Raw genomic sequence first — 126,557 nt, 5'->3', positions numbered from 1 at the left:
GGAAGGAGCTGAAGGATGTGCATCAAGGATGTCTCAGCTATTCAAGTGAGAAATCAAATTAAACTTTGCATCAAACAGAGGAGCTGCTCTGTGCTGGGAGTTGTGTCGGATCCATTAAGGTTTTCCTGTGCCAGGACCCCAGAGGTCGGTGGAGATGAAAACCAGTGCTGAGTGCAGGGGCTGTGTTTGCTGCTCACCTGGATGTGTTAATGATGTGGGCAGCAGGAAAGGGGATCAATGCTTTAACCTTCAGGACAGCTGTGTGTCTGTGGGGAGGGGGACAGTGGCTGCACAGCAGTGCCTGTTCTTGTGCCCATCAGCAGGCACTGAGGGATCCTCAGGGCTCAGCCCCAAGGAGCTGGAGCTCTGGGAAATGCTCTTGTCCCAGTTCTCGTCTCCTGATCTCCCAGCAATAGGCTGGGACACAGAGCCCCTTGGGAACCCTGGGGTGTCTGGGAGGCAGCTGGGAGAAATTTGAAGGAAAGCAAACCCATCAGCATCACACAGAACATGGCTCTGACATGCCTCTCATCAGGCATGTGTGCTGCAGGCAAGGGACAGATCTGGACAGCCCACTGCTCCCTGCACAGGGACAGACTGCTCAGAGGCTGGCTGGAGCAGACTTGGCATGGCAGAGGTGGCAGCCCAGAGGAAGCTGCCAGCCTAGTGCCAGGGGAATCATCTGCTGGGAATCTCTGCAGGATTTTGGCTGCAAAATGATTTCCCCACACAGCACCAGAGGCTCTGAGTGCTCCCAGGTAACCAAAGCTCATCCAACTCTCACCATGGTGATGGTGGGATGCACCAAAGAGCTGTCAGGAGGAGGAGAGGAACACTGAGCTTCCTCAAGTGCTGAGTGCCAGAGGGTTCTCTGCCTCGTGTACAAAGGCCCAGCTTGGCAGCTGCTCTCTGGTTTGGTCTCTCTTCATCCCTGATGCTCTGCTTTGGAAGCTCTAGCTTGGTATTTAAAAGCCATTTGCAGCACTGCTGCTCTGCTTCCAGGAGCAAAATTGGTTTGACCTGGGATGTTCAGACACATCCTGGTGCTGGAGCACGACAACCCCGTGACAGGCAGGGCTGAGGCTCCTTGGGTGTCCTGCCTACTGCTGGGGCTGGATTAGGGCTCTCCAGCCAAGTAAATATCTTCCCTTCTTCCTCTTCTGTCATCTTACAAGGATTTTCAGGAATTTAAGATGCTAAACCCCAATTAGGCAGCACTTATTAATTTCCGAGCTGTAATTTATTTACAGAGCGCTGCCGTTCGCAGCAGCGAGAGCCGGGAATTGCTGCAGTTTGCTTTCCAGCCTGGGAGCTGAGAGCCTGGAGAAGCCTGAATGGGGCAACCAGAGCTGGCTCTGGGTGGATCCTGCCTCCCAGAGATGTCAGATTTTGGCCTTTTCTGACCCAGAGATGGGGCAACTGAGAGGTGTTTTAAAAACTTTTATTCCATTTTCAGTCTCATGAGAAGGGTGGGACAATACAGATGTTATAATTCACACCACCACAATCAGAAGCCAACTATTTGCTAATTACAAAACACTATAAGTGTTTCTTGGTCTATCAGCTTTAGCCACACCATGCTGTAAGTGCCTTAAAGCTAATCATCTAAGATTACCCCTTTTGGGTCCCACTACAATGCAATTTTCACAGTTCTATTTCTCTAAAGTATTCAGTCTTATTTGCTGGGCCGTCCTTTGAAACTTGTTTCTAGTTCCATTTCTCTCTCAACAATGTCTGTCCTATTCCATGGCATTTCTAAGTCAGCATTTCTTATCTCAAAGTTTGCATACAGATGCACAAATATGTGAGCCTTCTGACAGGCTTTGAGAATTCTCTACAAATTCATTTCCCACATTTCCCCCTCTCTCTTCAATGGAAAAAACTTTTTTGAGGGGGTACAAGGAGCTGAGGAAGGAGCTGATTCTCACCCAGACAGCCCAGCTTTTGCTGAAGGCAGTCCTGTCCTGAGGCATAGAGTGCCATCCTCTGCTCTTGGCAGTGCCTTTGCTGTCTCAGTGGTTCCCTCTTGTTTGTCCTGGAAGGATATAGGTGTCCTCATCCTGCTCCAGAGCTCCTGCAAGGCTGGACAAGCCACCTGACTGTGGATGTGAGGGCAGAGCTGAGGGAAATCAGTGAGGCCAAGGCAGATGAGGCTCCACACACTCGTCCTTGAGGCCACCAGCAGCAGGGGTGGATTTGTGCCCTGTGATGGCTCCAGGCTGAGCCTTCCCCTTCTCTCCCTGGCACAGCCTGCTGCTCAGAGCTGCAGAGGTGCTGAACCCAAGCTCTGCTGACGTGTGACCAATTCCTCTAGGGCTGGCTGAGCTGTTTTCCTTGGACACTGGCTCCTCCAGAATGAGCTGGAGGATTTTTCACCCAATTTTGTCTCTATTTTGTCTCCAGCTGGGGTTGGGTTGAGAGAAGGGAACAGTCCCCTGTGGTCTGGGGGGAGAGCTCTCCCTACTCCAGCTCATTGACCACTGGGCTGTGCCATCTACACCAGTAACACCTTCAGGAGTCTCCCTGATGGCTCTTTAGGGAAATAAGCTGGAGGTTCTTCAAAGTGCCAAACCCCTGCCTTCACCTTCTTGTGCTTCCCAAGGACCACTGGAAAATGGGGGAACAGAGCTGCTCCCCTTCCCCTCCCTTGGTATGGGAACTGCTGGGGGTGGGTGTGTTTGTGTAGGACTGCCAGGTTCTGGTTTTGGTTTGGTTCCAGAGGCACTGCCAAAACTCCAGTGTTTCCTGCAGACTTTGACAAATGACTGCAAAATATTCTGGTTTTATCTTGTGGCAGGCTCCTGAGAGGCTCCTCCTCAGCCCTGCTGAGCTGCCAAGGAAGCAGTTGTACTGAGCCACCATCTCCAGTTGATCCATAGTTCCTGTTTGTGGGCACAGGAAGTGTTCCAGGCTCCCAGGAGGGGGTAGGGATGGAAGCCTGGATGGATTGGCCATCTGGAATGCTGCTGGGCCATTTGCTATGGAGGATCTTGGAGGAAGAGCCTCTGGTGCTGCAGTGAGCTCTGTGCTGTTGGGATAATTTCTGGGAGCTCGTGCAGCCAAGTCCTGGCTTCTGAAATGCCTGAAACCAGTGAGTTTGGACCACTGCCTGCTGCTGGGATGATCCTCTTTAATATCCCTATCCAAGTATCCATGGAGAAGTGTGACCTGCTTCTTCCTAGGCTGAGCATGCCAGGATGCTGCCAGAGGGTTCCTGGTTTTGTTTCCTGATCCCCACCTCTTCCTCAAGCACTTGGTGATGCCCCATGATGTGTGAGCAGTGGCTGCAGGGAGCCTCTCTTCTCTCGCCATGGCTGACCTGCAGAGCAGGAATCTGGCCCTGGAGCACTCCCTGCCCTTTGTAGGGCTCCAGTTCAGCAGTTCCCAGACTTAAAATGTAAATGAAATGGAAATCTGAGTGGCAAAGGGGCTGCTGACTCCTTCACTGCTGGGCTCTGCTCCTGCAGAAGTGTTGCTTGTGTTCCCCTTCCCCAGCTAGCCTGGGCAAGGCCCTGGCAGGATAAAGGAAGGCAATTTCCTCAGCTCCTGCTGAGATTTTATGTATTTCTGTTAAGGAAGAGAAGAGGAGGGAACACCCCAAGCTTCCTGGAGCTGTGGCACTGTGGAGTTGTGCAGCAGCACAGCTCTGCAGCCCTGGGGGAGGCTGGAATGGGCTGTGGAGGAGTTACCCACTCACAAAGAATCAGGTTCATGTCCTGGAGCTGGGATCTGGGATCTGGGCTCTCTGCTGGCTCCTGGAGTGTGCAGGCAGCTGAGGAGCAGAGGCTGTGGGTGCAGATGGGTTGGTGGGGAGATCAGGTTGGACAGGGCTGGAGAGCAGGGTGTCCTCCTCCTTCTCCCTCTGCCTGGTTTGAGTTGTTTTCTGTGTGCCTGACCAGTGCAGGGCAGGGTCTCCTGAGAAGGGTGGCAGTGGGGGGTGATGAAGGTGGATGCTCCCAGGGGGTTACAGGGGGAAATGCCTGTGTTCCCACGCTCCAAGGATTTTTTCAGAGTGCCTTGGAGGTGGCTGGGTAAGGTCTGTACTGTCCCTTGGGCAGGGATGTACCCAGCACTCCACACCCAGCCACACACAGGAAAAACCCCTGAGATAGAGTTGGGCTCAGGATAACAGGGAAGTGTGGGGTTGGAATAGACTGAAACGGGAGCAGCCAGGGGGCTGGTTCCTCCCTGTGCTAACTGTGTGATTCTTTCCCCAGGCAGATGGGCTGGTGGGAGCTCTTGGCTTGACTGAAGAGTGAGGGCTGGGGGTGACCAGTGTTTTACAGCTGCTTCCCTGTGACCTTATCCTGGGGCTGGTCACTGGCCATGTCAGTCTGATCCAGAATGATTACAGCTGCCCAGAATCCTTTAGCACAGGCTGTGCCATGAGGCCAGGCCCACCATTCCTGCTGTGGGGCACACAAATAGATGAGGCAGCAGATCCCATGGCTGCTGCCTGGCCACCCCTGGTGCCCATGTCCCTTTGCTGGGAGATCAGAAGGGATATGTGCCTGCAGAGCTGTTCACTCCCTGACAGACCCCTGGAAACATTCCTGGCCTTCAGCAAGGCCTGGACAGGCAAGGCAGACCCTTCCTCAGGCACATCCCTGGCAGCATCCTGGCACGGATGGCCCTGGATTTTTCTTTTTCCTCTGCATCATCCCATTCAGACCTTGTCCTGCACTTCTCCCTGGCAAGGCTGCAGCTGGCACAGAGTGACTGCTTCGTTTGGGGCTGCCTAGATTAGCCCTAGCCCTCGGGAGCAGTGGCTCACCTTGCTCTTGAGGTAAAGGAGGCTGTGTCCTCTCAGCTGTCCTGCAGGGCTGGGACTGCCCTCAGCCCATTCAGGCTGGTAACCAAGCACCTGAAGAAGAGCAGGTTGTCAGAAGAGAGGACAGGCATTGCAGTGACAGCTTGTAATTTAATGTATTTGCTACACCTCAGAAGAAAAAAAAAAAAAAAGCCTAATCATGAGCCAAGATGGTTTTCCCTCAAGAAATCCTTGAGGTTGGGTGTTTCCAAGACCAGAAATGGAGAAACCATGGGATTTTTGCAAGCAAATAGTCCTGCTGTGCTACACAGAGAACACTGTCCTTTTTTTCTCTTGTGTGGTGCTTCTTAGAGCTCTGAGGCATCTCCAGGCTCTGTGGAATGTGTCAGGCTTGCAGCCAGAGGTGCTGCTGTGGCTCCAATACCATGTACTGTTCATGCACTCTGGGCACAGCACGCTGGGACTCTGGGGCTGCTGCTAGAGCGGACAATTTCTGAACTTGTTCAGCTCTTATTTCTCTCTCTGCTGCTCGTGGTTCTCTGCAGCTCAGCCTGCTGTCCTGCAGCAGATCCTGTTATGCTCAGCAGTGTGATGGATGTTGAGAGCTGTCAGAGGGTTAAAAAAGGGCTTAACACAGAGGAAAGGAACTCCTACTCTGTCAGAGACCTTGCTGGAGAACCTCATCTAATTAACCTCGGAGGGGATTGCTCACAGTGCTGCTGTGTGCCTGCAAAGTGCCCAGGTATTGCCTCCATCAGGTGTATCCCCTTGGAAATCCTGGCCAGACCTGCAGACAAGGAGGGCTGGAGCAGAGCAAGGCTGTGGGGCACTGCCCATGCAGATGTTTGACACAAACTGCAGGGATGTTGTACAGCTCCAGATCCCTTTCCTGAGTTGGCAAAGCCTTCTGAAAACTCCCTCAAAGTGCTTCTTCAATGGATCCAAGCACCTCACCTTCTCCAGAGCCCTGATCTCTGCCTTCTGAGGGTTTCTGAGAGGCGCTCCAGGCAGGAGGAGGTGGGTGGGGGGCTCTGCCTGGCTCCTCTTGCCTGGCTGTGGCTGCCAGAGCAAACTCCTGCTGTGTGTGAGCATCTCCAGCCTGGCTCTGCTGCACGAGGAACAAAGTCCTGCTGTGTCCCAGGCGATCAAGGAGAGATGTGGCTGCACACCCTGCAGGTGGCTGTGCCCAAAGAGGGCACTGCTGGGCCACATTCCTCCCCAGCATCCTCCCTTCCCACCGAGTGCCTTCGCAGCCCCAGGGGCTCACTGCGAGCAGGGCTCTCCTCTGCAGAGCTCAATGGAAGCACCCAACCTCGAGGATTTCTTGAGGGAAAATCATCTTGGCTCATGATAAGGCTTTTTTTTTTCTTTTTCTATTTCTTCTGAGGTGTAGCATTATATTAAATAAGAAGCTGTCACTGCAATGCCTGTCCTGCCTTCTGACAGCCTGCTCTTCTCAGGAGCTTAGGTGAAAAACCACATACATCAGATGTGCTTTTCCTCCTGTTCACGTTTCTTTTTTGCTTGACTGACCTGTAGGGAAGGCTTCAGGTCCATCTCACTGCTGAGGGTCCCCTGAGCTCCCCTGGAGCTGTTAGTCCCCAGGTGTGTCCCCTGCAGCTCCCCCTTTGCACACACCCTCAGGTGGCTTCTGCAGGGAAACACTTCTGATGAAATCTTCCTTGTCCAGGGAGAAAAACAGAGAGAAATAGGTAGGGAAGCCTGTTCTGCCAGAGAGCTGTCAGAGAAGGGAATGGCATTCCAGGCTGAGCTCTGCTCTGTGGGAGAAAGGCTTCAAACAGCAATTAGCCTGCACTGCCATTTCCAGGGAAACAGCTCTTGGTGCTCTGGACAATGGGCTGCAGGAGGCAGGCAGGCTAAAAGCTCTAATTCTGGGAGGATATATTTAGGTGGGCTTTTTTCCTTTCAAAGGAAGGTAGGTTAGAAAGGCTCTGACTCCTTGAAATAGACGTTCCTTCCACAAGCAGCTCGGAGCTGTGTCAGGGCACTGGCTGTTCCCTTCCACCCCGCTGCTGGTGACAAACACCCAGCTGGGCTGGCTGGGAACTGCCCTGGGTCACAGCACAGGGCTGGAGGAAAAGGGTCTGGCTTCCCCTGGAGCTGTCACACCAAGAGGTTCTCTGCTGCTGCTCACCAGCTGTGTTATTTATTCTGTTAGCTGGAAAAGAGCAGTGTAAATGATCATTCAGTCTGGCTGAGAGCAGCACGGTGCAAAACTCAGCGCCAAGCCAGACCTGTGTTCTCCTGCCACCATCTCTGAATGTCCCTGGTCCCCTCTGGTGGCATGTGCTGGCCTGTGGGGGCATATTGTATTTGTGGGGTGCCCTCGTGGCGGGAAGGAATGATGAATCTGACTCCATGTTCTCAGAAGGCTAATTTATTATTTTATGATACTATATTATATTAAAGAATACTAAATTATACTATACTAAAGAATACAGAAAGGATATTTACTAAATGCTAAAAAGATAATAATGAAAACTCCTGACTCTCTCCAGTGTCCTGACACAACTTGGCCCTGACTGGCCAAAGAGTGAAAACAACTCCCAGCAGAATGCAATGGAACAATCACCTGTGGGTAAACAATCTCCAAACATATTCCACACATGAGCAAAACACAGGAGAAGCAAATGAGATAAGAATTGTTTTCCTTTTCTCTGAGGCTTCTCAGCTTCCCAGGAGAAAAATCCTGGGTGGAGGAATTTTTTCAGAGAATGTGAATGCCACAGAGAAGCACAAGGAATTCTCTCCAGCTATAGGGCTGTTTCTCAGGGTAGGTTGGCCTTCTTGTCTGGGAGATGTCCTGGTGGTTTTTGGGCTGTCACCCACAGAGCCACGAGCTGCTGACACACTTTGCTGGCTGACTAGATGTGTTGTCCTTTCCCAGAAATGTGTTTTCCCACATGTGGCTGGGCAGGCTGTGATCCCAGACAAGGAGCTCCCAAGGTGGTGTTTACAGAGGGTGAGAGGAGCTGAAAGAAGCTTTTCCCCATCCTTTGCTTTGGCATACTTGGGCCTGCTCGCTTCCCCAAATCTTGCTGCTCTTGGTTACCTTGTGGTGTCCCTGCTCATGACAGGGGGGTTGGAAGCAGATGATCCTTAAGGTTCCTTCCCAGCCAATCCTGTGTTTCTCTGAGCTCCTGGCAGCTGTTTCTGTCTCCCTGAAGTGCTCCTTCCTCTGAGCACCTTCCACTGACGCTTGTGTGCCTTCCCTGCTGCTGTGCTTGGCCTGTTCTGCTCCCTCAGGTGTCCCCAGCTCAGCCATCCACTCCCACAGCTCTGCTGGCCAGCACAGCTCATTCCCAAGCTGAGAAGCTTCTCCTGGAGCAGAACCCCACCCTGTCATGCTCTGCCCACGTGCCCTGTGGCTGTGGGGGCTCTGTGCTGTCCCCCTTCCCCAGAGCAGTGGGAAGGGCACATGCTGTGCAGGGGAGGAGGAGGTGGGAGGTGGCACCGGGGCCCCTGTGACTCAGGATTGCCATGAGCTGTGCACAGGCTTTTTCAGTGGTCCTGGGGAGGAGCTGCATCCTCTCTGCCTTCCCAGGAGGGCTCAGAGCTGGCTCCTGCACACCTGCCCTCCCTTCTGAAGGGTGGGGAGAATTTATTGAGGTTATTCACGTGGCTTTTGTGGTGTTTGGTCTGATAAGAAGACTGCTGTTGTTTGCTCCTGTCTGTGCTCCACGAGCATCACTGAGGCTCTTGCTGCCCTCCACAACCCCTGTGCCAAGCTGCTGCAGGGACAAAGTGAGCTCTGCCCTGGCAGGAAGGAGCCCCTGGCACTGGGTCCTTTCCCCACAGCTCCTCTTGGCCATGCCCAGCATGAGTGGTGTTTGTTGGCAGGGCTCCCTCCCTGCACTGCTGCCTGCCTTGTGCTTGTTCCTGAGAGGAACCAGCAGCATGTGATGGTTCAGAGACAAATCTGCTTCCCAGGTGTCAGGGCAGAAGTGAAGGATCTGGAAATCTGAGCTTCACCTGCCTGCAACTCATTCTGGGCTTTGCTGGAGCAAGCTGCTTATCAGCTGCTTATCAGCTGTTGTGGTGCCCAATTCCCTCTGCCCTGGAACAGAGAGGTGGGAACAAACCTTGGCAAATCAGCTCTGCTCTTCTGGGGAAGCAGCACGGGCTGGGAAAACGCTGGGCACGGCTCACCAGCTGCACCCACGGGGCTGGCAGTGGGAGCTGGGGCTGGCTGAGCCGGGCTGCAGGGCTGGCAGGTGGTGCCAAGGCTGTCCTGGAGCTGTCCCTGTCCCCCAGGGACAGGGCTGGGAGGTGGTGCCATGGCTGTCCTGGAGCTGTCCCTGTCCCCCACATGCCTGGATGAGTGGGAGGCTGGCAGGTTCAGCCCTCTGCCCTGGCAGCAGCTCTGGCACTGCTGAGTGCTTGAGCAGCTGCCAGCTCCCAGCTGCCAGGGGCTGATCTGTCACCAGTGACTGTGGCCAGCCCTGGGGACAGGGTGGCTCATGGTCCCTTGGAGAGGGGGCAGCCTGCCCGTTCTCTCTGCCCCACACACTGCCCAGCCTGCTCACCCTGCTCGCTCGGGGTGTTTGTGGAGGGGGAAGTCACAGATATTTCTGGGCAGAGATAGGATCTCCAGCCAGCTCTCCTCTATTAAGATCCCAGGCACTGGAGGTGCCCCATTCCCTTATCTCCTCTCTGCAGATGCACAGGGCCCCCCTCTCCCTCCAGACTGGGAGGAAGCAGCTGAATCACTGCCACGGCCCCTTCTCTGCCCCTAAATAAAAGGGGAGGTTGGATGGATGGCAAAGGAAGGCATGAACACAGCACTGCCCCAGTTTCTCTGGCTCCCAGGGCTTCCTGGAAGCTGCCTGCTGGAAAGGGAATGTCCCTAACCAGGGAAGTGAGAGCCAGAGCATGTCTCCTGGCCAGAGTGGCCACTATGAGCCAAAAATGTGGAAAAAATAGGTAGAAAAATGGAATGGGCATCCCATTCATCTATTACTGAGCCAGGAAAATGCAGAAATTGGGAAAGGAAGGGAACAATGGGATGGGAAGCTACAGTGGAATTACTAGCAGTGAGGAGGAGGAATTGATTTTTAGCATATGAAAAATGAAGGGGGGAGAGAAAAAAGCTCTTAGCAATGCTGTTGGATTTGGAAAAGCTGAGTGTGTGGTGTTCTCTGTGGAGAAGGGATGATGCCTTCAGCTCATTTGACAGTGACCCTGTGGGAATCTGTCCCCATTCCTGCCATGGCCCAGGGCAGCAGGGTTTGGGAGCATGGGGGGCGCAGGGCAGGCAGGGCCCCCAGCTCCTGCCCGGGGCTGAAGAGGAGCAAGAAGTGAGGAGCAGCTCTCTGGATGAACCCTGAGCCCTGCTCTGGGGGCTGGGCTCCTGGGAACAGCTCGATGAAGGTTTAGTGTGAGGTTATGCAATGATTGACCTGACAGGAGTGGGTGTGATGGAGCCAGCTCAGCTCCCAGCCGGGTCAGGCTGTGGTGCTGATACCATCAGGGCTTAGAAATGGAGTTTTCTTTGATCAGAAAGTCTTGAACGTGGCACCCTGCTGTGGAAATTGGTCTGGGAGAAGCTCTGTGCTTCCCCAGGGGCCATCCCCACTCCCCAGGCCAGGCTGAGCTGTTGGAACAGCACTTGCAGGGCTTGCAGAGCCATTTGGGGTCCGTCCACTGGTGTCAGACAGTGCCACCAGAGGAGCCCCTTGTCCCCAGGTCCCTCGGTGCAGACCTACACCTCCCTGCTGTTGGAATTCCCTGTTGCTATGGTGACTCCCCAAGTGTGATGCTCTGGGTGCTGTCACCCCCATGCCCAGCAGAGAGCTGTGTGTGCACCTCAGGGTGTTCACATGCTCGTCCCAGCCTGCAGAGGTGCTCCATAATCCTCTTGGAGCGTGACTGGGATCTCTCCTGAGCTGGGGAAGGGTTTACTTGAAAGGTCTGATCAGAAGGTTCAGGAGAGGCCAGCAGGGCTCACCCCACTGTGAGAGCTCCACACTAAACTCAGCCCTGAGTCATTCGTGAGTCAGCAGTCTGGGGGCAGGGAATCTTAATTTCTCTTTTCTTCCTTTTTTTCTCCTTTTTTACAATGATGCCTACCCAAAGTGGGCTCCAGATTGGATGGATTTTGTTCCTAAGCAAGCACATTGCCTGCCTGGAGTCCTCTCCCCTGGAGCATCCCTGAGCCACCCCAGAAGAGTGAGCTCCATCCTGTGACGCCTGCTGTGACCAGGGCCTGTCTGCAGCTCAGCAGCCTCCCTGCCTCATCAGTGGCCCAAGATGTGGAAAGCTCTGCCTGGCCAGTGAGTTCTTGTGCTGGCAAAGCTCTGGCCCAGGCTTTGGGCAAGTAGAGCATCCCTGGAGCTGCTTGGAAACACAACGAGGGAAGATTCATCCAGATGCTCTTATCCCAGCATGGTGCACGAGTGCTGCAGCACTGCCAGCATCAGCAGAATGTTCTGAAAAGCCCACATGAGGGTTAAAACAAGGAACACCAGGAGATGCAAATGTGCTGGGGCTCCAGAGCTGCTCTGTGCCATGCTCAAGCCTCCTCCAGACCAGTCTGAGCCAGAGCCTGAGACGAGAGATGCAGGACTTCAGGGGGCTCTTCAAAATGCAGATTATTGCATTCAAGATGTTACAGCAGTCCAGGTTCATGGGTGACAGAGCTACAGCTGCCAGCCACAGCTACAGGCAAGCCTGAAGACACTTTAGTTTTGGTTACAATGCATTATATACTTTTCTTAGCTGAGCATCTTAATACATAACAACCAATCAATACCTTTACTATTACCTACAGCCCATCATAACTACTATCATTACCATATTATTGTCAATACTATCCAATCACATTACAGTTTAAATTTAAAGTTGTTTTTAATTTTTCTTGCAGTGGAAAATTCTTAGACTTTTTTTCTACTTGCCACATCGACGTATCTTGCTTGCCTGTGGTATCTTTCTGCTTGGTAAAGACATCTTTTTGTTTGTGGTCAGCTTATCCTTTGCTCCAAGTCATAAAATCTCCTTCCAATTCGACATAACCTTGGCTTTCTTAGCTGTCCAGTAGGGCTGGCTGAACAATCCTCAATTTACACATCTATTATTCTTCTGCATCAAAACTTGCTTCCATCTCTGTTTTATTCTCAGGTGCTACATTCAGAGATCTTTCTGCCAAGCATACATATCTGTGAGACTTTCCTGTCAAGCTTTCATCCTTCCCAACAAGTCTGTCCCCGTGCTGTGTGTGCCACCAGCCAGCCCTCCCCAGAGGAGCTCCCTGGGGGCTGTGATGGAGCAGAGCTGTGTGCTGACCACCCTTCCCCAGGGTCTCACAGTGCCCAGAAGTAAATCCTGGCAGCAGAGTCCCCACTGTCGGCTGTATCCATTTGTGTGAGATCCCACTGAGTGTGTTTTGCATAATTTGTTTCCCAGAATGAAGTGTTTTACAAGTGCAGCGTTTAATCACCTTGCAAAAAGGGGATGAAAAACCATCCCCGTGCCTGGGGCTGGGAAGTGGCTGGAGAGGAATCTGGAGGAGGGACCATGAGCTCACCCCGCCGTGTGAGCCGGGCTGCTGAGCCCAGAGGAGCGGGTGTGTGCTGGCAGGGATCCTGGGGCTGGACAGCAGAGCTGGAAACACCAGACACAGAGATACCTGCAAGGAGCCAAGCCCCAGCATCCTGCCCAGGAGCTGGATCTGCTCCCCAGCCCTGCATGCCTGCCCTGCCAGGCCCTGGCTGGAGGAGGAGGAGGAGATGTGGGTGCTGTGCACCCCAAGCCTCTGCAAGCCAGCCCCATTACAGCTCCTGACACACAGCTCTTCCTTGGGGCCTTGGCACTCCTCCTCTTCTAAGTAAGGACACCCCTAAACCTGGCAACTCAATTATCTTCCCAGCTCTTTGTGTTTCTGGCAACGAGGGCAATCCAAGCAAGGCTGACAACACCTGAGTCAGGAAACTACTTCTGGTTCCTGCACAGAACCTGGCCCTTCTTTGAGGCAGAGGTACCTCTATTTTGATTAAGAATTGCTGGCCAGCTTCCTTCTTTTTGGCCCCGGGGATAAATCAGTGGCTTGCTGGACCGTGTAGGGCACAGTGAGCAATGGGTGCTCCTGCCCTGCTCTGGGGATGCCAGTGGGTGTTGGCCTGGGGGGGCTGCTGCTCTCACTGTCATATTTTTTTATTCACAGCAGGTGAAGGATGAAAAATCAAAGTAATGGCCAGGAATCCAGCATCCACTTGCCTTCTCTTGCTCATGGCAGAGCAATAAATCCAGTTAAGGCATTGCAGTGGGCGAGCACAAGGTTACCCAGCCCGGAGCCGAGGCTGACGCTGCCCAGCAGCCTCAAGGTGCGCTCTCCTCCTGTCCCTGCCCGCCTTTGATGCGCTGCCGGTGGCGATCGCTTCAGCCGGGCTGGCGGAGCAGCAGGAGCCTGCCCGTGACTAATGGGGCTGTTTGTGCTGCTGCCCGGGCCCGGCGGGGCTCTGAGAGCCGAGCTGATAAACCCAGTGCCTGCTCCTGCTGCGGGCATGGCCCCCGGTCCCTCCTAGCCAAAGGAGCTCTCCTCCGAGCGCTGCTCCTCCTCTTCCATAGCGGGCCGGTCCGGCTGAGGGCTGGTCCTGCTGAGGGCTGGGGGCTCAGGGCCAGTCCTGCTGAGGGCTAGTCCTGCTGCCTGGCAGTGTAAGATGGGGGTGACAGAGTGTGGGTGGTCCCTCCTCCAAGCTCAAGCAGGGCCATGGGCTCCAGGAGCCTTCTGGCCACCCCTGTGCTGTGGACACGACAGCCTGGTCAGAGAGAGAGAAAATGAGCTAAGTTTTGCCAGAATTGGCCTGGGAGAATTTTGGGAGTTGGAGATAAACAATGATGTCCAATTATTAAAAACAACCTGCAGGTGTTGTTTTCCTAATGTCTGTTTTCTTGTAATTCTCATGAGATTGTTTATAAATGGGTGTCTTGTTAATTAGCCCATCAGGTGAAATGCATTGATTAAATGACCAATCAAGTCCACCTGTATTGGACCAGTGTAATAAAAGAAGTGGTTCAAAATAAAGACTTGTGCTTGTGGCACTCAGCCTTCTGATTGTCTTTTTGTCATTTCTTACTAAACAGTGACACTGGTGTGGCTGCCAGCTTCACGGAGAGGGTCTGAGCTTTGAACCTGGGCTCTGGCAGATGCTGCCGGAGCATCACCACCCCTCACCCAGCCAGGTGTCCCTCCCTTGGCTGTCAGGAGATAACGAGCAGCTGGAAAGGATGGGTTTTGTTGGTGCTGCTGAACAGGAAAGGGAAGGAGGCCTTGGGAGCAGGACCTCCTGTCCCTCAGCCACGTGTGGGGTGATGCCATCCAGGCGGGAGATCTGCAGGGCTGGGTTGGAGCAGCACAAACAGTGCAGAGGGGATGGGTGCCTGCCCCTGCCCCGTTATTTATTGTGCCATAAATCCGAGGCCAGGAGCAGCAGTGAGCGCTGTGAAGGGTTTCACACGTGTCACACATGTGAGTGTGATGGAACAGATGCTCCTCCGAGCCCAGGGGCTCTGTGAGCAGGGCTGCTGATGGATGGGGCAGCCTTCAGCTGCCTGTGCAGAGACATGGACCTGCTTCCCCATGAGCTGGGACAGCAGGGACCCTCCAGGAGCAGTGTGCCACCTGTGGGGGCACCTTCTGTGAGGGTGCTCTGTGGCTGATGCCATCCCAGGGAGGCAGGGGTGACACCTCTGCAGGGGGACAGGCCAGCAGACAAACCCCAGGGCGTGCAGGGATGAGTCTGATGTGTGTGGCCCGCTCGTGCATGAGAGGCTGAGCAGGCACTGACAAGCTGGACATCAAACCTGGGTCAGCCAGGAGACATAAATCCTGGTATTTGGGATTAGTGCAGGTAATTTGTTTTAAAGACAGACAAATCCCTTTCCTGGAGGTGCCTGCTTGTCACGGGAGACGTTCCTTGTCTCCAGAGGAGTTACTCCAGCTGAACAGCTCCTGCTCTTTCAAGGGCAATGGACTCTGGAGTTGCTAATCACTGGGCTGGAGGATTTTTTCCCCTAACACTTGTTGGTGATTGCTTCCTCCTCCTCCCTTTTGTGTTCCTGCAACACCCCAGGCTTGGGAAGAACCATCTGCTGATTTGATTAATGGCCCTCTTCTGAAAAAGCAACAGAGACAAATGTCCTCCTGAACATGGCAGAGAGAAATGGAGAAACAGGCTGGCTAATTTTCAGCCATTATTTTGGAACCCAAACTCCTTCCCAGTATCAATTTAGCTATTATTTCAAAAACTAATTAATTTTCACTCAGGCAGCTCCAAGAGACCTCAGTTTAGATAATTAAGAGCCCATAGATTATGAAAATTCCTGCTTTTGGATCCCACTGCAGTGCTTGCCTTCAACAACACTCCCACCACCGTCCTGCTTACCAACTCCTTTCATCAATCCATCTCTTTTTTTTTTTGACAATCAAGAGTAAATAATTAGCTATGATGGATTTTGCTTGCTTTCTTGCAGCTCCATTCCATTTTTTTTTTTTTTAAGTCCTTAAATGTTCTTCAACCAGGCAATTTTTGAGGTGGTTTTGCAGCTAATTACAGCCAAGCAGAGCAAATTGCTGCTGCTGCCTGGGAAAGGTTGGATTTGGCCTACAGAAAAGCTGGGACATAGGTATGAGAAAGTGGATCCTAGAAAGTTAGGGATGGGAAGTTTTTCTTCTCTTTTTCAGTGTTGCCTGATGTAACCTGAATTTAAAACATGAATTGCTGGGCTGGGGCTGGGCTGCCCTCCCCTGCTGGCCTCTCGCTTGCTGTCACAGCTCTGATCCTCTTGGACACCCAGTCCCTGGGAGATTTATCTCACCTTTCCAGGCTCAGAGCGATCTATTTCCCAGGCATTTCCCTGGAAGTGAGCCACAAGGAGGGAGCTTCGGGTGTGGGAAGGGCAGAGAGGTGCTGGTGCAGCAGGCTGTGAGGTGGGGATGCTTCTCCCACACCGGCAGGGGTTCACCTCTCCAGACCGCGGGTTTAACAAGGCCCTGCCTAGGGAAGATCGCTAACGCTTTCATTTCCAGCGAGCTGTGAATTAGGAGACAGCCCGCACAACAATGCCGAGCAGGATCAGGCTGTCAGCTAATTACTGTCCCCATGTCCCCGCGGTGCCACCGCTGCTGCCTCTGACCGCTGCCTGTCCTGGCTGCGCTCCGCTGCTGCTGCCGGCTCATGCACAGCTCTTGCCTGGCTCGCAGCGGCTGCGGCTGCTGCTCTCTCTGCCTCCCCACCTCCCTCAAGTTTATTAATGAAAACCTTATCTGTCTGCGCAGATAATGCCGGGAATAATTAGTACTCAGTGAGCTCTGTCGGGTTCCTCAGCTCTGCCACCCCCTGCCCTCAGCTCCTTCCTATTTGCAGTTTCCCAGATGCTCGGTTAGTGCTGGGGATGTTTTGGTTCGGGGTTCTTTTTTTGGGGGGGGAGGAGGGGTTTAGATCTTCCTCACCCTGTGCAGTTTTCAGTCTTCCTGGCTGCATCCACAATCCCCATTTAAAATCTGTGACAGTGGGATTGGTGTCTGTGCTCTCCACCCAGTGCACCCTGAAGCAAAAGCAGTCCCGTGGTGGGTTGGGATCAGGTGATCCTGAAGGTCCTTTCCAGCCCATCCCATGATTCTGTGGAAACCATCTGAGTTTTCCTTGCTCAGGGCACACCTGGTGCATGTGGGGAGCTGCAGTCAGGTATCCTGGAAGGGTTCAGTCCCCAGAGACCCGGCTGGGTCACAGCTGCCCCCGGGTCCCATCCCTGCAGGGGAACAAGGGACAGCCCCACCTCTGCATCAGGGACCCATCCCAGCTCTGCTCCAGCTCCTTTTTTTTTATTATTGTGTTTATATTCGTTGTTTCTTGGCTCAAATCTTTCAGCCTGATAAAGGATGACAGTGCTTCTCGAGTGCCTGGGATGGCATAAATAATTCTGGTGCTGAGAGCGAGATTTACAGTGATATAAATGTCAGGAGTGAGCCCACTTTGTATTAATGGCCTTATTAGTTATGTTGCTGTAAAATACTGATACTCCAGTTGTTAAGCAGCCATGGCTTTGCTCTGCAGCATTAATTCAATAAATTGGGCCTTTTTTGATATAAATCTTGGAGTCTGCTGAGCCCCATTAGAAAATCCTTCATGACGTGTGGGAGATTTTCAAATGGCTTTGGCTGAGGCACACCTGGGAATAAAAAAGCTGCTTGGTGTGCAAGTGTGGGGTGAAGACACTGAATCCTGTGCCTGGCTCACAGCTCAGCATCTCCTGTGGGCTGGGGACGTGGCACAGGCTGTCACACAAACACCTCAGGGGCAGCCTGTGGAGGTCTGGGGGTTTCCAGCCACCAGTCCATGTCCAGCTGCATCCCAGAGGCCAGGGCTGAGTGTCACCTGTCACCCAAAGCTTGTCTCGGCTACAACCCCAAGCTCTGGCTCACCCAGGCACTGAGAGCAGGTCCCTGGAGGAGAGGGGAAAGGAGAGAAGGGGCTGGGAGGGTGACACTGGAGGGAGGAGACGCCCCTAGCACTGCTCTCATGGCTCTTTGTGCCCTCCCCCGATGTGTCCCTGTCACCGCCTCTGCTCTGCTCGCTGCTGTCACCTCCTCCCCGTTAATCCGGAGGTGAGCTGACAGCCGGGACACCTCTCCTCGCCTGACCCCAGCCCCGGGGCGTCCCTCCCTCCTCCCCTGCCCCGGCCGGGCTGCCAGCCTCCTCCCGTGGGACAGGTGCCACTGCTGTCCCCATCTGTCCCTTCTCTGGAGCCGCTGCTCCTGCCAAGGCTCTTTTGTAACTCTGCAAACTTTCCACCAGCGAGAGGCGCAGGGAGGAGGGAAAGCACCACGATAATTGAAAATAAATGATGCATTCTATGAAAGAAATGTTCTGGTGCAGGCAGCCTGCTGCAGAGGGGTGTTTGTTTATTTATGTATTTATTTATTTATTTATTTATTTTAGTTAGTTAGTTAGTTAGTTAGTTAGTTAGTTAGTTAGTTAGTTAGTTAGTTAGTTAGTTAGTTTTTCTTCCTGGAGTTCAGAGGTGCCTGGGAAAAGGGGCTTGGCAGGAAAGGAATGGCACTCCCAGAGGAATGGCACTCCCAGGCTGGTGGGGATTGGTTTCCAGTTGTGGTTTGGGCTGTAGCCTGCAGTGGTGGCCTCTGGAGTGGGATCTGAGCCTCAGGTGTGAGTCCAGAGGAGGAGAGGCATCGTTCTGAGCTGTGGCAGAGGTGGCAGTGCCCACATCAGGATGAGGCAATGGCAGTCCTTTCTCCTCCTGCCACTGCTTGCATGTCCCAGGTCTGACACAGTGTCCCTCTATTTAATGTCCATCTTCAGGCCATGGCCATGCCTCTGCTGAGCCTCCTGCCCCTGCAGCTCTGACCCACCAGAAGCTGTTCTCCAACCCACTGGTGGGAATTTGGGGTGGCCCTCAGTGACCAGAGCTCTGCTGCTGCCCTGCCCAGGGTTAACACAGGTGAGTCAAACAGCCCCTCTGGCCCAGGTGAGTTTGCCTTGAAATGTTCCTCTGGTGAGGATTGACTCTTGACACAGCTGTTTGTTATGGGAAGAGGCTGCATTTTCCTGGGAGATGTTGGATTTAACCAGGAACATGAAACTTTCTCCTGCCTTGGATCCTGCACATCACTGCTGACCATTTTGTGGCTCTTATGCCTTGGTAAGACTTATCCTGGATTATTATTTAGCTGCTAATTAATCTTGAGAGCAATGTAAAGGCTTTGAACTGCTGTTTGAAGATTTGAGTGGATGGTTTTTGCTCTTGTCAAGGAAGGAGGGATTTGAAGGTGAGATCCCAGCTCTGAATGACATTAAGTTGCTCTGCCCTGACAGGTGGGAACAGCTCCTGACTCCCTCCTGCCAGCACCTGCAGGGGCCCTGCAAGACAAATCCCCTTGGGAATCAGGAGCACAAAGGTGCCTGGGGAGGGATGGCAGCCAGGGTGACACTGCCCTGGGGTGGGACACTCCCTGTCCAGAGAGTCAGCCCCCAACAGGAGCCTCCGCGAGAGGTCTGGAGTTACCAGCCCAGCCCATTTCTTCCTCCCACAGGCATTTTCCCTGCTATCTCTTGGTGCTGAAGGACAGCTCAGACGCCTCGTTAATCACTGCTGATGCGATGGAGCTGTGGCACTGAGGTCCTGCTGGCTGCTGCTTCCCCAGCCAGGGATATTTTGCCGATGCTGCTCCCTGAAAACTCCAGCTGATAACTGGGGTGAAACTGTGTCCCCCTCGGAGTTGTAGCTTGTGGAAGATGCTCCTACTCTCTTCCAGCCTCTCCTTCCTGCCCATGGGGCGCACAGTGAGTTGTGCCCTTGCAAACCTGCATCTTTTTACAATACATTTTTCCTTTCTCCGTGCTTGTCAGGATTGAGGGCAGCTCCATGGTGGGTTGATCTGCTGTTGCATTGATCTGGCAAAGGCTGGGGGTGAAAACCCCAAAGCCTCCAGACGAGGCCATAGAGCTTTTAGGATGAAGTTTTCCCAAATCCGTCCGTAACAAAGCAAACAAACACCCCCAACCTGGAGGCAGCTGGCTCAGGGTTGAGCATCGATCGCTGGCTGCTGGGTGAGACCCACCAGAACCCCACTGGTGTCAGGAGGCAGCTCTGGCCCTCCCAGCTTCCAATCACGGGGCTGGGAAGGAAAGCCAGCCTGCTCAGGAATCAATCATTTGACATCTGCTGTCAGCCTTCTGACACCCAGCCCCGGCGGTGAGGACCCCAGCAGGAAGCCTGGTGGATCTCAGCTTGTTTTGGTCTTAATCTGACCTGGTTTTGTGATAATGTTATCATCCATCACTGCCTGGGCTTGTGGGGAGGGGAGGTTAAACTCCTCCCTCACACTCCACTGCTCCCCTGCCACTGCTTTATCTCTGCAGAAGCTGCATTCGAGTGCAATTCACTTTGTTATTAATTTCTTTTACACAGAGGCTTTTTAAGTGCCCGGCAGCGGGGCTGGTGTCAGGAGAGGCTGCACAGCCCAGCAGCTGCAGTGCTGGAGTGGATTTGAATGGCCAGCTCCTCCAAGGGCAGCAGGCAGAGAGCTGACAGCCTGCTGGGGCAGCCCCTGATGCCTGCACGGTGAAACTGCCCCGTGGAGATGGCTCTGGACTGCAGCAGTTCTTCCTCAGAGCTGCGGGGCTGGATCAGGATGGGACTGCATCACCCTGGCACCCACGGAGAGCTGCTGTCCCAGGGGCTCGGTGCACCCTGGGGACAGTCCTGCTCAGTGACAGGGGCACATCAGGGCTGGGTGGCCGTGGCCTGTGGGTGTCCCTTCAGCAGGTAACTTGTCTCAGTGAGCCCAGTGCTGGAGGAGCTTCTGCAGTGCTGTGCTGGCCCTTTCCCAGCGGCATGGATGCCCGTGCCTGCAATCCCCAGGGAATCCACCCACACAGGGCTGCACTCCCAGCTGCAGAAAAGCTGCTGGAGGGCCAGCCTGTGTCCCTCTGTCCCCCCAGCCCACCCTGCCATGGCTTGTGTTGCTCTGGGAACTGGGCGTGCTGGGACCCTTCCTGTGGGTTTGATGTGCCTTTAATCTGGTAGTGAAACCATATTGCAAAATGTAATAAATGAGAGGTTTAATCAAACCCAGCCAGCCAGCACTGATGGAAACTTGGTGGCGGAAGAAAATATTGCATTTGTGTTTGTTTATCTCCCCCTGTGCTCCTGGGGCCATGTCCTGACTCTCATGGAGAGCTCCTCGTGCTTGCTGGCGCCGGGGGGCACAGGCTGGATGTGGGGACACTGCAGTGGGGTCACTGCCAGCCACCTGCTCCCAGCCCCATGCCTTGGCCAGGCTTCCCAGCAGTGGGATCTTCCTCCTGCCACTGCCCTCCACAGCCCCTTTCTCTTAAGGAAGAAGGTCTCACATGGTGCCCCCATTCCAGGAGCTGGTGTGGGGCTCAAGCCCTCCATCCCACATTTCCTATCACCCATGGCAGCACCAGGATATGGTTTTAGGGTGTCTCCAGGTCTTGTCTTCCTAAATCTTAGGCATCAAATGGGAAGGTTGAGCATCTCCCCAGGGTGGGAACAGCCCTGCCAAGAGTGGGAGTGGGAGGATAAAACCACCAGCTTTCTCTGGCTCTGAATTAGGGACAAGACATGCCATTATCCAGCCAGTCGATGTAGCTGGGAATGAGGAAAGACTCCGCATTTTCCCTGTGCATCACAGCCCTGGGAACGCAGCGGATCCCGGAGCTGCGGGGCCAGCTGCTCCCGGCGCCGCGGCTCCGCTGCCGCCTCTCTCCAGATGGCTTTTCTCAATGAAGCCTCTCCCAGAAATAGCTGCGCGCTCGCTCTGCAAATAGCTCCTCTCCTGAGCAGGGGAGGCAGCGCGCTCGGAGCAGCGTCCTCTGTGTCCCTTCCACCCTCCTGAGTGCCTGACTCTGACTGCAATTCCCCTGCAGCCCCTCTGCCTCCGGGGAAACGGGGATGTGCTGCGATCCTGCCTTTGAGGAGCAGGCAGGCTGCTCTCTCAGCCCCGGGCATCCCACAGCCCGCAGGCAGGGATGGCTGGTGGCCTCCAGGGCAGGGCAGGTGGCCCGGGGGACACAGCACATGGCTCGTGTGCCACGGTGGACGGGCAGCACCACGGGCAGCTGCTGTGCTGCCTTACGGCCCTTTCTATGTGCTTATTGTGCCATGGGGGGAATACAATCTTCTCTGTAGGTTTAACCGATTTATTAATAGTCTGTGATGTCAGTAATAGCTCATCCATAAATCTGATCTTAAGAATTTATGGGGCAAATATTCCAGCGCCGTATTAAAGACACAATTCATAAATGCCTGTAAGTACCAGCTCGGCGGCAGCAGGAGAGACTTATCCTGGGGGAGGGAAAGGTGGTGAGCTCAGCTCACCACACGGAGCCTCCACAATCTTTGGGAAGAAAATGATGCGAGGACTGTCCTCTCCAGCCGGGAGGTGCCTGTGGCCCCAGAGGGTCCCGTCCCTGCGGGTTCCCGGGGACCCCAGAACGTGCCATCACCCCGTGCCCAGCCCGGGGTGATGGTATTTACCCCTGAAGTGCGCCGGGTGTAATTGCTAATCAGCTACAGGCAATCAGTCCCCGCTGCCGCCACCGCTGGGGAGGGGCTGCTTCCCTGCTGAAGGTGACTCCTGCGGGAATTCAGATTTAAAAATAAAGGCGATAGTCATCAGCAGTTCATTAAATTGGCATCAGGCTCATTTGCACTCAATGAGGGGATGAGGCAGAGGTGGCTCTGCCGCCTCCCCTGCCCTCCCTCTGGGCTGTCCGCAGGGGACGCTTCCAGCGGGATAAGGCCCCTGGGAGCCCTCTCTGATTTATTCCTGCTGTCCCGGTGTTGCTGCAGTCATGAGTCAAGACAACGGTGCATTTAATTGCAGACCACCATAATCCCTCATTAACAGCTCTGTCACCCCCCCAGACTGCACGGAGGGAGTCATGGTGCCACCGCCGTCCCGGGGACACGCGGCACTCCGGGCCTTCCCACACCGCAGGGATGCTCTCCGGGTCAGACGGCGACATCCAATTGTCCCTTCGTGGTGGCGGCAGGGCTGGGAGGGGAGGTGTAGGGGAGCAGGCCTGGAGGGCATGGGTTGCCGTGGTGCAGGAGGGATGGGTGGATGGAGGGATCCTTAGCACCACACGTGCCAAGGATGCTCAAAGGTGGGCTGAGATCCCAGAGTTGGTGGGGGCTGCAGGGCCTTTGTGGACTCACAGCCCACCGTTCCCAAAGATGGACCATCCCAGCAGGGCTTCCCTTCCCTGAGAGTGGGCACAGGCAGAAGGGTGATGCCTCTCCAGCTGTCTCATGTCCTCCATCACTTGCCAGGGCCCAAACTGGCTGTGAAATCATCCCACAGCATAGCTCCCTGCTCCACACCTGGGCCTGGGGTTCATGTTTCCTCTCCGTGAGCCCAGCAGGATGCAGCCCCTGTGTTCTCATGGAATCCCAGCACGAGCAGAGCTGCAGTTTGCCTGTCACTCTTGGCGATTCTTCTTGGAGGAGGGAAGTGAGTGAGGCAGAGCAGCTTTGGTAGTGGTGTTGATTCACAGCTCGTAATTTAATTAATAGAGAAACGAGATCAAAAGGGGACGGTGTTAAAAAATAAATCAGGTGAAGGGAGTGGAGTTCCTTCCTTTAATTACACCATGGATTTGTAACGGAGGGAAGCTCAATCACAAAGGAAAGAAAAAGTGTCAAGTGGAGAGACACCTTCCCTGGGTTAATTACTGCTAACGGGAAGGGGATGGTTGGGCTGCTGCTGGTGAGCTGGACATCCCCAGTGAGGCTGACGGTGCCTGATGGTGCAGCCCAGGATCCTCGGGGTGCTGGGCAGTGAAATGGCTGGGTGGGCTGAGAGCTGTGGGGGTAAACAGCTCCCGGCCGGGCCAGGCATGGCCTAGGGCAGCGGTGGCCAGGGCTGTCCTGGTTTTGGGGACCACGGGCTGTGCCACCAGCAGCGCCGTCAGGGACAGGGGCCGGGCTGGCAGCAGCCCGATTTGTGCAATAATTAATTCTCCTTTGATCATCTGCTGTGTAAATCATCAGTGGCCAGGAGTTAATCATGCATATGAAATGAATCCTTCTCCTGCCTTAATGAGCGCTGAATCGTGACCGGCATCTGTTTACTCCTGACACTTTCATCTCTTTGACAGTCTGAACAATCAGCTGTTTCCAATAATCTCCTTTTTATTCTATTAAATATATATATATATATACACGTCTGAGAGCAAGCAGCCTTTTACTTCATACTCCTGCTTCCACCTTCATCCCCCTAATCTTTGCTTTTTTGGTCTCAGGTAAGGATTTGTTTCTGAGAGCAGTGCAGGGGCTCTGCAGGCACCCAGCTCCTCGCTGTCCCACCGAGGATGATGCTGGTGGCAGGACTCCTTCCTCCCCAGCTCTTTGAGGCCGGGCTCGGTACAGTTAACAACAAACAAGAAGCCAGTTTGAGCGTTTCCACCTCCATCTACCTGGAACGAACCGCAATTAATCCACCGGTTGCGCCGCCAACGCAGTGTTGTAATTGGATTAATTAGAGCGGAGCTGGCGGCCGCACTGGGGAGGTTTGGCCTTGCTGCAGCCTCCTCCAGAGCTGGGGGCCCTGGGATCCGTTCCTGCAGGGTGCTGGACCGGCAGCACCGGGGGATGCTGAGGCTCCCCCGGCCGCGGGCGATGGAGCTGCCTGAGGCTGAGGGAGCGACCTGCCCGCTAATTGGAGCTGATGAGGCGTGGCCTGGTTAACGGGGCTTGTCAGAGGCAGCCGGAGCAGAGGGGGCTGTGGGTGGCTCTGCTGTCACCCACCCCGGGTGGGTGTTAGGGCAGGGGGCACGGAGTCACCTCCCCCAGCAGCCCTGGCTGTCTGAGGGGCAGTGGGCGGTGTTCCCTCTGCCCCAGGTGTTGGGGAGAGGCACCGAGGAGATGAAAGGGGAGTGTGAGTGCTGCAGCAAGGCTGAGTAGGACAATCCTGGCCATGCTGGGCCCTGCCGTGCTGCTCTGCTGCTCCTGTGCCATGGGGAGAGGTGGGGGACAGATCTGCAGGGACGTGGTGTCCCTAGGCACCAGGAGCATCCCTAAAGGCTGTGGGAGGATGTCAGCCCTGCTTTCCCTGAGCTGAACTGGGTCTAACCTGGCTCAGCTGGAAACCAGTGGCCACAGGGGATTTACAGCAATTGCCTAAATCAACTGGAAAAGCCCTTGGGAGAGTGGCAGCTCCTGCGCCGGGGGCTGCAGGAACCCTGAGCTGGCTGCTGGTGCTTTTGAAAGCCTGGGAGCAATCCTCACTGGGCAGGGCCACCCTCAGCTAACCAGAGCAGTAAGAAGCACCCCCAGGCTGCTGAGAACAGGCTCTGCACCCTAAACCGTGCAGGATCCAAGGCTGTGGGACTCCATCCCTGCTGAGGGGGAGCCAGGACCCAGCAGTGCAGCCGCCAGCTCAGGATGCTACAGGGGTGATGCCAGCAGGCACGACACAGCCTCTAGATATTCCATTCCTCCCTTTACCCAAAAGGAACAACAAAATCCCACCAGCTCCTTCCTTCTCCAGAAAAATTAGACTTTTGGGTGCTTTTTTTTGGGTTTCTTTTTTCTGAGATGATTCAGCCTTCCCAGGAGGCAGCTGGGATGAGGGGTGGGATGCAGCCTCAGCATTCACCAGGTAAGTGGGGGCTGAGGAGATGTCCCAGGAAGGACAAGGGGGAGTGGGGTCTCTCTGTGGCCAAGCAGGAAGGGTTTGCTACAGTCCTGGGCTCATTCAAGTTCCCAACAACAGGGAAGAGGACCTTTCCAAGAGCCAGGCACACCCAGATACCCCCAAGAACTCTGGAGCACTTGCCCTACCCTGTCTGGAAGATCCCATTGTCCTCAGGGATCTGCTGTGACCTTTGGGTGAGCTCCAGGAGCTGTCAGTTCTTGACCCAGCTTGTGAAGCAGCCTGAACGGTGACAGCAAGGTCAGCGAGATTTGGGGCCCCTGGACACGTCCCTTGTCACATCAGTTCCTGCAGCATACTTGGCTGTAATTTAGCCTGGTTTAATTGTGCTTAAATTAGCCACAAATGGAACAGCACTGCAGCTGCTCTCAAAAATATATAAAATTACAGCACACTAAAACATTTTCACGTTTCATTAGTGCATCTTAATGGGAAGTGTCTGCTCCCCAAACTCTCTGTTTACCCTCCAGAGCAATAAAAGTTTACACATTAGCAGTTGTGCTGCCCATTAACACTGCAAAATGCTCTGTGTGTTTTACAGGGGCAGTGCTGCTCTCCAGACGGGTGGGAAGCCTAAAATTTAGGGTTCTCCTGAGGCACCTCTGCATGGGTGGCAGTGAGCTGAGCAAGGAGCACCCTGAATGCCAGCAGGGAGCAATCCCACCCACAGGAGAAGCACCAGAGCCCCTTTCCCAGGATGGGGCTGCCTGTCCCTCTGGCTTTATCAGAGCTCCAGCTTTCTCCCAAGCAGGGTAATGCCTCCAATCCAAATCAGGAAGCTTTTTCAGTGGAAGCAGCATTTTAGCAGAAGCCTATTTAACGCTTAGGCTGACGCCCTCGAGTGCTTTATTTTAAAGGCTTTTTGTTCTTCTCCATTATCAGTAATAGCCTATAAAAGCCAAAATGCAGCACTTTGCTCCCTCCTGCTCCATCCCCCTGTGGTGTGGGCAGCCCTGCATGGCAGGGGCTGAGGAGGCTCCTCTGTCCATTGCTCCCACTGCCCCACAATAATCCAGAGGGGGGAAAAATCCAGGGAAAAAACTCAGTGAGAGGTGATTGCATGGGGTCAAACCACTTGTCCCATCAGTGTTGCCCAGGCAGATTTGGTTAAATACCTTTGGTCTTGGGCAGCATCTTCCTGGGGGCTCAGGAAATGAGTCTTAAGATCTGAATCCCAAGTGAAAGGGTGGAGATTTTGCCCCTTGTCTCTCTCCCATCTTACCCAGATCTCAGCTTCCCCAGGGAAATAGACTTTTGTGCAAGGGGTGCCAAGGAAGGGTGAGTTCAAGCAGTCTGGGGAATTCAGACTTCTTCCTGCCACGACTTGGTTCAGTGCAGGGAGGTGCTGGAGGAAGGGAGGCAGGAGCTGGGCTGAGCCAGGAATGGAAACATCCCGGTGCTGGCTTGGAGGGGGGCGTGTAGCCTGAGTCTGACCCCCGGCACCGTTCCCAAGCCGGAGGCAAAAGCCCGATGCCTTCCTGCTCTGCAGCCCAAATGTGTGCTGAGCATCCCCAAACTCCCCCTTCCAGCCAGACCCGAGCTGAGGCTGGGACCCGGCCGAGCTGCCAGTAATTACTGCAACATCCAGCGGTGCTGTCCGTGTGATTGGAGGCTGCTAATTGCCAGCGGGGAGGGCAGACAGAGGTGAGCTGCCCCGCTCTCCCCATCTCCGGGGGAAACATCCTCGGGGCCCCGGGACCCTCTGCCCGCGGTCGGGGGCTCCTCGCAGAGGAGCTCTGCAAAGCCGGGGGCTGTCTCTTCTGCTCGGACACATGTGGCTGCGGGCTCTGTCCCCTCGGTCCCCCTGTGCCAGCCCTGTCTGACCTTTCGGCGGTGGCGCTCGGGGAGCAGCGGCGCTGCACAGCGCAGCTTCGCCGCAGCGTCCCCGGGGCCAGCTCGTCTCCACGGCCACTGCCATTCAGAGGGGAAAAGTCATATTTTCAGCTCCAAGCCTCCATCCCCCTTTCCAGTCTGGAGCTTTTTTAGAGCCACAGGGAAGAAAAGGACATGGCCTGGCTTCTCTGCCTCCCTCTGCTCCTGCTCTTTCATTCCGCTCTTCCCGGCGGCTGCCAATGGCTTTGTCTGGGAGCGCTCGCAGCGCCTGTCCCTGCGCCCTTTTTTTCTCGTTCTGCCTAAATATCCGGGCCGGGCGGCTTCGCTGGGTAAGCAGGGAGGGGAAAAAGGCTTTTGTTGGAGCAGACGCGTGGGCAGGTGAGCTGCAGAGCCCCCTCCTGCCCACAGAGAAGCCGGCTGCTTCCACGGACACCAGCACAGAAAGCCGGGGTGGGACACGCCTGGTCCTAGGGAGGGGGACACAGGCTTGGCAGGTCCCTGATGTCCACCTGGAGATGATGGAGAGGCATCCAGTGTCCGTCTGGAGATGATGGAGAGGTATCCTGAGATCCAGGGGCTGGCTGGGGGTGACCCACCCTGTGCTGGTCCCACTCCCATTGTGGTTTTTCACACTCAAACCTCACAGGTTTCCCTCTTCTCTGCCAGGCACAGTGGGGCCAGTGCTGATGGAGGGGACATGGCCATCTCCATCCTTTATCGACCCAAAACAAGGGGAACACAGGTCCTCACCCCAATATCAGCCCCAGCAGCCCCCTCACACCAGGTCCAGCATCCTGAAGCTCCTGAGCTGGGCACTGATGGATGGCCCTGGTGGGCAGTGGGTGCACCCACAGCCTTGGCACCCTGCAGGGGAAGCTGCAGCTCCACTTCCCACTGTCCTTATTTACTGCCTGGAGAAACTTGGGCAGGGTGATGGAGGGAGGGGACAGGGTGGTCACTGCCACCATGCTGTGCCCAAGGGGCCAGAACAACCTTGCAGCTGCCCCAGGGCCATGGGCACTCCTGGGTTTCCTGTGGGTGGAAATGACTTTTCTGTGGTGGGTGGAAGGACCAAAAAAAAAAAAAAAAAGTTGAAAAGACACCTCTGGCAAGTACCTTGGCCTTGCACCTAGATATGGAGACAGGCAGAATGGGACACTTGGTTGCTGGGCTCTGCCCTGAAGGGTCAGCCAGGAGCCTTGCAGGGTTAAAGGCCATAAAACAGGTATTTACCCCTAGAAAGGTGGTGAATTTACTCTTGCAACAGTTTGATTCTGCAAAATGCATTTACCAGGCTAAAGGTGCTCCAGCAGCAGCGTCCTGCCACCATCTGAGGGCTGGCACACATTCCACATTTTCCTGTGGCTGTTGGTGCTTCTTCACCCTGTAGGTCACTCCCCACTCACTCCTTTCTTGGGAAAATCAGCTTGGATCCAGCCCCATGGGCATCCTCTGGATGGGTCCATGGCCAAACCAGTCCAGTATCCATCCACAACACCCACAGCTTCCAAAGCATCTCCTCTCCTCCTCTTCCTCCTCCTCCTGCTGCCTGGCCAAAGCAGGCAGTGTGTTGCAGGACCCCCCTCCTGCCAGGCAGGGCAGAGCCAAGGGAATAATTGGTAGGTGCTTTTGGAGTGCCATGAGCAGAGGGCACTCACAGCTTTTGTTTATTGACTCTTGATGTAATGAATACTTCCAGAGATAATTACTGACTTTCTGCCCTCCCAGTAAATCTGTCTGGGGAATGGGTGGAGTGGTACCATGACAATGGCACGGGGAGGTGGGAATGGGGCGGATTGAGCACAACCAGGTTGTGGCTCTTCCCACTGGGTACAAGCCAAATAAGAAGAAAAACCAAACCAAAACAACACTCAACATTTATAGCAAAATATTTATGTAGCTCCAGGACAAGCCCAGCTTTCTTCTCCCTACGAGGGGGAACAGATTAAAACTTAATCCTTGCTAAACACATTTTCTCCTTTCCCTCCCTTGGGGTACCTCCTGCACACACACAGCTTCTTCCTGCTGATCCCTGCTTCCCTCGGGCATGTCCTCCTCAGCAGCAGCCCAACACCCACAATGGGTTCACCAGAGCAGGGACCCCTCTCTTCTCTCCATACCCTCAAAATCAAAGCCTGTGTGTGGGAGGGGATGAGGGCACGGGGCCCTCTAAATGTGGTAGAGGGAAAAGCAGGAGACAGCGTGGCTGGAGTTCCTCTGTCCCTGAGCCAGGTGGGTTCCTCTCACATTTCCCAGGGGGGTTTGGATGCTGAGGGGAGGTCTGAAGGGTCAGGAGGGTTCTGGGTGTTTAATTGTGGGGTACAGGGGGTTGTAGGGCTGTAGGTGTGGCAAGCAGGGCTGGGGGCCAGCAGCCTTGGGGAGAGCCTGGTCTGCAGCACCCCGTGCACAGGGGGGAAGCACTTTAAAAGTGTCACTCAAAAAAACCCAAATAATGAAAGAAGGGCTCTTTAAAGAAGACAGTTTTTATATTATATTTTATTAATAGGCCCTGATTAAGAGGGAAAAGTGCAATTGTCCTTTACGTCCTGGTTTCCCCGTTCCCATCCCAGGACTCACTGGCTCTGCTACAGTTTATAGCAAACATTTGAACCTGGCAGAGCCCCACATTACTGCAGCTGTAAATAACCCAGGCTGGCAGTTATGGCACTCCCATGGGTGACTAACTGAGGGCTCTGTGCTGCTGGCACACAGTGGTCCCACAGGGCAGGCAGCACTGTGGGGGCTCCAGGGATGCTGTGGCCATGTCCCCCTGCCATGGGACCAGTCCCACAGCCCCCAGAGGGACACCAGCCCCACTTCAGAGAAGTGTTGGCAATGCCACGGGTTAATAGCCACACCAGATGCACGCAGCATCCTTTCTGCTTGTGATATAGTGCTTTTCCTGGGTATCTTGTAATGCTTTCTCAGGCTGTTTATTTATGAGACAATTTATTACTGCGCAGTTATTCTATAGCAGGGGAGTCTATTCCTGGGAGCCTCCGTTAACCGAGCCAATTGCTTAATTGGCTCACTGATGTCTCCACAAGGTGCGCCAGGAGAGAGGCTCTTGTAATGATGGCAGCCTTCCTCCTGCCCACACACCACCCGTGCTGCTAATTTAATAGTGCAAACATTTATTATTCCTTTTATTTGGGACTTAATGTTAGGGTGATTCGAGAGATCGCTGGTGGAAGGGGGTGAAATGCCCCGGAGTGCAGCTGGGGGTGGTTGGGCTCATCCTGCAAAGCCCAGGGGATGGTGATGCCTTGCAGGGTGTGTGGTTAATGAGGCACCAGAGAAGGGTTGGGGCTGACAGTGCCGGTGGGGCTCCTGTCTGACCCTCACCCCACGTTTGGGCACTCACCAACAAATCAGAGCAAGGCTGGGGAGTGCGTGTGCTTAACACCTGATCTCTATTTATTGAGTTTAATGTGTTCTGAAGGGGAAACGGGTTCCTAATGAGCAGCCTGTGCTCTATGGAAATGACTGGCAGGGCCAGAGGAAAACCAAGCTTGGATTTGGTCGGGTGGGGAGTCCCTGTCCGTGCCCAGCTGCAGGAGAAGAGCGCTGGGCCCCTGGTGGTTGTGCTGGGGCTGCTGTGTGTGCCCTCCCCAGCCCTGCTTTCACAGCGCGGCGGCTCTAGCCCCTCAAACCCTTTCTCCTGCTCCTTCTGCCCTTTCCTGCCTGTGACTGTCCCTGGAGGATCCCCGCTCTGACATCTGCCCACGGCATGTGCAGCGTGCCCTGGGCTGGAGCAGCAGCTCCGAGCCGGCCTTTCCCTTGGGCGGCTTCCCGGGGGGAGCAGCCTCCCAGCGAGCATCTCTGCGCCGTGCCTGAGCGCTGTCCTTCCCTGTCGGGTTTTTAGGCTTTGTTTGGCAGAGCTGACAGTGTTTCTCTAAGCCCTGCTGGATCCGTGCCCGCTCTCGCTGCTGCCGCTTCCCCAGCATCCCTCCCCAGCCGCCCGTGCCCCGCGGCACAAAGCCCAGCCCGCGTGTGCCGCCGGTGCTGCGGGGACACCGCTGCTGACCCCGGCTACCGGCGGCACAGACGGGGCAGGGAAGGAGGAGTTGGCAAACAACGCCGCCGGAACGAGCCTTCTGCTGGTGTTGTATTTGTCGCAAAGAAGCGATTAAGTTTCCCCATGATTTTTCTTCTTCTCCGGCTCCCACCGCCTATTGTTCCCGGCTCCATTATCCCCCCGCCGCTTACATAAGCGCATCGTGCGGGTTTCTGAGGCACAATAGAGACGGTCTCATTCATCCAAGGTCACCAGCTCTTACTTGCGCTTCAAAGCTTCTTCTACTTGTGGTAGAAGAAGCGTTTTCTCCTAAAGACGCTTTTATTGTACTCAGCGCAGAGGCTGAGGGAAATCGCAGCGCTGCACTTGCACCGCCCCAGCTCTTCTTCCCTCCCCACGCGTCCCGTCCTGGCGGGTCAAATCCTGCCTGGAAGGTGAGGAATTGTTTTCTGTGCTAGTTGGGACCCCACTGTGGGATTCCCAGCCTGCCACTGCGCTGGAGCCGAGGAACTGCATGTTCCACCCCTGCCCCTTCCCAGTGAAATGGGAAGGGAGGTGGAGAGGGGTGGAAGAGCGGTTGTATTTCGAATTCTCTGTCCCAAATGGGTCTCGGTATGGACGAGTTACAGAGCGGTCTCTACGGCCTCCTGCTGCTTTCTCCCTCAGCTGTGGCTCCAGGCTCTCCCTTCTTTACTTGTGTCTGGTCGGGTCTGGGCAAACAGGGAGGCTACTGGCAGCCTCTGCGGGGGACGGGGACTGGCTGTGCCCTGGAGGGTCTGTGCCCCGCAAAGGGCAAAGTGCAGCGGTGCCCGCGATCCAGCAGCGAGCTGGGAGCGGCCTCTCGGCTGGGGAAGGAAATGATGGGGATGGCGCACGGACGGTCCTGGGGGCTGCGAGGGGATGGAAGCCCCCGGGAGCCACCCAGGCGGGGTGAGCGGCGTGCGGGGGAGCGGACACGACCCGAGCGGGTCGCGGGTCCCCCGGAGCCGCCCCCTCCCCAGGCTGGGCTCCGTCGCTCCGGGCGCAGCTGCGGCGGGGGCGGTACCGGGGAGGGGACGGCGGCGGGTCCGGCCCCTCTGCCCGCCCCGCCGGCACAAAACGGGAGGCGGGGGCGGCCGGGGCCGCACTCCCCGCAGCGGGCCGGGCTGCGGGCCGGGCCGAGCGGCGCGGGGGATGTAGCGCTCAGCACCGCGGACAGCGGCGGGGCCGGCCGGGGGCTGGCCGTGGGTCCCGGGGCCATGGCCGGCGTGCAGCAGGGCGAGAAGCAGCTGTTCGAGAAGTTCTGGAGAGGCACCTTCAAAGCCGTGGCCACGCCGCGACCCGAGAGCATCATCGTGGCCAGTATCACCGCCCGCAAGCCGCTGCCCAGGTAAGGGCTACCGGGGCAAGGCAGGGGGGTCTGAGAGATCAGGCGTGCTTTTCCAGCTCTAGTCCTCTTCCCACCATAAGGAGAGTCCTGAGTGTGTCTCCCCACCAGCAGTAGTTCGTGGCTGGAGGAGCAGGGGCACCCTCCCCATGCCTGAGGCTGGCTGAGCCCCCTCCCTGGGCAGGTGCAGTCCTCCAGAGCTGAGCGGGTTTGGGAAACTTTGGCTCGGTGGTGCTTGGAGACTGGGAGCAGGGTGAGGGTCTGCAAAGCTCTAGCTGGGCTATGGAGAGGGGCAGTGGTGGGGGGCATCAGCTGGAAAGTGTGACCAGTTCCATCCCCGCTGTGCAAGAGCCCTGGGGTGTGTGTCCTGCTGGTGGCCTTGTCTCTGTGTCAGCCCTTCACCTCCAACCCTTAGGAAGGTGAAGCCTGAGGAAGGGAAACAGCCCCCTGGGGCTGGACCCTGCCTTGTCACCCAGGGGAGGGTGGTGCCATCCAGGGACACACAGTGTAAGCAGCCTGGTCACTGCCATGGACAGGGACAGCTCTGGAGATGGTGCCCCCCACATCCCACAGCCAAGCAGCCTTGACTTTGCTCAACCAGTACCTGTTCTGTCCTCCTGCTCCAGGAAAGTCAATGCCCCCCATGTTTGCCAGAGGCTGAGCAAAAGAGAAACCTGTGAAAAGAGGCGAGGGGGCTGCAGGTACCCCTTGAGCCTCTCTGCCAGACTGTCACACAGGCAAAGATCCATGTGGCTTCCTCACAGCCATGCACGCTCTAATTTAGACCAGCTTTATTTTGCTGATTGTCTCAGTATTTGTTAATAATATCCTATTTGTGCTGCTTTTATAAACAAAGGACTTTTTTGCTGGATCTCCTCTCTCTTTGCTCTGTTTTTCCTCTGCTGGGTTCTGCCCAGCTGGTGTGGGGAACCAGCTAAAGTTCCGTGGAGGTGCTGTGTCTGTAGAGGAGAGGGGCTTGGTCTGCAGGAGGCTGGGTGTTGGGAGCTCAGCCTGTACCAGGGAGGAGAGAGATCCTTTGGAATGAGCTTTCCGTGCCAGTGGAGGCTGTGAGCCACACCAGCAGTGAGGATGGGGGTCCCTTCTGTCCCTGCAGCTCAGCTGCTGAGGGTGAATTTCCCCAATCCCTCTGATATCCATTAATCTGGGTAGGAAAATGGGAAAAGCACGGGTTCAGCCTCGAGCTGAGAAGAGCAACTCTTGTTTCCACAGGCAGTGTTTGTAGAGCTTCATTCTTTGTGGCAGAGAGGAACCTCTGTGTTTTTCTCCATCCCTGCATTGGGTCGGCACCTGAAGGGCTGAGGGATGCCTCACACACACACTCCTGCCTGGAGGTTCCTCAGTGAGCTTAAATATATTGCAGTTGGAGGTGTAATAAGGCAACAAATTCAGGTTTTGGGGAAGTACAGCCAGCCTGGGTACCAGGAGTGATGCCTGGCTCTATCTAACCAGCAGTTTGGATGGCGCAGACATCCTGGTGGGGCTGAGCACCGTGGCTCGGGGTGTTTGCAGATCCATTAAAAAGTTCCCAAATGTGAGCACCTCTCCGTGCTGTTGGTAGAGACAGCTCTGGTGGGAGTGAAACAGTGCAGGAGCTCTTGGCACAGAGCAAAGCAACCCCGCCAGCTCGGCTCTGCTGTGGCTTGTGGTGGGCACCAGCAGATCCAGGTGCCCACGCCGGGCTGTGCTCCCCTGCCGGGTCCGGCTCCTTTTGTGCCCTGGCAGCGTGTCCTGCAGGGCCCAGGGATGTTCCCTGCGGTATTGGCGGCTGCACGGAGCGGGGCCAGCCCGGCGGGGCTCGCCCCGGGCTCCTCGGGGCACTCGCCCTGTCCCAGGCACGGAGGGGCTCTGCCGCTCCAGGGGCTGCCACCAAAGGCTGCAGGCACAGGGATGCTGCGGTTCCCAGCTCTTCTCATCGGTGCTGCCGGCTCGGCTCGCATCCCACCGGGCTTTGCCAGGAGCCCGAGCTGCCGTCTGGGCAGGATCACACCTCTGAGATGCCAGATCTCACACCCCCAGGGGCTTTGCAGGGTCCTTTGGCTGCACAGAGATGTCCCCAAGCTGGCTCTAGGCTCTTAGTCCAACAGTAGCCAGAGGCAGGTTCCTGCTCCCCATCCTTGGAGAGAACAGACCCAAGGCTTGCAGCAGCTCCTGTTGTAGTGGTCTCTGTGCCTGGCTCCGCTCTGGGCTTGTTTTTCCGGAAGGTTTCGCTGCGCCACTGCTTGGATCAGCCTCTCTTCCCTGATGATACTCCCGACTAATTTAGGAGCAAATGACTGTGGTGCCAGAGAGGAGATGGGGAAACCAGTTAGCCAAATGAAATATTAAGATGACCATCTGGATTCCTGTTTTCTCCCACACTTGACAGCTGGTCCCCTGCAAACACCCTGCCCTGGATCCATCCCCATGCTTCCCACAGCAGTGGAGATGCTGCCGTAGTTTCTAGGCCAGCACTGCCCACCTCTCATCAGTTTTACTGGCTGGACTTGTGCCCTTTGTGGAGTGTCAAGGGGCTCAGCTGCACCATGGGGGTCCTGCCAGGGACCACCCCCCTCCCCCAGTGTCCATAGCCCAAAGCATCCTGCAAGATGCCTTGAGAATGGCTAAGGGCCCAATCCTGCATCCCTGTGGGGCAGCGATGGGGTTACCTGGACAGAAAGTGATGCTTTTTCCCCTTGCCCCATCCCTCACCACTCCCTTCCTGCTGCTTCTGCAGGTAAAGCATCTTTCATCTAAATTCCCATCTAGCTGTCTTGGAGGTTGGGAGGGTTAAAGCTTTGCTAAACCCATGGTTCATCCTGGAACAAAAGAGTACATTAATACCTTCCCTCCCGCTGGGGCTGGGGGGGCATGAAATCCAGCCCCCCAGATAGCTTTGTGCCCAGAGCAGAGCTCTGCCAAAGCAAATGGATTATTGACCAGTTTGCAGAGTGAAAGGAAAAACTGAGGTGATGGGGAAAGGGGCTTTTCCAATTAACCTTTGCCCACACAGGGCCTGGTGGGGCTTTGCTGTGCAGCTGAGGGTGAGGGACTGCGTGGTGAGGGGAGGCTGGGGCTGACCCAGAGCTTGCCTTTGCAGGGAAATTGCTTCAGCATGTGCAAAGTCCCAGTGTGATTTGAGAGGGTTTTGTGCCCAGTGTGCTGGGGAGGGATGGGGTCAGGGACAGGGACCACCTACCCTGCCCTGAGCTCCTCTGCCAAACCAGGGGGCCTCAGTCTCTCTCGCTGGACCATGAGGACAGGGCTTTGGCTCTGGTGAACTGAAAAGGCTTTTAAAAATCTGCTGTGTTAAGGGGATGAGTATGAGCACCATGCTCTGGCCCCAGCCCCAGAGCAGGATCTGCTTCCCTCCCTCCAGGCTGGGCTTTTGTCTGCATCTCTTCCCTGGCCGTGACCTCCCAGCACGAGGCTGGGAGCCCTGTCCCACTTGGAAGCCTGACTTCTCCCAGCACTGCTGAGAATTCCATCAGCACCGTGCCGGGACCTGGGGATATCCAGGCAGGAGGTGCTCCAGGCATCCCAGGAACTGGAGCTGGTGGGAGTATGGAGGCTTGTGGGATGATTCTGGGGGTGGTTTAGTTCTCTGCTGCCACACTGCCGGCCACAGTACTGTTGGCATGAGCTGCCCTGTCCCCAGAAACTCATTCAAAATCCACTTTTGGGCGCTCCGGGGCTGGGCCTGTGGTTGCTGGTGTCAGCTCCTGGGGCAGCCGGTGATGCCGAGTGAGCGCCGGCAGCGCTGGGGAGAGGAGCTCCTGCATCCCTCCCTGCCAGATGGTCTAAGTGGGTCACATCAGGGCAGCGCTGGGGATTTGTGCTTTAACCCTTAATCCCCCGGGATGCACCGTGCACGGAGGGGGAGGGATGTGCTGCTGAAGTGGGATTAAGCCGTAGTTAGCCATCGCGGGTGATCTTGGAGAGGAGTCTGGGTGCTGCTGCGAACGTGTCGGGACAAGGGTGACGTGTCCTCCCCGCTGCACTGGGACGAGGCAGGAGCAGCCACGGCACTGCAGTGTCGGAGGTCTCGGTGTCCCAGCGAGCGCACAAAGCAGCTGCGGTTCTCCTGTGGCCTTTGCGGCGACTTTTGGCCATCCTAACCTCTGGCTTCCTTTGGCGAGTCCCCAGCGGGCCGGCAGCCCCTCGGCAGGGACGTGGGGCGTGCTGCCGGGAGGAAGCCCCGCTGGCAGCCCTGCCGTGCCGCTGCCCCCCAGTCCCGTTAATCCTCCCCCTTGCCGGCCGGGCATCTGTTCCGCGGGAAGAGGCGGCGGCGGGGCCGGCCGCGCCAGCCGCCTGGCTGCCATCTGCTGCCTCCATCCAGCGAGCCCGAGTGCTAATGAGCCCGTGGCCCCGGCCCAAGGCGGGGGGAGAGGGGCTTGAAAAGAAAAGCGAGGGGGAGAAGAAAAGCCCCTTCCTCGGAGGGGCTGTCAATAGCGAGGCTTTTGTCTGCCCCTGCCCTCCGGCTCCAGCTGGACGGCGCTGGGAGCAGGGAGAGCTAATTAGGCAGCTCGGAACTGCCGGGGGGCTGGGGGCAGCTGAGTGAGGGGAAGAGCTGGGAACGCCCGCAGGACCCACTCCCTGCTGCTCGCAGAGCCTTCATCATCCTCATCCTCCTCCTTTCCCCCGGCCCTGTCCATCTGCCTCTGCTCTGGACTGGTGCTGGGCATCGTGACCCTGCTGGCCTCTCTGCTGTGAAATGCTGTGATTTTGGGGACAGGTAATTTCTGACCTGTAAAAGTTCACTTGAGAGCTTTGCTGAGCTCTGCTTGGGGCCCAAACCATGGGTCCAGCTCCCACACTCACCAGAAAGAACACGGGCACAACGTGGCCCTGCTGCTGAGAGTGAAGGGCCACAGCAGCTGCTGAGGAAACACAGGACAAGGCTCTCCCTAAATCTGGGATTTGCTGCTGCCCCACCTCTGGCCAAGGGGGAGCCTGTGGTGTCCCCGCTGTGCCAGGGAAGCACCGTATCCAATCTCTTTAGATGAGGGATGAAATCAGGTGGAAGGAAGCAAAAGGGAGGACAATTCCACTGGCTGGCTGGAGGATGGTTTTGTAGAAATATTTGATTATTTGATTTCACCCTTGATCAAACCCACTGAAGACATTGGCCTGGCTGCCAGGCAGGCCCCTGTCTGTAATGTTGGAGGTGCTGGGTTTGTGAGAGGAGCACTGGTGGGGTCTGTACTGCCATGGGGTCCCCTCCCTGCCTCAGCAGCATCCCAGCACTCATGTGAGGCTGTTTCATGGAGTGTGGAGAACCAGGCCAGGGTGAAATATGACAGTTTAAGGTCTTGCAGGGCTGGAGTTCATTCTTGCCTGGCTCAGGTAGCAGCACAAAGTCCAGCCAGTCCCTGCTCCTGCTTTTATCCCATCCCTGGAGATTCAGGAGAGCAGGATACTTGAACCCCATGCACGTGTTCACACCCCTCCCACAAAGTCCTGCTAATGAATATTTAGGGCTGTGAGGCCCTAAATAATAAATAACAGTGATGACCTTGATGACAGGGATTGCTAAGGAGCTTCTGCCCAGCACCATGTCCTGTGGCTGCTCGTGTCTCCTTGCTGTCACTGTCCTGCCCCCATCATCTGGGACAGCCTGACCCCAGAAAGAGCCTCTGTTGTGTGTCAGGGGTCCCTTCTCTCACCAGGCTCCCTGGACTTGGGAGATTTCCCTGGCCTTCTCTGCTCAGCCCCATTCTTACCCCTTCCCACATCTCCATGGCTGGTGGCTGTACCTTTCTAAGCTGGACTTATCAAATGCACCCCCTGTGTCACTGAAATGAAATAATTTCATGCATGACCACCCTTTCCTTTTCTCTCCTTTTTTCTCCTTTTTTTATTCCCCTTTTTTTTCTTTTCATTTTCTACCTATAGGCACTGAAACCTCTTCATCACTGCAAAGCCTGACCTGGGCCAGAAAATCCCACCAGTGTTTCAGCTGCAGAGGGTGCCAGGGCTTTTGCCACAGCCCCTCCTCTGGCATAAGCCCCCAGAGGCTCTTTGCTGTTCTGAAACTGGGTCTGCTGTGACCCACAGTTCTTCCCTGTGACCCACACCCAGCTCTCACTCCCTTGGGTCTTTCTCTGGCCCTAAATCCCTGGTGGTGCCATCAGCTGGAACACAGGCATGGGTTTCATGCCTGGATTGGCATTGCCAGGAAAGGGCAGGGCGAAAGGGAGCCAGCTTGTGTTTGCAGACTTGCTTGATGATTTCCTACGTGTCTGCAAAGGCACAGAGGTTGTGATGCCTGAAATCTGGTGGCAGTGCTGGGTCCCAGCAGCACAGCATCCCACACAGGGCTTTGGTGTGGACCTGGCACGTGCTGGGGGTGAGCAGGCTGGACCATGCCCCCCGGCAGCGTGGCCAGGCACAGTGCCCACGCCTGTGCCACCATCTCCTGGCAAAGGCCACATGACCCTCTGTGGGACACCGGGTGCTGCAAAACTGGCTTCTCCACCAGGCACTCGAGCTGAAAGCGCTGACAAACACGGGCAGTTTAAAAATAGCCGTTTCTTTCGCACGCGGCGGGAACGCTTTCCCTGCCAACGCAGCAGGGACTGCAGGAAGGGCTCACAAAAAATAATGCAAGTGGCAAAATAAACTCTATTAAAAACTGTACTGGTGTTTGAGGCGGGCTGAAATGAGTCTCTGGTCTGGAGGCAGTGAGGCTGGGGCTCCACTGCTGAGCTGTTTAACTCTGCATGTTTAATTTATGTCTCGTCATTAATGGAAGAAGAAGCAGCTGCTGCCCAGCCCCACCTGGGGGCATCTCCTCGTTCACCCCTGAGCAGAGGGGATATGGTGGGCAGGGTCCTGCTGCCTGTGGGGCTGCTCTTCTCTCTCCTCCCTGGGGCAGGGGAGGCTGTCATTTGCTGGTATGGGCTGCAGGGGCTTTCTGCTGCTGGGTTTCAGGGCTGGAGTCAGGTGCCCGTCTCGCAGCCCACAGGGTGGCTGAAATGCTCTGAGACCCACAGGCAACGATGAGAAAATGGGTTTGCACTGCCACTGACATCAAATTCCAGCAGGAACTTGATGGCACTTTGGCAATGGGCTGGTTGTATTGGATTTATCTCTGTGCCCACGTGTGTTGGAGGGTGACTGGAACAGAGTGGGGCAGGAGGCTGGGATTTCAGCTACATTACTGTCAGGATGAAGAATTAGCTACTGCCCAGCAAGAGAAATATTTTTGCATTAAGAAAGATTTCACAGTTAAAGAGCTCCTGCTGCATTAATCTGTGGGTCAGCCGGAGCTGCCCTACAATCCCCTACCCACCAAAGCTGTGCAAGTGTAACATCAATCCGTAAGAGCATGTAAATATAACAGAACTTATTCTCCACAGCTCCATCAGCTGCAGCCAGCAGAGGAACCCTGCTCTGCCAGGGCATGGACATGGCTGTGGCCCAGAGGGTGCAGTTTGGGATTTGGGCAGATCTACTCCTGAGCCTGGTGCTTTAATTCAGAGAACTTATTTCCCATAAAGCATTTGCCCTCTTCAAACCCCCCTGCTCTGTTCAGAGCCTGGTCAGGATTGTTAGCATGGGGACAAGCAAGACAACTGGCTTCAGCACTTCTTTGAAGGGATGGGGTTTTTATTCTCCAGAAAATTCCAAGACTGGCAACTTACAGAGAATAAAACCCCAAAGCAACAAAACTTGTCATGTGTCACTTGCCCTTCCCTGTGTGTGGAACAGCCTCTGTGGTTATCCCTCACCTCTACTCCATCCCTGCTTCATTGTCTGTCCATCAGCCACGCCTTGGCAGGGTTAGAGGGTGATGGTGCAGGGCCAGCAGAGCAGAGGGGCAGGAGGATAATGCCATGGAGAGGGAGGTGCAGGGGTCGGGGTGGGCACCACCAGTGGAGGAGGAACAAATGGAGCCGTGGTGTAACCCCTGAAACGGGGAGCTTTGCAGCCTGACCTGCTGGGGAGCAGTGGAACCCGTGGGCTGTGGGCTTGGCTGTGCCCTGTGCCTCCTAATCTTGGTCTCCTCGTGACCTCCTCTGGCCCCTGGGACTCCCTGTGTGGGGCTGAGCTCTGCAGGGCACAGGATATGTTGGCTGCACCTGCCCTAGGTTCCCTGGACATCCCCAAATGAAGGGATTCAGTTTTGTCTGGTGGCTGGAGAAGCTGTTTGTGTGGTTTTGGACCAGTCCTGGTGCTCTCCCAAACACTTCCCACGTGTGGGTCAGCAGCCAGTGAAGGTGAAGGATGTTCTTCATATCTTTTGGAGGGGTTTTGGATGTTTTGGTGATTCCAGGCTGCCAGGGTCCCTGTCTCTATCCCTGCCCTCACTGTGAGCGAGGAGCATCTCCGCACCTGCAGGGCCAGAGCCAAAGGCACAACGCTGGCAGCACGTGCCAGTGGAAGGTTTAGCTCCTGCTATGTGCTGCCTTGTGGCAGTAGTGACTCCCCCATTGCCTCAGGAGTTCACCACAAGTGCTTTTTTCTACCTAGAGCCCCAATTTTTGTCCCTCCCAAGAGGGCTCAGACGCCCAAAGGCCCTGTGCACAGGAGCTGTGCTGTGGGGATGGGTGGGTTAATTTTGCAGTGGAGGCTCGTGGTCCGAAGTGCTGGCTGCCTGCTCTCTGGGCTGTGAATGCCACCCAGGGCACATCCATCCCCGAGTAATGGACAGGATCCTATGGACCTGTGGCTCCCCTACCCCTCCCCACTGCTGGCTGCCACAGCCAGCCCTCAGCCTGTGTTGCTGCCAGGTTTGTCCTGCATGGGGCAGAGGACAGAAGTCTCATCTTGCCTGCCCATATGGAAAAGCAGGCAGTGGAGCCCCTGGACACAGCCTGTGCCCTGCCTGCAGAGCTGGCACTGGGGCTCAGCCAGTGCCCTGCTCTCCCTGCTCATCCTCTTTAGCACTTTGGTATTGATTTGACCTGAACTCCCTTTAATGTGCTGTGATTTCTTTCAATTAGGCTTTGAGCGAGGTCTCTGCCACGTTCAATAGAGCTGGACCAGTGCCTGGACTAGCACAGCCCAGAGGGAGATGCTTGCAGATGCTCCCCCATCCCCAGCAAGAGCATCCCCCCATGCCCTATTTTCCCCACGTCCCATGAGGATAATCCCAGTGCTTAAAGGTTGGCTCAGGGGCTGGGTTTCACCCTCTGCATTTCCTGGCCCTTGCATCCACTGGACTGGTGGCTTTGCCAAGGGGCAGATTCAGGGTGCTTCCTGCTGTCTGCAGGAGCAGCCCCACTGCAAATAGGAGCTGAAGCAATCCTGAGCACTCCTCATCTTCACATGCCCAGCAAAGCTTTCCCCTCTCTCCTTGGTGGCTGTCATCTCCTCAGGGCTGCGCTCAGCCAAGTCAGGGCTTGGTGTCACATTGTTTGCGGCAAACTGATGGGCAGGGTGCTTGTTTCCAGAGATTGTGCGGAGCAGAAATCCCTGCCCTTCATCTCCAGCTGCAATTACCGAAGCCAAGTCGATGCAGTTGATGGTAATAGGATGGTAACACTGTCTGAATTTGTATTTAATGCTGATTCCAAGGGTCTATAATCTTCATCAGCACCACATGACTTTTTATAGAACAGAAAAATGTGAGAGCGGTTAATGAGCTGTAATTCTGGAGAGCTTCTGCCTTGATTGGGACTAATTATTTTCTTTATAAAAATAATTAACCATCCACACAACCTATAGAGTGAAAGGCATGTGGCATTAATTAAACCATGCAGTATTTTCCCTGCACCTTTATCTCCCGTTTCCCAGCACATCCCAAACAGACGGTCACACACTGCAGAAGGCCAGGCTGGGCACAAGCTGGCATCGTGTGAGGGCTTGTGCTGGGCACAAAGGGCAGGCCCTGGGTGAGGGGGCTGCCTCCAGATCCCAAATCCACAGCCTCTTGGCCCTGCATGTACTGTGAAAGCCCTCATTTGGGTAGGGAAGGCTGGTTTGGGGGGTAAGGTGATGGTGCTCACACGTGGGCTGTCTCTGAGGGGACAGAGGAGGTGCTGGGGGTGCCAGTGGGGCAGCCAAGGGGATCCTGGCAGGGCACAGGGCTCTGTGCTGTGTGCTATCACTTGCTGTGGGGCATCAGGATATCCCAAAATTGAGGTGGTAGCTTTGTACAGGCCAAACCTTTGTTCTCCAGCCCTCTGGGATCCCAGGATGAGTCCCAGGTGAGTGTGCCCCAGCACCGGGGCTGTGCGTGCTTAGACACACACTTACATAATACATAATTGTTAACAAAACTAATTCCCCTATTTTCCTGGAGGTATTCTGAGAACTAATGAATATATTTGCATAATCTTGATTTTGTTTATGAATAATTCTGGATTATCCAAATGTGAATAACACCGGGGCTTTGCCACTCTAGATTGCCTTTCAGCTGAGGATAGCAAAGCATTTTACAAATATTAGTTCAGCCTCACAAATCCCAGCAAGCAATAAAATTATTATTACACCCAATTAAAGATGGATGGGATGGAAACTGAAATTCTGATTCTCTGCAGCCCATCCTGGCAGGGTCTGCTACGGGAACTCACCTGCCTCCTCCAAATCTTCCCCCTAGGAAGCAGCAAGCCAAAAAATATCCCCTTTTTTGATTTTTTGGGATTTAAAACAATGGCCAGAGTTGCAGTGTGGTGTGGATGGTTGGGGACCTGAGAGAAGACAGGAGGTTTCTTTCTGGCTCTGACTCCCACACAGCACTGAGCACCCCACAGCCCTGTGAGTGGCAGGGATGGCACAGCCATGCCAACCTTTTCCACCTTGGATCACAGTGGGAGGAGAAAAGGCCCTGTCTTCCCTTCCAGAAACTCTCCTTTACTCAAAACATCCTCACCAGTCCTTCCTGGGCAGCATGACCACTGAGGTGTTTCCCACAGGACCAGGGGGTGTTACAGGGAAAGAGGATTGGAGTCAAACCAAACACTCCCACCCATGAAACTGCAGTTCAGCAGCTTCCCAGCTCAGCTGTCACTGTGCACACATGGAGGCAAAGGCCCTTTTTGGCCATAAAAAAACCCCTGTCAGTAAGTGAGGGTGAGAGTTTAAAGTCCACTTTCCCCATCCCCTGCTGGGCTGGGATCATTGCAGGCTCACTGCTCAGCAGCAGAAATCTGTTGGTTGATTCCTTTCCACGGGAGCTATTTGCTGCCCACGCTTCTCTGTGTGGGGACATCTGCTCCTCGTGGAGCCCTCCCAGCCCCAGGGTGGCCCTGGCAGTGCAGCCCTGTACATCACAGGGGGCTGGATGGTCAGGAGACCAGTCCCAACGAGAAGGGTGGCCAGGGAACCCCTCCTCATCACCCTGTCCAGGTGATGCCTTGGCTGGGGATACCCATTTGGTACCCAAGTCTGGGACATCCATTTGGCTGCACTCCTGCCTCTGTCCTGGGGGATTTGAGCATTTTTTAATGTTGGAGTCATTTCAACCTGAGCCCTTGGGAATCACTGTTGTGTAGCCACAGGCTACTGAGCACCATGCCTGTGTTCTGGCACATGGGGTGGCTCAGGGGCTGGTGTATGAACAGCATCTGGTGACCTGGGTGTCCCTGTCCCCAGCCTGGGTGGATGGATGGGGCAGCAGGGAGGCTCAGCCAGGCATTTCCAGGGCAGCTCTGCAGGCAGGTGGCAGCTGCATGAACAGGTTGTGTTCTTGGAGTTACCTGAGCGTTGGGACCTCCAGTGTGTCCTCCCTTTCTCCAGTGACAATTCAAAAGAAGAAAATTAAGGGAGAGGAGGAAGAACTTTATGTGAGTGGCAAAGAAAGCATTGCTGCTCCAAGTGGATCTTCTCCAGCCACCTCCTTGCTGCTTCCAAAGTGCCTAATTACTAATTTATTTTTAAAGTGATCTCTCAGTGCTCCCAGGAGCTCTGGGTAACTGTGTGCTTACCATTCCCTGTTTGATTAAAATTTAACGAGTTGTTATTGGCAAATTCACTATTTCACTGCTGTTTGCCATGCCAAATAGCATGGGGTTTGGACAATGGTGGGAGCAGGCACATCTGATGGTCCCAGGAGCAGAGGCTGGCATTGTGCAGCCCCTTGGGTGTGAAGGTGCTCTCCAGCCTGACCACATTGCAGGTAGTGCCAAATCACTTATTTTCTAGGACATCCATGAATTCATTTTTTTTGCTAAGCCCTTCCTAAAGCATTAAGCATCGTCCTCAGCTTCTGGCTCCCCGTGCTGTGTTGAGAAGTGCCCAACCACAGCCTCTGGGCTTCCTCCCAGCCCCTTGGTCCTGACCTTTGCCCAGCTTGGTTTTGCCCTGTGCTGCTTGTGGGCAAGTGTTTCATGGGAAACGTGAGCTCAGATCCAGACTTTTCCTAATCCCAAGCTCTGCAAGGGCTGTTCCAGGTTGCCCCCATGCCTGGCTGTCAGCTCACCCCTGCTGCAGGCTGTCTGGGGGTGATGGCAAGGAAAGGAGCTGGGAGTTCTGTTTGGGGCCAGCTGAGAGGAGAGTGGCTGTGGGGTTATGGTGTGGTTTAGGATAAGCTCTCAGCCCCAGGCCTCTGGGTCACCCTGGAGCCTGGTGTCCCCCAAAACAAGGATCAGGGGCGTGCCAGATCGCTGTGCCATGGGGCAGCACCTCAGCACTTCTGTCTGCATTTGTGAGCACCTGAAACAACCAAAGCTCCTCTCGTCATATTTCCTGGTGGAGGAGAAAACTGGCTGCTGTACAGACATGGGAACCCGCAGGGTGTTTGTGTAAGGAGGAGGATTTGAGGACAGGAAAGGCACAGGATCGTCCCCCTGAGAGCAAGCCTGGCCCGGCAGCGTGCAGGTGCTGACGGGCAGGAAGCTCCGCAGGGACCTCCGAGCCGGCAGCGTGGGAGGCACAAGATGCCGCAGAAACCCTTCGAGATGGGGCCGCAGTCCAGGTTTTCTTTAGAAACATTGTGACCATGTGCCATATTCCTCAGGTTTCTCGCTGTTGTCGCTGGCAGGCAGTCAGCAGAGCCATCCTGGGTCGCTGGCAGCGAGGGAAGGGGACACCGAGCCCTGCAAGGTGCTCAGGAAGGAAAGGGGACAGGGGATGGGGCTCCTGGTGCTCCTGGGGAGGAGGAGACCGAGCCGTGGGGAGCCGGGAGAGGCTGTGCTCACCCTCATGCCTGAGCCTGCCTAAGAAGGCGATTCACGGAGGCATGGCTTTCCCCCGTGGAGCTTTCCCCCTGCAGGGAGTGTCCATCCCCTGCTGCACAGCAGGAGCCGCCGCCGCTGCCAGCTGGTGCCCGGGACAGAGCCCTCCCCGTGGGCTGCCACCTCACAGCATCCCCCGGAGCATCTGGCACTGATCCTGCGCCGCCACCGGGGCCTCCTCCAGCAGGGAAGCTCCTCTGTTCTGATCCAACCATGCATAGTAAATCAACTGCTGGAAAAGAAAGAGCCAAGCTGCTTTTTTGGCCCGGGATGTGCTGAGAGTGGTCGTTAAACCTTTCTGGAGTGCAAGAAGGAAAAGGAGCCACGTCCAGGGTTGTGCCAGGATGCAGGGTTCCCAGGAGCAGGAGGGGGAGGAGAGTCACAACTGGCAAAAATCTTATGAAAAATGTATAGTACAGAATTGTGTTTCTCTTGTGCGTTTGAACTGCCTCAAGAAACCCACGTGTCTTTCTGCAGCTGGTGCCTCTGCTGATACACAGAAAAAAATAGCAGGGAGAAGATTAAAATTGAACTGGCTTGGAGTCTGTGTAATCAAGGAAAATATCTCGGTGATTTGCTATTATAATTTTCAATAACAAACTGCAGGGCTCCTGCTGCACTAATAATAACGGGTTGAATGAGGTGGGCAAGAACCTGCCTTGGGTGTTTGTGTTGTGTGTGTGCTTGTGGGAAGCACTCACAATATTCCCCATCTCCTAATTTTGAAGAGGTATTTTTAGTACGTATTTCGAAGAGCTTTACACAAACATATCTGCTGGAGTTTTTGCTGGGAAATGTCTTTACAACAGTCTTTTCTGTCCCCTCCCTCTCAGGGGACAAGGGAATGGTCTGACCATTTTCTTTTTCAATCAGATAAGCAAAGCCAGAGAGCAAGAAAGAAAATCACAGGCTCATTTTGCTGGTGCCAAAAGGCTTCTTAACCCAAAGGGTGGATTTTAGAAACACTTTGAGCAGCTCAGATCACCCTCACTAGAGCCCAGGGCAGAAGCACATGTGATGTGGCTGTGGCAGAGAGCGCAGGGATGTGGGAGAGCGGAGATCCTGACCCACCACTGCCCTCTCTTGCACAGCCAAAACCTCCAGGTGAGAAAAGGAGAGGAAAGATGAGATATTGTCACCTGTCCATGCACTTTTTGCATGTTACTTGGGAGAAATGGCAAGAACATCCCTGGTGCAAGCAGCTGCAGGCACAGGAGTTTCTCCAGCCTCCCCTCAGGAAGCCATATCCTGATGTTCCCAGTTCCAGGCAAGGTGTCCTTCCTTCATCATTCAATGCCAGTGAAACATTCACAGCTTTTAGGCTCATCAGAGATGTTTTAACCTTTTTTCTTTGGGGGGTTTGGTTGGCTGAAGCTGCTCCTGCCTTTTCGCTGAGGGGTGTAGAGATGATGGGAACATGAAGCCAGCTAGGGCTGAAGCAGGGAATGCAGTAAAGTTTCTGTATTGGCTATCCCAAATCCTTTGACCTTGAAAGTGTTGCCAGTGCAAGTCTGCCAAGTGCACTCAGTGCCCAGGGCCTCTGAAGTGCTTGTGCATCCAGCACCCAACCCAGCTGCATGTGCAAAGGAAAATAGATGATAAAAAAAATCCCCAAAACCTGCTTGGTTAGCATGGTCCAGCCCCAGTTTGCTTACACTGCTGCTTGCAGGGCGGCTGGGAAGGACACAGGGGCTGCACAAGGCCACTGATGGCTGGAACTGCTGGGGTCCATCCCGTGGAGGTGAGGGACAACACAGTGGAGTGGGGACATGGTCTGGTGCCATGGTCTGGTGCCATGGTCTGGCAGCTGAAAGGTCACAGGGAGACAATTTTCCTGCTTTTGTCTCCTCTTGAGACAAGTTACTGCAGGGAAAAGGCTGATTGATGGAAGGTTTGTGGCAGGAGACTGCTGCAGGCGCAGGGGAGCCTGTGGGCAGGGGAGGGCAGTGCCCGGGATGGCAGCACCCAGGGAATGTCAAGTGCACAGCAAAGCCCCCTGACTGCTGTCACTGTGGGCCAGGGGGCACGGCTGTCACTGGGCTCAGCTCCCCGAGCAGCGTGCGTCACCAAGTGCCACCACATGTCATGGCCCGATGAGATGGCATTTGGCCGTGGCAGGCAGCATGGCAGCCCAGGATGGAGGGATGGGCATGGTTTGGGAGTTTGCTCCCTGAGGCAGCAAACACTTTGTGCCTTTGTCCTGTCCTCTGTGGGCAGTGCCAGGATCTGTCTGTGGGCAAGGACAGTCATTAACTGGTCTCCATGGTATCCCCACACACTGGGGGTGACATCCCTTCCCCAGGCAAGGGAGGCAGAGGGGGTTGGCCTCAGGGCACTGCCAGCAGCAAAGCACCACCCACCCCTTCTCCGTGTGGCCAGAGTGGTTTATGGTGGTTTCATCCACCTTCAAATAAAGGATGTTGGGTTCCTTTCCTGCCTCACTTGTATTGGGGTAGGCAATACACCATGACCCTCCGCTGCCAACACATTCTGTTAGAGAGGGAATGCATGTGAGAGCCCAAATCTGACACCAGACTGTGGAGGTGGGCCCAAAAGACCCCTCCTGGGCCAGAGACTGCTGGGATGGAAGGGACAGGATGAGCCAGCTGTGGTGGGTGGTTGCACTGGGCGTGTTCTGCACTGAGTGGGTGGCAGGCAGCCCACAGGTGCCCTGCTGTGGGGGCTCTCCCATCAGGAGGAGCTGCGCTGCTTCTGGACAGGTCTGATGGACAGGCTGGGTTTCTGCACAGGAGAAAGAAAGGGAAAAGAAAAATGAGTGCAAGTGATTGAACTGCCAAGTGGAAATGGAGAAACTTGGAGGGCAGGTGGGATGGGTGGGCAGCTGCCTTGTCCTGGTCTGACTGCCTGTGGCCAGCAGTGAGTGCATCCTCAGGGACAAACACATAACCAGCACAGTGGGGAGAGAGGCTGTGTGCCTCACTAGGAGTGCAGGAGCAGTGCTGCCCCCCAGCAGGGCACCCCTCCTGCCTCCCCTGGCACACCCACCCTCTGGAGCTGAGTGAGTCCCCTGCTCCCAGCAGCATCCTGCTGAGCATCCCCGCTGCTCTCCCTGGGCCAGCTCCAGCAAAAACACCCACAGAGGCTTCTTCTTTTCTGCTGCAGGCACAAACAGCAGGGAAGGTGTGATAATCGCTCCTTTGAGGCCACAGAGATCATTCATACCAAACTGCATCACTTTTATATCAGTCATGAAAGACACAAAAGACAATAAGAAATGTTTTTTTATATATATATATTCAATCAATGTCGATGGAGCTCCATGCCAGGGGATTACCACCCAGTTTAAAGCATTAGTGACTCTCAGCATCCATCAGAGGAGAACATTTGGTTGAATGGAAGCCAGCCTTTGATGGAATTGGAGAATAATTATTTCCATCAATAATTACTCCCAAGCCCAGAAGAAATGGGCCTGGCACGTTGCAGGACAGGAGTCCTTGATTGCCTCGAGGCCAATATGTTTTGACCCCAGGACCTGGAAATCCCATTAGAGGCTGGGTGACAAGGATGTTGCCTGCTGTGCCCAGGTCCTGGCAGTGGTGTTCCAGCCTGCTGCCAGCCTGGGGAGGATCCCTCCTGCCTCTGCTACTGGAGTGCATCCAGCTCAGACTTTGCACAGGTCATTAATTTGGGGACGTTTTTAATGGATCCTAATGATTGAGCCTCAGAAGGCTGTTCTTAAAAGGGGTTTGGGAAAGGCCACAAGCCAATTAGCTGGCACACAGAAAATGATTAACCATGTAGCTTCCTGCATGGTTAAAAATAATGGAGATGTTGGGAAGCGACTGGGGGATTTATTACAGACTTTTTAAAGCAAGAGGGATTATTCACTTCCTGCATGTTCTGGGCCAGAAACATTTCACCCAGCTTCCCCCCACTGATCCCTGTCCCTTTTATTTGCTTGTGCATATCCTTAAACGTTAAGGCGTTATAAAATGGGCTTCAAGGAGGGGCTGGCAATTAAAGAAAGTGGGTGCTTGCAGAGAGAGAAAACACAGGTGGGAAGAGAGGGGTGACCCTTCTGCAGGTGCTCCTGTGCCAAGGCCAACACAAAGGAGTGTTATTCATGGCTGAGGCAGGCAGCAGGATGTTCCCTGGGGCATGCAAGGCTCTGGCCATGCCTAACTGGGGCTTTTTTAACGTGCCATTGCTCTTTGACCACTCTCTTGCCTCTACTTAACGCCCAGATGTGCAGCACACACCTGGCCCTGGCCCTTGTTCCTGTCTCCGCAGCCCCTGTGTGATGGCTGTGGAGCATCTTTCATTGTGGCTGCAGGGCTGGCAGGGGGACATCCCAGTCTCCTCCTGCTCTGCTGGGATCCACATGGCCTGAGGGCTCCAGAGTGTTGCTTTCCAAGGAGAAGAGGTAGGCCTGGTGACAGACATAGCCATGGGACTTTGCAGAACTGACCCTAAAGTGGCACCCACAGCCCAGTCCTTGGCTTTGAAATGGTAATGGGAAGAAATGGGGACACTTTTAGTGCCAGCTGAGCCCAGCCTACCCTGGGTATCACCCCACAGCCTGGCTGGGCCTGGAGATGCCCACGTTTACTTTATCTATTCCATAATGCTCGGGATGACACTAAACCCCAGTGTTTTCAGCACCCCTGCTGGGTATGGTTTATGGCTTTTCATTAATCTTTTCATTCTTTGAAATAAATATCTGCAGGGCCTAGAAACCTATTTACTTTCCTCCTGAGTGTCTGCACGCAGACTTGTTTGGGTTTGTTTTCTCCATTCAGAGGTTTCTTTTCTCCATTTCAGCTTGCACAAGCCCCAGTGTTTCTTAGAAACCACTCCCTCCAGGCTTTCCCTGCCTTTGCTCTGCTCCTTGCCAGCTCCCAGGACTCTTGCAGGCACTGACCTGGCCCAGGTGGTTCCCCTTAACTCTGCTGGGCTGTCCCAGGTTCTCAAGGTGGAGCTGTCAGCAGGACCAGGTGTGTTCACAAGCCCAGCACCTTATTTGTAGGAAGTTTGCTGCCAGTTAAGTATAAGAGGAAAGGTATTTTTGAGGCATTAGCAGGTTTGGAAAACTACATTTGAAATGGGAAAGGGTTTTGGGGTTTTTCCTTATCAGAGTAAAAAAATCTGTGCTGTCTCTGCAGAGCTGGTGATCTAAACCCCACAACGAAGACAAAGATGTCCTGACTGGCTCCTGCCTTTTGCTCCCATTGGATTGGATCTGGCCCTGTGCTGTCCAGCTGCTCCTTGGCTGCACGATGCTCGTGGCATCTCTGCCTGAACAATGAGCACAGCATGCCGGGGCTGGGGTGCAGCTTGGCTTGGGAACAGGGAATTCCAGAGCCCTGTGGGAGCACTGAGAGCAACCCGCAGCTCTCCTTTGCAGCTCCTACCTGCCAAAGGGAAAGGAGATTCCCCAGGACGTGGGGAATGACCCCAGCTGAAGGGACAGCTCCTGACGGCTCTTTGTCACCTCTTGCCCCGGCAGTGGGACGCTCAGCTGCCTGCCGTACCCTGCGGAGGACAGACGGCCCGAGAAGCTGAGCAGCTGCGTGGTCAGGGAGCCCGCCAGCACCAATGGCTGTGCCAAGGGGAGGGACAGGCGGGACCATGCCCACCGCAGGTCACGCAGGTACGAGCCAGGGCCGGCAGCGGGGCCACCCTGGGACACGGGGGTGGCAGGGGAGCTGTCCGTGGATGTTTGCTCAGCCCTTCTGGGGTCTGTGAGAGCTAGGGGTGGCTCCAGTGGCTCTGTGTGTGTACAGAAAATGTGTACTATCACATAAAATCCCGGTGTCAGTTTGCAGGGACCAACCTGCAGTTTGTTTCTACTGCAAGGCATGCTCCTACAGCCTCCTTCAGAGTCTTCCAAGACCTGCCAGCACTCCCGTGCACTGGCAGGTCTGCTGGGAATCGCCCTCAGCAATTCCCCTCTCCCCATGCTGGATCAGCTCAGCAGCGCTGCCTTCATTAGGACACAGCCTCGTTATCGGCTTGTCGTTAGTCCCTGGCCACTTGAGAGGAGAAAAATGAATGAAACCTTGTAAATGAAGCAGCTGGGGTCTCGGAGCCCTGCCTGCTCAACCGTCTCTGGGATTAAAGCCTCTCCGTTCAGTTAAAGATGCTGGAAAGAAAGAGCAAGAAAGCACATTTCATATCTTCAGATTTCAGGCCAACCAGAACAATAATCTAAAGCACACTTTTAATTAGACTTTGATTATTATCACGGAGGAACAATTGAAGTCAGATCAGTGCATGGGAGAAAGCTGCCACATCAAAGACAAAAGACTTTATCTGGGGAGAGGGAGAAGGGCTCTGCAGAAAGTGCCTGGGGCTGCATGCTCAGATGTTGCTCCCTGCTCTCCCGTGGCTGTGGCAGTGCCCTGCCGTGTCCCTGGGTGTCTTTGGGCAGGTGTCCGAGCTCGGTGACAATGAGACATGCTGGAAAATGCAGGATTTCTGCCTGCATTGAGGTGGAAGAGCCACCAAGGTGTGCCACACCCTCTCACGGTGCTTCTGCTGATCCGTGAAATCCTTGGGAGGAGCAGTGGTGAGGAGGATGTGGATGCTCCATGGGGCCGTGCTGTGCTTGCACACTGGATTTACTGCACCAGAAGCACTCATTATTCACAGCTCACAACTGAAGCGTTAGCCTGCAGTTTCATTTTGCAGAGCTTTTATTTTTTTTTTCCCAAAGTGTATTAAAAGCACTAAGCAATTGAGTTTTTATGATAGTGTAATTTCAGTGGTAATTCAAGCCCTGGATGATCAAGTGTTGAGGGGTGGTGGAGTCTGAGCGTCCCCCCCCAAAGTGTCGTTTGCTCTGCATTAGTACTTTCATTAGCAATAATGTTTGTTCTTGCTGCAGAAATCTTCTCAATTTTTAGCCTGTTTTGCAGTGAAGATCTCACTGCATTCTCCAGCCATGGGGCTGCTTCCACCTATTCCTTGCTCCTGGCTATTCCTAGGGGCAGGATGAGAAGTGGGGAAACTGAGGCACAAACCCAGCACCCACAGTGATTTTTCAGAGGCCCTGGGGAGCGCGCTGTGCCCCTACAAATCTTGGTCCTGGATCCATTTAGGGATTCAGAGGGATCTGTGGATCTGTTTGGAGATGCACATGGCTGATTTGGGCTGATTTAGGGACGCCACCAGCTGCCTCTGTCTTTACAAGCATTTGCTTTAGTTAATGAGTAGCCACAGAGTATCTGTCATTTTTTTCAGCCCAATGCTCTGAATTAATTAACCACGGTATTTGCTTTTCATTGAAACATAACACGATTCAGCATCATATGTTTAAAGAAGAAATTAATTTGCAGGAGGGTTTATTTTCAAGGTTTAACAACTGTATAAGAGATGCATATCTCCTTCAATTACCATAGTGTCTCAATAAATATATATATATTTCTAATCAATTGCTACTTAACACATGTCAAGTCTTTATTATAGTTAGATGCATCTGGTTGCAATAATTACTGTATGCAAATTAAATGCCAATTAATTATTTAAACCATATTTACAAAGAGCAACAAAACCTATAAATCTGTTTTGGAGTCGTTAACCTCAGCAAACATGTTTTAAATAATCAGCATTGCTGTGGTGGAGCTGTCTTGTTATATCTCTATTAGACAGTTCGTTTAAACTGTGACTAAATTATTTATTAGAGGGTGATGAGGCTACACCCACACCCTTGGCCCCCCATGAGCACTGACCTTGCTGCCCCGTGTCCCTGAGGTGGGGATGCCAGAGAGACCCATGCGAGCCCATTCGGGGTTTTATTTTTATTATTTTTAATGTTTATCGTGTCTTGTCCCCCATCCTCAGCCCTTCGTGCGATGGGGAGCGGCCGCTGCCGGCTCGGGGGAAGAAGAAGAAAAAGAAATCTGGCCGCAAGAAGAGAAGGAGGTGAGGGAGCCATGGCGGCGTGAGGGGACAGGCAGGGCAGATCTTGGCTGGGTGATGGGAGAGGTTCATGAGGGAGCAATGGTGTCATGAGGGGCCAAGCAGGGCAGCCCTTGGCTCAGCGTGAAGCGAAAAGGGTCAGTGAAGGATGTGAGGGCGGCCGTGGCGTTGTGTGGGGCAGGAGGGGATGGCAGCTCTCAGCTGGGTGTGAGGGAAAAGGGTCAGTGTAAGATGGAGGACGGAGGGCCTGGCGGTTCCACAGCCCAGGGAGGTGCCTCCATCTTCTTGCCCTCCCCTCAGGGCAGCAGAGCTGGGTTGAGGCTCCTCCCCGGGCTCTTTCCTGGGCTCATCCTGCTCCTACCAGGAGCCCCAGCCACTTTCCACCCTGGAGATGCCGCTGGTGGTGGGGTGAGTGTTGGGGTGCCCAGCATGGCGGTGAGCAGCCCTGTGGTCCCTAATGCCCCTCTGCCCCCCCTCAGGTCTCCCTCCTACAGCCCTTCACCTGTGAAGAAGAAGAAGAAGAAAAGCTCCAAGAAGCGAAAAAGAAACAGGTATTTTTTTTCCTTGAAGATGTAATTCAACAGCTGGCAGTTGGGGGTTTGGAGAAGGGGTGGAAGGCCCTGCTGTTGGCTCAGTGGGCTGAGAGGTCTGAGGCTCTGAGCACTGCCAAGGGAGGCATAGCCCGAGTCCCTCTGGGCTAGGAGGGCATGGAATGGGGTGTCCACCCAGTACAAACAAAGGAATGTGAACTGTTGGGGTGTGGGGACACAGAGGTGGGCAAGCCAAATTACTGAGAGGTCTGGGGAGCCTCAGCCTGCTGTCCTTGCTGTCCTATTCACATGTGTCCATTTTCTGGAATGCCAGTGGGATCAGTGCTCAGGGCTTGTGCTGGTCCCCATCCCTTCCTCCCCAGCCCTCCCCAGCCTGCAGAGAGTGTCAGGACCAGAAAAAGGTTCAGACCAACTCCCCACGCCCACATCCCAGTCTCCTATCACAGCCCCAGTGACTGTTTCCACATTCCCCTTCTGAAGTCCATTTTTAATTCAAAGAGCATGATTAAATTTTAAAATTGCAAATATTTCACTGTTTTCTCTCAGCTGTTAAACCAATATTTGACGAGAACAGTGGATTCCATCTCCCTTAGAAGGTTCATGTATTTATAATATATTGAACCAAAGAGAGAAGCTACCAAAAGTGAATAACAGGGTGAAAAGTTGAGCTTGAATCTCCAAAGAGCAAGGGAGAAGGAGAGACAAAGATATAGGAACTTGTCTAAGACACTTTCTTCCCAAGGAGGAATTCTTATGCTCTTTTGTGGATGCCATCTCCTGTTGGAAGTCCTGGGTCAGAGTCTCTGACTTTGAGCCTTTAGTAGCCATTTATGCCCCTGCAAGCCAAGGACAGGCTGGAGCTGGTCCCATAAGACAGCGTGATATGAACCATTCAGGATTAGTGACCAGTGGAGGTTGTTTCCAGACACCTGGCAGCAGTTCAGCTACACACCCCAAGTGACTTTGCCAGACTCACAGCCCCTCCAGGCAGGATTTCAGGATCTGCAGGATGTTGTGCTCCAGGCTGAGAGGAGAGGCAGCGGGGTGTGCAGTGCGCTGGGGCCAGGCCTTGCTGCAGGGACGTGTCCTCCACGCCACCAGGGTGTTCTGTATGAGAGAGGTGTCTCCTGTGTCATCCCAGGGGTGCTCCAGGAGGCAAGACAGGGCCACAATGCTGGTTTGGCTGTGAGACTGCTCTGGAGTTACACAGAGAGGATTTTTCCCTTGACTGCTATTTGGTCTTTCATACAGAAAGCCAGGGAATGGACCCACCTCTATGTGCAGTGCAAAACTGGAGGCAGTAGCAGAGAAAAAGGACCCACCAGAGATAGGGGGTATATCTGATCTCTGTAAAGACTTATCCTAGGGACCATGTTCTCAGTTACTTGTAGGGTGTGCTGCTCCCTTCTGCCACACCAGCATTTCTCAGCTGCTCCCTCACCAGCTGGCTAAAGGAGAGGCAGGACGATTCTGCCCAGGTGCTGCATGAGGTCTTTTCTCAGTGCTCAGTCTGAGCCTAAACACTTTGTCTTGGACTCAAATTTCCAATTTTGTGAGACCCTGTACTCAATGTACATATTTGTGTCTTGCAGGTTGTCGTCAAAGAAGAGAAGGCACAGGTAAGAGTTGAGCTAGTGTGGGTGGTCCCTTAGAAATAAGAGTTTAATGGTCTCTTCAAGGTTGATGTTCACTGATTGGGGGCAGAATACATTTCTTCTGTGTTTCCTTGTGAAATCCCCTTGGCTCCCCCCACTCCATGTGGGTCTGCTGGCTCCCCAGGTGTGGACTGGAAGAGCTCTTCTGATTCCAGTATGTGTGTATACATTATCAAAAAGTACTCATTTTCTCTATGGAAAAAGGCAAAGTCACCAGGCTGGCTGATCCCTTTGAGGCTTTTGGCCGAGCCCATGAAGCAGATTTGTCAGCAGGCACTCAGACCCCCTGTGCTGTGACAACCATGAATCCCTTTCATTTTTACTGCATGCTCTTGGGCAACTGAGCTGTAACATTGATTGTGTGATTGTGCAGCTTTTTATCGGAACAGAAATCTCCGAATTAATTAGCCATTTCTTATTTAGTTCTTCAAGCCCCAAAAGTAAGAGAAAGGAAGAAAGAAAACACAAAAAACAGTAAGTAGTGGCTCATGGAGTTCTCTGCCCTGCCTGCACAGTGTGGGGCTAGGAAGTGCTTGATGTGGTGGGGCCCCTGGAGCTAACACCTGCGGCACAACTCTGAGCGTTTCTCAGGAGTATTTTGAAGCTAAAACCAGCAATTCTGGTTTTGCTGGAATGGAAAAGGGCTTGTAGAGGCTGGAGAGCTTTCCTCTGCCTTTTTTTTTTGTGACACCTCTTTCTGTACTTTGTGTATCTTGCATGGATGTGCAGAGTTTTGTCCACCCAGTCCAGAGAGAGGCTCCAGCTTTTCTGGTGGGGGCAGCATGAGAGGCTGAACACAGACCTGCCAAAAGGGCAGGCTGGCACACCCTTACTGGGAAGGGCCTCAGCAGCTCCTGGTTTGCTGCTCTAGGAGGTTGCATTAGGACCTACCCATGAGGTACAATACAGCCAAGGATCTGAATGGAGTCAAGGGGAAGAGAAGGGATTGCTTGGAGGGGATGGAGTTTGCAAAAATCTGGTGTTGAGGTTCAGCCCTGGAGTGTTAGCAGAGCACAATTCTTGTCCTGTGGGACACATAATCGAGGGGCATGGTATGAAATGGGGTTCCTCAGGACTGGAAGGAAGGACTGTTGCTCAGGACTGCAAGCTGCCTCTATTTTTCCCTTCATTCTCTGTCTTCTGGGAACTGCAGCTTGTGACTTCTGACCTGCTTTCAGAGCAAGGTAACAGTCCTGGGGCTGAACCTTGGGCACTGAAGCCCTGGTCAGCTTTGCTGGGCCTTGGGATACTGTCTGCACAGGCCATCTCCATTGCATGCAGAAAGCCAGTCTCCTTTTCACTAAGATTTCTGCACATTAAGTGGCTCAGTTTCCCCTCAGACTGGGGGGACTGCTCTGCACCTAGAAACCTTGGTGGTAAGACAGAAGCTTCCTAGGTTATCTGTAAAAGGAGGCATCTCTGCACTCTAACACAGCAGTACCCTAACAGTGCAGTTAAAGCTAAGATCCATGTCCTGCTGGGGTGACCTGACCTCAGGGAACCAGAGCTGCTGGAATTGCTCTTTGGGGATAAACCAGCCAAGGCATTTAACTTCATTTTTCTGCTGGCAAATCAGAGCTCAGCCATTCCCAGTTTCTGCAAATCTTTTGCTCCCAGGCGTGGATCAGATGGATCCCATGAGGATTTTTGTATAATCATGCTGCTTTGACTTATCTTTGCATCGAGCAACTGGTTATCTAAATCACACAGGACCAGCTTTCCTTTCTGCAGGAAGGGAAGACAAATTGGAGGAACTGGTGCAGGGGGTGAAGGGCAAAGACAGGGATTTTCACACAAATCCACCCTATGAGTGAAAGATGTTCAGTGTTGCTGATTTCAGCTGTATGGAAATAAGAAAGGAGGATCCCAAAATGCGAAGATTAAGAAAAACAGAATCATTTGGTGTGAAAAGCATCAAAGAAAACAGCCAAGCAGAGTTGAAGGAATTGCCCTGGAGGTTGCCCTTTTGTCTTAAAGGAGATGCTGTTCTCAAGCAATTATTTGCTGAGTTTTTAAACCAGCAAGTTGCTAAATGCTGTCCAAGCAGGTTGTGTTTGTGCTGTCAGTGCCTGTGTAGTGTGGCCATGAAGTCAGGCTGTTCCCACCAGCTCAACCCCACAGTTAGCTTTGCCTGCTGGCACAGCCATGCCAGTCTGAGCAGATGGAAATGCTTCCAAACCTAAATTAACTGCTGTGGTGAACAAAGATGGGAGGGACGGCGCACAGAAGGTGGCAGCTAGCCTGTCACCCTGCTCTGTGCACCCAGGACTTCAGCTGTTGGCATGGACAACTACAGCCCTTAGGTAACAGGGCCAGGTGATGCAAAGGAACTGCAGCAGGCCCTCTGTCCCCCACACACAGTTTGCTGAGGACTGTCCTCAGGCCTTGTCAGAAGAGGCAGCACCAGTGACTGGAAACCTGTCAAAACCAGGGATTTGGTCCTGTCTCTCAACCAGGAACTGTGCATGAGACAGGCTGTGCTTAGGAGAGCTGCCCACAGGACTGGCTAAATGCTCCCACCTGGAGAGGGTGGGGAAGGCTGGCTGCTGCTGAGTGTACTCTGTCACTTGGAGCTTGTCCTTCTGTACATGCTCTTTAACAAGGAGCCAACACTAGGGAGAGGGCTGGAGGTTTGTGAGGGGTTGCACACAGAGATGGTACTTCCCCCAAGGCTCAGCAACAGGAAGGTCTTGGGCAGTTGCCTGGCTATTACAGGGTAGGCTGCAGGATGAAAGGCAAGCACATGGCTCTTTAAAGTGTTGAAAGGGTTGGTGCTAGCTGCTGCACTCCCACATGCTTGTCCACAAATCTTCCCCCGGCATGCTACAGAGCCAACCTAATAGCTTGTGTGTAAAATGCTAGCAGAGATCTCGGGAAGATGTCACTGCAGCGATGAAGGGACAGAGCATTTCCCATGCCTTGATGTTCTGTGCCATGTTTCATACACCAATCTCTTTGGTTTAAAAGGCATACCTCTTTTCTGATTTGAACATTATCGACCTCAGCCTTCAGCTGCTGGCTCTTGCATCCCCCCACTAGCTAACCTAATGCTGGTTTTCTTTCTGCTTCTTAAAGCTCTCGTGGGCGCACCCGGAAATCCCATCGGCATCGCCGCTGCCACTCTCGCTCAGAGAGCTCCGACTCCCACTCCCCCAGCTGCCGGAGCAGGTAACGGCGCTGCTCCCAAGCTCAGTGTCCTCAGCACTGCCTGCTGGGCTCAAGGATGTGGCTGCCACAGCCTGTGTGACCTGCAGGCTCTCTGTGCACAGCCACTTCCCATTCTGGTAGCAGCAGTGTCACACACTGGGGGCTGTTTGTGGTCTCAGCCATGGAAGGGTTTTGCCTCAAGAAGCAGTGGCTGCAGCTTTTTGATCTGACAGTCGCTTCTAATCCCCATGGCTGATGCTCAGCCCATGACAGCTGATTCCAGTCTAGTGTCCCTTCCCCAGCCCAAGGGTTTTGTACTGCTGATGTCCCAGGAAACCCTTAAACATGGTCTTAGCAATGGAAATATATTTGCCCATGGCAATCTGTAGTCATTGTCTTTGACCTGATTAAAATCTCTCCTCTGGATGACAGATGCGTCCTGGGGCCAGCTAAGTGGATGCTGGTGCTAGACCCAGCATTGCTGCAATAGCAAGTCATTTATACACATAATAATTTCATTTTTCATGTTCTCTGAAAGCACTTGAACAGCCCACCCCCACTCTCCTACTTCACTCCTCCTAAGTACTGGGAATTTTCTTATGAAAAGCTGAGGATCAGTGGGGGGAGGAATGCAATCAGTAATTGGAGGGGTGCTCATGCAAGAGCAGAGTGTGTTTTCTCTTGGAGGTGTGTCACCATAGGAACATTCTATGGTGCAGGAAGGTCATGGCTTGCCTCGAGCCACCATAAAATCATGCATCGGAGCTGAAATTTGAGGTTAAGGTCCAAAGCCTGGATGCAAAATTATTATTTTTCTTTTAAAGTAGAAAAGCAAAACATCCCTTTTCTCTCCCTCATGACTCCACAGAGCAGTCATGTGGAAGGACATTCTCCCACACACAGAATCCTAGCACAGACCTGCCAAGGGTTGGTGTGGAGCTGGGAAAGGGCACTACTGCAATCCTAAGGAATAACACTTTGGCTGTTCCTGTCTCCTGGAGGCACAGAGCCAGGTCTCGGGAGGAAGGGCGTAAAACACGGCGAAGACGCTCCTGGCACCATTCAAAGATCACGGCAAAGAGAAGCTCCTCTGCAGAGGTTCAGGCCAGTCAAAAAGCCAGCCAAACCCTCCCACTCTACAGCTTCCTGTCTTCTAAGGAAGTAGTAAGTATTACACACTGTCCTTCTTTGCTTGAACTAGCCAGAGGAATCTGGGCAAGAATTCTGATATGAAATTTTTATAACTCAATTATAGTGATGTTAGACGAACTTGGTTAAACTGTATTATTAATTCATGGTGCTGTTTTCCAATGTATGTAAAGTCATTTCTTCTTCAGCACTTTCACACCAAGGGTGGGGCTGGAGAGGGGGAAAACTTGAAAAGTCTTTAGCCTATGAATAATGAATTGAGGACATTAAAAAAAAAAAAAAACAACAAAACAAAAAAAACCCCAAACCAACAACAACAAAAAAAGTGGCCTCCAGAAACGATATTTTAAAGGGAAGAGTTTGTTATGCAGTCTTTGCTCAGCTGAATGTGAACTTATTTCACTGGTCTTTACATCCAAAAGTTTAGTCCTTCAGGCTGGAAAAGGGTATCAAACATATAAAGAAGGAACATTTACATTTAATGAGCTGGTGATTATTGGCATGGGATGTTTTCTGACTATCAGGATCCTTCTAGGATCACCGTTGCTCTGGACTGACAAGCCCAGGGGCCAAATTTGGAAGTTATGAGCAGCCCTCATTGATGCTAATGGGAACTGCATGTGCATCTGAGGGTAAAATCAGGCTCAGTGCCTTGGGATGTTTTTCCATATACACAGAAAGAGATGATATAATACGTGAATAGAGGGAGCAAGAGATGGAGAGAAATATTAGATAGAGATTGATATCAGTCTTCCTTTTCTGTGGCATGCTTCCCCTTTGTTCCTGGCACTAGTAGAGCAGAGGTGTGATGCCCTGACTGTGGTGTTGGTATCAGATAGGCATTCTGGAGAGAGCAATTGCTACGCAGGACTGGAGGTAGTGCAGGATCTGATAGTCACACGTGTGGATGTGTAATGCTAGAGGTGTTTTGACTACAGAGTCCTCCAAGCCCCAAAGTTGTTTTCTCCTTTAGGCCCAGTCATCAGTTGGAAATAGCTCAGCCACACGCAGGAGCTACATCAGATAGGAGAGAGATGGTGCCAGCAAGAGGAGAGACTCTACCCACTCACCCACACAGACAGCGTGCCGATCAAAATACCCAGGGATTGTACGTGGGTACAGACAGGCACAAGCTGTCTCTCAACATTATAGATATGCATATTTGCTCTCGTTATAGAGCATGTGGGGCCATGTGAGTCACTGCTTGTAAAGCCTTATAAGGCAGCCTGGAGAGCAGAACCTCACACCACACGCTGATGTGTGCACGCACACGCAGAGGAAGAAAAACAAGGTATGAAGCTCATTGTCATGAACTGGGGGTGTTGCTGAGTTCAGAGCTCCTCCCCCCCTCCAAAAAAACCAGCCAGCCAAAGACTGCATCATGTCACCAGGGTGTTGTTGAGTTCAAGCAGCGTATTTTTCATAAATGCTTTTGAGCCTAAGCCTAGTTTTTAATTAGTGCTAGGTTTCCTCTCTCGGAAGCCAGGCTTCCTAAGTCCTGTGAGGCCAACTGCCAGCTGTTCTGTTTCCTGAGAAAGAGTAAACTCTAATTTAAAATTTTAAAAGCTTTAAAATGAGCTAAACTCAAGCATCCTGCACTTGTTTTTCCATTTGCTTCACTCGAGGTAAATGAGTGAAGCAAATGGAAAAGCTGCAGGGAAGGAAAGACAGGAGCATGATAGTTCCAGATGCAGGGGGTGGATGCAAAGTAAAAGTCATCAGGATACTCCTGTGTTCTTTCTAGTAAGGGTTAATAACTTAGGCAAATATTTTAATGACTAAAAGGCATAATGACTCATGAAAGCCACTACTGTCCTCCTGTCCCCAAAAGAAGTACATTCTCTTGGGACACCATTCAAGAGCACATTTAAGCACTTGTTCAAATTGAAGCCCCTGGTTAAGAGCTGCCCCTGAAATTTTGCTGAATAAGGTCATTAAATATCATGTACTCAAAACTGGCAAGGGAAAAATGGAATGGGAACCTTTAGTCTCATTTATTAATGACTATACACAACCCTTTGAAGCCTTTCCTTTTCATGAGTTAAATGGTTGCTCTATGAATAAGCTTCATTCTGTCAGACTTTGAGAGCAGCCTGAAATGAAAATGTGCTCTTGCAGAATATGTTGATCACATATTAAAAAAAAAAAAAAAGCTGGAGAATAAAAGATTTTGTGAAAAAATTCAGAATTAGGATTCAAAAATGCCATGTTTCAGTCCTCTGTGAGAGTCAGTATGTTGCACTCCCTATCCAAACCATCCTTACCTGTGGAGATGCACTGTCATATCTCCAAAGAAAAGGGACTGTCCAAGGAGGATCAGGGAAAAATACACAGAGATACAGGGAAATATAAGATAATGCTATAGTGCTTCCAAAAGAAAGGTTTTGCTTTTCAAGATGTTTTTTATTGTTGTTTTACTTCTGAAAATTTGAAGTGCTTTGTGGTAAATTCTGCTATCCTCCCCACCCTATTTGTCTTCATTCCTTTGTAATGAAACAGCCACAATTTCTAACTAGGTCTGCCTGGAACTGCTGGGGGATAAAGCACACAAAACAATGCCCTGCCCATGCATCTACCTTGCTGCTTCTTCCCCTCTTTATGCAAAAGCTGCTGCACCCACACATGCATGTACACATGCAGAAACACCTCAAAGTTCCCTGCTACTTTTCTTTATGGCAGTGAATTTCCAAGCTTCTCCCTCTCCTTCTCCTTTAATCCCGTGCAGCAGCAAGAGGCACCCGTGGAGAGCAGGATTGTGGGCCTGTGCCTCAGCAGGCACAGAGAAGCTGTGGGTAATGTGCAGCATTTATTTCTGTACAGAATCCCCCTGCCCAGCTGCAGGCACTTTATTCCACACCGACACAGATGGATGACTGTGCCACTGTGCTTTCCTTTAGCAGTGCAATATAAATACCTGCAGGGCACGGATCTAATTGCCTTTGTTGTTGCTGATGAAGATAACTGCACCGTGCATACACTTTCCTTGCCAGCTCCTTTGCTTTCACTGTAACTCATTTGTGATGCCACAAATTATCACAGGCTTGAGCCAGATTTCCAGTGAAGCTCAGTGGGGTACAGCTGGTTCAAATGATGCTGTTTGTCTTTGTGCTCGTGTCTGCAGGAAGGTAGAATGGGGAAATGCTGCGCAGGGACTGGGACAGAGTGTGCTGGAAGGCTGAGGAAACCTTATGGCAGACCTGCATATTGGCTTGCTGCTGCTGTTTTCTAGCCTGGGTTTGGCTTACATAGGGAAAACTATTCTTTTGAGGGCTAGGCATCATGTTTTAGACAGCAGACAGGGCCTTTCAAGAGCAGAAAGGCAAAACCTTCCATAAATATGGAAGTTGTACTCTTTTTTTCTTTTCCTGTTTTCCCCTCCCAGCTGGGGGACTGAGGTTACCCCTGGTTCTTGTGTGACGAATCCACAGCTCAGTGCTGGGAGCAGCAGCTGGGGGGAAAGGATCATTGCCTGTGTCCACTGAAGGGCTGGGCTGTGCACCAGGTAGCCAAAGGAGGTGGTGGAAGACAAACCCTTGCTCCAAAGCAGTGCCAGCCTGGCTCAAGCTGAGGTGGGGATACAATGCCAGCACCTCAGCAGGCTAAAAAGATCCTTGAAAAGAAACAAACCTTTGCTTGGTATTCTCTGGAGTTCACCCAGCAGTGTATTGGTGAGCCAGGCTGCTCAGCAGTGTCACCATCCAGCCCCAAACAACCCAAGCTCAGGGCTTGCAGGGACAGCTGTGTCACTGCCTCCCTGCTCTGGGACTCAGCTTAGCCCTGGTGGTACAGAAAGCCCCACCCTGAACTCCCCCATCCAGACAAAAAAAAAAGGGGGGATTTTCCCACTCAGTGCTCCTTGAGTCAGGGACCCATAACTCTGCAAAAAGGGATTATACTGAATTCCTACAGACCTTCTGGTTTTTGTACTCAATCAGGAGTTGGCTTTTCAGCTGGGGTAGGCTCTCAGCAGAGGTGAGGCCGTTTCCCCGAGCTCTGGCAGGTGGAGGAGCCCCAGCAGCCCCAGCAGGTGCTGGCCCCGTGCCAGCGGCTCTGGCAGATGTCGGCCGGGGCTCGCCAGGGTCACCGACACAAGTGTTTTACTCCTTTCATTAGCACAGCGCCTAGAAAAAGAGAGAAAAGCAGACGTTATGCCCCTCTGAAAGAGAAATTAACTCTGCTTTGAAGTGAGTTGCAAAACAAGAGAAAAAAGGCCCACGGATGAAATCCTGCCGCTCTGAGTGAGGCTGTGCCACGCTGCTGTCCCCTCATGGCTGAGACAACTTTGAGCATTGTCATCTCTCGCCCAGGGGCTGTTTGTGGCACAGTAAATGTTGCTGTTCAGTTTAATTGGAAGAAGAGCAGTGATTGTATTTTTGTAACCTATCAGACTGCGCTGCCTCTTGGTCTGGGATTGCACTTGGAATTACAGTCTGGAATATGACTGAGTGCCTCATTTCTGCTCCCCCCTCATCTTGATTAAATAATGATTTGAAACAAAAAAAATCCAATAAATACATATCCTGGATTCCCTTGAGGGCAGCAGTATGTTCCCTGCTGAAAGCTGGATGAAACAAAGTTCAGTGAGATTATTTGATTGCTTATTAGGGGTTGTGTGTGGGGGGAAATCCAAATGTTCACATAGAAAGAATTAGATTTGTGAAAGAGCAGGCTCTTTTAAGCCACCCTAGAAAAGTAAAAAGCCATTAGAATTCAGAATCACACAGAATGGTGTGATTCAATTGAGCTCCGTGCAGTGTTTTTAGATGTGGTACTCTGTTTCTGTCCTGGGTGGCTGGCAAGACTTTCAGAAACAGTAAAATGATACCATGAGCAAAGCCAAGATCATCCAGTGGGGAATATGGGGAATTGGTCTGAGCAGGCAGGCAAGCTGAGCACCCTGAGACTTGTCCTGGCTCTTGCTGCAGGGCAGAACCTCCCCCAGAGCCTGCAGGAACCCCCTGGTTACAGCCTGGTTCCCCAGGGTGGCGGGGCTGAGAAGCTGCTGTGTCCCCCCTGGCACCTCCCTTGCCCCATGCAGACCCTCCAGCCCTCACCCAGACTGTCAGCTCCATATTTCACTGATATCCACACTGCCTCTTCCCAGAGTGTTGCTGCCACAGATGTTGAACTACAGAGGAGCTTGTTGATCCTCCCGGTCATTTGACAGATTTTGTGATATGCTGACAACAGTTGCTGCTTTGAAGGTAGATGTCAGCCAAGGCAGAGCAGAAACAAGGATGCCAGGTCCTGGAGTCAGTCTGAAAAGCTGGTTTAGAAATGCCAAGAAACTGCTGTATTTCTTGGCAGCAGTAACAGCCTTTCAGTTTAAACTGGGAAGGAACAGAAGGAAGGTATTTCTGTGATGCTGGGGTCAGTGTCCCTTGGAGCAGCCCCATGCCCACTCCAGGCTCATCCTACCCCTGCAGCCAGGGAGTACCTCACATGCTGGTTTTTTGTCTGTAAGTGAAAGGTGATATAAAGCTGGTTGTCTCTGGGTTAGGATTCAGCTTAAATGCAAACCAAAACCCATCTTTTAAGAAAAATACCTGGTAGCCTATTTGGAAGTGCAATCCTGTATCTTCTGGAATGTGTCTGGGGAGAGTGCAGTGGTCCATAGCACAGAGGTCAGATCTCCTGGGGCTCTGGATGGTGCATCAGAGTTTCAGAAAGAACTGGTGAAAAGCAGAGCTGGCTATTTGGCTCCCTTAGGCTCCTGTGACATTCCAGTTTCTGCTGGAGTAAGCCAGGACCAGTAGAGAATTGCTAGAGCTGAGAAGAAGCAAGGAGCAATTCCAGATGCTGAAATGAGGACTTGCAATGTGTGTCTCCACTCATTCCTAGCTGGGAGCCTTTGGGAGATGTTTCTGCTTTGACCAGGGCTTCTGCATTGAAGGTGCAAGTTGGCTATTGAAGAAGGATCATTTAATTTTCCATGTTTGCTGCTGGGGCTTCGGATTTCTCTGAGCTGGGACTGAGTATCAGTTAGAAGTTAGTGTGGGGTGGAGATGGGGAACTCCATTATGGATTTGCTGGGATGAACCAGTCCCTTATGCAGAAGCAGTAAAGCTTCTCTCCCTGGCAACACAGAAAGCACTTGGAGATCCTCCAGCTCCAGGTGTTTTCAGAGCAGCAGAGTGTTGTGGGCAGCCATCCTTGTGCAGACTGTGCTGAGAGCTGCAGTGAGTGTTGGTAGCTCTGCTCTGGTTTCAGTCACTGCTGGTTCAGCACCTGTGTCCGAGTCAGCTGTCCCTGTCCCAGTTAGCACCTTGAACTGGGTCGGGAGCAGCTCTCCCTGGGGACACAGATTGAATGCCACAGGCAGCAGCGTGGATATGGAGGCACCATCTGATAGGATGAAGGAGATCCATGTGAAACATGACACAGGCTGAGTCTGCAGCCCCTCTGAGGATGAAAAAGTCATCCAACCCTGAACTAAACTTTCCAAAGGGACTGGCCCTGTGCCTGCTGTGTGACAGCTGATCCAGGTCTCCTCTGCTGCCTGAGATAGCACCAACATTGCAATGTGTTTTTTTGGCTCAGAAGGCCCCAGATTGGTGAGGGCATGGCATAGATGGGGGCATTGTGTGCCCCAGAGTGTGGCATGAGGGCATGTGCACGTGTTTGAGGGAGCACGGCTTGCTGGGAACGTGTTTGGAGGACTGTTCTGAGTGGGGGGAGCCAAACCCATGTGTCCACACTCTGAGAACCCAGCACCAAACCTCATGGGTGGGTTTGAGGAGAGTGGAGGCTCCAAGTGAAACAGGAGGAGGCCACGTGAGAGTGCAGACATGTGCATTGGGCCCTAATTCTCACCCCATTGCAAGGGCAGATGTTAGCACTAACACAGCCTCACTCCCAGCGCTGCCACATTGCTGAGCTGGCTCAGGTAAATGCCAGTGCAGTTGAAACTGAACTATAAAATACTGAAATGATGTAAATCGCCTTGGTGGTGCTCAGGGTCCCAGAGAATAGCCCTGCCCAGGTCAGTCTGTGTGAGTTCAGGGTCCTTGCTTCCTTGTTGTGCTCAGCAGCCCAGTCAGGGTGTGGCTGGACCCCTTGCTGAGGCTGGCAGGAGCAGGGCTGCTGTCCCCTTCCCCACAGGTCTCTGACACACAGTGGGGATACTTTTCCTCCTCCATTCTTTTGCTTCTTCCCTCACTGAGTTCCCTTTGTCATTTCCATACAACTCAGGGGGATTCAGTGCAAGCTGCAGCATTCAGCACAAGCCATCAGCCTCCAGGAACGGGCTGGACAGGCGAATTTAAAGCAGAAGGAAACAAAAATGAATAATAAGGGAGACAGTCGAGCAGACAAAAAGCAGTCATGACATTTGCATAGAGGAGGCAGCAAACAGTTGGCAGTGTGGATTGAAGAGAGGGTTTATGTTTTTTTCATGTAATTTGAGACTCTAATGATGGACTTATGTTGCCCGCTCTTCCTTTTTTCTTACACCTTACCTACTAAAGGAGGAGTTCTTGATGGGTAAGTGGATGCTATCCGCAAGACACCAGGGAATTTATTAGAGGTCACTTGAGCGCATTAGCTATATCTTCTTCAGGGGGTAAAAAGCACACAAAGAAGTATCTGTATACCTTTTATTTCCAAAGGGATTTTTCTTTTTTCCCTCACCCTCTTTTTTCTTTTTTCTTTTTATTTTTTCTTTTTTTATTTTTTTTAAATTTCAAAGTGATAAGCTTGTTTATTTGCCAGTTTTTGCTTTGTACAGAAGCCCTTAATTTGATTTGATTTGGTTTTTTGTTGCTTATTTTAGTGACATTGGTTCAGCCACTTTATTAAGGAAGCTTAAAAAAATTCACTCATCTAAGTTTTTGTTTCATTTTTGTTTTCTTTGCAAGGATTATGTAGGTTTTTTATATGTATATACCCCCTTTATTTTCCTCCCCTCTTTAAGGCTAAATAAGGGCTTTGTCCTCTGTTACATTTTTTAATTTAGTTAGTTATTTTAATTCTTTGGTTGCCCACTTACTTTGTTGAACTCTTTTGTTTAACATGAACCGCATGCTGATACTCTTTGCATGATCTCTAAATCTTCCCGTTATTATAGCAGGGGGAAAATAAGTTTCTTCTTACTGTGGATTTCTTTTAGGGATATGTGCTTTTGTTTTCTTCTCCTTTCTTCTTTTTTTTCTTTCTTTCTTTCTTACTTTGTTTCTTTCCTTTCCTTTCCTTTTGTTTCAGTGCATCATGATGGTAAAATTTCTGGGTTTATTTGGAAAAAAAAAAAAAAAGCAAAGTAAAACCAAAAACAACCCCCCCCAAAACCATTCAAACAATGCCAAATGGCTTTTTTGCTTTCAGATCTCTCAGTCAGGGTCTTCTGCTGACCTCTTTACCAAAACAGACAGCCCGCCTGGCAACCTAGCCAGCCAGAATGGAGAGTATCATGAATATGACTCAGGAAACGATACTTCCTCCCCTCCCTCCACTCAAACGAGCTCATCCAGGTCAAAGGACAGCCAGGAGAAAAGAAGTCTAGTCCATGATGGCTTTGGCCATGCCTTCTCGTCCGGGAAGCCCAAACTGGCCAACAGCGATAACAGCTCTGATTCAGGAAATTCCTTCACCAGTTGCTTTTCCCAGACCAAGGGAACAGCTTTGGAAAATCTGTCTCCAGATGCCCAGGGACAAGACCGAAGGTCAGTGATTACCAGTAGCTGCTGCAGGCAGCCCGATGCCTGGTACGTTGTTGCTCTGTGTCTCCTGCCCGCTCGCCAGTTGCCGTGGTGAGCTGGCAGGGAGCTTTCCGTGCTCTGGAGGCAGGCAGGTACCAACCAGACCCACGGTCTTGCCAGTCTGGAGTCCAGAACTCAGCAAGGACCAGTACTGTAGCCTGAGGAGGAAGATAAAACCCAGCCATCACATCCCTGGACATTGCTTGTGTCAGTGCTTTGGCATTGCTGTGGCACATGCAGGGTTTAGGCCTGGGTCAGGCTGTGATCACAGCACATCCCTGCTCACCTGGGCATGGCCATGTCAAAAAAAAAGTTTCTGGCCCTTCTGGGCACAATCTGAAAGGAGCATCTGGGGGTGTTACCATGCTAATTCTCCCTCTCTGCCTACTGTGGGGAAGGGAAGTGGGGCTTGTTTCCACTAAGATCATTATGGGCTGTTCTTTCACCTGACCAGTGAGCCAAATCTAGCATGGCTTCCTCTTCCCAGCTCATCCAGCACAGCTGCAGGGTGACAAGATAGCATCTCCTGTCAGTGGGGAGCACAGGGAGGGGCAAGGACTTGTATGGCTGCAGGATAACACAGCAGCAGCTCTGCACTGGGGCCACAGGGCATCCAACCACCACCCAGTGCCACAGGTCATCTTCAGGAGAGGGGAATAGCTGCCAGCCTCTGTCACTGCCTCCCATTCCTGGGCTTTTGCCAGGGTATGTTGGGAATGAGGGCACTGAAGCATGGTGGCTGGTACCCAGGGCTGTGCTCAGGCAGTGGTTGTAGGGAGCTCTTCCAGCTCAGGCCCTCGGGTCCTAAAGGCTGAAAGTTAGAGCCAGGGTATGGTTTGGAGCACTGAATGTGACAGGAGGCAGTGAAGGTAATGGGTTTTAGTAAGAACAAGCCTCATTTTTCAGTCAGAGGGTAAAATTTTAGGTCTGTCTGTACTTTTCACATGTGGCTCCAGTGGGGTAACTCTGCCTTCACATGGGTGGAGCTGGGATTGCAGCTGGCCCTGGCTGCTGGGCTCTGACCCGAGTTCATTCCAGAGCGCTTCTGCAAGAGGGGGAATTCGCGCAGCGCTGTCCAAAGGCAACAGGACGTGCCTGCTCAGTGCCCACTCACTCTGTTCCACAGCCGGGCTGGAGCACAGCCCTTGCCCCGCCATGCTCTGCCTTTCCCAGGCTCCAGCACTTTTTCCTTCACTCCCTGCCCAGCAGCAGCACTGCTTGCTGGCCCAACCAGGCTCTGCCAGCCTGACACCTCCGGTGTGCTGGGCATGGGGCAGAGGAGCTGCTGCTTGTGCCACAGTGCTCTTCCACACCTCTTCTCCCTGGCAGAGCCTGGAAGGTGAGCCCTTGGATTCTGACACACTCACATGGGGTCCTCTGCAACAGCAGCCTGGGGAGCTGAGAGGTCCTTTTCACCTCCAGATAGGGAATGGAAGGATGGGAATATTTATTTGCTGGGGCATGCTGCTCCCCTCAGCCAGGGGGTTCAGCCACAGCTTCAAAAAGTATCCAAATGTCTGTTCACAGAGCGTGCCTACCCTCATGTCTGGGTTCCTCAGGGGAGAAGAAGCGAACCTTGCTCCCGTCGGCGGCGCGCAGCTCCCCGCGCCGGCCTGGCTCCCGCAGCGCGTCCCGCAGCAGCACGGGCCGCTCCTCCCCGGGCTCCAGCCGCTCCCGCTCCTCACACCACAGGGCCTCGCCCAGCTCCTCCCGAAGCAGGTCCTGCTCCTCGGGAAAGAGGTAAGGCCAGCTGGAACGGCTGTCTCTGTCACCCGGGGCAGTGATGAGTTCTCGTCAGCCAGCAGGCTCCGTGCAGGGGGAGGTGTAAGAGTTTGGGATCCACAACTGGCCATGCAGAGCTGGGCTGAGACCCTGGAGAATGGGACATCTCTTCCCCCTCATCGTTTGGAGTGGTCTGGTACAGCCTCACCCTCCAGCATCTTTAACGCTTTTATGTTTCTTTCCTGTCTTCAGGTCTTCCTCACATTCCCCCAGCTATTCCTCCAAATCCTGCAAAAAAAGTCCTGGGAGTAGAAGTTCAAGGCCCCGCCGGAGCCCCAGTTACTCCCGCTACAGCCGTAGCAGGTACAGCTGTCTACTTGTGGGTACCACTCATGTGCTGCCCCACACTTTCCCCTGCCTCCATTCACTGTCCTGCTGCTCTGAGTGGTGGGCAGAGCCTGAGGCTCCAGCTGGGTCTGCCCACACAGCCAGCAGCCCCTGTCAGACAGGGAAAGACACTCTACCTTTGAGACTCACAGCTCTTACAAAGAGTTGTCAGGCCCGGGGAAGGGCTCCTGCTGTGAGGGCAGATGCCAGATACCCTAAGGCTGGTGCTCACAGTCTTGCAGAGAGAAACGCAGCCCAGGCACCTCTACTCCCTCCACACACCATAGGAAACAGTCTCACAGTTCAACCCTAGAGATGCCTTTGGCAGGTTTTCCTGGTAGCACCTGTGCTGCTATGAACATTTTGCAGCCTCAAAATCGTACATTGCCAGGGTCGATTCTTGCAGGCTTTGACAATCCCCGTGCTGGTGAGGAGAACACTTCCTGCATGCAGGGATCAGGCAGGCCCTTGACCTGCAGCGTGTTGCTTTGCAGATGGCACTGAGCAGGGTGTATGAAATCAGCCACGCTGCACAGAAGGGCCTGTGCTGACGTGTATGGGAATTTAACAAAAGAGAAAACCATAGCAACACCGGCACTCCTTCTGGCGAGCCTTGCGGAGCCCTGCAGGGCTACCAGGCCCTCAGCTCACGTGGGGCCTGCTGGCAGAGCTGTTCCTGCCAGCTCCAGCAGCACGGCCAGCAAGAGCCAAATACAGACTGCACCCACTGACACAGGTCCCTGGAAGCCACCTTAGCTTGGCAGTGCAGGGCCACTGGAACCCCTGGACACAGTTAGTGGTGCCAGTCTCTGTCCAGCTGTGTGAGCTCTCACAGGTGACACCACCACAGCGCTTAGAGTTGTCCCTTTTGGAGCTGAGCATCCTCTGCCAATCTGTGCCGTCGTAGGTCGTTGTCTGTCCGTCCCTGACCCACCCCCCAGCCCCTGCAGTGACAGTCCCCCTGCTGTGCCTCCGCAGGGACCGCGAGCGGGAGCACAAGTACAGCTCCAGCGAGAAGGAGTCGCACCGGGAGCGGCAGCGGCGGCGCCGCTCCTATTCCCCCCTGAGGAAACGCCGGAGAGACTCTCCCAGCCACCTCGAAGCTCGGCGCATCACAAGGCAAGGGGATGCTGTCCCGTCCTTTGGAGACAGGCTCAGCTGGCACTCCCCGGGGCAATGAGGGCTGTCCTTGGGTCCCAGCCCTTGCCAGAGGAGGTTTCTCCAGGAGACCGGGTTCTCTGAGCCTGATCAGCAGGCCCTTCCACCCCTCCTCTAGAGCTTGAGGATTTCCAGCTGGAGGCAGAGGGAGGATGGAGAGGGTCTCAATTTACAATAGCTGAAGGAAAAAAAGAAGATTAAGCTAGAGCAAGGACTCAGGTGCCAAGAGCATTCCCTCACAGGCTTCTTATTTCACCCTGCCCTGTGGCAGATGTCCCACAATGGAGAGAGTCAACTATTGACTCTACTCTTCATGCAGAGGGCTCTTTGGGACATCATCAAGTAGAGCCCAGCAGACTGGCTGGGATTTCTCCAGGGCTGTGAGGGTGGGTGGTTTGAATCCCAAGGCCCGTCAGCTACCTGATCTCCTTTTCCTTTTAAACAAACAGAATCCCATTTCTGGGAGTATTGTCAAGAGCGAACAGTGCTTTTTGGAGATTTGGCAGTAAGTCTGTCCTTGTGCTGCTGGTAACCCGCATCTCTCTGTCCCCACAGTGCCCGCAAACGCCCCATCCCCTACTACCGTCCCAGCCCCTCCTCCTCCAGCAGCGCCGGCAGCTATTCCTCCTGGTACAGCAGCTTCAGCCGCTCCCCGAGCCGCAGCCGCAGCTACTCCAGCTACCGGACGAGCCGGAGCCGAAGCTGGAGCAGCAGCCGGAGCTCGGGCCCCAGGAGCAGCCGCAGCCGGAGCAGGAGCTATGACTCAGGAGCCAGCTCCGACAGCCTGCGTCGTTAGGGAGTGCCACTGCTGGCTGACACCGGGTGCCGGCGTCACCGCCACATTCCTGGCATTCTCCGCTTCCTTCCCACCTACCTGGCCATCGATAGCAATCATCCCCGATACTGACGCGGTGGCATTGCCGGGTCCCCCTTCCCCGGTTCGGAGTAAGAGCCCTGGAGCGCCTGGTGCAGCCCCTCCGTCCCGGCGCGGAGCGGGTGGCTCAGTCCCAGCTGCCCAGGCCAGGCTGGAAGAAGGGTCGGTGCTTTCGAGAGGGTCTGTCCCGACAGACCTGCTCCATCCTCCCCGATGCTCCCATCTCCCCATTGCTACTGCTCTCCAAAGCACTACCAGCGGGTCCAAAGGAAAGAACTCTGCTCCTTGCTCTTCTGACAAACCAGGAACCAACAAATTAACTTCTGTTGGAGAGACAGACCCAGTTGGGGAGGAGTTTGCTGGAAAACTTCGGTGACGGGTGGGGGGGATGGCTGTCTCCACCAAGGCAAATACCAGGTCCTTTGGGTCTCTCCTTCAGAGCTGCTACCCATTCTGCAGAGAAAATATTTAATTTTTTGCCAGTCAGCCAGTCCCTGCTATAAATAGAAGGCTAGAAATCCCTCCCAATGTACTTCCTGGGGAAAAAAAAGGCTGTTTGCTCTTTCTCCTGCCCTTTCCTACCAGATAGCAGCACCTTTTGCAGGGTTGTTTTATCCCCCCTCTCCCCAGCACTGAATTGCTTGCAAACCCTTGCTGAGGTCTGAAGCAGACCTGGGGCTGGTGGGGTACAAGGCAGAGGGGAGGGCCAGGCCAGGCAGGGGAGACAGGGGCCGTGGGCTTCCCCTCTTGGAGAACAGGTTGGGTTTAGGTTCTTCTTCAGGGAGCATTGCCCTTGTGCATTGCTGGTGGGACCAGAAATAGCAGTTGTGGGGTGCAGTCAGAACACACAGGGTTAAAAGGGCATTGCAAGAGCCAGGGGACCCCAGTTCCCCTTCCATAAAACATGCAGCAATTTGAGGCAGGATTCCAGGCAATCATTCCTCCTTGAGCCCCTCTGGCTGCCTGTGGCAGGATCAGCAGCACAGCTGCAGGGGCCAGTGCCAGGCTGCAGCAGGATGCACTGGTGCCCCAGTTTGTTACTGGGAGGCTGGAGCAGCACAGGGGGACAGGAAGGGCCCGCCACTAATTGCCTGTTTTGCCAGGGAGCCACAGGCTGCCCTGGGCCCTGGGGTTTTGTCTCCCTGCCAGCCCAGCTGCCTGCGCAATTACTGTGTTTTGCCGGGTAACAAAGGCTTCTCCCAGCACAGGCTGAGCTGGTGCTGAGGAGTTTATTTCTCTTACAACACCTGGGTGCTTAGAGACGCTAATTTGGGCTTAAGACTTCCCTCCCTCCCTTTTTCCATCCCCTCCCCTTCCATCCTGCATGATTATTAACGAGTTTGGGCTTAATGAGTCAAGGAGGTGCGTGTTGTTTAAGTGTTACAGAAAAGGGCTGAGTGCAGCCACCATCTGCAGGAGGAGAGGGCCTAGAAAGGAATGCAACCCACCCCCCACCCCCCATCTACAGAATTACCTACAGGCCCCTGGCAGCTGGAAAAGGGACAAAGCAGCAAGGGGAGGAAGGCTGAGTGCCAGGAGCTGCTGTGGTGGAACTGGATGATCGCCTCAGCAAGCCTATAAATCTGTTATCTGTTGGAAAGTACAGCAGCACAGGCAGGGATTCCATCTGGGTGGTACAGGAGGAAGTTTTATGTCAGGGACTCTTTCCCAGGAGCTTTCCTGATGTTGGTCCTGTTGTCCTGTACCTTCAATGTCCAAAGCTCCCCTTTTCCCAGACCCTCATCCCTCACCTTGCTTGCTGCAGGCAATGTGAGCATGAGGGGGTTGAGGCAGAGAGCTGGGCACTGGTATGGTTGGTGGCTTAGTGGGGATGGGTCCATCTTCTGGAAAGACCCTTTCTAAGATACAGAGAGAAGTGCTCCTGGTAGGGCTGAGCAAATGCTCCAGGGATCAAAGACAGGATGCCACTGCCTTCCCTCCTGTGCTGGCCCCAGCAGCGACCCCTTGGCCACCTTCTGCAGCAAACTCCCTCTCAAAAGGGCTGAAAACCTCATGCTTCTTCTCCAAAGAGTCTCTCCCAATTTGATGCTGAAATGCCCCATCCTTCTGCTCCCTGGGAAGATCCAAAGGCAGTGATGGGAACCCAGACCTCTCCAGCTCTACCAGTGTTGCAGGAGCAGCCTCCTGGCCCTTGGCACCCTGTAATGCACACACAGAGCTGCAGCAAGGAAGCAGCGAGCCCGAAGATCCAAAACCAGGAAAGGAAAGAAGAGGGGCTTCGTGCAACTGGTGTAAATACCAAACTCACACTGACTGGAATCCTTGTGACTGGGGACAGATGATGGAAGAACCACACCAGGGTTGGCAGCATCCACCCTGTGTGGGCCAGGAGATGACCCCAAGGGTTGTGTGGGGCAGCTCCTGCACTCGTCCAGCTGATCCCTCCATCAAGGACTGCCTCTGCCTGTCCAGTCAGTGGCAGCTAAATGCTCCTGGGGTTTCCCAAGCAGACTTGCATTGGAGTAAACCTCTCTAAATTATTTATTTATTTATTTATTTATTTAATATTATTATTATTATTCTATTTTTCATTGTATGTCAGAATGGACCAGTATTTATTTATTCTATTTTTTTTTTCTAACGTTAAGTTATTTTTGGATCTGTTTGTTTGTTCAAATGTATCCATGCCGCCGGTCTCGTGTAAAGGTTTACAGCGGTGGCCCCTCTCAGTGAGGTGGCCGGAAGAGTGACAGTCGCTCCTGCTGCCACCGCGTCCCTGTGCGCTCTCTTGGGACGGACGAAGGGGCGCAGGGCAGAGCTGCGCGTTTTCACGCTGGAATCTCGGGTTTCTCGTTAGATTTGTGCAGGAATGCGATGGGTGTGACCACAGAAACGGGGCTAGGACGTGTCGGAGGTGACGGCGAGGGTCTGCTGGCCGGCCGAGCCGGGGTGTCGGCGGTGCCACCAGCGAAGTGTCGCCTGCGCGGGCGCCGGCCGGGTGCCAGCTGGCCCCGCGCTGTTTGCCTTGGCTCCGCCGCCTGCGCTCAACCCGAAACCCGCCTGCTCCGCGCAGCCACCGCCGCTTTCCCTGGGAGGATGCCGTCGCCAGGACTCCCCTGCCGTGTTTATCCCTGCGCGCTGACCCACCCATGGGAAAACAAAGGAGATGAGACTGTGAGAAAGCGATCCCTGCGGAAGGTCCTTGCAAAATCCAGCTTCTGGTGGCGGCTCTGATCAAGGCTGTGTGTGTATGTGTGTGTGTGCACATGTGCATATACATGTGAGTTTTCCTCGGTGTTATTTATTTTTTAACTTATTTAATATTTTTAGTACAAGCTTTAGTACACCCTTCCTGTTAGTGGACAGATGGGGTTTCTGTGGGTTTGTGTGAAGCTGTGAGTTTTTCTGTCTCTGTGCCTTTTGCCAGTGCTTTTTAAATTTTTTTTTAAAGTTGTTTCTCTCATTCACTGCTTTTATGGATTTTTGCTCTGCATCCAACATCTGAGATTGCTGCAGGTGCTGTCTGTAAAGAGCAGGTTCACCTGGAGGAAAGGCAGCTTGGTCATTTTGGTGTTGGTGAATCGCTGCTGTGGTCAGACACACAAGGGGTGTTCAGGGCTGGCCACAACATCAGGATAATATCTGGGCTGGTTTTTGGGAGCCCTGTCTCACACTCAAAGGCTCTTTCCCAGATGATTTTGAATCATCCCACAAGCACCCCTGCTGCCTTTCCCTGGCAGAGCCCATGTCACAGCGCTCACTCCCAAATGTCTCCTTGACCCTGGAGCCATCAGCTCTCCCCATTCACTGGACCTGCCTTGGCTCTGGGTTTGTCCCCTCAAGGGAGACTTGTCCCACCTCTCCCAACCCCATGCTCCAGAAAATCCAACACCATTTCTGCAGGTTTGCTGGGAAGCAAAGACAAGGGATATTTCAAAGCAATGTTCTGTTCTTTCTTCATTGGTTGCAGCACTCGGCTGAGCTTTGCTTTATGTTAACTGCAATTTTCTCAATGTTTTTGTTGTTTTGGGGACTGAATTTGTACCAAACTTGTCTGCAACAGCCAATCACTGTTATTTTGCTATGCATTGTACATATATTGAACAGGCTGAGAGGACTTGGCCTCTATTTAATATTTATTTCTTCTATTTATTGAGCATTACTTTAAAAAATGCTATTTGGGTCATGCTGTTGGGTTCATAAAGGCAGGAGCCTTTGACGTGTTGCCAGATATATTGGAGATAGGAAGGCAGATTTGGCTCATTTGGACCTCACCACCAGTATTTAGAGAGAGGAACCTCATTGTGATGGAGATGGGCAAGGCAGGGGAAAACTCTCCATCTCCTTGAAGCAGCTTCTGATGACAAATGACATCCCCCTGGAAAGGAGTGGGGAGTTCAGAGGTGATAGGCCAGCTCTGGTGGAGGAATAACCCTGCTTCTCTTCCTCTGCCACATGGCATAGGGCTGCCATCACCAAAAATGCCTGGAGTTCTCTGATCTCCCACTGCTCGTCCCCTCTTCCCTCTGGAGGTTGGGGACACTTGTCACCTTTTGCATCAGTGATGAGGAAGGGAATAGGATGGAAGTGACTGGCCATGGTCTCCACCAGGAAGCAAGTATGTCCACCCTGCCCCATCCTGAGACCCTCGTGCTGTGTCCTGCTTTGCCCCCTTCCCCAGGCTTTGTGCCAGTAGCCTTTCCCTGGTGTGAGCTCAGTAGCTAGCAGGGCTGGGAGGCCTCCCCTGCTCTGTCCAACAGGAGCAGAACTTGCTGCAGGCATCCTCCCCCAGCTTTGAGAAGAGCATGAGATGTGCTAAAAGCCCCACCCTGCCCCAGCATCACTCCACCAAGGCTGCAGCCACTGCTCTGCTCACCCGGGGGAGGTGTTTGTGCTCCTGGGGCAGAGCTGCCTGTGCTGCTGCACTGTGGACACAGCTCCAGTGTCAGCCAGTGAGTGCCAGCGCTGGGCTGTTCCCACACAGCTGGCCCAGAGCTGCTGGGTGCTCAGCCTCGGGCTCCTGGGGTATTTGAGAAAGGGGCAGGCTCAGGTGCCTAAGGGAAGCCTTTCCCTTTAGTGTCCAGTGGGGTTTTATTACCTCTTCACCAGAGAATAAATAATTCTCATCACTTTGCTGCTACCTGGCAGTTTGCACATGACTGGGAGGGTCTCCAAAGCAACAGTGTCGTGGTTAAGGACCCCAGCTTTTGGGCTATTCCCTAGAGAACAACACCCTCACAGCCCAGGGCAGCTCTCCACCTCTGAAACCCAGGGAATGAGCAGAAGATGTAGAACAAAAGCCCAGACATGAGAAAAGCCACAGGGGAAATGGTGCCTCTGTTCTCTGCCTGTTGGTTGATTCCACCCCCAATGACACCGGCACATCTGTTTGTTTGAGTTCACTGTAAAGCTCCCCTTGCTCTCCATCCACATGTGTTCTGTATCCTTTAGTCTTCCTGGGTGTTTGAGTTGTTAGCCTGGTTAGAAAAAGGTTCCAATAAAGGTTCAGACAGCATTTCCTTTGCATCATGTTCCTTTTGCATACAAGTGCGTGCGGGGGGATATTTCGGGTTCTTTCAGCTGCTCTGCAGGGAAGGGCATGTGCCTCCACTCCCAGCTGCTGAGGACTGGCTCCTCAGGGCACTGACTGAAGCAAAAAAAAGTTGTGGGCTAGTATTTCTGGCAGCTCTCCTTTCTCTGCTGTGCCAGGCCCTTTGGATCCCCCACCCTGTTCAGGCACTGGGAGTCCAAGCCAGAAATGCGTCCATCTGTCCCTGGAGGTCACACTGGGCTCACCAGAGCTCTCCTCAGGGCTGTGCCCTTCCCTTCCTGCACAGCCTTTGCTCCGAGCCCTGCACAGAGCTCCCATGCCACAGGGTCGTGCCATTGTCACCTTCTGGGCAGGAGCTGGGGGCACTGGGGACTCCCCAGCACCCTGGAGTCCCCCAGGGGAGTAGCAGCACCAGGCCATGTCCCCGTGCTCCTCAGCAGGGCTCAGATGGGCACCCAGGAAAGGTCTGGGTGTGGTACAGGTGGACCGTGGGGACACGGGGCAGCATCCCCAGGTCACTGGGAGGAGAAGGGGGGCTGCAAAGGCACATCACGCTTCCCAGAGCTGGTGTCGTGGGGTGGCTGGGCAGTGGGAGGCAGCCGGGAGGATTGGAATGACAACAGGAGCTAAATTGGGATGGCCCAGAGAGGGTGAGAGCAGGCGGGAGGAGGGGACGTGTGACTAATGGGGATGAACAAGGCGACAGAAAGAATTCCTGGCCGGGGAGGGAGGATGGCCTGGAGCTATGTGGGAAATGTGGGATGGGGGATGTTATGAGGCTCCTGGAAACACGGCAGGATCGTGGCACTGCCTGAAACCTCCTCGGGGCTTCTCCCTCTCATCCCGTGCGCTGCTGCTTGCCCAAGGGGGTGGCAGGGCTGGGTGCTGGGGCGATCCTGCTCCCCAGCCTGAGATGTGCCCAGCTGAGCTCAGGCTGTGTGTGACAGTGACCCCCAGGACTGTCCCCGTACTGTCACCCACGGGCACCAGGAGTCCCCAGCCAGGCAGAGGCAGCCGGGCAGGACAAGGGAATGGAGGGGGATGCTCAGTCCCTCCACCAGCAGCTGCCTCCCCGCACCAGGAGTACTCAGCTGGCACCTGGGACCCTCTCGGGCACCTCCAGGCATCCCTTCGGACCCCAAGGAGACCCCTGTGATGCCCAGGTGTCTCCATGCACGGGGGACAGCCCTGCCCTAGTCAAGGAGAGGCAGCTCCCCATCCCCAGCGTGATTAATGCCATGGAGTGACCAGCGGCTGCATCCCTGAGCGGCCTGCGCTGCATTAAAGCCTTCCTGCCGCAATTACTTCCACAGAGTCCATTAGAAAAATTGCAGATGCTGGAGAGAAGGAGCATGATGCAGAGCCAGGATGCGGCATGAGGAAGTGGCTCCGCCGCCAACGTCACCCTCATTGATCACATCCCATCCTCCAGCACAGCCCGCTGCCCACCGGAGCCGTGCCCGGATTGCCTCCATGGGGACCCCGTCCCTGCCAGCCGTTCCCCCGCCTGTGGCCGGGCTCGGGGCCGTGTCTCCCGGCGGATGCTGGCTGGGAGCTCCCCCTCCAGTGCTGCTGCCGCGCCCCTTCCCACAGCTCGCAGCCCGCTCCCGCCGCTGCCCTGTAATTACCGGGCCGGCCGCGGCTGTGATTAACGCCTCGCCCTGCCCGCACCGCGATTGCGGCAGGGCCGGGGCATGCGGCGGGGCCAGGAGGAGGAGGAGGAGGAGGAGGCAGGTGCTGAGCAGCGCCGTGAGCGCCCAGCTGCTGCCCGGGGTCCGTCTCCTTCCTGCAGTTCGGGGATGCTTCTCCGGGCCCAGCTGGTGAACGTGGCCAGAGAAGCGGTGCTGGAGAGCCCCATCCTGTGTCCCTGTCCCAAACACTCTCCACACACCCCCCGTGGGGTCCCACTGCCGGGGGTGCCAGCAGTGACCCATTTCCCGGCACAGCGGTGCCGTGGGGACACGTGGCTTTACAGTGAGGGGAGCAGCTTGCTCAGCCCCACCGCGGTATTTTTAACAGGTGACAGCGGGGTGAAAGCAGCCAGCCCTGAGTGAGTTTGGGGCTATTTTGGGCGGGCAGAGCAGCAGGAGGGGGCGGCAGGGGCCGGGGCAGCTGCCGAAGCGCTGTGGCCCCGTGGCAGCCGGGATCCTCGGGCCAGCAGGAGAGGTCAGCTGCCACTGCCCAAATTCTCCTCGGCTGTTTCATCCTCTCCAAAATACTCGGCTGACAGGGCAGGACTTGCAAAACACACACCCCCCTCCTCCGAAATCCATATAAATAGTACTCGCCCAACGGCTGGAAGGTTAGAGAAGTTTCTGGGCTCCAGGCTCAGGCATTTATTGCAGCTCTCACCCAGGAGCAGCAGGGAAAGTTGCACATAAAGTGCTGGAGAGCGAGAAGTGAGAGAGAAGCTTTTTAATCTCAGGATATTTGGGTTTATTATTTTTTTTCTCTCTCCTGACAAGAAGTTTTATTTTCCTCTCCCCAGTCCTGGGATCGCAGCCAGACAGGAAGCGTTTTCTCGCGGCCAGAGAGCTCCCTCCGTCCTTCCTGCGCTCCTCCAGCTCCCGGTGATTCAGCCTGAATTGATTTTCTCCTCGTCCTTCACCTGGTGCCGGGAAGGAGGGACCGTCCCCGCGCACCCGCGTCCCACCCGGGGTGGATGCGTCTCCTCCGGGACCGGCTCCCGGGGGAAGTTTGCAGCCAGGAGCAGCCACACAGAGGCTGAGGCTCCGTGCGAGAGCCCCGGGGACGCGCTCAGAGCCCTCCGAAGGAAGCCATGGCCGATAGCCAGATGCCCTTCTCCTGCCATTATCCCGGCAGGCGCAGCCTCCGCGACCCTTTCCGGGAGCCCGGCCTGACCTCGCGCCTCCTGGACGATGACTTCGGTTTGTCGCCCTTCCCCGGGGATCTGACGGCGGACTGGCCCGACTGGGCTCGGCCCCGGCTCACCACCACCTGGCCGGGCCCCCTGCGCGCCGGCCTCGGCCGCACGCCCCCCATGGCCCCCGCCTACGGCGCCCACTTCGGGGGGTACCCCGAGAGCCGCAGCCCCGCGCCCTTCCCCCGAGAGCCCTGGAAGGTGTGTGTCAACGTGCACAGCTTCAAACCCGAGGAGCTGACCGTCAAAACCAAGGATGGCTACGTCGAGGTGTCAGGTGAGAGCCGAGGCACCGGGGAGGTGGCACTGCCAGCTCAAGGAATTGCTGCAAAATGCCAAAATCGCCTTTGTTTTAAGGTGGCGGCAGAACCCTCTTGCTTGGGAGCAGGGGAGGACTGCAGCAGGGCTTTGGGGCATCTCCAGAGGCAGTTTGGGTTCACAGGGGGATCTGGCTCACAAGCCATGGCGGTTTGCTGCCGAAATGAGAAAGGACACGTGTGCTTTGGGGTAAATCTCCCTGCTTTCTGCCCTGGCTGGCAGCAGCCTGAGCCGGCAGCCAAGAGGGGCCCCAGCTCTGCTCGGTTAATTATAGCCAGGGTGAGGTCGGCACGGAGGGAGATTCCCTTTAAAGGGGCCGAGGGAGAGGCTGGGAGGAAAGGAGCAGCTGCTCACAGCCCCCAGCCCAGCCCCGCTCTGAGTCGGCCAGAAACGCGTCCCTGAAAAGTCAATTAATGTCGGGAACAGTGGGTGTGGGGTCCAGCACTTTTGGGGTGCCCACAACTGCCCTCAGTGTCCCATTAGCCTGGCACTGACATTCTCCATTGTCCCTGGGTCTGCTGGGCTGGGATCACCAGGGAGGGCTGGGGGCTGCCACCTAACACAGCTCTGAGGGTTTGTTTGGAGCTCACTGCAGCACAGGGGGAAAGCCACAGGTCAGGGGGGTTCAGGCAGCCTCTGGCTGATGCTCCAGGTACAGGGACCCCCAGCCTGACAGAGGGGTGGAAAGGAGCCCATCTTTGGGAGTGAAGCCAAGGGGGATGCTGCCACCTACAATGGTTTTATTATTTGTTTATTTTCTTAAGCCCCAGCTCTTGGCAGCCTGTGAGACTCCAGTTTTCCACTGGAAATGTGGCTGTGCCATATCTAGCGTCTCCTTCCCCCACATGGAGAGGCTTCCTGAGCCCTCCCCAGAGGAAGAGTTTGTACTGGGGCAGGGAAACAGCTGCTCGGAGAACTCCTCTTGGGTTTAGTTGTTGTCGTTTGTTGGGGAAAAAATAATCTCCTGGTAAGGTGCTGATGTGGGGTGTTGGCCTTTCCTGCAGGCAAACACGAGGAGCAGCAGGTGGAAGGAGGGATCGTCTCCAAGAACTTCACCAAGAAAATCCAGTAGGTACCGGTTGGCCGGGCCGAGCTCTGCCAGTCCCCGTGCCCCAGCTCACACACACAGGGACAGTTTCCACCCCAAAATCTGCCCTTCTGCAGCACCTGCCCGGCCGGGCCGGGCCATCGAGTGATTTCCCAAGGGAAGAGAAGGAGGGCGAGGCCTTTTCTGAGGCGCTCTGTCAGTCTCCTGCCCGCCCGGGGCTGCGTCTGGGGCCGGGGACAGGAGGGGAGCGGGGAGGAGGCGGCCCCGGGGAGCAGCGGGGCCCGGCGGGCGGGCTCCACCGCCAGCCCCGGAGCGCATCCCGGCATATCCCCGCATCTCCATGATGTCAGTGAGATCGCTATCGCGGTGACTCACCCGCGGCTCGCTTTGGCAACAACAACCGCAAAGGCGAGCCCCGACCGATGCGGGGGGCAGATCCCACCCGCGGGGCTCGCACGGTTAACAGGGAAAAGCATCAAAGCCCAGGGCATGGGAAGGGTTTCCTCGGTTGGCGGCGGCTCCGCTTTGCTTTTCCACCCCGGAGGAGCCCTGTGCATCCCGAACTCCCACGGGAACGCTGGGGCGAGCCCCGCTCGCTCCTGCCGGGCGCTCGGGCTCCTTTTACGGGCAAGGCTGGCGGCTGACGCGGGCTGCGCCGGCCGGGATTTACTCCTGCCCCGCGCGGCGCAGGCGGCGCTGACATCCCGTCAAACACATCTGCCGGGGAGATTAAACAGAGCTCCCGCGGGGGCCAGGCCGGCCAGGAGCCCGCTCGAAATACCCCCCGCACATTCCCAGGCGCTCCAGTAATAACAGAGGCTTTGCCGGGGCGCCGGGGCTGCTGCCTCGGCACCGCTGGGTCCCCGCCCGCTGGGGGTCCGAGGGTGGGGATCCACCGGCGATGCAGCATCCTAACCCATCCTAACCCACGGTCTCTTTCCTGCCCCCCCGCAGGCTGCCCTACGAGGTGGATCCCATCACGGTGTTCGCCTCCTTGTCCCCGGAGGGGCTGCTGATCATCGAGGCTCCCCAGATCCCCCCCTACCAGCAGTACGGCGAGGGCAGCAGCGGCAGCGAGATCCCCGTCGAGAGCCAGGAGGCCACCTGCACCTGAGCAGCCACCCTCGGCACCCCCGTCCCTTGTCCCCTTCCCCCGCTCCCCGGTCCCTGCGGCGCGGCGTCCTGACAGCCTCGGGCAAGGGTGACGGGTGCCGCTCGCAGGGATGGCAGCACCCGCCACCCCAGCCGAGAGCCGGGGCACACACCGGGTGCCGGGCCACCGCCCCTGAGGGCTCCTAGCGCTCCCAGGTGCCGGCAGAGGTTTTGTGCCCACGGGGCCAAGCAGAAAGGATGCTCCTCCTTATGGTTATTGGTTGTTCCGAGTCGCTCGGATGGGATATTTATAACGATAGCAAAAAAAGGGCCTGGTTTTTTTTTCTTTAAAAATTGACATGGAAACCTGTAGCTCTGTGTCTTTCCTCCTCCATGAGTTGTTTTGTTTTTTTTTTAACTACATCTCTGCGAAGGACACGCGTCTGGCGGCGTGGCCTCCATCCTGAGAAACGGTCTGCGTGCTTTGAACGTTGGTTTGGGGTTTTGGTGTTGGTTGTTTTTTTTTTTTCATTATTTCCAAAGAGAATTTGTGCTTTTACTTGTCAGACCCGAGGAATAAAACCCAGTTGATGTTCTTAGCCTCTGCTTGTCTTGGCTGAACCGGTGGGGCAGTGGTGGGGACAAGGGGAATGTCACAGTGTGCCACCTCCCAGCTTGGCACAGGTCATCCCATGAAGGCAAGGGCAGGAGAGATGTGTGGGATGCCTGCACTGATGGGGGAATTCCAGCTCCCAGCTCCCAGCTAACACTGGGGCCTGGCAAGGACCATGGGCTCATCCCAGCCTCAGCCCCTCAGGGGGTTGAAAATGTTCTTCCTGCTTGGAGATGCTAAACCAGGCTGTGAGTTGGGAAAGTTGGGTTTCCCCATCCCCACTTCCATTCCACCATGCCAGCTCCCCACCTGCAGCTCCACAGGGAAGCACCTCCCAGTGGAATGGCAAATGGTGTCTGCTGGATTCTGGGCACAGCCTTAAAACCATTCCTGGGGGTAAAGCCCCATTTGCTAACCCACTGCAGTGCCTGGGCTCAGCAAAGCCCAGCTGCCGATGGGAGGCAGGAAATTTTCCATCAATCTGTGCAGCACCTGGGCCAGGCACCCAGTTTTCCATGTCACCAGGACCTCAGAGTTAAAAATACAGCCTCACATGTTCCCTCTGGCTCCTTTGGGAGGTGGTTACCAACAACACCCACCACGTGCTGCAAACCCTGGCCCAGCACCGTGTGCCACCAGTCCAGGTCGTGCAGGGGAACCTGGGCACTCTCAGCCAGCTGTGCAGATTAGATTTAACACCCAGAGCTGGGCCCCCACCCCGATGGTGCAGAGCACAGCCAGCCCCAAGCTCAGCCTCTCTGGCTCTGCCAGGCAGGGCTGTGAGCGCAGCAATTTTTATGAATAAAATATAATCCCTGAAATGCGATACCCACACCGGCATGGAACGCCAAAAAGTCATGAGTCACAGCCCCAGCCCTGTGTCCTTGTGCCACTTGGAGCCATCAGGCCCTGTGGGTGACACCTCCTCAGCACAAATTGTCCTTCCTCTTCATCACCCCTTCAGAGAGTTATTTTTATCAGACTTTAGAAAAAATATCCCCAGGCCCAACCTCAATTTTTTCTCCTTTCACAGAAGGACCCCAGGGGTTCCTGGGGACACGCTCAGGCCCAGCACTCTGGCTGGATGTCCCTACACCCATATCCTGGCCCTGCACCCCTGTCTGGCACAGGATGGTTCCCTGAGCAGGGCTGCAGGTGCAGGGGACCAGCTGTGACTCCACAGGGAGCTGCCAGGGGGGAATGAGCCACGACTGAGCCACTCTCCCATCCCAGGGTATCTGGGGAGGGCTCCAGGATGGTGCAACACCAGTGCTGGGACAAAGGGAGCTCCAGGCTCAGCTTTGGGGCTGCTGCACTCACACAGCAGCTCCTGCTCTCGTTCCTGCTGATCCTGCAGTTTGGGGTGAGTTTTGTTTTTCTTTAATAGCTTTTTGCTTTATTTGGTTCTGCTTTCTGATGAATTCCTTAATAGAGTCTTATAAAAGCTGTTGTCAGCTGCATTAGCAATAATTTCCTAATGGCTGGGGTTGGCATTGGCAATTAGCACTAAGGACCTCTTCCATGGGCAGCGTGCTCGGGCCTGTGCAGACAGCAGCTTCCCAAGCTCTTGGATGGTCTGGAGTATCACATCCTAATGAAATAATTGTAACTGGAGATCCTGAGGCTCTTTTCAAGTATGATCTGATTATCCCTGCAAAGGAGGTTTGAAACAAGTAATCCCTGGTGGTGTTTCTGCAAATGCAAAAATTGGTTTGGAAACGCTGGGGCACTTCAGCACCAGCCTCTCCCGCCCTGTCTGAGGAGAGGGGGGGATCTGTGCATTTCTGGGGCTCCAGGGGCAGCAGAGCTGGGGCTGCTGGGCACTGGGAGCAGTTTGCTCACCCTCCCTCCTGGGTGAGATGTTGGTTTGGAGCAGTTCCAGCCCATCAGTGTGTCAGAGCACATCGTGGCTCAGTACAGAGCCAAGGGATGGACCCGGGGCAGGCTCTGACTGAGGGCAGCCTCCTCCAGCAGGGGAGCAGTGGGCATCCTGTGGGTGGATCTGACCCTGGGGCTGCCTGAGGGAGCCCAGGAGGGGCTGGGATCCTGGCTCTGCATTTTGGGACCTCTCTCACTCAAGGGAGAAAGGGCAGGGCTGTGATTATCAGCAATTCACACTGCGTGGGGCAGCCCAGCCACAGCAGCACCTCTCTGCCAGCCCTGCCCCAATCCCTCCAGGAGGACAGTGCTCCCTTCTTTCTCCTGGAACAGCTTTAGACTCACAATATCCACATCTTCCAATCCCAAATGATTTGCACTGCTGAAGGAGACAGAGGAACCATCCTGATCTGGCCTTCCACATGCTGCTCTTGGAGCAGCACTGATGCTGGATGGGGAGGAGACAGGAGCAGGTGCCTGGAAGATTTTATTTTATTTTATTTCTAAGAAGTCAGTTCTGATGAAATACACAACCACATCTGAAAGAGCTGGTGGGATTAAATAGCTGAATGCTGGGCAGTTTGTAACTGGCCCTGGTGGGGCAGGAGAAAGGAGAGTGCCTGTTCCAGGAGAGGAATTCTGGGGGTGGGGCTGAGGAGGAAATCCAGCAGTTCTGATGCACCTCAGGACCATGAGCTTGCAAGGTTCCCTCTGAGGAGTGCCAGCAAAGCTCTCCTGGGCAGCTGGAGGGAAATGTGGGTGGTCCACGCAGCTTTTTTTGCTTTGGGTTAAATTTTGGGTGATCCCTCCGGCAGCACGAGCGGGTGATTCCAGTGCTGCCAGCTCAGGGCTGGAATGGGCTGGTGGGGAGGGCTCAGCACCACGAGATAAGGGGCTCCATCATGGGAAACTGCCCTTGGAGGACCTGCTGCTCCCACCGTGAGGGCTGAAGGACGTGAGGAGATAAGGATAAGGTCACCCAAGCCGTGGGAGAGCTCTGCAGGCAGCTGGGTGGCAGGAGGCTCAGGAATCCTCCTGCCTGTGTCCTGCTGTCTGTCCCAAGCTGCCAGGGAAGCTGTGGAGCACCAGCTGCCCCCTGCAAGGCAGGGACAGGGGGCAGTGGGCCCAAGGGGTTCCGAGTCCTGCTGACAACCCACCAGGGCTGGGCTGGGGAGCACGTAGCTCCCAGCAGGGCACCAGCTCCCAGCCCGTCCCAGAGGATTTATTTTCCTAAAATGGAAGCAAAACTGAATTGATTTATTTTGGTTGGCAGCGTGTGGAGCTGGGTAAATAATCCACAAGAAGCTCCAGAGCTGTCCAGATCCCCCAGGCACCTCCAGATCCAGGTCCCTTCTCCTAGAAGAACGGGGTTCATCTGATTTTCCAGCTGCCCAGCTCCTGTGGCAGGAGCAGCTGCTGGCTGGGCAGAGCTGTGGCCAGGGGCCAGCACAGCACCTCCCAGAGCTGTGTCCATGCTGCTCTGGGGAGCATCACCCTCACTGACTGCCCATGGATTGGGACACCCCTGCTGGGATGCCCTTGATGTCTCCCTGTTGGATCTCGCTGTGGGGTGCCCACAGAGACCCCTTTGTTGTTCCATGGGGTTGTTTGTGCTTTCCAGCCCCTCTGGGAGCCTCTGCACATGCAGGAGCCCAGCCTGGCTCCCCCCAGCATCCTCCTCAGTCCCTGGGGCTGCAGAGCTCCCTGGCCCCCAGGCCACGTGCAGCTCTCCAGGCTCTCTCTTGGCAGCTGCTCCTGCTCCTGCAGTGGCTCCATCTGGGTTTGCACTGGGGATTTGCTGTAGCACTTCCAGGAGTTTTTCCTTCCCAGGGCCCTCTGGAGCATCCCTGGCTCCCCAAGGGTTTCTCACCATTTCTCACACGGATCTCAGCTGCTTCAGTTCAAGCCAGTCCCTTTTCCCTGAGAAAATATCCTGTAAGCACCCAGGTGTTTCTCTGCTGTAGCTGAAGCCATTTGGGGGTTTTCATGTTTCTCTTTGGGAGTTTCTCCTCCTTTGGAGGTTTTGCTTCCACGAAGTTTTTGTCTCCACTTGCAAAGCAAATCTCATCTGCTTTATTTTGGATGTCTCCAAAGGGAACTTGGCCACGTGACGATCGTGGGGACAGAGAAGCAAAAACTTACCTTTTTTTCTAATGGAAGAACCCAATGTCACAGAAATAACCCACCTGACCAGATGGCCTTTCTCCTCCTTCCAAATTAAAGGCTGGAAAGCCATGAAATGGCCCAGCCACCCCTGGGAGCAGATCAAGAAGTTCCTGCAGCTTCACCCATCCCAGCAGAGGGAAGGGGGAAGAGATCTCTGTGGGTAAAGCAATGCTGATTATCATAAGGCATCAGCAATGCTGATTATTATAAGGCATCAGCAATGCTGATGATTATAAGGCATCATGTCCTGGACCCCCCCAGCAGCACAGACCTGCCTGGGTGGGCACTGTGGGTGACCCTGGTGTTGAGCATCCCTGACCCATCCATGGAACTGCAGCTGCCTCTGGGCCCAAATTCCAGGCCCAAATTCCCTGCTCAGGAGCTGCAGCCAGATGAAGGAGAGTTTTCTCCTATTTGTTTTCTTTTGTCAGTCTTTAAACCCAGTTGCAAATGCTGCTGATAATTAAGGAGACTCTTGCCATTTGGGTGAAGTGCTGAAGAGCAGCCTCCTGCTCCCAGCCAGATGCTCCCCAGCAAACCCATCCTGGAGGAGAGGGAAATTCTGGCTTAATTTTGATTCTTTCATACTCCAACAAAAACCTCCCTATCCGAGGCAGCCTTGGAAACCTTTCCTTATTGAAAGACCTCCTTGAAATGCATTGTAGCAGCCAAGGAGGGTGGCTATGAAGCACAAAAAGCCTGCAGAAGAGCTCATTAAAACAATAAATTACAACTAATTAGAATAAATCAAGCTAAATCATCTCCAGTGGGAAGGTAAAATGAGGTGTGAGTGAGTGGTTTTAATAAGGATGGTGCTAATCCCCAGCTCCCCTTTGAGATGATGGTGAGTCCTGCTGCAGCAATGATCCCACTGCTGGGCCCAGGCTGGAAAACACACATGGACAAAGAGGAGAGTGGAGCTGATGGCATTTTGAATTGTGTCCCAGCCTGAGCTGCCTGTCCCTGTTTGCAGTGGGTTTGGGGGCAGCACAGCACCCACAGTGGCTCACAGAGGTTGGGGTGTTTGCTCACTTTGGGGTTTGTTTCTGTTCAATTTGCAATGCACAGGGTGGCTGTGAGGTTCTGCTCCTCTCCTGTCACTTCATCACCACAGCCACAGCAAAATGACTTCTCTGCATAATGAGCAGTGAGATCATTGCAGCCTCCTTGGCTCCAGATCATTTCTGCTCCGGTCTCCAAAGAGAAAAGTGCTCAGAACAAGGAGAGGAGGAGGGAGCTGTGGGATGAGTGCCCTGCCAGGGTCGGGCTGGATGGGGCTCTCAGCAGCCTGGTGGAAGGTGCTCCTGCCCATGGAGTCAGAAGGTCCTCAAGGCTCTTTCCCTTCCAAACCATTCTGTGGTCATTGAGCAGAAGATCTTCAAGCTGCCAAGGCAAAAGGTTGATGCTGAAGAGAGTGAGTCACTTCTGAGAGCACCTGGAAGGGGCCCAGAGCCAGCAGGGCAGTGGAGCTGCAGGGACAGCCCTGCTCGAGCCTTCCCTGGCTGCCAGCTCCCTCTGAGGGATCAGCACTGCTGCAGTGCTGCAGAAATGTATCGGTTTCATTAGGCTGGAATGATTAGCTCCAGGCCTTGATAATGATACTTAATGGATCTAATATTTTGGGGGGCGATTATGCTGCTGTGTACAGCGAGTATATCATTAATAACCTTCTTTAAACCTCCTTGCTTGCACTGCCACTAATGATGCTCAAGCCCTTCTTATGCCTAAGCCCAATTAGCTGCCAAGAAAGAGGCTTTGTCCCGTGGAGGATGCCTGGCTGTGCTGGGAGGCAGATGCTGATGGTTTGGGCAGGAGGATGTTTGGATTTGGGGGCTGGACCCTGCAGGGGGGTCAGGGCAGCCCTGGTGGGGGCAGGCAGTGGTTGAAAGCCTTGGGATGGCTTTGCTCTGTGCAAAATCCCTTTCTCAATCCCACCCAGAGTTCTGCAGGGGGGTTAACGCCAGTCAGGGCCTCCCCACGTCCTGGGTTTTGTCACCTCTTGGTTTCTGTAGCTGAGGGTGTCAAACCCTCCTCACCCTTTTCCTGGGGGATGATGGCAGATCCATAGAGGGCTCTGTTTTCTCAGGGAAGATATCCCTGAGAAATATCCCACATTATTCCTCTGTGGTCCCCGTGCTGGATGCAGCCAGGTGGAAGAAGGAATATCATCCCTGTCTCCACACTCCCCCTGAACCTTTCCATCACCTCTGGGAGGAGGAACCAGACTTGGCTGCTTCTCTGCTCCTTCTCACCCAAGCCTCCTTCCCATCCTCCTGCAAGTTGATTAATCCATTAGGATTAACCTCTCTTTAACTCCTTGATTAGCTGCATTTTAAAACTCCATTTGTTTTCCTTTTTACATCAAGCTGGTGCCAAAAAAAGAGGGCAATTTGCAGCAATACTGATTTAATGCAATTTCTGAAAATCAGGGTGAGTGTTGGGAAGGTGTGCTCAGCATTCCAACTCCTCCCAGCAAGCTGCAAGGGGCTCCATCCTGCTGGAGCCAGGCTTGGGAAGAGCACCACAGAACCAGGTGGATTCCTGAGTCCCCAGAGCTGGTTTCTGATGGCACTGGGGCAAACCTGAAAGGTGCATCCTGCTTTCAAGGTGGTGTTGGGGAAACTGAGGCTCTTGTGATGTGATGTGGGCTTTTTGGTCCCACAGGAGCGACCCCTTTCTCCACTGGAAATGTCCCTGATTTCCCTGGACTGTGCGTGGCAGAAATTGCCCAAGACAGGGCTTCTTGCTCTGAGACAGGATCATGGTTTACATCCATCCAGGTTTAATTTACCAGGTTTAGACCTGGTCCTGGCTTTACCAAACCCAAGTTCAGTCCATTCCCTAGGTGAGCTACCAGACCCCTCCAGAATCTGGGGGTTTTTGATGACAAAAACTTTTCCTGTCTGTGGCAGGGGTTTGGCTCAGCGTCAGCTCCGGCTTTTCTTATGGGACCCTTCTTTGCCATGCAGGAGCCACGTGGGAAAAATCCCTGATCTCTTCAAAACTAAGCAAACTTCCTGGCTATAGACCAAAATCTCTGCTGTTCAAATGCCTGTCTGTCCCTTCCCAGCCTGTCCCAGTGGGAAGGAGGGAATGCTCCATCCTGGGGCTGTCCCTGCTGAGCTGGGGCTGTGCTGGGGTGAGCAGTGCTGGGGTACTTCCATGGTGGGAGCTCCTTGAGAGCAGCAGGGACATCACTGGAATCTTCCTCCTCCTCCAGACTCCCCACTGCAGGATGTTTATCAGGACCTTTGAGGTGTCTCTAAGGTTTTGGAGCAGTTATTGTGTTCCTAAGCTATTTTGGGGTGCATGAGTGGGAAACACACATGATGAACACGTGTGCAACAGCCTGCAGCTCCAAGTGTTCAGGCAAGGGAAACTTCTTCCCAGTGCTGAAGAAAAACAAGACAAAACCAAGCAGAAATTGGTGCAAAACCAAGCAGAGAGCTTTGCCTTGTAGGACTGCAGCTCCCAAAGCTGGGCCCCCCTGCACGGGTAGTGTTGGAACAGGGAAATTCTCTCAGGAGCTGTCTGGGAGCTGTCAAAATATATCATAGCTGCTGTTGAGGTTTAAAAAGCTTCACGCTGATGCACAATTTAGGGGAAGCATCTTGCATTTCCATAGATGTACGACAAGATTTTCTGAAATTGCAATGATATGAGAAAACATCTTTTAAAGTGGAACCCAGATGGCGGGAGGAAATTGTGCTGTTTGAATTCTCTTCAGATAAATCGAAGCTAAAGGGATGTTAAACATTTTATAGGTTTTTCCTCCCTCCCCCACTTCCACCACCTGCTACTGAAATGACATAAGAAGAGCCATCAAACAGTGAGATCCTTACAGCACATGGCTGGGGAAATGGCTTCATCTGAGGGCATTTAACACCCCGAGATCCCAAACCCAGCAGGGTCAGCTCGGGGCTCCCTGGGGAGGTGCCTTTTGGGACAGGAATTTCTGGAGGGGCTGCCAAAGCCATTTCCAACAAAGGAGTCATAAGGGTTCATCCTGGGGGGTTGCAGTGGGAGTGCAATGCCGTGTCTGGAGCTGTATTTCTCCTTGGAAAGCACCTCCTGCAGGAGGCAGACACCCTCACATGCACGAATGGAGCATCTGGCTGTAAATCCCCCTAATTCCAGCCATGCCCAGAGCTGCTCTGCCTTAGGGACAGGCTCTTCGAGGTGAGGTCTCAGAGCTGCCCCAGCAGCAGGCATTGCCCTCGCAGGTGCTTTTTGTTTTCCTGCTCCTTGGCAAGCAGCATTTTCACTCCTGAGCTAAATATGTCACTTTGTCTCCAGCGGCTGCCAGGCTTTAAAGCGCTGGCACCTCGCGGAAGCACCCGGAGGACAAATGCCAAGGATTACACACCGTCCTTACTCAAGGAGGAGGGACTGGGCTTTGCGGCTCCTTGCTTTTGTTTTGAAAGTAAAACGAGCCTGTTTACCTGGCTGTTTACTTAGGCTGGGTGAGTCACAGCCCTGCAAACGTGCGCGGGCAGGTTCGTCCCCTCGGACGGGTCCCACTTCCCGGGGATGGGCTCGGGGGACACCGTGAGCAATAGCAGCAAATATTCCAGCCTTGGCTGTGCTCCTGCCGGGGAGGGTGCTGGGGATGACAGGGGAGCAGCGCTGGCATTCCCGGGAAGCCTCTTCCCTGTCCATCCCTGCTTGTGCTGGAGGGCACCAGCGGCGTGGGAAGCCTCGGGGATGGGCAGCACCTGCCCCCCAGCTGGGTCAGGAGCTGCTGCTTCCAGCCCCATCCTGGCTGGTCCCCCTGGGGCAGTTTTGCCTCCAGCCCATCTCCGGACAAGCTGTTTTTACACACTCCTTTTAAAGTTCTTCCCAGCGTTGTGGGATTCATCCCAGCAGATGGGTCCGTCCCCAGGCAGGGTGGTGCTCCCCACGGGTGGTGAGGTGGCTTTGTGCTTAACACCAAACGGAGGTCACTGCCAGGGCATGTGGCTGTGTTTTTTTAGAGCGCTTCCCAGCTGGGATCTGGCTTAGATTTTGGGAGAAGGGACCCTGGGCAAGATCCCAGCAGCTTTTTTAAAGGGCTGAGCCTGCAAGGAGCACCTGCTCATCACCAGCGTGGGCTTCCCGACTCCCAGCAGAGCTGCAGAAACCACGGGGGCTGGGACTGGGTATTTTTAAACAACCTTGGCCGGGCAGGCTCTGCCTTTTGCTGTTATCTCTGCCTGCAATTCCGGAGTGATTTGGAGAGAGCCGTCCTGCAGCTCAGCTCCCGCAGCCGAGGGTGTGCAGCCACAGCGCTGCCTCCTTTAGCACAGCAAGGGATGCTCAGCAAATATCCCAATCTTCGCTCCAAATTGCTCCCAGCACCAGGTTATTTTGGAGAGGGAGGGCTGCTGTGATACCTATTATCCCCACAAACCCAGATAATAATAGTGATACCGTGTGGTGGAGCGCTGTTAGTGTAACAAGGCTGTCTCTTGTCCCCAAGAATGCTGCGTGTGGCAGCTTGCTCAAAAGAGAGCCACAACAAGGCTGGCAGCAGCCAGGGATGTTCTGCACTGCTCAGCTCTGCTCCCTGGCTGCTGCAGCCCCGATGTCCTGGCGTGCTGTGGCTCGTAGGGACACCAAGAGCACGGCCCCAGGGCTCAGGGGTGACTTGTTTTGGCAGAGATGCTTCCCTGGGCCAGGCTGGGCCTGCCTGCCTCACTGCTCCCTCCTCAATCCATGTGCTGCTCAGAGGGTGGCCTTGCCCAATGGATCCCAAATGTGGGATCAGTGGAGGCTAAATGCACCCCATGGGGTGAGCAGCCCAGGGGCTCACACCCTGCTGCTCACCCTGCACGCCCCGTGGGATGGGCAGATGCTGCATCGCCCCCACAGCTGGGCACAGCTGGGCTCCCAGAGCAGGCAGCATCAGCTTGTAGCTGGAGGCACTGGGTGCTTCCCTTTCTCCTCTCTTGTTCCCTTAAAAAAGGTATTTCAAACATGAAAGCGCTGTGAGGACAGGCGCTTACACATCATGAATGAAATAAGGATATGGGAGGGTTTCTGTAGGAATTCATCTTTGCTGTATCTGCTTCTCAGCGAGCCATAAACTTCCTAAGAACATAAAAATCTCACTTTTTCTTCCTCTTGAGCACATACCCAGTGCCTGTTTCCCCCAGCTGCAGACCCTGTGCATGAGCAGAGAGAATGTTCTCTGCATCCACACTGAGAGCGATGCTGAACCTCCCCCAAGCCTCAATAACTCCGGCGTTTTCCGTTTATAATGGAACGGGGAATAGAGAGCTCTGTGGAAGTGAAATGTCTTTCTCAAATCATCAGGTTATTTTTATGTGCATCAATACTTTCTCATGTGTGTGTAAACACCTCCCCCACACGTGCAGCTTTATCTCAAGGAGTGAAATAAAAATAGCTGGGGATTGAAAGGGAAGCGGGTGAGGGGGCGGTTGCTCTTTTGGGAAGAATCTCTTCAAGGTTCAGAAACAGCAAAGTCACGGTGACAACACGATCTGACAGAAGCCCGGCCTCCCTGGGCCTGGCAGGAATGGAAGAGCTCTTCCTGACTGTCCCTCTCTGTTCCCATGTCTCCTCACAAGCCGAGCCCAGGCTCGGCGCTGCTCTGGGGGAAGTTTTGAGCAGGCTCTGCCTGCCAGGAACTGCTGCTCAGTGGCTGGGATGAATGCCCCCCATCCTGGCAGATTCTGGGATGGCACAGAGGGATCCCTGTCTCTCCAGACTCCTAGTGATGCCCCCTTGGCCCAGCTGCTTTCCCTTGCCAGTTCCTGGCCCTGCTTCTTCCCTGCATCCCTGCTCTGCATGCCCAGGCTGGGCCAGTCTCAGGGGGAGGTGGTGCTTGACCCCAGAGGAGTACAGGGATGTGCTGCAGCTCGTACAGATGATCTCTAGACTCTTATTTCATTCCCCCCAACCTCCCTGACAGGAGAGTAGCAAAGGGATTTCTGAGAGCTCAAGCTCTGCAAAGTGGAGAGGAAATTTCCCTAGGGAATGTAAATTAGGAGGGTTATATCATCTGGCAGAGCTGTGCCCTGGCTTAGTATCTTTTATGGTCATTGCTTTTCTTATTTTTTAGTGATAACAAAAGGAGGATTAGGAAATCCCCCACTGTAGGAAGCTGCATGGCTGGGTGGTGGCACGTGGGGGACAGACATGGTGACTGTCAGCACCAAGTGTTTCTGGAGGGACAGGATACACCCAGTGCCCATCACAGCATCAGACCTCAAACTGCACCAGCTGAACTTTGGCTGGAGCAGAAATAAAACCCCCAGGTCTAATAATACCCGGGTGCAGCCAGCTCCAGAGAGCCTCTGCCAGCTGCTGCAGTTTGAGTCACGAGTCACCCAGGCACAGAGTTGTGCAAAGTCACTGTTCCTGTCCCAACCATCCGGGTCCCACAGGTCCCCTCTCCCAGCTGCTCCCTCGGGGGCCTCACAGGGGTTGGAGGAACCCAGCTCAGCTCAGGCAACTCCTCCTCCTCATCCACTTTGGGAAAGAGCTGGGAGGATTTCCAAATGCCTCCGCTTGGCAGCCAATCCCCGTCATTCCGGTAGGGCACTAGAAGTCAGCCTGGAGAAAGTTCAAGGCTGTATCCTTGATTTTTAAACATTTTAAACTTAATTTCTGATCCCCCTCACTCTGCACAGCACCTCCTGGCTGCTGACAATGCCCAGTCTGGTAATTTCCAGTGATGCCAGTGCTGGATGCAGGTGGGAGATGATGTCTTGAGAAGGGATGACTCAATTAGAATTTTTTTCCTGTAAATTTCCCGGCTCCTACGATGTCCCCACGGTGACCTGCCATGGTTGGCACAGGGACTTGGGCATCCCCCACCTATCTGTGCTCCTGGTGCTCCTTGCACAAGCCTGTGCACCAGGCAGGTCACAGGTAATGCCTGGCAAAGGCACGTGGTGTCCAAAGGCGACTCCAGGGGATTGGCAGTATCCCATGAACTTCTTGCTGAGCGAGTTCCTGGCATTCACAGGGGCAGGACAGCACCGTGAGGGACAGGGTGGCCTTTGGTAGCAGGGCATTGTCCTGCTCTGTGTTTTGGGCATGGATGGGATGCACTGAATGCCAGAGCTGCTCTGGTGGCTGGGACCAGGGCACATCAGACCTTGGCCAAGCCCCTGGGAGCAGTTTCACTGGTGGGCTCTCCCCATCAGTAATCTGAGCCACTGCTGCTGGAGCAAAGCTGTTGGCAGCACAAACTGGAGCCATTCGGGTGTTTTTCCCTGCAGAACCCACTTTGTCAGCAGCCCCTCTCTCCTCCTCACCCACACTGCAGAAGACACTTCTCACTTAAGTGGCGTGTGCCCACCACTGCTCTGAGTCATGTCTGTTAGCAGGGAACTCATAATTCTTCAGGTTTTCTCAAGTACAAATGTCTTTGGAAAAGGGCATTGACTAAAACACTTGACTGAGGTCCCGCTGGTGACTAATTCCCATGGCACGCCCTGCTCAGCGTTAACCCTGCTGAGCTCCTGCAGCCTGGGGGTTGCAAAGGGACCCTCCCAAGAAGAGGAGCAAAAGAAAAGCGAGAGAACAACTTGAAAGAGGCAGTGGCACAGTGGGGATGGCCCCCAGGTGCCACATTCCCTGAAGAGCACGTCCGTGTGAGCTGTGCCTAAGTTCAAAGCAGGGGTACAGCCCAAAGCTTGGGGGGGGGCAAAACTTAATGCTCGTGCCCAAAACTGGCTGGAAAGTTTTGAGGAGGGGGCAGAAATCAGACAATGGGAAGGGAATATAAAGATTATGGAATTTCATGGGCTGGGACAGCTTGGGCAGGACTAGACCAGGTTGCTTCAAGCTCTGTCCAAACCAACCTTGGGACACTTCCAGGGATGGGGCGTCCACAGCCCCCTGAAAGAAACGCCTCTCCATGGAAGAGCTGGGCTTAGTGGTGGGCCTGGCAGTGCTGGGTTAATTGTTGGACTCGATGCTGTGTGAGATCTTTTCCAGCCTGAGTTGTGATTCTGTGATCTCCTTGTGGCCACCTCGGGATGGCTCTGGATGTCTGCACAGACCACCTCCAAAAAACAACCCCGGCTTTGTTTGCTGCTTGGGCCCCTGCTGAAAACACAACCTTCGTGGGGATTTCAGCAAGGTGAAGCAGCTTTTCCCCCAGCTTTGCTCTCCCTCTGTGCACCTGGAGAGCCCAGGGAGCTGCAGAGCAGGAGCAGCCTGTGAGAGCCACAACTGAATGGCTGCGGGACGGGGCAGAACTAATTAAAGCCTCCACAAAATGACATCTCTTTCCACAGATGGGAAGCTGCTTCCCCTTTGTCTGCCTCCTTCAGTTAATTAGTTATCTAGGAGGTTGCATTTGCATTCCCCTCTTTGTGAAGTACCCTTTTGTTAACTACTTTTCATATACTTTTATGAAGTCGGCCGCTGAAACGGGCTCATTTATCTCACCAGCGACAGGCTGAGAGCCTTGCCCAGAGCTCTGTGCCAGATGCTGGGATTGGAAAATAATGTTTGGCTTGTCTGGTGTTTGGAAAGGAGACAGAAGGTGCAGGGCTGCAAGAAGAAAGTCCCAGGCTGCTAAAGCCAAGGGCTGGATCTTGACAACTTCTATAAAAGTGTTCAATCTGTTGCTGTCGGGCAGCTCGCAGGAGCCAGGGAGGATGGAGCTGCTGCCAGCTGTGAGATGAATATCTCTATTGTTATCCGATGGGAGCAGGGTGTGAGCATCCAGATTTCTCAAAATTTACCTGCTGCATCCCTCCTGCAGCACTGCTGGCTGTGTGTGTCCCCCCAGGAGCCCTCCTTTCCCACAGGGAGCCCAGGGGCACCTCAGAGCTGCTGCTCCACACATTTCCCCTCCGTTAGCAAAACCGTGAGCAGCAGCATCGCAAATCGATCCCTGTTGTTATTGTTAGGAAATGTTCGCAAAAATCAATGTTTCCTCTGTAGCATAAACAATCCATGAAGCCCTGCACCAGTGGGGGGAGGCATGGCTGTGTGGGTTTGGCTGCTCCCAGGCATTTTCCAGGGATCCCAAGGGATGTCATGTTGCAAAAAAGGGAATTCTGTCATGAATTCAGCCACCCCTCCAATCCAGGAGAGGGTTTTTTGGTTTTTTTTTTTTGGCAAGGAGCAACCACACCTTTAAACTGGAACTTTGAAAATGCAGAGTACAGCTCGACTACCAGGGAGGAAATAAAGCCCAAAATACATAAATCTCTATTTTCTGCACCAGTGGGTTTGTATTGGCCTGTTAGTTGACAGTGCTGGAGGTATCCACTGGGATGCAACTATTACACATCCAAACTGTCACAAATGGAACCATGGCTCCGAGAGACAAAGGGTAATTTGTTGAGAAAAGGTGTCATTGAGGTGGAAGGTTGGAAGGAACAGAGACAGTCACTGTGGAGCTGCCAAAAGAGGATACCAGATCCACTGATAGGCAGGGAACAGCTTTGAATTTCCAAGACTGCCCTTCAGGGAGAAGAAAATAAAAGCTAAGGACAAAAAAAAAAAAAAAAAAGAATTCTTAAATACAGTGACAGCAGAAACCTGAAAGATCACAGTGAAAAATGGGACTTTCTCCTCTAACAATAACAGTGAAAAAGATAGGAATGTAATTTGTAAAGGCTGTTAAATTGCCGCCAAAATTGTAAGCTGGATGGAGAAATGACACAGAAGGAAAAAAGAAACAAATGCAGACCTGTTGTTATTGGAGTATTGCTTGAAAATGGGACTAGAGATGAACAGGGTGGAGGAGAAATGGAGCTGAGGAAGGGAAGAGCTGGGAGATCCCACCCAGCTCTGTGAACTTCAGTGGGCTGCAGGAGGAAAACAGGGAAAGTGTCTCCAAAACCATAAACCAATCCATCTTTGGGGACATTTTTTGTTTGTTTCTGAATAATGCATCCCCCTGTGTCTTGGAGGGAGCTCATTTCTGTGCATGTGGCACTAAGGAGGCAGGCACAGACATGTGCTCCTCTCTGAGCTCCAGAGGGAATTCCTTGCCAGGAAGGAGTTTGCAAGGTGGGCTCCCTATGGAAAAACTGTGGCAGGAATGAATTGCAGAGAGCCTGGAGACAGACACAGTGATCTGTGCCAGAGCCTTGTCCCCAGGGCTTTGGGGTGCAGGTGCCACTGGGATGGGGGACAAACTGCAGAAAGAGAGAGCAGGAGGGACAGGGAGTGTCCAGCCTCAGGAGGACACATCCCCCCATCCCCTCTGGGCCCTCCCAGGCTCCTGAGCATCCTAAGCCAAAGGGCACTTGGCTGGTTCCAGAGCCATTCCAGCAGACCTGCCAGGGAAGCAGAGGGAGTCTTGGGCACAGCTCCAGAGGGTGACAGCGCTGATGCCTGCAGGGCAGGGCTGTGGGATGGCTCCTGTGTGCCCACCTGCTCCCCTGCAGCTCCTGCATGGACTCACAGCTCCAGAGGCTGCAGGGGTGATTGTCTCAGCTGGCTTCCCCCTCTCCAGGGGCCAGAGCCCCAGCAGGCTCCACCCTGCTGCAGACAAAGGTTGCCCGAGCTGAAATCCCAGTTGCAGATGAGATGCCACCATTTTTATCAGGGAATTCATTGAAATTGGTTCTTTCTCCACTATTTCAGCTGAAAGCATTCCTGTCTGCCCATGTCCCAACACCAGCAGGTGCTCAGAGGCTCACAGTTACCAAGTTGTGGTGGTCTCAAACACTGGGTGTCAGAATATTCCCTTTCAGCTGGAAACATCTATGATTAAACTGCTTCCAATGAGAAAAGTAGCAGAAATTGCATTTCCAGCTCCTCAGTTTAGCAGGTCAGTGGGTGAGCACCTCTGGCCTTGACCACCACACGCCTGAGGATTTTTTTCCTGAAAAGAAAAGCAGAGCAATGCATGAGGTGTGAGGTTAAAAATCAGCCTGCAGAAAATATAAAGCCAGGGAAGAAAATGAGGTGAGAGGAACCTGCCCAGCTGCAAATGCCCCCTGCTTTCTCCTGCAGCCTCTGGAGCCCCCCAGCCCCACTGTGGCTCCCTGCTTCTCCTGTCTGGTCACATCCCTCTAAATCAAAAGTTATAATAGCAAAGAAGAGTTGGACAGATTAAAATGCAGGGAAATGATAGCAAAGGTGTTTTTTTCAGAGCTGAGAGGAAAGCCAGGGAGGGAGGAGATGTTTTCAGATATCTTGTCCCTTTAGAGAACTCACAGGATTCAGATGGTTGGAGTGATCTTGACAGGCTAAAAACCCAATCTGCTGGAAATCATATACCTCAAATAATGTGCTATTGCTGCTGATCGGCCCTGTATTTTAGGGCTGAATAGGTACAGTATTAAATTCATCTTGAGTTTTCATTTGCACCAGTTACAGCCTGTTTGACAAGGTTGGAGTGGGATTTAAAAGGCTTTTACTGAAAACAGTTGTGGGAGGAGCGAGGTTTGATGGGTTTTCTCAAGGACTGAGCAGCACCAGGGGGTTGGGGATGCTGGGGTTCCTCTGTCCTGTGCCCCAAGTTGCCACATGGGAGAGTAGCCAAGGATTCTATTTAATTAATTGAAATACTGATTAATATTGCCCTTACTGTTATAATGACATTCAGGTCTCCTTCCCATTCCTTTGGCTGCTGGGCTCTCCAGCAGTGCTGTGGAGTGATGAACTTCTCTTGATCTAAAGGCAAATCACATTTATGGCCATGTCCCTTGGCCACAGCTCTGGTGTGCCTCAGCTTGAGGCAGGGGACACCCCAGCTTGGCCCTCAGCTGAAGGAAGGGTGAGAAAATCCTTCTCCAGGGGTGACCTTCACACTTGGAGAAGCAGCAGCTGCCTCCTGGGGTGCCCTTGTGTGGGTTTTGCAAGAGGATCCCCCTTGCAGCTCTGCCCTGGGAGGCACAGGGAGATGTCAGAGCTGGTTCCAGCACAGGTGCTGAGTTGGGTGGTGCTGCAGCTAGAAATAGACATAAATATGTTTTATTTGACATATAAATACAAAGGAGGAGTTCTGGGTGGTTCCCAGGAGGCTGGTTATGTGTAAGGTGTCCTGGCCCCTCAGGATTTGTTTCTGTTTTTGAGGGGCTGCTGAGGGGAATGAGACCTTGTGTGGTGTTAATTAGCTGCAGATCCTTCTGCTGGGCTACCCTTTAGAAAATTAAAAACTCTTGCTTCAGAGTTTGGGCAGCTGTGTGTGTTTTCATAACTGAGGAACAACTGGCTTTAATAACTCAGGGAATTAAAACCACCAAGGCTCCTGTTCTGGAACAAAGCCAGCACCAGATGCATTTAAAAATTGTGGACTCAAGGGACCTGAGATAGCAAATGCAGGTGGGAACAGCAAACTCGAGGCACCTGTGCTGCCAGAACCACCTGGGAACAGCAGAATAATGGTGCCAGCAGCCACTAAAGTGCTGAATCCTTGGGATTTTGTGCCCATTTAGGGTTTGCTTGGCTCTGCTCAGGAGGAAGGAAAGGTCTTGGCCTGGAGCAACAAACTTCCAAGGTAGCAAGTTCTGGGAAAATGATCATTAGGGGGAAAAAAATAATCCATTCAGAGGTGCTTCAGCCACTTGAGAAGCCTTACCAGGAGCTGGGAGAGATTCTCCACCAAGTTTTCCTGGTTCCTCTTTAAAGCAGGTGAAACTTTTCTTTGAAGTAAGCTCTTGTTTCCAGGGAAAAGAAATCATTATTTCTGTTTAAATAAAAGCTTGGAACATTCTTCCATGCCTTCCTGTGGATAATCACAGGAAATGTATCGCAGGCTGCAATATCTGATGGTGGCACAGAGTGTTTGTGAGTAAAGCAGGACTGTTTTGATGGGTACATTGTGGCTTTTTGAAACTGATCTTTGAAGCTCTTAATGAGAGCACTTAAAATGGAGCAGGGACAGTAGCAGGCTGAGTGAAAAGGAAAATGTGAGATGAGGATGCACTTAAGGGAAAATATTCAGGGAAAGGTAGCAAGTCTTGAAAAATGGAAGGGAAAGAATTGTAGCGAGGCTTTGAGGGTAAAGAATGGATTGAGAAGCAGGAAAAATAAATGCTGGTAGGTGAGGGATGGGTAAACAGCTCAAAGGGTGAGCAGAAGAATGGTATAAAAAGTGAAGGTTTTGCAATACAGCTTAGATAAGTAGGGATGGCTTCAGAGATGGTGCATTAACTGTTTTACATTTCACTTCATCTCTGTGTTTGGGTTCCAGGAGGGTGTCAGGGGGTGAGCCAGGACTCTCTGGTAAAACCCATACAAACAACAAACTGATTATCTCCTGATCTCCTCAGTCCTGCAGTAGTCACTGACTTTGCAAGTCTTGCACTGTCTCAAGTCAATTCCAAGTCAAGTTTGACTCCCAAACCAAGGGACAGGAGCAGTGTCACTGATCTGTGTCACTGATCTCTGTTCTGCTGTTCGTTCTCTTTTCCTCTGTGCTCTTGGCTCCTGCAGGGAGAGCTAAGGCTCTCCTGATGCCTTGAGAAGGCTGACCTGGAACAGAGGCTGGGCAGAGTTAAAGAATAAAGCAGGGATTTATTAAAGGCCTCAATGGATCCACCTTGGGCAGCACAAGAGCCCATCCAGGTGAACCCAGAATGGTCACAAAATGCGCGACAGTTCACGGGGTCTGTCACTTTTATAAGTTCTGCTCCATTTGCATATTGGGGTTAATTGTCCAATTACAGCTTTAGGTTATGAAGTCCCATCCTTGTTTTTCTCTCTTCATTCTGCCATTGTTTGTGCTCCTGGGCCTGAGGTTTGGATCATTTGTCCTTGGTCCCCAGCTGGAGAAGGAATTGTTTTGTCTCCCTGCTCTGTGCACAGAGCTCACCATCCCCTCACATGAAGCTCAGACTCACACACTAAGGCAGCACAGAATCTGAAAAATAAAAAAGCCAAACCTGAGGCATCACTCTGAGGTGCCTGGGCTGGTTTGTACTGAGCAATTTTCCATGGAAAAGCAGAATGGAGTCTCTGCAGCCCCCTGTGCCATCAGCCCCAGCTCCAGACAACTCCATTTTTATATTCCACCTGAAGCAGCATCCGCCTGCCTGTGCTCATCCAGCAACTGTTGCCAGTGTTCTTGCCCCTTAAATTCCAAAACATCTTTTCTGCTGAATATTAGAAGTTGTTTTCAAGAATTTTTAACTGCAAATATGCCCTTTTAAACCCTGCCAATCCTGAAAATACTGGTTAATTCAAGGTAAGGATTGTTGCTTTGGTATTGAAAAATGATGTTAGGGTTCGATCCTTAAGGGTGCTCTGAAACCCAGTTGGAACTTGGTTGTTTAACTTGACCAAATTAAAAGTACATAATTAAAATAGAAAATAAACTATGTAGGTTACTAAATGGGTAGTTGTGGCTTCTGCTTGAGCTTCATGAAGCAATCAGAGATGAATGGTCTCACCTGCTGATCCTTTTTGTGCAGAGCATGGCTGAAAGCACTACAGACTGCTGGAAATCTCAGACTGACGATTCTTTTCCTTTTTACTAAAAGATTATTGACTTGGGACGAAAAAAGAAAAGGGAAAAAAACCCCAAAGGAATCTGACCTGTCCTCTGCTTCCTTCTATCCCCCCAGTCTAGGGAAGGCCCAGGGATTTCATGCTGCTCACACATCAGGTCTCACTATTTAGGCTGTCAGTGTTCTCTGCAGAAATATTTGTTTGTAGTTTCTTTTTTTTTTTTTTTTTTAATTCTAGAACAGAAATGTGTTTTTATAGCCCAAGTCTAAAAATACATTGCTTCACCTGTATTTTTTGCTTTATGTTGTTAATTCACTCTATTCCTACCCACACTGAGCAGTCCCCATTATATTTTGAATATTTGAGAAGATTATAGGTACTGGATATGTCTAATTATAGGTGTCTGAGAGCATAACATTCCTGGTAGAAAAATCATGATCTCTGATTAATGCATTTGCACTCATCTCTGCCTTCTGAGTTAGTGTTTTCTTCAGCCACAAGTGCAGCTGATGATTTGCAATGATGAATGACAGGAAAATTTGTAAACAACAAGATGATGATAAAATGTGAATTCAACAGGGCTTGAGTATGTTAATATCTGCTGGCAAATGCTGCTTTCTAAACTGATACCATTTAAAAAATAGATTTTAAGAGCTAAAGCCACTTGAGGGACTGTGGATGGTTTCACAAAAGAATATGGCCATAGGGCATTATATGGAATAACTGCATGTTTGGGACATTTTTTACTATACTTGATGGCAACAAATATGTTCAGACAAGCTGTATGGTCATGGATGCTTTTTGTGTCTTTGTTAAGTAAATGTGGTGTCAGGGAACATGGAGCTGGTATTTGAATATTCTCACTGGAAGCTGTTGGTTTGTAGCCTCTTGGGAATGTGGTGGCTCTTGCAGGGAAAACACCAAGCTGGGCCAGCACAGTGGAAGAATTGCATTCCACTGCAACACACTGGAACAAAACAAACCCTGTCCAACCCACTGGCAGTACCAGTGAAGGACAGGGGAAGATCAGGGTGTGTAACAGTTGTGTTTGCAAAACCAGCCAAACAACAAAACCTTTCCCAAAACCCACAAAAAATAAAAATCCCACAACAAGGAGAGCTCTTTTAGCCACCCTGTGCAGCAGTATCCAGGCAGAATGGAGTGGCCATTTTCCACAGTGATGTGGTTTTTGTGACCCTTGTGGCTTTAGATTGCCCATGGGGTGGCTCTTCTCCATCTGCTCCCCGCCACTCCGTTCTGCAGGAGAATCCTGGCGAGTTGGACAGACCATGATTTTTAACCAGAATACTCCAGACACCTTCCAGGAGGAATTTTGGTTCTTGTATTTTCCAAACCTTGTTGGGGAGGGGACTCCCTGCAGGGCTGCCTGGTTCTGTGTTGGGTTAAAATCAGCTGGTGTCAGTCCACGTGAGACAGAGCCCTTCAACCCCTGCTGCAGATCACTGGAGGTTACTTGGCTCAGGCTGAGGATTGCTCCCCTCTACCTCAGAGGTCGGGTGTGCATTGCAGACACCACTGATTCATTGAAAGTCACAGAATGTAGCTCTCCAGACTGTATTTCTGATTTCCTAAGTGCTCAGAACAATGTGTTAAAGGTCTCTCTCTTATTCTGTAATGTAGCGGTGCACGGTGTTGTCAGTCACCTTTTATCATGGCTAGATAAATTCTTCCCCTTAATTGCCACAACAAATTCATTTGCAAAACCTCTGAGGTGGATTGTTGACTTTTTGCATTGGAAGGAAGGTGGCCTTTCTGACCAAGCACTAAAAACAATCCCAGTCCACAAAATCTTGAGTGTTATTAATGTCAAAGCCAGCTGTGTACTTGTCATAATATTGTGTTCTGTAATTCTGTGCTTTGGGTAAATGGGTCACTAGATAAGATTGACAACAGCCTCAGCAATGAAAGGTTTTAAGCTGGAAACTGGATGAGAAAGCAGAGCAATTTCTTTCAAGAGAAATTACACTGATGTTATTTGTTATTGCTGCAGTTAGAGATCTGTCAGTGTTTCCAATTTAAAACCTTGCTTTCTAGAAGACTAAAAACATGTATTTCAAGGCAGAACTTTTAATGCAAAGACCTTTTTTTTTCCCCTGCCATCTCTCTTATGTGAAGGTTAGTCATAATTTCTTATTGCTCTGGGAGCAGCAGGAAAACATTGGTGGTGGATGGGCTTCCTATGTTCTCCAAAATGGAGAAACTGGTCTGGCCAGACTACACTGGTGGGGTGACATTCCTGATCCTTTCTGAATTGAGAACCAGTACCTGGTCACTGATCAGCACAGGTGTCCTCCCTGTATCTGGTAAATGCCTAAGTCATTAAAAAACACCAAATAAAAACCACCCCAGCTTCAGACATACCCTGAAACTTCCAATTTAGAGAACATGAAATTTCAACAAAATGCTTCTGGGAAAGGATAACCCAGTATTTCTTTCCATAAACTACTCAACTATTCCTGGAAGAGAAAAGGCACAAAATACTTTCTAAAGTATTTTTCTGTGTTAGCTATATGAAGTAGATACAATTATGGTGAGATGTTGAGTCTCAAGTAGCTCCTTGGGGTATTTTGGTAGCTTCCTGACAGGTAAACCTGGGCACAGTTTCCACATCTTTCCACTGCTTGCTAGAGGCAGTCTCAAAGTCTTCATTGGTGACACTTAAGTATCTTTTCAGCAATTAAAAAAATGCATATTTGGCAGCATGGAAGTGACAATTTTGAGATGTGCTTTGTTTGCAGGGGTTAATTTATATTTAATTCCAGGCTGTTTGGTTTGGGTTTTTTTTTTTCCCTGCTGTACTCTTTTGCCAGGCTCCTCATGTGACAACCTGTCAGCTCAAGAATTCCAGTGTTAGTATGGGCTGGTCTTTTGGACACAATGAAGGGAACAAGACAAAACAGGGAGTGTACAGGAGAGATTGTAGCAGAGAGAGTCATGCTTTCTGCTTCCCCAGCCATCCAAGTTTATCTTGTTTGTCCTTGTGCATTTCTGATGAAGAATTGGGAATGAAGGAAGAAAACTTGAGCATAATTGTGTGGGTTGTTTTATTTTTTTCTTTGAAGCTCTGACTGCTGCATGTGCCCTCCACATGGACCAGTGTGAAAATGAAAAGCATCTGCAGAACAGGTTTGTTTTTAGCCCACGATCGTGTCATGGCTTGCACAATCTTGCAGAGCATGAACAAAATAAATTTCCTGAGTGCAAGAAAAGTCAGTATTTGGAAAAATGCCCTTTGTCAATTGTCTGCAGTTTCTCACCTTGCTGTTGCCTAAACCTGTTAGTGATGGTGAGTTTGGAGTATGTAACAAAAAAAAAAAAAAGCAGCTGTGAGCACACTGGCACCGTGTGTGGTTACAAATTCAGAGTTGGGGGTGTCACAGTGAAGGAAAGACTCTCACTGCTTGTACAGCAGTGAAAGGGTGCACATGTTGGTGCCTCTGAGGGACCTGGAATGTCAGGAAGTCTTTGTCACGGTGTGTGATGCCTCCCTCTGAAAGCTCTGCCTGCAGAGAGGACACAGGTATGCCTGACTTAGGTTTCCATGGAGATTTCTTGTCCCTCATTACCATAGGTGGATTTTGCAGATGGTTTTTCTTTGCCTAACCTTCTCTAGGTTCCTTTTCTGTTTTGTTTGGTTTTGTTTTGAGAAGGGGCAAAAGATGATGTGGTTTTTCTTATTGTTTGGGGTTTGTTTCTTTGGGTTTGTTTTTTTTTTTTTCCCTTTTGGTGTTAACAAGTTGTGAAATGTTTGGGATTTTCCTTTCTGGAGTGAAGGGAGAGGGAAGCAGCTGTTCTGCTCAGTGTTTGTGGGCAGAATGAGCTGTGGGTGCTGCACCAATGGCTTTTCCTCCAAGCTCCATCCATGACCAGCTGGTAACCACAGGCAGGACAGGATTCACGCCCCACCTCCATTTGAGGTGATGCTTCTGCTCCATGTCTCTGCTCCACTTCTCACAATGAGAACTGATGTGCACTTCCAGCTCTCAGCAAGCCAGTGCAGCCCTGGCTGGACATGTTTGATGGGGAATGTGGTTTCCAGCAAACAGAATGAGTTGCTCAAGTGTTACTTTTAACTGTCTCCTGTTGCCTTTAACTGTATTAGCAATGGTAACACTACACTTCTTTTCCTTTTTTAAAATAGCAAAAGATGTGTTTCTTGTTGCAGAAGATGAACTGGGAGTCTTTGTTGTTTTTTTTTTAAATAAGCAGCCTAATGGCCTGGGCTCCCTCTTCTACATGACTTCCTTCTCCCCCATCCAAGGAGGCATTGACCCACCTGACATTTGCAGGGTAACCATGAAGTGCTGTTGTATTTCTGTTATGGAATGTTGGTAAACCTGACTGCAGGAGGAGTGAGGTGACCAAGCAGATGTGGGGAATGGGGCTGTGCAATAAAAGAAATGGTTGTGTGTTTAGCTGAGGGAACTGGGGGTCTGCAGTGGTTTGGTTTGTGAGAGTTGGTAAAAGGAGGAGTGGAATGAAGGATAAACAGAAGCTGTGAAGTGAGGTGGTCATCGAACTGGAAGAGAGCAAATGATGCAAGAAGAAAAGTTCAATTTTAGATATGTCATCAAACTTGGATACATGTTTAAGATTCAATGGCAGAGAGCTTTCTGTCTCTTTCAGCAAATAATACATTAGGCTGTTAGACTGTACACTGGCTAATGTTGGTTTTAGTAATTAAGCTCATTTGGTAACTTGAACCATAAGTGTATTTCTTCTAACTTGGGCTTAATTTTCAAAAAGCTTTAATAAAAATTTGGAAAGTGTAAGTGACACCATATCTGAAGAACTAAAATTCTTATTTGCACATGTGCATGGACAAAATGGGGAAATATGACATCATACTGCAGTAATTCTAACAAGAGAATAACAACACTGACAGCCAAGTATCTGAGATTACTTAGCAGGCATAGTGAAGCTGGTGGTGCAGAATTTCTGAATTTTATCTTTTATTCTGAACTGTGGTTTACTCTGCCACTGTAGTCAGCCTGGATTAGAAATTCTTGACTGTTTTAGAAGAGCAGCACTCCTTCAGTGCTGAAGTAGTTGGTTCTATTACTGTTAACCATAACATTTAAGCACTCATGTACTGAGAGTTTTGTTGAAATGTTTTTCTTCATGGCCTTGTGAGACTGACAGTCATTGACTTTCTTGTACTTGCACACAAAATGACTTAGAAAAGTGAATTATCTTTTGGTAATTGCATATGGAAAGGGCAAAACTGGTATTATAGCAAAAAGCTCTTGGCTTTTCCTGCAAGTATTTTGCTTTGTCTCTCAGAGTGTGAAACAAAAATGGTGATAAAAATCAGACTTGAGATGGGGCTCATGCTTGGTTTTAAGAATGGGCCTTTTTTGTTTGGTTAAGTGTTAGTTTTACTGTCTAACATGAATATAAAATGCAAGGTGGTACTCCTGACCTGAGCCTAACGAGGTGAAAATGTTATGCTCTATAAAAATAAAGGGTTTATGATCACCAAATTAGTCTGACATATCTGTGAAACAGCAGCTACCCAGGAAGGACCACACAATATCCATGCTATTAAAGCTCAAAACAGCCTAATCAATTCCAAAAGTTCAATTTCTGTTCCTAAAGGCTGCTTCCATAATGAATTAAGGGAGGCATATCAAATGTAATAATGCATTGTTATGAAGGTTTCAGTAAACTTGCCAAATGTCAGGCTGCTGGTCCAGTCATGGTGCATTAACTGCTGTGATTAAAGCTGAGCTGTCCTCAGAGCTCACCTGGCTTTGGGAATTGAGCTGCAATATTCTGCCTGGGGCAGCAGGGAAGTGCACTGCAAAGGTTACACTGAGCAGTGAATATTCAAAACACTGGATTTGTAACAGGTTTAGTGCCCCTTTCTCTGAAATGGAGCAGACAAATGCTCTGTGGTTCAGATAATGAAGGCAATAAACTATTTCCTGTATTTGGAGAATCTGCTGCTCCCCCAGCTGCAAAAAATTACTTTTGGTAACTGTAAACACTGCATGGAATGGCTATTTTTGGGTGAGAATGGGAAAAAAATCCCTTTCATATTTGACCAGAAGTTCAATGTAATAAATAAATGGTGGTTCCTGTTTCTGGGTAGGCTCAGTTCAGGGCTTGTACTGGACAGTAAGGTTAACACTTGGTAATTTATGGATGGGCTTTCTGGTTCCTTTGTGTCACTCAGCACAAAGGAATGTTAATGCTGATCTTACTAGACACTGGTGGATTTCTCTAGTGTCGTGTTCAGTGGAATTATGTCTGGAATGAATGTGTGCATAGCTGAAATGCTAAGAAAATGTTTCGGGAGGGAAAGCTGAGCTCTTTTGCATACACAGAACTTAGAAACTGCTCTGTGACACTTCAGGAAATTATAATTGTTTAATTAGGGGCAGGGGAACATGATCCATGTGGAGACTTTTCTATTCCAAGAAAAATAATCAGAACTGATAGAGAAATGCAGGACTAGATTTGTAGGTAGAGGCTGGTTTGTGATAGTTTCTAGGAAGAATCATACATTCATAGATCAGTTTTGCCCCAGATGATGCCAAAGGGACCTTGCAGGCTGGATGTAGAGGTCACATCAGCCATCCCTGGTTAACTGTGGCCAACAGAGCAGAGCAAAGCTACCTGAGAGAGCAGGGTAGAAAATGATGAAGAATGATGGATCCAGCTGAAAAGGAGAGGTGAGATTCAGTGAGCAGGCAGGAGCTGAAGCAAGTTGAAGTTCAGCCAGGACACCTTGCTAATTCCCCCCAAACACTGGATGGCAGACGAGGAATCATTCCTCTCATAAAGAAAATGAGTTTCAGGGTAACTTGCTCCACATGCAAGAACTTTGAAACCTGTTCCTGGATTGGAATATTGCCTTGTGTGGGCAAAGTGAACGAAGGCATTCGGGAGTGACAGGGAAAGCATAATAATTAACTCTTGAGTTTGACTTGCAGAGGAAAACCCTTTTTTGTACAATCAAATGGGTGGTGTTTTGGTTTCCTTGAGACTGCAGAGTGATGCACAACAGCAAGTGGTGGAAGGCAGCACTTTCCCTGCATAGATGGTTTCTCATTATTCATGAAATGTTTATAGGAAATGCCTTGCATGCACAGCAGCAGCAGGGGGAGGACTGTGAGCAGGGAGAGAAGGACACAATGGAATGTCACTCCCTTCCTTGTAGTATAATGTGACCTTTCCATTAAATTAACATTATGCTGTTTGCACAGAAAGAGAGCTAAGATAGAAAATATTTTTAGGGGGCAATAGTCAAGTTAATTAGGCAGCTGTAACTTACTCTGTGCATTAGGAGCTCAGAAGCAGGGTATGGGGAGTGGGGGTTTAATGTTGCTTTGCATTCCGTCTGTTTTGAGGGAGCTGCTTTGTGTTGACTGTGAAATCTGGGCTGTGACGTTGTTCCAAGCACTGTAGCCTGGACCTGTTTTTTCCGGTGTATTAAGAGGAAGGTTTTAACTTTAATTCCTCAATGACTTGCTGCTAAAAGGTTTAGGCATCCTCTCTGCTAATCTAATGGGCAGAAAGGACAGATTCCACAATCCTTCTTGGCGTGGAGGACTGAGATATTTTACGTGCCTGTCTATCAACCTCAGAGCAGTAATCGTGGAGTAAGGCACAGTTTTCCAAGAGAAACACTGCTAGATTTTGGTCTGTGAGCATTTCACTTCATTCACACCTACTCAATTTCATTTAAGGGTTAAAAGATGCTTCATAAAGCTGCTATGACACACGTAAATTCATAATGGCTCATTCATACACTGCATCCATTACGAATCTTCCCTTTTGAAGAATGACTCTGACTTTTCCCTAAGTTTCCTTACTCATAAAAGGCACATTCTAGCTGTGTTACATCAGGCTGCAGATAAGAACCCATGTGTTTGAAATAAGGAGATTGCAAGGCTGTTAGTGTTATTTGTAATATTTTCTCTTCTGCAATTAAAGTCAGGTTGCAGTAGGTTCCAGAACCCCCTGAAGCCAACGCTGGTCACTGTGTGCTCTCTGCTGTGTTTTTGGCCTTGAGCTAAGGCCTGTGGTACTGCTGGGAGGGTGAAATCATATCATTCTTCATCTGTTAGAGCAGCCCTTGGACTGCAGTCCTTCAGTCTGAAGCGTATTTACTTCAATAGTTTTGGCCTTGGTGGTTCATTTCTCTTCTGCAGGTACAACAGTGATCAGAGAGCCTCATTTGTCTGCCGTGCTGAGGATCCTCATCTGTCCAGGTGGCATCATTTAGTCACAGTGCTCGTCAACATTTCCTTCCCAGTGCTTCAGGAATCCACTGGGTTTGACTTCTGCTCTCAGTTGACAGTGCTTGTAGCCCTCAGACCTGATAGTTCCCAGTTCAGATAGAGGAAGACTTCCAGCTTTATTTGATAACAATTGATCCTCATTGCTCACTGTTTACTCTGCTTTTTGGGGAGCTATTTCATTTCAGAATAAATGAAGTTATCTCACAACTAGGACCTAAAACTAAAGAATAAACTTTTACCTTTATGCTGGGGGAGTTAATGGCAGGAAATCAAACCTGTCCTGTCTGGCACTGTCAGAATAAGACTTTTACCTGTTATTGTTGGTCGAATTGTGGACAAATTCAACTTGTGTATTTGTGGGCCAGCACTCTTCCTCTCCTGTCACCTCCTGCCTGGATACAGGGGACCAGGAACCAGGAAAGGATGAGAGGCTGCTCACTGAGAGCTCTTAGGATCAGTACCTTCTGCAGGTGTCAGTACCTTCAGCAGGATCAGTGCCTAGGCAGGTTCACGGGCTGGTGAAGAATGGTGCGACTGCCTTTGGTTCATGATGGCCAAGCATGACAACCTGAAGCCACAGCTCAGTGCCAGTTTGCTAATGACAAAGATTTTTGCCCCAAACATGCTGAAATCCAGGGTTTGTGATCCATCTGCAGCATAATGACAGTGTAACAGTAGGGCTGAATTTAACGAGGGTTTATATTCTCTTCTTAAATGACTTCCAAAGCCACTATTTGCTGCTCTATTTGGTGTTGATCAGTTCAGCCAGAGTGAGAAATATTTATGGCTTTCATGCAGTGCACTTATCACATTAGCAAGATAATTAAAGCTCTATAGCAACTGTCTTGTAATTAAACCCCAAACATATTCTAGTCTGATTCCATTGTGATGGAACCAAAGTCCTTTTCCAGTAGGCAGAGAGTTGAAATAAAGGATCTGTTCTTCCACTTAGGAAGCCTCTCACACACATAGGACCAACACAGTATTAGCTTTGAGCATATGGCTAAAAAATTGCCTTTTATGCTGCTTTACTTTCTTGATACTTTGCCTTGGGTAGGGTTATGTATTTATGTGGTCAAGAAATTGAGAGCCTTTGTGCTGTAACAGGAGATATTTGACTTTGCTGTCAACACCTGCAGCAGGTGATAGGTTATCTACAGATATCTACCATGCACTGCTTCAATTTATTATTTTTTTACTAGGTTACCCTGAAATGTTAGAAATTAATTCCTGGAGTCAGTGTCAGCTAAAGTGACAGTGGATCAAAGCTGTGAGACAAATCGCTCATCACAGTTCAGGGAGCTGACTCCTCTGTGCAGGCAGCTGTACATCACTGGAGGCTCCTCATCCCCCCCAAGCCCTGCTCCACAACTGCTGCCAGTGCTGGGGAAGATCATAGGTGGATTTCTGTAAAATAAGCTCATTCCAAGCACCCATCAGAGGCATTGCTGCATCTTGGAATTGTTATTTGTTTGGTTGGGTTTGTTTCTTGTCACACTGTTTAGAGCCTGTGTCACTATGCAACAGCCTGAACTACATAAACAATGATGTTAATCCATGAAAAATGAGAAATTAAACCTTGGCAGGATCCTAGTGATCCCTGTCCAGGTTCATCAGATGAAAGCTCTAGTTTTATTTTTTTTTTTTTCCTGACTTTTTCTAAAAGCTCAGAAGCACAAAATTCGTTTAGCTTTGTTGTCTGACAGTCAGAAATCACTCTTGCTGATAGAGAGCTTGCTTCATCTCTTAGGCAAAGCAGATAAAAACATTAAAAAAAAAACCCAAACCAGCCCCCTAAAAACCTTTTCCAAACAGTCACTCTGCTGTTTCCATTAGCTCATCAGTAATGTTCGAATCCTTCCCTTTTGAGAAGCTGCTCTCAGTGAAATACTGTGCATGTAATTTTTTCCCTTCAGGTATTTCCACTTTGAGCTGTTCTCGTAAATTAATGTTCGTTTTGATTATCTGTGTGAGATCTGGGTTGGTGTGTGGTGAGTCAGAGCATGTTTGCTGTGTGAGCTGGAGGCTCTCAGCACCCCTGGCTTGTCAGTGAAAGTGGAGAGAAATCAAGTCTTTGTGCCTTTGCTCTGAGGTCAGCTGGGAGACACCGCTGCTCAAAACCAGTGATTTAACGGCACTGTGACATCCAGCCTTAAAACCAATGGGACACAAACTAGGAAATCAAAACAAAGGCAATGCTCACAGAGAATGGGCCACAGATGCAAGGCAGGCTGTGTGTGCAGCTGGCAGGGCCATCACAAACTGCTGCTCAAAATAGCTGTCCTTCAGAAAGGCAAGCTTGACTGGGGCTTATTCCCTTATTTATGTGTCAGACCTTTAGCAGTTTGGACCGAGTGTCACTTGTGAGGAGTGTAGGGTACAACCTAAATACTAATATTTTTTTTAAGTCACAGGTAGGGCTTTTTTTGCAGTAAACCAAACAAATCTAGGCCAGAATGTTAACAAATATAAACCAATGTCCAGCCTGGATGTGTGTGCCTGAATGCTAGTTTTAATGTAAATTACAAATACATAATAAAGAGAGGTCATTTAGAGTTCTGTATCTTACATTTAAATTGTGTTCTGTGTGTTGCATTTAAAGCACATTCTGTATGAATTGCTGTAAAGGGTGATTTGGAGTTTGTATCAGGATTAAAGGATGCTCTGTAATCTTGCAAAAAATGTAGCCACTAAGATCTTTTTCTTGACATGCTCATCTGTTTCATGTTTACTGTGGATGGAGCTGGTGCCAGCCAGTCTTTGGATGCACACTCATTCTGCTGTTGCAATATGGATCATATTCATCCCTGTCAAAATACATATTCAATCAGGATTTATATTCCAGCACAGAACTTGACCCTTTGACAAAAATACACTTGAGTGAAACTAAACAGTGGCTCAGAATTTGCTTATCTTTTTGTTTGCAAACTCTCTATTTTCAGTTTACTTAGAGAATGTGAATATTTCTCTACAAGCTGTTATTGGAAAAATATTGTAAGAAATATTTAAGTGGAAATTGGAAAAATATTGTAAGAATATTTTAATATTCTTAAGTCTTCAACTTACCTCCCAAAATGTAGATTTGTTTTAAGGAGGCAACAGGAGTGGATGCCTGGAAAAGTAACAGTGGAACCATCAGACCCATATTGGGATGTGCACGTGGTGAAAAGATGACTTTTATAGGGCTGGCAGATGCACTCACTTTACAGGTCATTAAATTTGTCATTATACAAACTCAATCATCTGTGTTTTTGAAATAGGTTTAGAATCTCAAAAAGATTGCACAGTATGAAAAATAAATGTAGAAGTTGAAGTTTTGATAGACAAAACATAATTTGATCAATTCCATAACAATCCTACAGAAGTTTATTCCTGTTGTCTAACTCCTCCATATGGAGGTTGCAGTCTGACCTTAGGTATATCACTGCATGCAGAGCAACACCAAACAAATTTTATACTTGCCAATCTGCCAAGAGATTCTGATTCATCTGCCTGTGCTCTTCAAGGAGGGAATGTGTAATTTGTGTATTAGGATATTGTCTCCCTAGATGTGATGAGAAAACTGCATCCTTTTAAAAGGATGTGTGTTCTGCTTACAGGGCTGGTTTTGCACCCCCAGTTCCTTCCAGAGGTGAATTTAACCATATTTAGTTGTTCATTCTACCAATAGCTTTTCTGCCCCTAAGCCAACTGAAAGAACTTTTCTTTGGATCAAGGGAGTTCTGAGATCTGGGTTTGAAATGATATGTGTTACAAAGCACAGCCAGCTCTTTCTTCTATGTGAATCTGTCATGCTTGGCCAGCTGTTGTTTGAGACAGTTATTCCAGGAAGCCTGTCATTGTATCTTTTTAATATGTTTTTTCTTTGTTGTTGGGGGTTTAAATGATTTTTAGTTCTTCTGAAAAATGTTCATTTCTGTTTGCAGAATGAGTTTTTCTATTTATGGACAAAACCAGTGGGGTGGTTCATAGTTGCTCCCAGGACCTCTCAGGGAATGCTTTTCTGTGGGAATGGGCTCAGTGATGACAATGGCTTTGGCCAGAAATCCATTTACTCACTAAGTGGGATACAGCAGCTTACAGGAAAAAGGACTCCAAAGCTCCTTTCTTTCACCTCAGGCTACATAGCAAGTCTCACTGCATTGTCTGCATTGTGTTGGCACTCGGATTTTTTTTTTTCCCCCATTATATGTCTGACAGTGAAATAGGAAGTAGTTCATCTTTCTGAGTATTTTTTTTTCTGGGCCAAGGATGGTACTTGTAGTAGAAGTCAGCTCTGTTTCACTGAAAAATTAATAATGTTTCAGGCATGTCTGTACTCTAGTAAGACCTATGCAAAAACTGTAAAATGTATACTCCTAGGGGGAAAAATTGTCTTGTAATATCAAATTTTCAATTATTTTAAAATTCTGGCTACTGCGACTGTGGTTTTGGACAACAAAGATGCTCCATTTGCAGGTTTGATCCCTGTGTGAAGGACCTATAAAAGTTGGTGCTCAGTTACAGGCCAGCTTATGGTGCTGTAAAATTTAGTTTCTGCTAGAATTTCATCTCACAGCTATACTGTGAAGAGGATAAAGCAGATGATCACTGTCAGACACCTCGTGAGGAGCTAGTGAACAGATCAGCTGAGCCAGCCATCCCAGCACGTGTGCTGTGAATGTAGATGCAGGATTCTGGAGATGGAAAATGACCACTCTGCTTCCCTTCAAGAAAAAAAATCCAAGCAAAGGTCACATCAGAGTGAAATTTCATTTACTCAGCCCATAAAATGAACACATTTTCCTGCTCACATATAGGTGCCAAGACTTTTAAAGAAACTGTTTGAAACACTGAAGATCTTAAGGTCCCCAAGGAGTTGTGATAAGAAAGAGAAAAAGGCAGAGGGCGAGGTGTCGACAGCACATCTGAAATCTGCTTTAACCCCAGTGCCCAGCAGCCACATGAAGAACAGTTGTGGAATGCTAAACTAAAGCGTGGCTGAGGAGAGAGGAGGAGGTTCAGCAATTTGCCTCCCCACACGTTCCTCAGTGACAGTGACAAATGCTGGAACATTCAGCCAGGCTGTGTGAGGGGAGCCGGGGCTTCCATGCCGAGATGGAGGTTTTGGGTTCACTGCCCCGCTTGGAATAGCCAGGACAAGGCACTTGTCCTGTTCCACCCTCATTCTTCAGTGAGTCAGAGGAAAATGCCACACTGCTGCTGTGAGGATTAATGATGCTGAACTACTGTGGGAGTGGGGACCATGTATTATTAATTAATTATTGAAGATAGGCTGGGAGTCTTCACTGCTGCTGGATGCCAGTGCAGCCCCTGCAGCCCCTCCATCTCTGCCTTGCCAGAGGGCTCTGTCCCATCCAGCCCTGCTTAGCTACACACACATCACCTCTGGGTGTGAGTATTCCTGCTCAGACCTGGGAACCAAGCCAAGGGAGAGGTAAGATCTTGCTCTGGCTTATTAACACACTGACAAGAATAAGCGCTTGCCTTGAACTCAGACAGTAAAGAATTCCTACACTGGTGTTTGGTAAATAAAAGCCAGCATGGGAGAAGTAGTGGAGATTCAGGAGGAAACGAGAGGTCTTGGGGATTCTTCTTTCTGATTCCTGAGTCATGATGGGATATTTTGGGAGTGGACAAAATAGTGAAGCTTTAACAGTCTTCACAGCTGAGAACAGGGAGAAGTGGCCAAAAACAACCATTAAATTCTGCACACACTGTTTGTTTATTGAGCTAATACCCTTCACACTCTTCTTTCCTTTTTTTCTTTTTAATTTGGTTAAAGAAGTGCTCCTATTGTCCTTACCACAGCTGTGTTTTAGTTTTGTGTCACTTTTCAACTTTGGTGTTCTTAGTCCTCTACCAGGTGGCAGCCATCATGCTCTTTATTCCATGCTTCTTATTGATTTGGTCAAAAGTAATTAAAGAGATAATTTGTTCTCAATTACATTTCCTTGAATTTCCTGAGGCTGGAAACTCTGCTCTCCAGCTGTGTCTTCCCCCAATTCTTTTTCAAATTAACTTTGCTCTCACTCTGAAATAAAACAGAATAACATGTTCTTTTTCTGTTTGCTGCTTTTGGATTGAATAGAGAGTCTGTGCTGTAGCAGATATTGATCTGATAATTTTATTAGGTACTCCTGCCTTGGTTCATGAACTCCCATGTTTTTAGCATAACACTGCAATAAGAAATCCTGTGTTAGACTAGCAGAAGTAAGAAACCAATTTTTTTAAAGATGTTTATGGATGTTTCTGCTTTCTGAGTGTCCTTTGTGCCTGAAGGGTTCTTTTCAGCACTTTTGTAATCTATTTTGAACTCTAATAGTGAGGGGGAAGTGAGCAGTATTATGGTGCAGATGAGGTTTTCTTCCTTTCTGTTTAACAGTGATTGCATTAATTTCTAGTAGAATGGATTTTTGGCAATTGAAAATGGCTTTGGGACATTTGGTATTCTGGGAGATTTGGCAAGAACATTTGTAATTTTGACTTAACTGGGGAGAAAACATCTAGAAAACATTAGCTAACACTGAGGGACATTGTCATTGCCAGTAAGCAACCAAAAAGGGCTTTGGGAGGGTTGCAAATATCTAATTACAGGCACAGTATTCAAAGACCACAAAAAGGACAGAAACAGAAGACAAAGATAGGTGGTACAGAGAGATGTCATAACTAAGGGGACACTTTTTTCCCCTTCCTTATTTGTATTGACTTCCAAGGACACATTTTAAAATTTTTAAATCATCTGAATGGAAGGAGTTTACAAAGACTATAAAGATGGCAGATCAAGTTATATAGTTGCTTAAAGGGTTCAAAGCTACTGCAGGGTAAATGTACTGATAGCAATAATATTGCAACCGTGATTAATTTGATCCAGTTATTTTACAAAACTTACCAACCTTGCCAAAACTAGTAAATAATCCTTGGAGACAAGCAAATAAAAAGATTTCTCACAGGAGTATGAGAAATGGGAGCAAATGGATGGAATAAACAATACCCAGCTATTCAAGATAGTTTTATTATGAAAGCAGGGTTTTTTCTGTACAGGTGCTTTCCATGTCATTCATAATATCAGAAAGGTTTTTTTTATATCCATAATATCAGAATCCTTCGTGGATGGAAGAGAAGTGTTTTAATTCCCATTCCAGGCACAGGAAGTGGAGCCACGATGAGCTGTGGAATCCATCACAGTCAAGAAAAGGCCTCTGCTAGCTGGGGCAAGGTGCTAAATGTTTTATTTAGGGTGTCAGAGGAAATTCCTGACGGAGATGAAATTGAATCTATTTATTCCGAGTTTCCTCCTCATGCTCTCACTAGCAGGCAACCTTTGTCTGACTTCTGAGCTGTCTCCTTCCATTTGGCTGATGTGTCTCCACTGACAGTAACATGTTCATTGGAGTGCAGAGGGACACCCAACAGGACTGGAACTGCTTTGCTCATTAAAACTGCCAAGGAAAAACAGTGGGATGAGGCCCCTTTCTGTGGGTGCTGGTTCTGACCAGAGCAGCAGCGTGGGAGCTGCTGCTGCAGCAGCTCTTACCAAGTGCTCCCCTTGGCAACTGAGATCCTCAGCTGCAAAGTGCTTTGCATTATTGATATGGCACAGCACAGCCTTAACAAATCAGGTGTCTTGTCTTTGTGCAGATTTAGTTGTGGCTTTTTTCTTTTTTTTCCTAAGCACTAAAACAGTGTTGTTCTGAAAGAAATCTAAATTTTCTGCAGTCTATTCCTTGTCACGTCCTTTGTCTCGGAGCCTCTTGTGTTTAATTGAAAATTCTCTTTTGGTCCTGATGTCTGTTCTGTGTTCCCACTTTCTAGTGAGAGGGCAGGATGGGTCAGTATTGAGCAGCAGCAATAAAAGAGGAAATAGGGGGGAAAAAAAAGTCCTGAGTGCTTGGCTAGAACACTGTCTTTAAAATTCAACATTTAGAATCCTGCCTGCAGAACTGCAGCAGCCATCTCTGTATGTGGTGCTTTACAAAACCTGCATAAACCTTTTCAGAAAATCAAAAAACACATTTTTGGAGGTCAATCTTGCATTTGGGTGACTAAATGTTGTCTCGTGATGAGGCTGTGCTGATTTATTTTCAGCAAAACACATTCAGTTTGCAAATGGTATAGTAATACTCCTGGTTGAGTGATATATTGTCAGGAAGAAGAGTGCAATAGGTGTGTCAATCTGCTAGTTTTGACACGACATATAAACTTAATGAGTTACCCAGAATGAAAAAACATCATTAAGTCAGAGGAAAGAGGTTCTTTCACCAGCTTCAACAAACAAAAAAACTGGAAAAATCTTAAACCTTACAGAAGGACATCTGCAAAGATGACAGGTGTGTGACAAGGGGATAATGTTAACAAAAGGATGGATTTGTCAGAATTGAGCAATTTTTAACCTCCAGAATTATCTAAAAGAGAAAGTGGAAATATTTGGGAGTTGTTAGGGTGAAATCTAGAGTCTACAGAAGAGGGGTTTGACTGAAAGAAATATTTTTTCTTTTTTTTTTTTGAGACTGCAATTTTCTTCCTAGAGGTGAGGGGATGACGGGAGGAGCCGTTTGAGGCAGGGAGCAGGAATGCCCGGGGTTCCCGGGAGCTCTGGTGCCTGCAGGTCCTTGGGAGTGGAGTCCTGGCCGATGGGAGGGCGCGGAGCTCCACCTGCTGCAGCAGCACTGCAGCCTGGCTCCCTCCCTCCCTCCCTCCCTCCTGCAGCTGCCCCAGCCCACCCCTCAAACACACCATCATCATTCCCACACGTGAAAAACGCCAAGCACTTGCTTTTTAAAATTTAAAAGGTTTAATAGTAATGAAATGGTTATAGAAATAGTAATACAAGTAGAGTAATAATAATTTGGACAGTTTGAATTAGGACAATATGAGACAATAGAAACAAAGAGTTACGGACGTCCGGGTACCTTTTTCTGGGCAGCACAAGCCCGAAAAAAGACACACGTTAACAGAGGATTAACCCTTAAAAACAACAGCCCGTTGCATATTCATACACCTCATACATGATGCATAAATTCCATTCAAACACAGGATTCTGTCTGGTCATCGTCAACTTCTTCCTCTGAATCCTAACAGCGCCTTCGAAGTGGGAGAAGTTCCTTTCTTCTGATAAGAGGGCAATAAATTCTTTTTCTCTGAAAGATTTAAGGTGTCCTGTGGCTGCTATCTCGCTGCAAGTCCATTTTTAAAAAGTATCCTACATAGCATAGTTTCTATTTTAACATTTTTTTTATAACCTAAAACTATATTTAACTCACTACTTAAGATAATTAATACAGCATTACTTTCTAACATAGCACATATAATATTCATTTTAATGATTGCAAAAAGCCAATCATAAAATACGCATTTTTCACACCACAGAAAACTTTCGAGTCATTTCCCTATCTAATCTCACTTTATGATGATGTCTCCTGTATTACTTTATAATTTTTTTTTTTAATTTATTGTTTCTCACATATGGAGCTGTACAAGCCTTTTTTTTTTTTAATGTCAGGAAATGATCACTGCAACAGGCTTGAAGGAAATTAGATGAGCTATAATGAAAGTCTTCTTAAGTTGAAAACGCTAAAAAAAAACACCCCACCAACACCCAAGCTGCAGAGACTGTTCAGATTGTCACAATAATGTATTGTTGAGTTTAACAAACGAGACACTCCAGCAGCGTTCTCCGGCTTTATAACTGCGCGGCAAATTAAAAAGAGCGAGTTCTACTGTTCTATGATTACCTCCCGTTTTAAGCTCAGATTGCACCTTTCCAATTCACACCGCTGTAACGACAGATATTATTGAGGAAAAGAAGTTTTCCCCTTCTGTTTCCCGAGAGGAAGGCGATGGAATCACCCCCTCAGGGCCTGAGGGGCGGCCATGGAGAGAGACCCCGCTCCCTGAGGGGCGGCCATGGAGAGAGACACTGCTCCCTTGAAGGAGGCCGGGGCGCTCTCAGGGCCTGAGGGGCAGCCATGGAGAGAGACACCGCTCCCTGAGGGGCGGCCATGGAAAGAGACACCGCTCCCTGAGGGGCGGCCATGGAAAGAGACACCGCTCCCTGAGGGCGGCCATGGAGAGAGACCCCGCTCCCTGAGGGAGGCCGGGGCGCTCTCAGGGCCTGAGGGGCGGGCATGGAGAGAGACACCGCTCCCTGAGGGGCGGCCATGGAGAGAGACACCGCTCCCTGAGGGAGGACGGGGTGCTCTCAGGGCCTGAGGGGCAGCCATGGCGAGAGACACCGTTTCTGAGGGGCGGCCATGGAAAGAGACACCGCTCCCTGAGGGGCGGTCATGGAGAGAGACACCGCTCCCTTAGGGAGGCCGGGGTGCTCTCAGGGCCTGAGGGGCGGCCATGGAGAGAGACACCACTCCCTGAGGGAGGCCGGCGCACTCTCAGGGCCTCAGGGGCGGGCATGGAGAGAGACCCTGCTCCCTGAGGGGCAGCCATGGAGAGAGACACCGCTCCCTTGAAGGAGGCCGGGGCGCTCTCAGGGCCTGAGGGGCGGGCATGGAGAGAGACACCGCTCCCTGAGGGAGGACGGGGCGCTCTCAGCTCCTTCCCCTTCCCCAGGGCCTGGCAGATCTCGCTGGCCAGAGGCAGGAGAAAAGGAAATATTGCGCCTCATATAACAAATTTTCGATCTCCGTGGCGTTAAACACTTTAAATAACCCCGGTTAAACGTCTCCAGGCCGTGCCCGCGGTCACCACGCCGGTGCTTTCCCGCCATTGAATCCTGAGGGCTCCGCTGCTGCCCAGCCCCTGCCCCTCAGCGGGGAGCGAGCCTGACAACTCTTAATTTGTATTAATTGTGTCATCAGGGAGAGGTAATGGTGCCCGGCTGCTGGCAACACTTAGCTGCTTCTGGAAAAGAAAGCAGAAAAATGGGAAAAAACCCCAACATCAAGTAGGTGTCATTAACAGAGCAGACTGAAAATTCCCTGTCCCTCAGTATCCAAGTCAGGTTTCTTCTACTATTTTTTTTAAATTCAAGGTGTGTAATTAAAAAAAACCAAACAAACACCCCCAAAAAAACTACCACAAAATTACCTGTCCTGTAAATGTCACTCTGTTCCATGCTGTTCTTGTAGCAGAGGTGATGAAAAAGCTGTCACAAATTCATGGATTTTGGGGGTGTTGTTACATTTTGTGCTGTGGGATGGGGCCGAGGAGGTGCTGTTCTGGATTGTGGACATTCCAGGGAAGACAGCCTTAAGGAAATGGTAAGTGAAAAGGAGAAAAAAAGATCAAAGGGTGTTCAAATGCTTAGAATTTATTGGATTTTCGACTGAACTCTCAAAAGCCATGTCCCCTGATACAAGTTGAATATTACTCAAAATATGAAAACTTCAGTTTTTAAAACCAATTTGCTTCTGAAGCAACTGCTCTGAAGATGTTCCACCTGCAAAGTCTGTTCCATCCATCTGGCACCTTTCTACCTTCAAAACTACTGTGAAATTTAGAAGGGCTTATCAGAGGAAATAATTATTTGTCTTTTAGCATTATTTATGGGTAGATAAGTTGTGTTCTTGAGTGTACAGGAATTAAGTTACAAACTTATATATGTTTTTATGCTGGAAATAATTTTTTTTAAGTGTTTGGTCTAGTAACTAATTTCTAAAATCCAGTCTACTTTTGAAAGCCTATTTCCACAGATTAAGACATTTAGTATTCTAAACCTCCTTTTATTACAAATTGTTGCAATAAATAACTTTAATCCCTGGGAGGGGGGGGGGGGAAGTAAAATAGTGCATATTAAATTTATGTAATGACAAATACTTAATTTTTATTTTCCTTACACTTCAGTGTAAGAGATTCTCCATGCTGAATGTGTCCATAATCTCTGATTGGCATTTCCAGCAATTGAAGGCTGGGTGCCCAGCTCACTGCTCCTTACATATTGAACCTTTGTTCTGCTGAAATCTTAGACAGGAACACGAATTTTTAAAGTTTTATGCTTTCTTAAGTGAAGATTCTGAAAAGCAAAATGTTCTTCCCCCATTTTTTTTTCTTTTTTAAGTACCTGAATGTTCTCAGGCTCTGCTCTGTTGTGCAAAAGCTGCACAGCAGAGCAAGTGCTCCAGCTACAGCTCTGAGTCTGCTAGCCCCCTTTCTTGTGCATTTGCTCTACCTTGAGTACATGGACACAAATTCTGGGGGCCTGGAGCTTTGGATTGCTTGGAATCAGTGAATGAGCTCTTTGATCTCAAACTAGTGCAGGAAGGAATTACTATTTTCATGGTCTTTTTAGCCTGAACTCCAGACGCAGATGAGTGATCTGAAGTCTTTTTTTTTATTAATCTACCTATATAATTTTTTTTAATAGGCAGGAATGTGTCCTTTTTTTCCACTTGAAGAAAATGATGGTTGAGGGAGTTCCAAAATTGTGCTTGTGTCTGACTTGAGGGCTTTTTATGGGTCTGTGCCTTCCTTGGGGGTGAAAGCACAGACCCAGAATAGAGGTTTGTGACAGAGTATACCTTCAGGGAAAAACAGCTACAAGTAAGTAATTTTCTATTCCCAGGTTTGGAAATTGGATATTCTTTTTATGTCAGACACAGTAGTCTATATAATAGACTCCCAAGAGAAAAGTTACATTTCTTAAGCATTTAAGCATAACAATTTATAAAGCATACATGCATTTTGCACAGGTACTTCCTATGTGAATCTATTTGTGCACCAAAGACACTTCCTGGCATACAAAGTTTTTCTACACCAGTGTGGTGGAGACACTTTTGCTCTAGTTTGCATCTCAGTAGAAAAATCTATTTGCACCACTTGGTTTTGAAAATTATGTGTAACTTTTGTAGATTGCTAATCCCTGAGCACTCAGAGCAGCCATTCTTTAAGTCCAGGCCATTGAACAAGCTCTTCTCCCTGCCTGGTATTTTAATGAAGGTCATGGTTGCTCAACTTCCTGCGAGGTCTCTGTCAAACTTGAACTCAGACTTGTTTCCATGCTGGTGAGATGACACAATGCTGTCACAGGTGATGACCAGCTCAGAAAATATTTGGAACCCTGAGCCTGCACATACCTTCTCTGTGCTGAGCTGTCCTTAATTAATGCTGTAATGTTTATTTTCAGTTTGGTGACTTTTAGTCTGATCCACAGGAACCAGGGAAGATGTTCTTCCCCTTCAGAGAATTGGGGATGGATCTGAGTCAAGGGAAGGAACCCAAAGCACACAGAAACTTTAGTCAGCCAGGGCTGTACAAGGCTGTACATTCTTTTCCTAGAAACCATCTTCTATTGCCACCAGACACAAGAAACTTCTGGTCCAGCAGGACATTTCTTGTGCTCTCATTTCAATAAACAAATAAACATAAAAAAATGAGCAAACGAAACAAAACACCCTCATGCAGGTAGTCTGTGAGAGAGGCTTTGGCAGAGTAAACTCCCATTTAGGCACTGGTACTCTTAAGATGTAAAAGAGTGTTGTCACCCAGGTGTCACCTTTGCCACTGCAGGTGGTGCTTAAGCTGCCAGCCCTGAGGCTCCATTCTGCTGCTCTGTGACACTCAAAAGTTCTGCTGGCACTCCTAACTTGCCTACAGAGACCACTCACTCTGTTTTCTCAGAATTACCTTAAACACTTGCTAAACTGCATAATAAGCCTAGGAGTAGGTGACTCCAGGGTTTTCTAAATTTTTCTGGAAACTTCTGATTTCGTTGATGGGAGTGTTGATCTAAGGAAAGAGATTCATTTGCAATTGAACAGCGAGGAGTACAAAAAGATGATTTACATCTGGCAGGGTTTAGTTACAGCCTGCTGCAAATAAAACTGACAAATTACCCCTGCCAGCCCCAGCAGGGTACAAATTACACGAGTGTTTACAAGCTTCTGAGACTTTAAGTCTTTGAAGAGCATTCACTAGGGGAAAAAAAGTTGAATTAAAGCAAGCAGCAATAAGACAGACATCTATATAAAGGCTTAATAATTAGGTTAAATCTAAGCAAATGTGGCAGTCGAGACAATGTGGGATATTGTAGCAGCATAAGTTGGAGAAAAATTAAACTCTTGCATTGTTTGAGATTAACTGCATAGAAGTCAAGGAAGTTAAACCAGTTTCTTTGCACGTACTGCTGTAGAGAACCAGAGCTAAACATTTCACAATAAAGTGAAATTTAAGTGGTTCAAATGTTCGCAAATTTTTGTGTGAGAGCAATTTCTAAATTTCATACTCTTTACTTGTGGTAACATTAAATTTCACATACTTCCCTTTTTATCCTTCTCTGCCCCCAATTATTTTTATTATTCACTTAGTCAACTGAATCAGTTTTAGTGGATTTTCCCTTAATAAACCTAACTGAAAATAGTAATAAACTGTAAACAAAATAATAAATCCTATGTATTTTGAAGGCTGGATAAGCCATTTTAGTAAAGCATGACTTGGTTTTGCCATAAATGCACTGTTAGTTATGTTTGCCTTCAGTCATTATTCTCTGCTAAGTTTCAGAGGGATTGTCTCCTTGAGGACGAGTTAAAGTTCTTTTGATGATAACCTGCCAAAGATCACTTTACTTCTTGATCTACGAGTTGCAGGTGCTTGGAGCTTGCTTTTGGTTGCTTTGCATTCTTTCTTTTCAAATTAGTAGGAATAGAAATAGCTGGAAGTGTTCTGTAGGATGCAAATTCCCCTCATTTAATTGGTATAAAAAGACCTGCTCAGCTTAAATAGTAACACATTGATTTGTAGGCATTTAGATGAAGCAAGACGGACCACTCATTTCAATGCAAGTTACAGGATTTTTACACATAGGTAATATTTGTTCTTACTATTTTAATTGAATTATTTCTCTTTTTAAAATCTTATTACCACTCTCTTAAACTTTTATGATTGCTAATCTGATAAATCTTATAATGCCTAA

General features: G+C 51.5%; 2 protein-coding genes across 2 annotated transcripts; both read left to right on the top strand.

The window, feature by feature from the left end:
- Nucleotides 1–32,078: 32,078 nt before the first annotated feature.
- On the top strand, nt 32,079–72,463 carry SRRM4 (serine/arginine repetitive matrix 4; the record flags this gene model as incomplete). Its single annotated transcript, XM_084217290.1, has 13 exons — nt 32,079–32,209; nt 50,792–50,935; nt 53,128–53,208; nt 53,685–53,756; nt 55,349–55,375; nt 55,835–55,885; nt 58,487–58,579; nt 59,560–59,722; nt 68,027–68,364; nt 69,928–70,140; nt 70,375–70,485; nt 71,488–71,628; nt 72,223–72,463. 13 exons carry the CDS (start codon nt 32,079–32,081, stop codon nt 72,461–72,463), a joined length of 1,806 nt encoding a protein of 601 aa, XP_084073416.1.
- Nucleotides 72,464–80,349: 7,886 nt separating this feature from the next.
- On the top strand, nt 80,350–83,991 carry HSPB8 (heat shock protein family B (small) member 8). The gene is made up of 4 exons (XM_084217351.1): nt 80,350–80,452; nt 80,542–81,211; nt 82,257–82,320; nt 83,255–83,991. Exons 2-4 carry the CDS (start codon nt 80,833–80,835, stop codon nt 83,412–83,414), a joined length of 603 nt encoding a protein of 200 aa, XP_084073477.1. The 5' UTR covers nt 80,350–80,452; nt 80,542–80,832; the 3' UTR covers nt 83,415–83,991.
- The last annotated feature ends 42,566 nt before the right edge of the window (nt 83,992–126,557 follow it).

The sequence above is a fragment of the Fringilla coelebs genome (genome assembly GCF_963513975.1).
Source record: "Fringilla coelebs genome assembly, chromosome: 17".
In the NCBI taxonomy this organism is placed as follows: Eukaryota; Metazoa; Chordata; class Aves; order Passeriformes; family Fringillidae; genus Fringilla; species Fringilla coelebs.
This window is presented reverse-complemented; position numbering and strand designations above follow the sequence as displayed.

Coding starts and splice junctions, on each gene's coding strand:
- HSPB8 (XM_084217351.1), top strand. CDS start 80,833: ATGGCCGATAGCCAGATGCCCTTCTCCTGCCATTATCCCGGCAGGCGC. Junction 81,212..82,256: donor TGGCTACGTCGAGGTGTCAG/GTGAGAGCCGAG, acceptor CCTTTCCTGCAG/GCAAACACGAGGAGCAGCAG. Junction 82,321..83,254: donor AACTTCACCAAGAAAATCCA/GTAGGTACCGGT, acceptor GCCCCCCCGCAG/GCTGCCCTACGAGGTGGATC.